The 121,284-nt window shown below is 41.1% G+C and overlaps 1 protein-coding gene and 1 long non-coding RNA gene across 4 annotated transcripts, besides 7 other annotated features; one reads left to right on the top strand and one right to left on the bottom strand.

Annotated features, from left to right (window-relative positions):
- Positions 47,488 to 47,782: a silencer, noted in NCBI's record as "tiled region #14622; HepG2 Repressive non-DNase unmatched - State 24:Quies, and K562 Repressive non-DNase unmatched - State 7:EnhWF". NCBI's record gives its function as "represses a minimal TATA promoter and a strong SV40 promoter by Sharpr-MPRA in HepG2 and K562 cells {active_cell/tissue: HepG2 | K562}" and the evidence as "EXISTENCE:reporter gene assay evidence [ECO:0000049][PMID:27701403]".
- Positions 54,837 to 105,899, bottom strand: LOC105373133 (uncharacterized). The gene is made up of 4 exons (NR_171577.1): positions 105,783 to 105,899; positions 102,427 to 102,530; positions 64,834 to 64,927; positions 54,837 to 54,989 (listed from the first exon to the last, which is right to left on the bottom strand). It is a non-coding gene; the product is annotated as an uncharacterized LOC105373133 (long non-coding RNA).
- Positions 59,716 to 59,855: an enhancer, noted in NCBI's record as "active region_29434". NCBI's record gives its function as "activates an Ori minimal core promoter by ATAC-STARR-seq in GM12878 lymphoblastoid cells {active_cell/tissue: GM12878}" and the evidence as "EXISTENCE:reporter gene assay evidence [ECO:0000049][PMID:35858748]".
- Positions 62,828 to 62,987: an enhancer, noted in NCBI's record as "active region_29433". NCBI's record gives its function as "activates an Ori minimal core promoter by ATAC-STARR-seq in GM12878 lymphoblastoid cells {active_cell/tissue: GM12878}" and the evidence as "EXISTENCE:reporter gene assay evidence [ECO:0000049][PMID:35858748]".
- Positions 63,058 to 63,277: an enhancer, noted in NCBI's record as "active region_29432". NCBI's record gives its function as "activates an Ori minimal core promoter by ATAC-STARR-seq in GM12878 lymphoblastoid cells {active_cell/tissue: GM12878}" and the evidence as "EXISTENCE:reporter gene assay evidence [ECO:0000049][PMID:35858748]".
- Positions 68,688 to 68,857: an enhancer, noted in NCBI's record as "active region_29431". NCBI's record gives its function as "activates an Ori minimal core promoter by ATAC-STARR-seq in GM12878 lymphoblastoid cells {active_cell/tissue: GM12878}" and the evidence as "EXISTENCE:reporter gene assay evidence [ECO:0000049][PMID:35858748]".
- Positions 75,924 to 75,983: a silencer, noted in NCBI's record as "silent region_20665". NCBI's record gives its function as "represses an Ori minimal core promoter by ATAC-STARR-seq in GM12878 lymphoblastoid cells {active_cell/tissue: GM12878}" and the evidence as "EXISTENCE:reporter gene assay evidence [ECO:0000049][PMID:35858748]".
- On the top strand, positions 106,012 to 115,015 carry FAM9C (family with sequence similarity 9 member C). Of its 3 annotated transcripts, none has more exons than NM_174901.6 (8): positions 106,012 to 106,092; positions 106,775 to 106,903; positions 107,384 to 107,504; positions 107,683 to 107,714; positions 109,760 to 109,874; positions 110,716 to 110,824; positions 112,129 to 112,216; positions 114,614 to 115,015. In NM_174901.6, the coding sequence occupies exons 2-7, from the start codon at positions 106,843 to 106,845 to the stop codon at positions 112,189 to 112,191; spliced, it is 501 nt and encodes a 166-aa protein (NP_777561.1). In that variant the 5' UTR covers positions 106,012 to 106,092; positions 106,775 to 106,842; the 3' UTR covers positions 112,192 to 112,216; positions 114,614 to 115,015. The 3 variants fall into 3 exon arrangements, with proteins under 3 accessions (NP_777561.1, XP_005274517.1, XP_024308116.2); XM_005274460.4 differs by having other exon boundaries at positions 112,551 to 115,015; XM_024452348.2 differs by having other exon boundaries at positions 106,012 to 106,433; positions 112,129 to 115,015.
- Positions 120,323 to 120,542: an enhancer, noted in NCBI's record as "active region_29430". NCBI's record gives its function as "activates an Ori minimal core promoter by ATAC-STARR-seq in GM12878 lymphoblastoid cells {active_cell/tissue: GM12878}" and the evidence as "EXISTENCE:reporter gene assay evidence [ECO:0000049][PMID:35858748]".

Genomic DNA, 121,284 nt, shown 5'->3' with positions numbered 1-121,284 from the left:
GTAGATTTAAGTGTTTTCACCACAAAAAAAAATTATAAGAATGTGAGGTAATAAATATTAATTGTCTCGACTTAGCCATTCCATGATATATACATATTTTAAAACAACGTGTTGTAAATGATAAATATATACGATTTTATTTGTCAATTTAAGTAAATAAATTTAAAAGTAAAAAAAGAATTTTAAGAAAAAACTCTCTCCAAAAAATATTTACAAGTCACAGTTGTCATGATGTCACATAAAAACTTTTTAAATATAAATATTATACTCAAAATATTAAAGAAAAATTATAATTAAAGCAGACTGACAGACAGGTGTATTCAATTCATTCTGTTAATATTAAGTAAGCCTTCTGTTCTCAACTAGAGGGGGAAAGATAGGCAAACAAACTGCTCACTGCTGTGATAAGGACGGGAGCAGGGTGGGAAAGTGGGAGTTGGGATAGCTGCTTTGCTCAAAGAGCTCATAGAAGACAAACATTGACAGCATGCCTTGTACTAGGAGGCCACACCCTGCCCCAGCTTGAATCTCAAGAAAAGTTAATGAGAAAGGCAAGGCAGAACTTGGTTTGGAGCTCAAAGGAATGATAAAGAGCATAGTAAATATTAATGAGAGTTTAGAGATGGAAAAGCTCTCAGAAGCTGGACTCCTCACAGGCTGAAAGCACAGAGTAGGCCTGAGTTCTAAGTGAGAATCAGGAGTCAGGGTGTCTAGTCCTTGGTTAGGTCACTACATGACTATGAACTTGGCCATGCCGTGTAACTTCCTGGGTCTTGGCTTTCTTTGCTAAGTGCTTCCCCAGACTGAGCTGGCATCACAAATGTCTGTGGAACATTTAAAACATAGACTCCCCTAGGGCTGGAGAGACAGCACCTCGGAAACGAACCAGTAGTTCACAGACTTGAAGCCCCTGGGACTTGCGAATACTCAGATTGCTGGTCCCCATTCCTAGAGTTTCTGATTCAGTAGGTCTAAGGTGGAGACCTGAAATTTTCCATCTCTAACAAGTTCCCAGTGAAGGTGATGGCTCATCACACACTGAGAACCACTGAGGAAAAACTAAACTAGTCATTACCAACTCTGGCTGGTCATCAGAATCACCTGGAAAATATTTAATAAATACCAGGGCCCCACTTCATATGTAGTGAACCAGGGATCCTCTACAGTCTAGACCCTTCTGTCTAGCTCTAGGTCTCATGATGCTTCTGGAACATGAGCCTGGGACTGGGCTCTTATAGTGAGTGGGATTTGGAGTAAGCTAGAGGAGGACACTGGCATTCTGCTTGGGTCAGAATGAGCAGTAACAAGCTCTGGGGCAGGAATCAGCAAGCTATGGTGATGGTTATGGGAACCATGACCCAACTCATCTTAGGTAATATTTATTAACCACTCACTGCATTTATTTATCACCTAAAGAAGTGAGGGAGGGAGATACAATAGGAAAAGAAAAGTGACTTTTGCACAGAGATGCTTGGGAGAGGCCCGAGGAAACTTCACAAAAAGTTCCAGACAGTGTAAGTGCTAGTCTGCCAATATCTATTCCTGTATTCTTTTTATTTTCCCCCAGAACTAAGTCTAAATAATAACAGAGGCATTTAAAATAAAAATCTTGGGGCATAAATTCCTAAGGAATGAAATCCAATGTACTGATGTCTTAGCAAAAAATATGTCCTTAGATGCCATTTCATGGAGGACCTGGTAGAACAATTGTTCATAGAATATTCACTTGGTGGAATGGAGTGAAGGAGTTGATCCATTCCCTCTGGTTACTTCATAAACCAGACATCTTACAGCACAGATACAGACCTCCATAGCTGATCCTACTTAGAGCTACTTTCACCAATTATTCAGATATTTCACTTTGGGTTGCCTGCTTGATCTTAGAGCATTTGCTTGAACAGATGTAACAGACAAGAAGCTCCTATTTCTTCAGGAAAAAAGCTCAGCATGTTTTCACTGACAGGCACACATAACATGGGCATAATGTGCCTGGTAAGCATCTGTAATGTATAATTTAAAAATTCTTCCAAGAGTTTACTTAACTTGGGCCAACTGACAAGCTCCCTCCTTGCCCCCATCCTTGCAATAGGACTAAACTTCCTTAAGTGTCTTCTATACTACTGTGAATGATATGATCATGCAGCTGATGGCGTGGCTATTGGGGGAATTCTTCCTAGTAACTACAGTTGTTTCACAAAACTTCTTTCCAAGAAAAGTGTAAGTTCTTTGAGGTCATATTCATATACTTTAGCTACTCACAGCACTTAGCACAGTGTTGAACACATAGTGCATTTCTTCCCCCACCCCGCCAAAGAAATATACAGTAGAATCCCTGGATTGTAGAATTGGTTTGCTCACTGATCAGAAAATGGTGCCTCAAATATAGATGTTTAATAGCTTCACAGCAACCATATTCTAGACTTCCACCATGTCATCCCTAGATTTTTCTTGTGACTTTGATTGTCTCTCTTTTCTATCTAGTTTATTCTATAGCCACAGAATACAGCCAGTATATGCCTCACTCCTGTACAGAGTCAATTAGAGTCAGTAGAAACAGGGTTGACCCAGAATCAGAGAATCTAGTCTTGTTACTTTATATCCATTGAACTAAAACTCCCCCATTTCCTCTCCTACCTCCCTTTACCAACAGCTGTTTTATTCTCTAACTCTGTATATTTGACCTTTGTTGCTTTTTATAGATTGCACACATAAGTGAGATCATGCAGTATTTATTTTTCTGTGCCTGGCTTATTTCATTTAGCAAAATGTCCTCCAGGTCCATACATCTTGTGGCAAATGGCAGGATCTGTTTTTTTAATGGCTGAATAATAGCAGTTAGGTAGGATGAACAAGGCTAGAGATCTAATGTACAACATAAGGACTATAGTTAATAAATTGTATTAAGGATTTTTGTTAAGTAGATTATAGCTGCTTTTGTCATAATAATATAATATTTAGGTTCAGTGTATTAAATGCATTATCAACTTACAATATTTTAAATTTACAGTGATTTTATTGGGATGTAATCCCATTGTAAATTGAGGAGCATTTGTACTTGTGTTTCACCTATTGCAGGGTCTGTCCCACAGACCCTGACCCAATGATGGAAGAATAACATACATTGACACAGGTATTCTGCCTGTCAGTCCACCTAAGGGTCCAGGCCCCTCACAGACACAACGGAAGGTACAGTAAAGAGTAGCAACCATGGCCCTGTTCAGCCAGTGAAGCTCGCATTTATTCAGTACAGATTAAATGACAAAGGTCTTGAGTAAACACCACTAAAGGGTAATTGACCTGGTTGCCAACCCCCCTCCCCAGTAGAGAGCAATTATGCACCCGCAGTTGATCAAAGGTTGGTCTTAGGACCACATGAGTAAACAAGCTATTTAGATAAACTACTTTACATTTCTTTGTATCTATGCCCTAAGCTTTTAAGAGAATTCAGCTGCCTTCAGCCAAATGCTATGCAAACCCCCAGGCATTCCAAGAGGGTTTGTGTTTATTTCCTTATAATTTTACAATTTCTTCCACCATCCTGACTGAATCCCCATAACCTATAGAGAGTCATTTTCCAGTCATTTCTTGGGGCCATTTTGTATGAAAAGTAGAATGTAATCAAGATGCAAGTAACATGAGAAGCACCAAGGTCATTTTAAAGAGCAATATTTGGTATAAAAATGAGTGTTTAACCAGGAGACTGATGATGCATGTCTTGGTATAAGAATCACAGAGCACAATGGTGACCAGAACTTTCAAACTCTTTGAGTTGAGGAATTGCTCTGAAGCAAAACCATAGAAATAAGCAGAAGGAAGCTAAGAAAGTGTAATGTCTTACATTGGGTTTTCTAGAAGCAGACCCTGATATCAGGATTTAGGTGCATGAGAATTATTGAGTTGACACGCTGGATATTCTCAGGAGAAAAGGAGCAAGGAAGCCAGTAGAGCAGGGGAAGGAGCAAGCCAAGGGCAGGGGCTAAGCTTAGTTTCAACTTTGCTTTTGGACTTCCCAGCCTCTGGAACTGTGAGCGTGTGATCAGCATGGGGAGCTCTGGTGTATAAAAAGCACTGTAGAGTCATGTCTTGAGGCAGGAGGGCCTGCTTTCAGCATCCCCCCAGCTGTGGGCTGCAGGGAGGTAGGGAGGAAACAAGGCAACTGTCTTTGGCCAGAAGCAATTCTCTGGAGAAGGGGACAGCTGTGAGCACCTAGCATTTGGGGGAGGAGCCCAATAAAGAGAAGGTGAGTAGGGGGCACCACCAGGATCTACTTTAGTTGCTTACCCAAAGCCACAAATTAGCTAGTGGCACAATTGAGACTAAAACCCATCTCTCAGCCTCAGCACTGCCTTGCCAAGTCCACTTTTTACAATGGCAGTACCTACCACTATGCCATTCTTTTTTTTTTTTTTTTTTTTTTTTTTTTAGACAGAGTCTCACTCTGTTGCCCAGGCTGGAGTGCAGTGGTGCGATCTTGGCTCACTGCAAGCTCCGCCTCCCAGGTTCATGCCATTCTCCTACCTCAGCCTCCTGAGTAGCTGGGACTACAGGCGCCCGCCACCGCGCCCAGCTAATTTTTTGTATTTTTAGTAGAGACGGGGTTTCACCATGTTAGCCAGGATGGTCTCGATCTCCTGACCTCATGATCCACCCGCCTCGGCCTCCCAAAGTGCTGCGATTACAGGTGTGAGCCACCATGCCTGGCCCACTATGCCATTCTTTATGAAGCATTTTCAGAGCTACTATTTCATGCCCGCCATAATCCTGGGAGATAAACAAGGGCAGATATCTGTGTTCTCACTTTATGAATGAGGACATGGGGGCTAAGAGAGTGATCTGGCCCAAGGTCATGCACCTGGAAGCAACATAGTTGTGAATAGAACTTTGTTCTGTGGGACAACAGCACTTTTTACAGGTCAGAAGCGGTATCTACGAGAGACCACAGTCTAGCTCTTAATATCTGCTGGGCACAAGCTTGTGATCAATTTGGTTTTGTTCTGTCTCTCATTTGCTTTGGCATTTGAGCCTCAAACAATGACCCTCATCTGAACAGGGGCTTGCTCAAGAAACATGTAAGTCCCTTGTCATGTATCACCAACCCTGGAGTGGGGTTTCTGGTTTCCATTTCTAACTTTTGATACCCACTCTTAGTAATAAGAAAAAAAAAGTCTATTTTTATAAAATGACTCAAATGTCTCTGGAAACATTTACAATGTTTGGAATGTTGTGTTTTAATAATTTCCTGATCTGTATGTAGTAAGGAATTTTAATGCAAGCACTAATATGAAATTCCTCATCATTGTGGGGTTTAAATTTTGCTTTAGGTTTTCCTTGCATTTAAATTTAATCACAGTTGATCCTCAAGTGAGCTGAATTTGCTATAACTTCCTTGGCTTATTGCTTATTTATGGGGTGCTCTCTCTGATTTTCATCTTATCTTTCTCCTTCATTTTCTTCAGCCTCAAAACCTTCCTTATGACCTAATGGTTTCCTGCACAGGCATCTGGATATCCACAGCCTGCTCCAAATTCTGCTGTGAAATATTCATATCTTTGATGAGGTCACCTGCGCAAGGGCATCAGGAAGTTTTGGAATGAGATGCTATTAGTTCCAGACCACAGTCCACCTTGCACTGACCTTGTAATCTTGTAGCAAAAAAGATCATGGGTGTTTACAATTGTCCATACTCTTTGACCTAGCAATTATATCTCTTACATCTATCCTAGAGAAATAATTGTAGATATGCCCAAAGGTTTGGTTATAAGGATGTTTATGACCACAATTTTTATAAGAAAAAATATTGTTTAGGGGCTGCTCAGTGGCCTGTTTTTGTTCCCCCCACATTCATATGTTAAAGCCCTAACCCCCAATGTGATAGTATTCAGAAGTGGGGGCCTTTGGGAAGTAACTAGGTTTAGATGATGTAATGAGGGTGGAGCCCTCATCTCCCTCTCTTCCTCTTTGTCATATGAGGTGGGAAGATACAGCAAGAAACATCTGCAAGCCAGGAGAGTGCCCTCACCAGGAACCTTGATTTTGGACTTCCCAGCCTCCAGAATTGTGAGAAATAAGTATTTGTTGTTCAAACCACCCAGTCTGTAGTATTTTGTTATAGTAGTCAGAGCTAAGACATATATGATAAAATACCATACATCAGTGGTTCTCAAACCAGAAAGCTTATTAAATAAAACACAGATTGCTTTTCCTCCCCACCGCCTGAGAGTTTCTGATTCAGTAAATCTAGGTTGGGGTCTAGGAATTTGTATTTCTATCAAGTTCCCAAGTGATGGTGATGCTGCTGATATTTGGACCACACTTCAGGAAGCACTGCTATACAGGAATATGTGATGACATAATCTTTTTATATTATTATCCTTAAAAGGCAATTTATGTGACAAAAAGTACTTTAAACCTATTTTGTGAATTAATACCAATATTTCAAAAGTTGAATGGTGGTTAACTTAGTTATATTTGAGTGGTAGGATTATGGAGGCGGGATGCGTAGTATCTTCCCTCCACACCTCATTTTTTTGCATTGATTCAGAACTCATAGACTTGAGTTTAATCCTATCCTTAGCTCTCATCTGCTGGACGATCTTGAGCAAATTAGCTAATTCACAACAGACAAAGCTTCCTCGCCTGTAAACAGATAATGACGCATACCTCAAAGGGTTATTTTGACTATTAAGGAAAATAATGTAATCTTTATGTATTCATTCATTTAGCACATATCTGGGATACCCTAGGCACTAGGCTGGGGACTGGAGGTGAAATGATGAAGACTAAGTGTTTTGACCTCACACAACTTCAAGTTTATTGAGGAAAAAAGATATTCAATCCCCCTCATCATTCTCCCTGTACAGACAGACAGACTTCAATGGTAGCACATCTTAAAATAATTCTAATTTTCCAAATTGCTGATTTATAGGGGTCTCCATGTTTTTTCCAGTTATGAAGAAATACAGTTCTGGATTCGTCTAAGCAGCTAGTCCTTCCAGTACAATTTGATTTAAACAGAACTTTTCAAGAACAAGGTTGCTACATAAAGTGAGTCAAATGTCCGTCACAGTGTGCCATTCCTGGGCCTGTAGGTGTGGCCCTGTCCCACCCTGGGTGAAGGGCCATCCCTGCTTTACAGAAGGCTTGGGACAATTAAAAATTCCTTACAGAGAGTCCCCAAACTCCCTCATGCAAAGTGAGTCTGATTCCTTATTGAACTTTCCATGCACGGCTCAAGGAGAAAAGTGCCCTCTCCCTCCCCCACCCGCCCAAGAACCCGGAAGTAAATGCCTTCTCTGTCCATCAATGAAGGCACTTGAAGCAAACTTCTTGACATGACAAACCAGTGTTTGAGTGTTTGAGATCCTCAAGACATGTTGTCTAAAAAACACACAGCAGAGGGGAGCACAGGCCTCCAGTATCGGCTCTCACCCTGGAGATGTCTTGCTAATAGAAAATGATTCTTTCGAGCTGTGGTCATGATGAAATTGACCCTCCCTTGTGGGGAGTGAGAGAGGCCCCAGGATATGGTTTATCATGGGCAAACCCTCATCTTCCGGGCACTGCCCTTCTCAGCCTCCCTCTGGGCCAAACCTCTGGCTTTATCTTTTGATAAGGCAGTGTGTTTACTCCACCTGCCTCTGTGCCTGGGAGGTGCCTTGCAGCAGGCATTGGGAGTGTTTTACTGCCCTCACTACAATCTCTGGGCCTCTAACCATAAAAAGAAAGAAGGAGGAAGGGGAGGAAGCCGGATCAGCCCTTTCAAAAAAAAAAAAAAAAACAAAACCCAAACCATAAAACTTATAAAACTTCAAAATCAAAAATATAAAATAATTACTTTATTTTTTTTAATTTAATAAAATTAAAATATTTTAGGAGACCATTTTTCACTAGGTATCTTAGGCTTTATATTTCCTGGCCTTTATTGAACTTTCAGAAGAAAGTTGTAAAAATGCTCACCAAATGTCACTGTGAAAGGAAGGGAAAACAACTCATGAGACAGAGGTCAGTAAAAACCATGGTGGATATAAATACGATGTCATTTCCATTTAAGGGACTATTAACATCTAAGTGAGAACTATGGTGAAAAAGGAACCCTTACAATTTTATGAAATACAGAGTTGACTTTGCTATAGGACTCTAATCCTATAGTATATAATTTAAAAGATAACCAGTCTAAGAATCCATTTTTAAATTGAGATATAATTCACATATCATAAAATTCATGCTGTTAAAATATATAATTCAGCAGTTTTTACTAGGATCACAAAGTTGTTCAATCATTACCAGTTTCTAATTCCAGAATATTTTCATCACCCCATGAAGAAACCCCATACCTGGTACAATGTGATGTTTTGATATATGTTTATAACATGGAATGATTAAGTCAAGTTAACTAACATATCAATTACCTCACTTATCTATCATTTTTTCTGGTAAGACATTTGAAATATACTCTTAGTTATTTTGAAACATATGTTATTGTTTACTATAGTCACTCTGCTATGCAATAAATCTCAAAATCTACTTATCCTGTCTATCTGAAACTTTGTACTCTTTGATCAACAACTCCCTATTCATCTCCACCACCCCCAGTCTCAGGGAACCATCATTTCACTTTCTACTTTTTTGAGTTCCAGTTTATTAGATTCCACATATAAGTGAGTTCATGCAACATTTGTCTTTCTGTACCTGGTTTATTTCACTTAGCATAATGTCCTTCAAATTCACCCATATTATTTCAAATGGCAACATTTCCCCCTTTTTAAGGCTGAATAGTATTCCGTTGTGTATATATATCAAATTTAAAAAAATAATTTAAATATATATTCATTCGTTGGTTGAAAAACTCATGTGTAATGGAAGGATATTTCTGTGTTAATGTGTTAATAAAATTGAGCATATAAACATCTTATTAACAGCTAATTTGTACTGAGCACTAACCATAACACAATGTATGTGTTAATAAATTTAATTCTCACAGTAATGTGATAACAGAAAAAGAAAGACAACTACAGAAAAAGAAAATTAAAATCACCCATGAGTCCTTCTTATTCAAGATAACCACAAAGAATATTTTGCTGGTTTTCCTTTCAGTCTTTTTGAAATTATTTATTTTTACAGTTATCTTTTTCCTTGGACTGTGAATGCCATTTGTTTTATTCTTTTCTTTCCAAAAAGCCTGTCACTTAGCAAATATCAAGTGAATGTTAGATGTAATAAATCAATTAAGTTGAATGGCAGAATATTTTAAATTCCAAAGTATTTATATGATTTATAGAAATAATGGATAATGTGCTTAGAAACAGTTGCTTCATGTCAAGAGCCAATCTTAGTTTTGGGAATAAATACATGCTTAATTTTGAAGAATTGGCCATTGGAAGATAACTTTTAAAGTTTTTGGGGGGAGAAGGTTATAGAGGCCATTGTGGTTCCATAAGAAAAGCCAGAGACCAGCCAGGCATGGTGGCTCATGCCTGTAATCCCAGCGTTTTGGGAGGCTGAGGCAGGAGGACCCCCTGAGCCCAGGAGTTTGAGACCAGCCTGGACGACATAGTGAAACCCTGTCTCTACAAAAAATAAAAAATTAGCTGGGCATGGTGGTACATGCCTTTAGTCCCAGCTGCTTGGGAAGCTGACGTGGGAGGATTACCTGCTCCTAGGGTGCAGGATCATTTGCTCATTCGAGGCTGCAATGAGCCATGATCATGCACGCCACTGCACTCCAACCTGGGTGACAGAGTGAGACCCTGTCTCAAAAACAAAAAAATTTAAAAAAAGAAAAAAGTAAAGCCAGAGACCAGAACTCAAAGTCCCTGGGATTTCACAGAGAAGGTGGCATTAATTGACTAACCAAACTTCCATAGACACAGCTCTTTTATTGCTTCATGCACATTGTATGCTTAGTGTTGTGTTCAGATGCAAATAACTGAAAACCCAACTTGAATGGCTTAAACTTACAGGTTTTTTTTTTCTTATGTAACATGAATTTTGAAGACAGGCAGTTGTCAATGTTCAGATCAAAGCTGTGCCCCATTCTGGCTGGGCCCATGTCTGTGCAGTTGTCTTAGTCTTTCCCTCATTTTCATGGTAACAAGCATCCCTTCTGTATTCAAGCAGGAGGAAAATGGGAAGAGAAAAGGGAAAGTCCACACCAGCTGGCTCAGTCTCCTTTTATTTTCATGGGATCTTTGGGGTGTTGCTTTTCTGGCCAGAAAACTCTGTGGCCAGTGGTGCCTTTGCCTGACTTTTGCTCAGGCCTGCTCACCTCGTTCTGCTCACCTGGCCTGGCAGGCTGTGCTTGGTTCACACTACCAGCCTGGATCCCACACCTGCCAAGGGTGAGCCAGGTGGGGAGTGGCAGGGGGTGTGTGAACGAGCAAGCATGGGGTCCGGCCACTGCACACAGTCAGGCATGCTGGCTGCTGCAGTGGGGCGGGCAGCTCCAGGTGCTGGAACAGACACTGGCTCTCTGTGAGGCTGTGGCTTGACCATGTGCATGGCAAGCAGCTTCCCCAGCTGGCACCAGGGAATGTGGTGGTGTTCAGGAGCTCAGCAAACACCAGAAACCACAGGACCTCAAAGAGGGAGTCACAGCCTGGGCTCGGGGAGCTCCCAGGTCTGGGCTCCCTGAGTGGCTGCATCTCTTCTCTCCTTCTCTTCACCCACAGCGTGGTGAGCACAGGGCACGTTTCAGCCCTGTTTATGTTATAGCTCTTTTAGTTCTGCCATTCGGTAGGTCCTGAGTCCTTATCCTGCAACCAAGAAGAATAAGGTATGTAGACAAGTGGAGGGTGAACAAGATGAAGAGGAGCTTTATTGAGCAATAGAGTAGCTCACAGAAGACCTGCAGGAGCAGCTCCTTTCCACAGCCAAAGTGTCCCATTGAGTGTTCAGCTCCTAGCAGAGGGGAGACCCTGGAGTGGGAAGCTCCTTTCTGCAGGCAGTTCATCCCATCATCTCTGTACGTCTCTGAAGCTCTTACGAGGGAGGAGGCCCTAGAGTGGGTAGCTCCTCTATGCAGCTGGTCATCCTGATGTCTCCTGCTATTAGCAGAGAGGGTGAGAGGGTAGCTCCTCTCTGCAGATGGTAGTCCCCTCATCTGCTCTGCTCTGTCTGAGCCTGGGGCTTTTATGGGCCTCAGAGGGGGAAGTGTGTGCTGACTGGTTCATGTGCAGCCATGGGCGGGCCCAGGAAAAAGCACCACAACCCGCCCTTCTGGTCCATAGGACTGGTAGCCCAGTCCCCAGGCTTCAGGTCTTCCCCAGCCTGAAGGTGGGGCTTCACTGGGGACCCACCCCCTTCTGCCCAGGAACCTGTCTGCCTCCCACTGTTGCTCATGGTGCCTGGGCTCGGCCCAACTTTGATCCGAGATTGGAGCAGGTGCCAACGGCAGGGAGAAAGCAGGCAGTGGGACCGGGCACTTCCAAGCCTGTGAGAGCAGGGCGGGGGCCTTCCCAGGCCCCCAAGAGTACAAGGATGCCTGGGTCTAAAGCTGCAGTTTGGGCAGATGCAGCTGCGCCTAGGAGGGCAGGTCTCCCACCTGCTCCATGGAGTGGGAGCCCTGGGTCTGCAGCCAAGGTTTGGGTGGCTGCAGCAGCACCCAGGGAGCTCCTGCCCCAACTCAAAAGGGGTGGGGTCCCACCGGCTCCACAGAGCTGCAGCCTCAGCTGCGCCTCCCTGCTGCAGGCAGTGTGATGGTAGCAGCAGGCCGGCTGGAGTGGCTGCTGCCATTATTATCACAGAGGCAAAGGCTTTCTGGAAGATTTCTGCTTAGGTCTCATTGCCCAGAATCAGGTCACATGGCTTCTCCTAGCTACAAGAAGGTCTAGGGAACAGAGCTGGGCATACTGCTACTGCAAAGAGAATTGAGATTATGTTAGCATGGAAGAAAGGGATGAAGAGATATTGGTATGCAAGTGACAGTATTTGTCATACATGCTCCTAATAACCAACAGCTGTGTGGCTCTTTATGTGATCCCAGTTAATGTATATAAAGCACCCTTTACAGTTGGCATCCAGAATGGGGTAGCTTTTAACAATAAGGATAACTATGTTTATTACAACAAGCTCTTTGAACACATATTTTTGTTTGATCTTAAACCAGTTCTATAGAGTAGTAAGTTAAGTCTTACCATTCCCACTGTACAGATGAAAAAACCAAGATTGAAGATGGCCGAATAGGAACAGCTCTGGTCTACAGCTCCCAGTGTGAGCGACACAGAAGACGGGTGATTTCTGCATTTCCATCTGAGGTACCGGGTTCATCTCACTAGAGAGTGCCAGACAGAGGGCGCAGGACAGTGGGTGCAGCGCACCGTGCGCGAGCTGAAGCAGGGCGAGGCATTGCCTCACTCGGGAAGCGCAAGGGGTCAAGGAGTTCCCTTTCCTAGTCAAAGAAAGGGGTGACAGACGGCACCTGGAAAATCGGGTCACTCCCACCCTAATACTGTGCTTTTCCGACGGGCTTAAAAAACGGCGCACCAGGAGATAATATCCCGCACCTGGCTCGGAGGGTCCTACGCACACGGAGTCTCGCTGATTGCTAGCACAGCAGTCTGAGATCAAACTGCAAGGCGTCAGTGAGGCTGGGGGAGGGGCGCCCGCCATTGCCCAGGCTTGATTAGGTAAACAAAGCAGGTGGGAAGCTCGAACTGGGTGGAGCCCACCACAGCTCAAGGAAGCCTGCCTGCCTCTGTAGGCTCCACCTCTGGGGGCAGGGCACAGACAAACAAAAAGACAGCAGTAACCTCTGCAGACTTAACTGTCCCTGTCTGACAGCTTTGAAGAGAGCAGTGGTTCTCCCAACACGCAGCTGGAGATCTGAGAACGGGCAGACTGCATCCTCAAGTGGGTCCCTGACCCCTGACCCCCGAGCAGCCTAACTGGGAGGCACCCCCCAGTAGGGGCAGACTGACACCTCACACGGCCGGGTACTCCTCTGAGACAAAACTTCCAAAGGAATGATCAGACAGCAGCATTTGCGGTTCACGAAAATCCGCTGTTCTGCAGCCACCGCTGCTGGTACCCAGGAAAACAGGGTCTGGAGTGGACCTCTAGCAAACTCCAACAGACCTGCAGCTGAGGGTCCTGTCTGTTAGAAGGAAAACTAACAAACAGAAAGGACATCCACACCAAAAACCCACCTGTACATCACCATTATCAAAGACCAAAAGTAGATAAAACCACAAAGATGGAGAAAAAACAGAGCAGAAAAACTGGAAACTCTAAAAAGCAGAGTGCCTCTCCTCCTCCAAAGGAACGCAGCTCCTCACCAGCAACGGAACAAAGCTGGACAGAGAATGACTTTGACGAGTTGAGAGAAGAAGGCTTCAGACGATCAAACTACTCCAAGCTACAGGAGGAAATTCAAACCAAAGGCAAAGAAGTTGAAAACTTTGAAAAAAATTTAGACGAATGTATAACTAGAATAACCAATACAGAGAAGTGCTTAAAGGAGCTGATGGAGCTGAAAACCAAGGCTCGAGAACTACGTGAAGAATGCAGAAGCCTCAGGAGCCGATGTGATCAACTGGAAGAAAGGGTATCAGCGATGGAAGATGAAATGAATGAAATGAAGCGAGAAGGGAAGTTTAGAGAAAAAAGAATAAAAAGAAATGAACGAACCTTCCAAGAAATATGGGACTATGTGAAAAGACCAAATCTACATCTGATTGGTGTACCTGAAAGTGACGGGGAGAATGGAACCAAGTTGGAAAACACTCTGCAGGATATTATCCAGGAGAACTTCCCCAATCTAGCAAGGCAGGCCAACATTCAGATTCAGGAAATACAGAGAACGCCACAAAGATACTCCTCGAGAACAGCAACTCCAAGACACATAATTGTCAGATTCACCAAAGTTGAAATGAAGGAAAAAATGTTAAGGGCAGCCAGAGAGAAAGGTCGGGTTACCCACAAAGGGAAGCCCATCAGACTAACAGCGGATCTCTCGGCAGAAACTCTACAAGCCAGAAGAGAGTGGGGGCTAATATTCAACATTCTTAAAGAAAAGAATTTTCAATCCAGAATTTCATATCCAGCCAAACTAAGCTTCATAAGTGAAGGAGAAATAAAATACTTTACAGACAAGCAAATGCTGAGGGATTTTTTCACCACCAGGCCTGCCCTAAAAGAGCTCCTGAAGGAAGCGCTAAACATGGAAAGGAACAACTGGTACCAGCCACTGCAAAATCATGCCAAATTGTAAAGACCATCGAGGCTAGGAAGAAACTGCATCAAGTAACGAGCAAAATAACCAGCTAACATCATCATGACAGGATCAAATTCACACATAACCATATTAACTTTAAATGTAAATGGACTAAATGCTCCAATTAAAAGACACAGACTGGCAAATTGGATAAAGAGTCAAGACCCATCAGTGTGCTGTATTCAGGAAACCCATCTCACGTGCAGAGACACACATAGGCTCAAAATAAAAGGATGGAGGAAGATCTGCCAAGCAAATGGAAAACAAAAAAAGGCAGGAGTTGCAATCCTAGTCTCGGATAAAACAGACTTTAAACCAACAAAGATCAAAAGAGACAAAGAAGGCCATTACATAATGCTAAAGGGATCAATTCAACAAGAAGAGCTAACTATCCTAAATATATATGCACCCAATACAGGAGCACCCAGATTCATAAAGCAAGTCCTGAGTGACCTACAAAGAGACTTAGACTCCCACACAATAATAATGGGAGACTTTAACACCCCACTGTCAACATTAGACAGATCAACGAGACAGAAAGTTAAAAAGGATACCCAGGAATTGAACTCAGCTCTGCACCAAGCAGACCTAATAGACATCTACAGAACTCTCTACCCCAAATCAACAGAATATACATTTTTTTCAGCACCACACCACACCTATTCCAAAACTGACCACATACTTGGAAGTAAAGCTCTCCTCAACAAATGTAAAAGATCAGACATTATAACAAACTGTCTCTCAGACCACAGTGCAATCAAACTATAACTCAGGATTAAGAAACTCACTCAAAACCACTCAACTACATGGAAACTGAACAAACTGCTCCTGAATGACTACTGGGTACATAACGAAATGAAGGCAGAAATAAAGATGTTCTTTGAAACCAACGAGAACAAAGACACAACATACCAGAATCTCTGGGACACATTCAAAGCAGTGTGTAGAGGGAAATTTACGGCACTAAATGCCCACAAGAGACAGCAGGAAAGATCCAAAATTGACACCCTAACATCACAATTAAAACAACTAGAAAAGCAAGAGCAAACACATTCAAAAGCTAGCAGAAGGCAAGAAATAACTAAAATCAGAGCAGAACTGAAGGAAATAGAGACACAAAAAACCCTTCAAAAAATTAATGAATCCAGGAGCTGGTTTTTTGAAATGATCAACAAAATTGATAGACCGCTAGCAAGACTAATAAAGAAGAAAAGAGAGAAGAATCAAATAGACGCAATAAAAAATGATAAAGGGGATATCACCACTGATCCCACAGAAATACAAACTACCATCAGAGAATAGTACAAACACCTCTACGCAAATAAACTAGAAAATCTAGAAGAAATGGATAAATTCCTCGACACATACACTCTCCCAAGACTAAACCAGGAAGAAGTTGAATCTCTGAATAGACCAATAAGAGGCTCTGAAATTGTGGCAATAATCAATAGCTTACCAACCAAAAAGAGTCCAGGACCAGATGGATTCACAGCCGAATTCTACCAGAGGTACAAGGAGGAACTGGTACCATTCCTTCTGAAACTATTCCAATCAGTAGAAAAAGAGGGAATCCTCCCTAACTCATTTTATGAGGCCAGCATCATCCTGATACCAAAGCCGGGCAGAGACACAACCAAAAAAGAGAATTTTAGACCAATATCCTTGATGAACATTGATGCAAAAATCCTCAATAAAATACTGGCAAACCAAATCCAGCAGCACATCAAAAAGCTTATGCACCATGATCAAGTGGGCTTCATCCCCGGGATGCAAGGCTGGTTCAATATACACAAATCAATAAATGTAATCCAGCATATAAACAGAACCAAAGACAAAAACCACATGATTATCTCAATAGATGCAGAAAAGGCCTTTGACAAAATTCAACAACACTTTATGCTAAAAACTCTCAATAAATTAGGTATTGATGGGACGTATCTCAAAATAATAAGAGCTACTATGACAAACCCACAGCCAATATCATACTGAATGGGCAAAGACTGGAAGCATTCCCTTTGAAAACTGGCACAAGACAGGGATGCCCTCTCTCACCACTCCTATTCAGCATAGTGTTGGAAGTTCTGGCCAGGGCAATTAGGCAGGAGAAGGAAATAAAGGGTATTCAATTAGGAAAAGAGGAAGTCAAATTGTCCCTGTTTGCAGATGACGTGATTGTACATCTAGAAAACCCCACTGTCTCAGCCCAAAATCTCCTTAAGCTGATAAGCAACTTCAGCAAAGTCTCAGGATACAAAATCCATGTACAAAAATCACAAGCATTCTTATACACCAATAAAAGACAAACAGAGAGCCAAATCATGAGTGAACTCCCATTCACAATTGCTTCAAAGAGAATAAAATACCTAGGAATCCAACTTACAAGGGATGTGAAGGACCTCTTCAAGGAGAACTACAAACCACTGCTCAATGAAATAAAAGAGGATACAAACAAATGGAAGAACATTCCATGCTCATGGGTAGGAAGAATCAATATCGTGAAAATGGCCATACTGCCCAAGGTAATTTATAGATTCAATGCCATCCCCCTCAAGCTACCAATGACTTTCTTCACAGAATTGGAAAAAACTACTTTAAAGTTCATATGGCACCAAAAAAGAGCCCGCATCACCAAGTCAATCCTAAGTCAAAAGAACAAAGCTGGAGGCATCACGCTACCTGACTTCAAACTATACTACAAGGCTACAGTCACCAAAACAGCATGGTACTGGTACCAAAACAGAGATATAGATCAATGGAACAGATCAGAGCCCTCAGAAATAATGCCACATATCTACAACTATCTGATCTTTGACAAACCTGACAAAAACAAGCAATGGGGAAAGGATTCCCTATTTAATAAATGGTGCTGGGAAAACTGGCTAGCCATATGTAGAAAGCTGAAACTGGATCCCTTCCTTACACCTTATACAAAAATTAATTCGAGATGGATTAAAGACTTAAACGTTAGACCTAAAACCATAAAAACCCTAGAAGAAAACCTAGGCATTACCATTCAGGACATAGGCATGGGCAAGGACTTCATGTCTAAAACACCAAAAGCAATGGCAACAAAAGGCAAAATTGACAAATGGGATCTAATTAAACTAAAGAGCTTCTGCACAGCAAAAGAAACTACCATCAGAGTGAACAGGCAACCTACACAATGGGAGAAAATTTTCGCAACCTACTCATCTGACAAAGGGCTAATATCCAGAATCTACAATGAACTCAAACAAATTTACAAGAAAAAAACAAACAACCCCATCAAAAAGTGGGCAAAGGACATGAACAGACACTTCTGAAAAGAAGACATTTATGCAGCCAAAAAACACACAAAAAAATGCTCACCATCACTGGCTATCAAAGAAATGCAAATCAAAACCACAATGAGATACCATCTCACACCAGTTAGAATGGCAATCATTAAAAAGTCAGGAAACAACAGGTGCTGGAGAGGATGTGGAGAAATAGGAACACTTTTACACTGTTGGTGGGACTGTAAACTAGTTCAACCGTTGTGGAAGTCAGTGTGGCAATTCCTCAGGGATCTAGAACTAGAAATACCATTGGACCCAGCCATCCCATTACTGGGTATATACACAGAGGACTATAAATCATGCTGCTATAAAGACACGTGCACACGTATGTTTATTTCGGCACTATTCACAATAGCAAAGACTTGGAACCAACCCAAATGTCCAACAATGATAGACTGGATTAAGAAAATGTGGCACATATACACCATGGAATACTATGCAGCCATAAAAAATGATGAGTTCATGTCCTTTGTAGGGACATGGATGAAATTGGAAATCATCATTCTCAGTAAACTATCGCAAGGACAAAAAATCAAACACCGCATATTCTCACTCATAGGTGGGAATTGAACAATGAGAACACATGGACACAGGAAGGGGAACATCACACTCTGGGGACTGTTGTGGGTTGGGGGGAGTGGGGAGGGATAGCATTAGGAGATATACCTAATGCTAAATGATGAGTTAATGGGTGCAGCACACCAGCATGGCACATGTAGACATATGTAACTAACCTGCACATTGTGCACATGTACCCTAAAACTTAAAGTATAATAATAAAAAATAAATAAAAAAGTGACATTACTTCAAAACCATGTTTACCTTAAGATAGATAGATACCAAAACAATTAGAGAAAAAAAAAAAAAAGAAAAAACCAAGACTCAGGGCAGGTACAGTTACATGATGTGTACATGGTGGACACAGAATTCAAATTGAATTCTTGTGCCTCCAAATCCTGTGGCAAGAACTGTACTTCTGTTTCTGCCTGCTCAGTTGGCACTGCATGTTGAACCTTTGCTAAGGTCACAGACTTAAAATACTAAGACATAAACAGGGTCAACTAGAGTTGGGAGCCTGTGGAAGACAGTGTGTCTGTCTGTGGTTTCCTCTGCCTGAGATGGCCTGTGGGCTTTTGGTTTTGTTTGTTGCAACATTCTAAAAGGCTTTCTGGCTGCAAGCGTGGGCTAGCAAATGTAAATGGAGGAGCTGTGGCCAGCTGTGGGTGGTCACACCCCTCAGAACCTCAGCATACAATGGAGCATTGACAAACAGTCCACTGCAGATTGCTGCCCTATAGTCAAGTGAGGTGCTGGGCGGAGATGGGGGCCACCTTTGCCTTGGGTGCATGACAAAAGCTTGTTTTTAGAAAGACAAATCTTTCAAGAGTTCCATTTTGAAACATTAGCATTTTCCTTTGGTTGCTGAAGCTTTTTATGACGTGGGGCTTTGAGGGAAGTTACAAGGGTATTTCAGCCACCAAGACCCACAAAACTTCATCTACTAAACTGTAGACAGAATGCCTTTGTGTGGCTCTGTGAAGAAAAGTGATACAACACTTGGAAATAAGCAAAAGGATGACTGCATGTCCTTGCCAACTCATACTGAAGCACTGTCTACCAAAACCATCCAGGAATATTTCATTCTCTAGGGAAATGCACCATGGTTTGACTTACCTATTTATGACTGACTAGGATCTGAAGCATCTACTCTATGAAGGTAGATTGTAACTGGTAATTTGATAAGTTACAAATGACTTTTGCAAAGTAGAGTTGCAGCTCCTTTCTATTCGGTAAAAAACAAAACAAAATAAAACCAAAAAAAAAAACAAACAAAACAAAACAAACAAAAACCCCCCCAAAATCCAAAGGTTACAGTTTTATTGCCGTGTAGGACACAAGAGTTCTGTATCTATCTTTGCAATCACATTTTAACTTTTTTCCCACTGAGAGTGTGTGTGTGTGTGTGTGTGTTTATGTTTCTCCTACATGCTGGTTTCCTCATTAATGAATTAAATATGTCTTTGATACATGCTCACCATATATTTGTATAAAGGTCGTGTTTCTAGCTTTTTGAAGTTGGCTTTGACAGTGTCTTGGCAATTCTTGCAGAGAGAATCAATTGTAGTTTAAGGAATTTAGCAATGTGAAGATTATAAAGTGCAAAGAGGAAAATCTCACTGGGAGTATATGTGCTATTTAACTTGATCCTTGCCTTCAGCTGTTCATAAACACTGCCTAGAAGCTATTCCTCAGTGTGTTGGTATTGGACTACAGAACAAAATCAAAATAAACAAAACAATGCAAAATGAGAAAGCCCCATGCAAACAAATGGATGAACACAGAAATTATAATTTTAGAAATAAAATGGAATCTGGTAGTGGTGGCCACCCAGAGAAGATCCTTCTTGCTTCTGAATTCTGTCTCTCTGCAGGTACTTATTTTCTTTCCAAGCCCAGCATCTATTTTCAAGGCCACGTGCATTGGATGGAGTTTCCGGTGCAAAGAAAAAACAAGCTGAATCAAGTGCATTTTATTTATCCTAATCTCCACAGCAGTCATTTTCTCCTCCAGGAGAGGGGAGACACATTGTAAAGATCCAGAAGCCAGTGCCATCTCAAATGAATACAAGCCTCAAACAGCCTTTACTTCTCCCATTTGACGCCCCTGTCCAGTAACAGAGACTCGTCTGAGTTTCAGGTTCTAGAAATGGTTTCTCTGTGATCTAGTGATAAAGGATTACAATTGTGTTTATTTATTTCAGTCATCTTGGTAATTGATCTGACAGTCTGGTGAGTGAGAAGTGTTGGAGAAATAAACAAATTATGTCCTGCTATTTATCATGTGTGTATCGTGTGTGTGTACACGTGCATGTGTGTGTGTAAAAGAGGGCTCCTATTTGAGGTTACCCTTCAGTGCTGGCACTTCTCCTTAAATTTAAACAGAGATAATTGAAGATCCATGTGCTTTGTTGGTAAATTTGTTACAAGAATAGTAACCACTTAGAGGCATCTTCACATGAGTTCCTGTGATCTCTGGCCTCATGTTTCCACTGCTGAGGCAGTTGCAGGTGGGGAGACTGGGAGTGTCCAAATAGTTGGTTTGTTTAACTCCAGTAGTGTTATTCCTCCCAGCAAAAACACCTAACCTCTAGGATTTCTGGGATGATTTCCACTAGATGGGTCACAGGAAAGAGCTCTGGGGATAATCCATGTCAAACTTCTGTTATGCATGCTTCGTGCAATTTCCAAATGCCTATAAATAGTAAGTTAACATGATAATATTTTTATTTATGTCTGTGATCTATTTACTATCTCTGTCGCTTTATGGGCCCTCAAACAACTTGCCTGTTGTTCAAAGAAAAATAGTAAGAACCATATACATAATCACAAGACTTTTTAAAATAACATTGGTGTTGTTTAATACAGGGCCTTTCATCTCTCTAAAAATAATATTTTATGTATTTTGTCATATTACTAGATACCAACCAGTAGGAAATCATAAATGTGTTGGAGAATCTTTGAATCGTGTCTGTTGTAAAGCAATGGGTTCATTGTCTTCTCCCTAAGTTTATCCTATCACTATCCCACCAATGTAATAACTTTATATTTTTAAAGATATTAGATTGGTCTGACATTACTCCTTCCAGAGAGCCCTCACTCAATTCTGATCATGACTGCTTTCTCTATTAGGAGTTCAGAAACCAAACCTTTGGTGATCACGTTAGACTCTTATCCATTAGAATCCCAATTCTTCAGTCATCCAGTGCCCATTCCCTTCTCTTTGATACTTTGATGGTGGTTAAGAGGGCTCAGGTTAAGTTTTCTCAGTGCCCGAACATGTCTCTTATCCCAACAGGGAGACTCAAAAATATTTACAATAGGCCAGGCACGGTGGCTCATGCCTGTAATCCCAGCACTTTGGGAGGCCGAGGCAGGCAGATCACGAGGTCAGGAGATCGAGACCATCCTGGCTAACACAGTGAAACCCCGTCTCTACTAAAAATATAAAAAAATTAGCCAGGTGTGGTAGTGGGTGTCTGTAGTCCCAGCTACTCAGGAGGCTGAGGCAAGAGAGTGGCGTGAACCCAGGAGGTGGAGCTTGCAGTGAGCCGAGATCACGCCATTGCACTCCAGCCTGGGCGACAGAGCAAGACTCCGTCTCAAAAAAAAAAAAAAAAAAAAAAAAAAAAATATATATATATATATATATATATACACATATATATATATACATATATATATACATATATATATATACGTATATATATATACATGTATATATACATGTATATATATATATATATACACACATATATATATATACAATATATATTAGCATGTATTCATTTTGGAAATATTTGAAAAAAATCAAACCACTCCGAAGTATGTCAAATGATTCTCACCAAAACTGAAACTCTCTCATCTGTCTTTTAAGGTGTTATTTCCATAGATCCCTGTTGAAAAACTGCCTTCTCTTATCTAGTGACATAAGACTTTCCTTATTTCTTAGGTGTTTTTATTGAAATAACCATGTTAGTTCTATTGCTTGTCTTTCTGATCTAAAATACAATCATAGTGCTCTCAATTTTCTTTTTCTGGACAGTAGTTTCTTTAACAGTTAATGAGTGGGATATGATGGCTTTGTGTCTTGCTACAGATCCCCCAAGGCATAGTATGCCAAAAAATCAAAATCTAGTTTTTAAAATGGGTTTTGACCATATTTTCTAAAAATAGGGGAACCTATTATATAATAGTCTCTGGCATAACTTCTGACTCATAACTTCTGATATTTTGCAATAGCATGTTTACATGACTCAATCAAGAGAAATAATGGTCTATGTCATTTTCCTATAGCCATTCTCCATGCAGAATAAAATCACCAAGGGCTAAGAGATCAAAATGATGAAGGAACCAGGTTGTTTGAGGACCTTTCCACTCCCCCAAATCTAGCAGCTTTTCTTTTCTAGCACTGTAAGATGAAGGGGTAAAACCAAAATAAAACACCTCACATCATCATTGAAGGCTTCTCTAGTTCAATTTGTACTTCAATGAATTCTTCAGGTTTTCTTTAAGTTTTCTGAGGAAGTATTTGAGCTTAACACTCCTCTTTCAAAAACTTAGACCAAAAGTCCTGTATGAGTTTTCCCCGATACAAAAGGTTCATGTGGCTTTCTGTCTGTTTGCTTTCTTAGACTCCATGTTTCTCATGATATTTGCTCTCACTTAGCAATGTTTTGGATCTATATGGATGCATGGAAGGATCCTTCCATTGTGAAACTTGCACAAGTTTTTGTTGTTGTTTAATTTTTCTAAAATGATCGGAGACACTGACCACATTCAGGGTTGTGTGCCAGACCCTTTTCTCCTTGAGCCAGCTCATTCCAATATTATAACCTCCACAAGAGTAGGGACTGCTTCTCTTACTAATGCTGAATTCCTAATACCTAGCACAGTACCTAGTACACAGTAGTGTTCAATGTGCATTTTTGAAATAATAAAATAAATGCTTTCCCATAAAGATCATGGATAGAGTATGAACCACTATTCCAAGGATCTCAAAGTGCAGTTAACCTCTGATGGGCTAGGGCCTGGAGATTTGTGTGTGTACTAAATCCCTCTGGATATGCAGTGAAAGCTGCGGACATTCTGCTTAGGGAGGTTTAGATGCCCACAAAGAGTCAGCCAATAATTCCAAGATTTACCCTCTTCTCTCTACTGTGGATGACTGATTGTCTGTGAAGAGACAATGCCCAGGACTGAGGTCCCAGAAGAGGGCTTCCTGAGTAGTGAGAATGTGGTGACCGGCAACAGAGACTTGGAGATCACTGACGGCCAATGAGGACTGTGAAAAACTAGGCTCAGAGAGAAAGTTGAAGAAACGCTATGAGGAAGAAAATGTACAGAGATAAACCTTTCCCAGGACAGAAACGTTCCTTCAAGCATATGCTGTGAGCAAGATTCTTGGGGCACCCTTGAGTTAAGACATTTGTGTATGAAATGGAAATTGGCATCTGAAACTGAGGGAATCTGAAGCCAAAGTGTCCCAGTTACCAAGAAAAGTGAGTCAACAGTTCCTAGACTTTAAGTGCACAGTGGAAAGAGAAAATTCACAGGCAAAAAAAAAAAAAATGTAATTCAACTAATCACCAGACTAGGAGCTAGAGATAAGGGAGGGTCGCTTTCTTCATAGGGATGGCGGTTTACCTTGCATGACTGCCTGTCCTGTACTTCAAAGGTCTGGAAAAGAATGACTGGTGATTCAAACTGAGCCGAACTGCAATAAATAAGATTGGCTGCCCTGTGTACCCCCACAATTCTCTCATACCAGAGCAGTGGTGCTCAATCAGGAGCAACTTTGCCCCCAGGGGGCATTGGCAATGTTCCATGACAATTTTAGTTGTCATAAATGACAGGGGGCAGGGGCGGAGAGTGCTTCTGGCATCTAGTGGGTGAAGGCCAGGGATGCTACTAAACATCCTACAGCACACAGGACAGTCCCCTGGCCCCAGCAAAGAATGATCCAGCACAAGATGTCAATAGTGCTGAGAACCCTGCACTAGAATAAAGAGCTTTGTGCAGTTTTGACAAATGACCAAACTTGTCCACTGATTTCTGCTTCAGTTGACACATCGTGGGAATAAGGGTTGTTACCTCAAAAAAAGCAAATGGGAAAGCACATGATTCCTGGGCACGGTCTTTAGAGAAGAAATCTTGCTGCTCCTCTGGTCATAGCAATGGAAAGTTCCTCAAGCTGTAATGGGACAGCTCTGGGAACTTTGGGTTTGGGTGCATTTCATCAGAAGGTGTGCTCAGGGAATAGCAGTGCACCTAACATTAGTCTAACGCAAGCATCATCCAAAGATCAGAAGGGTACATCTAGTGCAACTGACACCATGTAATTAATCTTGAGGTGGCCAGGCGCGGTGGCTCACGCCTGTAATCCCAGCACTTTGGGAGACCGAGGCAGAAAGATAGCAGGAGGCCAGGAGTTCGAGACCAGCCTGGCCAATATGGCAAACCCTGTCTCTACTAAAAATACATGGTGGCATATGTCTGTAATCCCAGCTACTTGGGAGGCTGAAGCAGGAGAATCACGAATTCAGGAGGCAGAAGTCGCAGTAAGCCAAGATTGTGTGTGTCACTGCACTCCAGCCTAGGCAACAGAGCGAGACTCTGTGTCAAAATAATAATAATAATAATAATAACAATAATAATTAATCTTGAGTCAAACAGAAATGACTTTTGCATCGTGTGTGTACCTACCTCCTCCAGGAGGGCAGCTAATTGAGAATAATGGGGTGTTCCTTCTTGACATGTCTACCACGGATGGAAATTTGAAGGGCAAAACAGAAGTGATTGGAGTTCTGAGCTACAGTTGCTTATAAGCAAAAAAGCACATGTCTGTATTTTAAGATGACTGTGTTTCTCTTCCAATCAACTTTCTTCAAAGCATTAATCACTGAAAACAAGGAAGATGTGCCAGTGGATATGCTTTTATTGTTGTTGTTATCGTTTTAAAGCTACATTTTTTTCTGTTCTGTGAATTGGCAATAAAACAGACATTGACTACCTTGACCCTTATGACATTGCAGATTTGCTTATTTGGCATTCTTCTTGTCCATTTTTTGTTCTTTCCTCCAGAATGCTGTGCTTTTATTGTTAGGCCACCCAGGGACGTCCTTGATCATGCAGGGTGTTGTGACATAGGCTTGTATTCTTGGGACTGCTACCCCTTAAGCCAGGGAAGGACTAGGAAAAGGTCAGGCCAGAGGAAACACAGATGTCAGAGATCTGAAAATTTGTGTGGGGCACTTCAGCTGGGCCAAGGCTGCAGCCTTCACCCTCCTGCATCCTCCTCCTCTTCTGACAAAGCCTTTATGTCTCAATGTCTTTTCAAAGGTACGGCAAAACCCAAGCACATTATCTGAAAGGGAGCCGACCAATGTTCCCTTCTTCCGTCAGGGGTATTGGCAGAGGCCTAGCCAAGTCTTTTCCAGGCCTGTGGGCGTCCTTCAGCATTCAGCAGCTGAGCGCTAATCAATTCCACTATCCTGTCTCCTGAAGGAGCAGAGAATTGGGAGTGGTTCTGAATCAATGTTATTTTTATGGAGTACAAGGGATGTTCCAAAAATGATTATGATTCAGATGTTTCTTACTAACCCACTCCCAAAATGCACTCTTGGGGCAGAAATAAATTAATTTTATGGTATCAAAAAAGATGCTCTGGTTAATAAACTTACTCTGAGTATGCAATCTGTCAGATCAACAATTAGATGATGGTTTAAAGAAGTCATAAAAAAAGAATCTCAAGTCTGAAAGCTCGTGTGCCTTGTGTTAAGTTCGTGCCACTAAGGGGAGGGATAAATGAATGTGGTGTTTGGAGAAAATTAATTTTGTGACTTTACAGACATTCCTACAGCTAAAGCTATTGAAGTTAAAGGGTATGTATAAGGTAATGGTTGAAAGGAATCTGTATATGATGTGACAAGAAAGACACAAAAGCTTAGAACATCTAACACAAAAGTAGAATAATTGCACATACTCAGAAAGCATACATGCATGTTGAAGATGCATGTTGCAAAGATAAATTCTACACTTAAAACAGTCCTGGGCTATGCATGAAATTCCTTCACGAAAAAAAAAAATTCCAACTACCTTTTTGTAGCCATAAAATGTACAAGCCAAAGGGCTAAAGAACTTTGCCACAAACACTTATTAGTTCTAGAATAAAAGTTCATGGTTTAGGAGGTTTCAGTGAAATGATTCGGTCAGAATATATTTCTTTGCAGAAAATGACTACTTACATTGCCAAACTCTTACTATGAATATGGTCAGTCTTTGGAGCCAAAATAAATAAATATAAGATGAGGGTCCACTACAGGAATTCAAACAAATAGGAAAACTTAGCTACTTGAAGTTGACACAGGAAGTCGACAGTTTCACATTCACAAACTAAACAGCCCTAGGAAATGAGAATGTATTATATACCAAAGACAAACACGAAAAAACATTTGCAGAATACCCAGAACAGTCCCCAGCACACAGTTTTGGTTTCCTGTAAAGCTGTCATCATAAACGCAGGAAATCTGGAGGTCTATTCTCCATCTGATTTTTAACATTATGTTTTATGAGAATGTTGCATTTGGCTGTACTTGTATGACTCTAATATGTATAACGGTAGACAAACTATGGCCTGTGAGCCAAGTCCTCCGGCCTGCCGCCTGGTTTTATACAGCCTGCAAGCAGAGTGGTTTTTACATTTTTAAATGGTGAAAAAAAATCAAAAGGAAAATAATATTTCATGACAAATGAAAATTAATTGAAATTAGGATTTCAGTGTCCATGAATAAAGTTTATTTGGAACATAGCCATGCCCAATTGTTTACATATTGTCTGTGGCTGCTTTTGAGCTCAAAGGGCACAGTTGAGTAGTTGTGACAGAGACCGTGTATGTGGCCTTCAAAGCCGAAAATATTTACTGGCTGACCCTTTACAGACAAAGTTTGCCAACCTCTTCTCTAATATGCAAAGGCCAGCAGAATCTGAAAGTGAACACCCAAAAGAACAATATGGAGAAACCAGAAGAGAGAAGAATGCACTCTTCTTGGTGAATCTTCCAAAGTGGCACTTGAGCCTCTCTTACACATCTGCACCGGCTCCCATGCTGTCCGGGCCACATCAGATCAAAGAAGGCAGCCCTCCTCACAAAAACCTCGCTATTCCTTCTGCTACTTGATCTGTGCAAAGCTCAGGTGTGGTTTGCCATTTGATCTGGAGGTTGGAATTAGTTCTTATTTTAGCTGATTTAGGTTACCTAGGTTACACCACAAATCAAAAATAGCTGAAATATCTGTGTAAATGAAAAACAAATGTACAGAGAGAGGGAGCAATCAATTTTCAGAAGATAGAGAAATGTTCTTTTGCATGGAGCCCCCATTGGTAATGAACTCCCTGGTGCTAAATGAAGGGAAGGAGGGAAGGGACTTTTGTGTCTCCCAGCAGGACCTCCAATCAGGCAACAGAATAGAAACTTTTCATTGATTGTAGGCCTTGGCAAAATTGAGGGTTGCCTGTTTGTACTGACACTTTGAAGTTCGATGGGTATTTTGGTAATAAACTCCCTTGTAACTTCACAGTAGTGAGATTATAATAACTTTGGGAGTTATCTCATTATATGTTTTGTGATTTTTTTTTTTGCACACTTTTTTTTTCTTCGAACTCTGATGAAAGTTTAGCTTCAAGGAATCATAAGTTCCAGAGGTTGATGAAACCAGTTATAGACCCTCACTGTTCCAAGTGGGTTCCATGAACGAGCAGCATTGGCGCCTTCTCAGAGCTTGTTAGAAATTCAGAATTTCAGCACCTCCCCCAGACTGGCTGAATCAGAATCTGTGTTTTAACAGGATTCCCAGATTGTCTGAGTATACATTAATTTTTGAGAAGCACTGGTGGAAAAAAGTGCATGAGACTTGGGGTCTTGGGGATCCAGTTCCAGATTGAACTGATGCTAAGTCACTGGTGACCTTGGGCAAATTTCTCACCATCTTTTTGCCTTGGTCATCTTCTCTTTAATGTGCGGCTAAATTCACTGTCTTAGTTCAGGCTGCTATAACAAAATACCATAGAACGGGCTTCTTAAACAACGACAACAAAAAATTATTTCTCATCGTTCGGGAGGCTGTAAGTCCAAGATCAGGGTGCCAACATGACTGGATTCTGGTGAGATCCTTCTTCAGGAGGAAAGAGGGTAAGACAACTTCCTGGGGTTTCTTTTATAAGGGCACACGTCTCATTCATGAGGTCTCTACCCTCATGACCTAATTTCCTCCCAAAGGCCCTACCTGCTAATACCATCACATTGGATGTTAGGATTTCAATATGTGAATTTGGGAGGGACATAAATATTCAGTTCATTAAAATCACCTTCCCCTACTTTTTGAACAATACTCTCGTCAAATGAGACAATAAGCATAAAACTGCTTGAAAAATTATTACCTCCACTGTGGTTGTGAGATATTAGGAATGGTAATGGCTAATATCTACAGAACCTCAACCATGAGTCTTGCTCTGTGCCGACTTCTGAAGATGAACTTTCCTTTCAGTCTCACTAAAACTCTCTGATGAGAGTAGTAACATCAGTTTTACCATACACGTGGAGAAACAGCCATTGAGAAATTAAGTGCCTCACCCAAGGTGACATATCTAGTTAGTTGTAAAACTGGAAATAGAGCCCCAAAGCCATGTCCTCATCCCCACACCATGCTGCCTCCAAAATACAATGTTGAAGAATGGCAACAAATACTGTTATTATCACAGATGCTAGTCTAAACACCACTACACAGTGAGGACAAAGGCATAACATATTTTAAATTCTTTTTTTGTACACAAAAAGGGAAGAAGAATAAACAAAGAGAAATTCCCTAGAGATGAATGGCCCAGAGAACACAAATAAACTTGAATGTGTTATCAAAATGGCAGCCAACTGGTTTCCATTGTGTTTGCCTCTAGTAGTTAAGTGTGAAACACTGACTAGCACATACAATAGGCAATGAGATTTCCCATTTTATTTCTGAGACTCATTGTATTTCTTACTTTCTACATTGAGTAGTTGAAGTCACAACGGAAGGAAAGTAAAGTCTTAAGAATAGAAAGTTACAGAGCTGACTGGAAATTTATAATTCAGTTCCAAAATGTTGGAAGTATAGAGATGTTTTGTACATATTGCAGGGTCTACTCTGATCCCTTTGGCAGCAGAAACATAAGGCTTCCAAATAGTTCTAAACAAATGTGCTTGAATTTAGAGACTTTTTGAAAACCCTGTACTTCTTGGCTTGGAGCTAATGTTTATATCTTGCTTACTTTGTGCTGGGAACTGTTCTAAGAGCTTTTCAAATATTAACTCAAATATTAACCCTTTCAACAACCCTATTCAGCAGGCAGTATTATTATTATTCTACATTATAATTTAGATTACTTGGATCATTACATAGCTGAGGATTTCACACAGAGAGGTTAGGTAACTTCCCCAAGATCATGCAGGTGGTTTATGGTAGAACTGGATTTTAAACTGAAGCAGTTGGTTCCACACTCTATGCTCTTAACTACTACCCTAGAGACCCTGCTAAGTAAACCTACCTCTCAGGGATACTTTAAAAAACAAAACAAAACAAAAACAAAAATAAAAACAAACAAACAAAAAACTTTGGTTTTAATGTGATTTTAAAATATGTGTCTAAAGTAGAAGCTGGTGGTTACATCAGTAAAACGTTGATGCTTTCTTCTAAAAAATAAAAATAAGGGACAATTTTGATAGCTTTGGAGAGTCCCTGTGATTAGAGACCATGTGGACTAAATCATTCAACCCATATTTTTCGTATTACTCTGCAGCAGTGGTTCTCAAGAGGTTTGGGGGGACGGCGCAGATTTTGCTCCACAGGGGACATTTGGCAAAGCCCGGAAACATTTTCCACTGCAGCAATTTGGGGGGTGGGGGGTGCTCCTGGCGTCCAGTAGGCCGAGGCCAGGGCTGCTGCTAAACATCCCACAATACATAAGACAGCCCACACCTAAAGAATGATCTGGCCCCAAATGTCAAAAGAGCTGAGGTCGAAAATCCCTGTCCTATGAGAATAAGAATTTAAATTCTGGTAGAATTTATCTACTAGTTAACACACTAGTACTAGTTAGGAATATACACAAGGAACACAGACTAGACGAGAGGGTGCTAGATGTTAGTGGTGACAGACCAGTGGACAAATAGTTACAAAACTATGAGGAATGTGCTGGAACAAAGACTGTGCAGGGTGCTGAGAGGTACCTGGGACGGACAGGCACAAACTCAGCCTTCTCAGTGACGCTGGGGCTGAGTATTCTAGACTGAGGCGGCTGAGTTCACCAACAGATAAGAGCCTGCAGAGCAGAGGAAAGGGCAGCCTGGGTTTGTTTTGTTTGCCGTTGTTTTATTTGGCTGCTAACTCCTAGAAATCTTTTTCGCTCTGGCTGGCCTTAGCGCCTGCCTTCTGTCTTGTCTCTAAGACTTTCCTCTTTTCATCCTTAAGGAGTCCAGTGGAAACTTTTGGAAAACCCAAGTTCAAGCTGAACCAGAATTGTGAATTTTTCAATGCAGAAGATCTCCATGGAGGGTAGAAAGACTCAGCAAACCGCGTTCAAAAGCAAATGATCTTTTAAACTTGTTCGATCCTAGATTAGGACACAGAGTATTCAGATTGCAGAAAGTGGCAGGGTGATGTGAAAGCTCTGATTTATCTGGGACCATTAAAAGCTTTAAGGGAGCAAAATAGAGCATCAAGGTAAAGAGCTAAATGGTAACAACAAGAGAAGCTTCTCCATTCCTTCCAATCAGTTTTATAAATCAAATGGATGAAAAGATTACTAAATCCTCTGGAGCTAAATGTTCTCCATTATTCTATTTGTTTTTCAGCCTCCAAAGGGGAGACGTTAAGCCAAAGGGTTTTAGAGTCTAAGCTGCAGATGGAATGTGAACAGGCATGTGACTAACCCGCCTGTCATCACAATGACCTGCTTTGGTTGTTGTTATTGTCGTAAACATGACATCCTCTTCAGCAGAAGTTTACATTTTTAGAGGGAAGTTTTGGGGTTCCAAGTTTTCTCTGAATCCTCATTTTTTACAGAAATAGAGGAGAGGTAATTTGCCACATGGGTCCCCCCAAAACCAAGGTGATCTTTCAAACCTTTATTCCCAAAGTTCAATTTCAAAGCCAGAACGGTGCAGGAGCATATACCTTTGAGGAAAGCGGGAGTTTGTTCTAATCAAATTGAATTTGTCATTTTTGTGAAACCTTGGGTTTCCCTTGTTTTAGTTACTTTTTTGAGCGTTGAAATGGAGGGGTTTGGTGATAAGGCTGGGAGAGAGAAAGAGTCATCATCCATTCATCACATTGCCCCCACTGCTGAGAGTTTTGGTCAATGTTGTTCATTTTTAGTTTGTACATACAAAGTGGCTCATGCAAATAGATTGCTGATGGAAAATAGCATCTTCTTCATGGGCAAAGGAGGCATCAAAACCATAAGCTTGAGAGTCTTTCTGCTTTTTCCTGGAATTAGTTCTGGATCCCTCAGAGAAAACAGTGGGCTACAAGGACCTACCTGTCCACTGCATATAATATATCCAGAAAACAGTTCCACAAAACAGGAATTGGTTCAGAATTTTGCATTGTGTACACTCAGATTGATGTTCTGTCTCCTTTTAATATAGGGAAAGTTTGTTCCCAACTATGAGTAAAAGTTTTTAAAATGAGATCCTTCTACTATTAGAGGGTTTTTTTTTTATATACTTTAAGTTCTAGGGTACATGTATACAACGTGCCGGTCTTTTAAAGTTCTTAGATTTTCTGGAAGTGAGGCAACATGAAGACCCACCAGATAAACATGTTTGGCATCCTATACAGAGCTGCCAATGAACTGCTCTCCTTAGCGTGGAAAAGAAGGTTGAGACTGAAGAATAATCTGAATTCTCCATGCACTCCAGCTTTCCAGGCCCAGGCTTTCCTTTCACGTTTAGATAAAACAGCTTAGGGCTCAATCACACAGGCTCTAGGAAGCCTTGCACTCATCCTAAAATTTATGAGAATTCCCAGTGGATTACTTTCCACTTTCCAGAGGTTGCCTGCCTCTTCTTGCTCCCAACTCCACCCTAGGCTCAGGTACTGTGGGTCTCCTTCCTCCTAGGTCATATCTAGGTTTCTGAACACCTCTGGAATGACCAGCTACCATTCAATTCACACAGACAGCTTTATCCTGGCTCCTCATTTTCTAAGTCCACAGAGTTCCTAAATTCTTAACTTTAGGAAGAGGGGGGAGAGGGTGACTCAAGGGTGTCTTTTATCACAGGTTGTTGCGGGAACTCAGGGACCCTGAACGGAGGGACCAGCTGAAGCCACGGCAGAAGAACATAAATTGTGAAGATTTCATGGACATTTATCACTTCCCCAATCAATATTCTTGTGATTTCCTATGCCTGTCTTTACTTTAATCTCTTAATCCCATCATCTTCATAAGCTGAGGATGTATGTCACCTCATGACCCTGTGATGATTGCATTAACTGCACAAATTGTTTAAACAATATGAAATCTGGGCACCTTGAAAAAAGAACAGGATAACAGCGATGTTCAGGGAACAAGGGAGATAACCATTAGGTCTGGCTGCCTGAGAGCCAGGCAGAACAGAGCCATATTTCTCTCCTTTCAAAAACAAATAGGAGAAATATCACTGAATTCTTTTTCTTAGGGGGAGGTCTCTGAAATGGCCGCTCTGGGAACGTCTGTCTTTTACAGTTGCTGATAAGAGTTGAAATAAGCCCCGGTCTCCCGTAGCACTCCCAGGCTTATTAGGATGAGGAAATTCCCACCTAATAAATTTTGGTCAGACCAGTTGTCTGCTCTCAAACCCTGTCTCCTGATAAGATGTTATCAATGACAATGCGTGCCCGAAACTTCATTAGCAATTTTAATTTTGCCCCAGTCCTGTGATCTCGCCCTGCCTCCATTTGCCTTGTAATATTTTGTTACCTTATGAAGCATGTGATCTCTGTGACCCACACCCTATTTGTACACTCTCTTCCTTTTTGAAAATCACTAATAAAAACTTGCTGGTTTTGCAGCTCATTGGGCATCATGGAACCTGCCGACATGTGATGTCTCCCCCGGACAACCAGCTTTAAAATTTCTCTCTTTTGTACTCTTTCCCTTTATTTCTCGGACTGGCCGAGAAATACTTAGGGAAAATAGAAAAGGACCCACGTTGAATTATCGGGGGTGGGTTCCCCCGATAACAGGTGAGTTACATCCTTTTGTTTCACCCCCTCCCTTTCAGATTATGCACGGGGCCCCAACTCCTCAATGAGGGAGGGATCTATCTGGGGCTGTACCTTTAGCCACACAATGTTCTGGGGCAAATTTTGAACTCATAGGTTTTCTTTAAAGGCTTTATTTGCTTCCTGATCCTGAACACATCCTTGGAAAAAGGAAAGGCCACAAAAAATATATACTCCTACCGCCTTTCAGATGAACTACCAGAAATCAGCAATTAGACCCTTAAACAAGGAGATTAAAGGTTTTCACAGTAACAGGTCAAACTGAATAGAATATGTTTCCTAAGGATGGGGATCTCAGCCTCATTTGTTTAAGTTTGTATCTTCAGCACCTTGAACATGACTGGCGTATAGTTGTGCTCAAACAATATCTGTTGAGTGACTAACTGAATGAAGGAATAAATGACCAATGAATATATTTAAGATTCATTTGTTTGGTAAGAACTGATTGTGCTACTAATATGTGGCAGGAACTGAGATAAGCAATGTGGACCTTAGACAAATGGAACAGTATGTTCACTTGCCCCTGACGAGCTTCTAATTGAGTAGGGAAGACAAGACACATACACAAATTGCTTTAGTCAAAGGGAGACCTTGGAGATCACATGATATAAGCCTAGACAAGAAATAATGGTAGAGCACAGCAGAGCAGATGGGGAAGAGGGCTCTTAAGTCAGATCGGAAATCTGTGGAGTATGACCGGGCGTGGAATTCACACCTATAATCCCAGCACTTTGGGAGGCTGAGGTCAGTGGATCACTTGAGTCCAGGAGCTTGAGACCAGCCTGGGCAACATGGTGAAACCCTGTATCTACAAAAAATAAAAAAAAATTTAGCCAGGCATAGTGATGTGTGCCTGTAGTCCCAGTTACTAGGGAGGCTGACGTGGGAGGATTGCTTGAGCCCATGAGGTCGAGGCTGTAGTTAGCTGTGATAGTGCCACTGCACTCCAGCTTGGGGAACAGAGAGACCCTGTCTCAAAAAAAAAAAAAAAAAAAAAAAAAAAAAAGAAGAAGAAGAGGGAAAAAAAAGAAATATATGAAGTAATTGGAATTCCTCTTGCTAGATAGGGATTTTCTTTAGGTTATAAACAAAAAATAACAATCCCTTTGAAGCCATATTTTCCGAAGTCATTATCGTTTGTATAAATGGTATACCCTTTGATGGATTCTTCAACAGATATTAATATTTTAACTATTGTTTTCCACATTGGTGCTTCAAAAATAAGCTATTCTTTTGCCCACTAAATACCATTTCCCAAAGCAAAAGCAAACAGACAAATTCATAACAAGGTGAAAATGTCTGTAGCAAATCTAGTCTTCCATCCAAAGAGAAGTGGCAGCTTTTATGAAATCATAACCTTCTCCCTTTTCTTGAAGAAAGGAAATTGCTCTGGGTCAGCAGGTGAAGAAATGGATACTCTCCCTTCTTAACTTACAGAGTTAACCAGCAATGTACAATTCAAAAAAGGGAGGCACTGACTGCTGACAATGGTCAATATAAGCCTGTGTAGTCCCGTAGGCCTCTGGGAATAATTAGCTCAACAGTGGACTGTGAAACACACACTGCTTCCTTCCTGGTGAGTTCTGCTCTGAGCTCCAATTGCAGCCCAGTTGTCACCTATGGAGGAGGACTGGGGACATGTTATCAGGAAACTACCAGTAAGTAAAGAGGCAGAACTCTTAGGAGCAGGGTGTGATGTAAGGACTTTTTGGCAGGTGACCCTGTCCCTGCTATTTCTACCTCAAGTCTTTTTCTGTTGTCGTTTTTAACTGAGCCCATGAGCTGTAAAGGGTAATCAGGGATATGGACAGATGTTATAGAAGCTTGTAAGAAACTCTTTATCTTTTTTTCCCTCATTTGGTAATACTTTTGGGCTTGTCTGAGAGGCAGCTGAGTTTTCTCTCAATCAGATTGTCAAAGCCAAAATAAAGTATAGAGATGAATCTCTAAATTTAACATTTTATTTTGGGAAGCAGGGATTGCAGTTTGGGGCATACACACAGACTGGGTGGTCTTCGGTATGTCTGAAGAACAAAGAGAAGGTTGTGAGTTTTATTAGAAAAAGAGATGCTAATGTTACATTATCATTTTGAAAGAAAGCTTATTGGCACTAGAGAAGCTTTTGGGAGCTGGCAAGCTCTGATTGGTGAGTGGATGTCTGGGTGTTTGTCTCCTCCAAATCTTGTGTTGAATTGTGATCCCCAATGTTAGAGGTGGGGTCTGGTGGGAGGTATTTGGGTCATAGGGGGCAGATCCCTCATAAATGGCTTGGTGTCATCCCCTTGGTGATGAGCAAGTTTTCACTCAGTTAGTTCCAGCAACATCTGGTTGTTAGAGAGACTATGCCCTCCTTCTCTCTCTCTCTCTTGCCATGTGACATGTCTGTTCCCTCTTTGTCTTCTGCCATGAGTAAAAGCTTCCTGAGGCCTCACCAGAAGCCAAGCAGATGCTGGTGCCATGCTTGTACAGCCTGCAAAACCATGAGCCCAATAAACTTTTCTTTATAAATTACTCGGCCTCAGGTATTCCTTTTTAGCAACACGAAATGGACGAATACAGTGAGTGACTGTGGTAGGTAAAACCAGGCTTGGAGTCACAGCAGGTTGCTTCAGCAGCTGCTAGGTAAAACTGCTCTTCAGGTTTCAGCTGGCTGTTTCAGCAGCTGGGCTTGTAGAAAATTCAATTCTTGGAGCAGGGGCTATGTTCCCCAAGTTCTTTTTCCCCCTGGCCCTTGATGCTGATTTAGTTGGGCATGACAAGAATGACCCAATTTGTATAATCAGCTTTCACAAGATATCGCCTCTTACACGTGGCTGCAAACTGGCCATGTGGAGCACTTGCCCAGCCAGTTCTCACCATGTCATATGGATATTTTTCTAAATAGATTTTATTTTATTTTTGAGATGGAGTCTTACTCTGTTGCCCAGGCCAGAGTGCAGTGGCACAATCTTGGCTCACTGCAACTTCTGCCTCCTGAGTTCAAGCAATTCTCCTGCCTCAGTCTCTTGAGTGGCTGGGATTACAGGCGCCCATGACCAGGCCCAACTGATTTTTGTATTTTCAGTAGAGATGGGGTTTCACTATGTTGGCCAGGCTGGTTTCGAACTCCTGACCTCAGGTGACCTGCCCACCTTGGCCTCTCAAAGTGCTGGGATTACAGGCGTGACTCAACCACATCTGGCCCTTAATTCCTTGTTCTATGATTATAGCAGCATAGGTCTATTATAAACATTTTAGAAAACACAGGCAAGCATAAAGGAAAAAATATAAATCAGCTACAAATTAAAAGCCCAGTATAAACTCTGCTAACATTTAGTGTCCTTTCTTCCAATCTCATTCCCCAGTGTGTGTGTTTTTTGTTTTGTTTTGTTTTTAGTAAATACAGGTGTCTTGCTATGTTGCCCAGGCTGCCACAGTGGTCTTGAATTCCTGGGCTTAAGCAATTTACCTCAGCCTCCCAAAGTGCTGGGATTACAGGCGGGAGTCACCACACCTGGCCTATGTGTGTTTTTTAAACAATTGAGACCATTTTGTATATGTTGCTTCTTATCCTTTTCTTTCCTCATTTGGTAATACTATATTGCTGTTTAAGAACTGTTTGAGGAGTCTGATGACATATGTAGAAAGGGAATAGGAGATTAACCACGAGGACAAGCTGGTATTGGTGACTGGAAGTCAGGAGTGACCATTGCCTGGCATCTCAGAGCCCCCAGGAGTGCCCACACCTCAGGGCACACAAATGAATGGATTTATATCAGAGAAGTTTCAGCCACACTCACCAACCAACCCCCAGGTCCTCTTTCACTGGCATCCTAATCCAGGTTGCTTCATAGAAGTCAGCTCACAGCCACACATTTCCCCCTTAAACTTTTTTTGAACTTGAACTTCCAGTATAATTAGAGTCAAACCATCCCAGCAGCATAAGAGGAATGCTTGGAAGAATGGATAAAGATCCACTTGGCATATTTATAATTTTTCAAACCTTCCACAAGGATGGTGGCAGACATTTTCTTAAGTGGTAGAGATGTCAGAAATTTTATTTTTAAAACGCCTTAACTCTGACTGGGCGCAATGACTCATGCCTATAATCCCAGCATTTCGGGATTCCAAGGTGGGCTGATCACCTGAGGTCAGGAGTTCGAGACCAGCCTGGTTAACGTGGTGAAACCCCGTCTCTACTAAAAATACAAAAATTAGCCAGGTGTGGCGGGCGCCTGTAATCCCAGCTACTCAGGAGGCTGAGGCAGGAGAATCACTTGAACCCGGGAGGCAGAGGTTGTAGTGAGCCGAGATCACGCCACTGCACTCCAGCCTGGACGACAAAGCAAGACTCCATCTCAAAAAAAAAAAGAAAATAAAAAAAAGCCTTAACTCACTGTTCTCATTTTGTTCCCATTTTATAGTTTATAATTAATGGAAAGTATGAGGTATCAACCAAATCTGCTCAAACATAGCCATGCATAAGCAAATCCTTTTTATGTTTAATAACTGAAAATGATTCATCAAATTTTATTAGATGGTGCAAATGCTTAGGTCACTTAGAGCTTCAAATGGCTCCAAAATTTTCTCCCACTCTTCCCCCACCAACTTTTTTTTGCCAGTTGTATATTTAGTAAGCATGCCATACTGAGTGTGGATTGGAGACACTTTTTCCTGTAAGATTTTTGCCCTGTATAACGGAACAATTACAAGGGAGATGATTTGATATATAATAATTTATTATGATAAAATATTTTGCCCAAGGATTAATTTTTTGGGGAGCAGTGGGCATGGAACAAAGCTGCAAGGACATGAAAAGGATCATCTGTTCACTTTTTTAAGAAATAAAACTAACACAGTTGAGCACCTACCATTTCCAATTTCAACTCCTTTAATCTTCACAGAGCTATAAGATAGATCTCATTATTACACCCAATTTAAAGATGGTAAAACTGAGGTATGAAGAGGTTAAATAATTTAGCCACAGTAGAAAGAGGCAGAGTTAGGATTCAAGACCAAGTTGTCCAGTTCTATAAACTCTGCCTCTAACCACTATTCTTACTTGCTTACAGATGCTTCAGCTATAAAAGGTCTTCAAAGGGTCTCTGTCTGCTTTGCTCATCCAGCAACCACTCAAGAAATACTTATGAAGCACTTATTGTGTGCCAGGCATTATACCTGACCCTGGGACCCTGGGAACATAATGATCAATATACTGTCATGTAATACCTTCCCTCAAGGAGTACATTCCATTGGGGTAGACAGTTAAGTAAAAAAGCAATTATAATACCACTTTAACTTCCAACAGAATCCAGTTCAAGCCATTCTAGTCAGATCAAAAGCAGCACTGTTTTTTAAACTTGGGAAATAAATTAGATATGCAAAGATACAGGCTTTCCTCCATAGAGTATACCTGACTACCTGGCACATCATGAATTAATTGACCCCTGAAGGCAAGCTAGGTAAGTGCCCTTGGGGCCTTTTGTGTTGCAGGAAGGATTATGTGAAAACCATTTTTATGTGTCAATTATACATTTTAAAAAACTAAAACAAAACAACAACAACAAAAAACCCACAAAAAGCCAACCTGGGATTTGCACCATGGAGAATGAGAGTGGAGGAAAACAATATTAGAGAGTCTCCCTCCCACAAAACTCAACAAAATCATAGACGATAGGTAAGCCAGTCCCTGCTATTTCTACCTAAGTCTTTTTTTTTTTTTTTTTTTTTTTTTTTTTAACTCAGGCCATGAGCTGTAAAGGGGAATCAGGGATGTGGACAGATGTTAACTCAGGCCATGAGCTGTAAAGGGGAATCAGGGATGTGGACAGATGTTATAAGATGCTTCTAAGAAACTCTTTATTAAAAATTCCAAATATGTTATATTTTTCACCATCACCAAACACTTCCCTTCACTATTCTTTCCCTATGAGAGCAAGTCCTTCCATTTTTGGTATCCAATTTGGCTCTTCCTGAAATAGGTTACACCCCAAGTTGCTGCGCGATGCCAAATTGTTGATTGTAGTTTACGGTGTCTCCTTGAAACATGCCATATAATTACATAATCACATCACAGCTAATCTGGTTTATTGGAAGGCCTCTGGATAGGACTGTTTGGCTAATCATTGTCCTGGAAAATCTGTCTCCTAGGATACTTCTCATACCCACTTGTAGCAAGGAACAAATACAGAGGTGGCCAGCTCTTCCACCCAGACGTTCACCCTTGGTCTTTTGTAGATTGTTGTAACTAAGGAAAGGCTAGGGAAAGGGTGCTCTTGGCAGGATTTCTTTAAAGACGTCACCATTGAGCAATTGCTAAAGATTACTCAGAGCCAGCAGATGGAGCAGATAAGAAGGCCTTGATGAGGTTTTTGGCCAGTTGTGATTCCACCCTGAATTTAAGACATGTTTCCTCTGATCTTAGGAAAAACCCAGAACCTCTACTCCCTGCTGATACTGGAAAGGGGAGGGCAGGATTTTGGCTTATCACGAACTCATTTATTTTTCCTTTAGCCCATAAAGCCTGATCTTTCCTGCAATCAAAACATGATGGAAAAGCCTAGCAGGCTATTGCAAAAGTATTATGTTTTCTTTATAGTTCATCTCTTGGGATTGCATTTTACTCTTGATTTTACCAGGCCCTTCCAAGCACGGGCGGAGGGGCGGGGGTGGGGGGAGCATCGTTCAGTTCTACTTGAAGGCATAAGAACTGAAACCTCCCCACTTTTTCTTGGAGAGTAGAAGGAATGTGTTTGCTATTTGTTCTTACTTGAGCTCAGTTTCCTGCAATGACTTTTTGAAGTCTTCTATCAGGCTAACAATAGGAGACACAGTAAATTCATTTGTAAAAATTCTGTCTGACTTTGGTCTGTCGTCTGTGTTTTTAAATACACTTCAGTTATTCTATTACTATTCTGTTTAGTATCCACCCACATTTGGAACGCTTCCACCTTGAGTGGTAGACATATCTTTTTTTATTCCCATTTTAGAATTTGTTTTTAGAATTTACAACTTGTTTTTTAGGATACAGGATGGGCATAGATAGATACCATCACTTCTTAATAGAGTTTACATAATTTTCGAGGCCCAGTGCAAAATAACAATGTGAGGCCTCCTGTTCAAAAATTATTAAGATTTTCAAACCAGTCACAGCAGATCATTAAGCCCAGCACCAGGTCCTTCTGAGCACGGGGCCCTTCTCAGTGCAGGGCTCTTCTAAGCACAGGGCCTTATGTGATGGCGTAAGTTGCACACCCATGAAGCCAGCCCTGATTCTTGATTAGTCACAGGCAATGGGAAGGTTACCCAGGCCCTGTGTTTTCCCTCATCCACTTTCCTGCTTGCTGACTTAAGACAAATCTCTGGCCCTTTAGAAACTGCTACGTTGAGTTATATAACGAAAATAATGAAAATAAATGATATAAAATGAAATGTATTCATTTGAATACCTGGTAGAACTAAAGGCATTCAGTGGGGTGATAGGTAGAGATATTAAATAGAGAAACTTCTCCATTATCTGATTATTTTATTTGTTCTTATTGTGAAATAGTGTGATAGAATGGGAGAAAAGAAAAACCACAGCCGGGTACGGTGGCTCAAGCCTGTAATCCCAGCACTTTGGGAGGCTGAGGTGGGTGGATCACAAGGTCAGGAGTTCGAGACCAGTCTGGCCAATATGGTGAAACCCTGTGTCTACTAAAAATACAAAAATCAGCTGGGGGTGGTGGCGGGCGCCTGTAGTCCCAGCTACTCGGGAGGCTGAGGCACGAGAATCACTTGAACCCAGGAGGTGGAGGTTGCAGTGAGCTGAGATCGTGCCACTACACTCCAGCCTGGGTGACAGAGCAAGACTCCATCTCAAAAAAAAAAAAAGAAAAGAAAAGAAAAAAGAAAAACCACTAAAATGAAACTCAGATCCTCAAAAAGTTAAACATGGAATTACCATATGACACAGCAATTCCACACCTAGCTCTATACCCAAAAGAATTGAAAACAAGGACTCAAACAGTTACTTGGCTGATGGTTCTGCAGGCTTTATAGGAAGCATGGCTGGGTGGCCTCAGGAAACTTACAATCATGGCAGAAGGCAAAGGGGAAGCTGGCACATCTTCATATGGTGGATCAGGACAGAGAGCCAAGGGGGAAGTGCTACATACTTTTAAACAACCAGATCTCGTGAAAACTCACTCACTGTCATGAGAACAGTAAGGCGGGAGGTCTGCCCCCTGATCCAATCACCTCCCACCAGTTTCCTCCCCCAACACTGGGGATTACAATTCAATATGAGATTTGAGTGGAGACAGAGAGCCAAACCATATCAGATACTAAAATAAATAATAGAATCAATTCGAAACCACACTTCAATTCACTCTTCTCAACTCAGATAATGCAGAGAAAGTAAGTGCACTGAGTAATCAGTAACAGGGAATACACCTTCTTGGAAACAATGGATGTTTTTCACCCACTGTGACAAAAGTAAACTTCAACAGCTTCCCAAATATTAAAAGAAAACAGGGCTATTCTGTACCCATAGTAAATTAAAGTAGAAAATAATTACAAAAAGAGGGAAAAAAAACCCACCACTGAGATTTAAAAGAAAATTCTCCTTTTAAGTACATTTGTGTTGAAATGAAAATATTAACTAAAATACTAGAATGTCTAGAAAATAATAACGAAAATAATACATGTCAAAACGTGTGGAATATGGCTGTTCTATACCTTTAAGCTATGAATTTAAACACTTACTTTACTAAAAATTTTAGTTAATTAGTTAATTGCACATTTAGCGCAAGAATTTATAAAAAGAAACATAAAATTAACCTAAGAAAAGAGAAGAAAGAAATTAATAAATGTAAAAGCAGAAACCAATAAATTAGAAAACAGGAAAACCAGAGAACTAAGAAACAGAAGAGCTGGCTCTTTTTAAAAGTAATAAAATAAAACAAGGTGCTAGCTAGCCCCATCAAGACAAATGGGGAAGGTACAGAATTAAGAATGAAAATAGATAATTAAGCAAAGAGAAATTTTTTTAATTGTTATTTACCATAATTTCACGCAAATAAATTTTAAAATTTCAATGAAGTGAATGTTTTCCTAAGAGAAAATGTTTACCCTAATTGAGTCAAGAAGAGATAGAAAATAAAAATAGTAAATGCAGAAATGGGAAGATTTAAATATAGGAAATAAAATATAAAGGCCTAGAAAGTAATTTGAGTGATTTTATTTTTAAATTAATTCCATTGTTTTATTGTGATAAAATACACGTAACATAAAATTTACAGTTTTAACAATTTTTAAGTGTACAATTCAGTGGCATTAAATCTATTCACGGCACTATTCATCTCCAGAATTTTTCATCATACCCAACAGAAACTCTCAGGCCGGGCGCGGTGGCTTACACCAGCACTTTGGGAGACTGAAGCGGGCAAATCACTTGAGGTCAGAGTTCAGGACCAGCCTAGTCAACATAGCGAAACCCCATCTCTATTAAAAATACAAAGATTAGCCAGATGTGGTGGCATGCACCTGTAATCTCAGCTACTCTGGAGGGTGAGACATGAGAATCACTTGAACCCAGGAGGCAGAAGTTGCGGTGAGCTGAGATCCTGCCACTGCACTCTAGCTTGGGCAACAGAGCGAGACTCTGCCTCAAAAAAATAAAAATAAAAAAAGAAACTCTGACCCCATTAAACACCAATTCCCCATTCCCCTACTCCTTAGCCCCAGGCAACCATTATTCTACTTTTTGTCTCTATAAATTTTCCTATTCAAGGAACTTCATACAAGTGGAATTGTAAAATATTTGTCAGGAGTGTCTGGCTTCTTTCACTCAGCATAATGTTTTTGAGGTTCATCCATATTGTAGCATGATCAGTACTTTCTTCCTTTGTAAGGCTTAACAATTAACAATATCCCATTGTGTATATAGACCACATTTTATCCATTCATCTGTTGGTGGACATTTGGATTATTTCTACCTTTTGCACATTGTGAACAGTGCTGCTATGAAGATTGGTGTGTAAGTGTCTGTTTGAGTTCCTGTTTTCAATTTTTTAAGGCATGTGCCTAAAAGTGGAATTGCTGGATCATATGGTAATTCTATGGAGTGAATGTATTTTTAATCTTGGTGAAAAAAACAGCCTTCTAGGCCAGAGATAAAATCCAGAAGCCATAAAGAGAATTATTTATAAACCTAACTACATAAAAAATATAAACTTCTTTATTTCAGAAAACGTTATTTCTAAACCGAAAGACTGGAGCAAATACTGCAACAGATATGACAGTGAGCTCACACAAATCATTAAGAACAGATGGATAATCCAATAGAAAACAGGCAAGCAGGAAGTTTCTGGAAGGGAAGGGAGGGGAAAAAAACGGCCAGTGAACTCATTCTGACTTATAATTTAAGAATCAAAAATCTTGGGAGGCTGAGGCAGGAGGATCACTTGAGCTCAGGAGTTTGAGACCAGTCTGGGGGAACATAGTGAGATGCTGTCTCTACAAAAAAAAAAAAAAAAAAGCTGGGCATGGTGGTGTGTTCCTGTGGTCCCAGCTCCTCAGGAGGCTGAGGTGGGAGGGTCGCTTAAGCCTGGGAGGTCGAGGCTGAGGTGAGCTATGATTGTATCACTGCACTTCAGCCTGGGTGATGAAGCGAGACCCGGTCTCAAAAAGAAAAAAAGAAAAATCAAAATCAAAATCAAAATAACAATGAGATATCATACTAAACTATGGGTTGCCCAAAAAGTTTAAATTTTATAACACCTAGTAATGGCAAGGGTGTTAGGATACATTTATATACACTTGTTGATGGACATATAAAGTTCTTCAATGTTTTTGGACAGCAATTTGGTGACTTCTTTTAAAGATGATATGACACATGATTTTAGTCCCAGCAGAGATGTAGATAGATAGATACATGTTTCAACATTGTCATGCTAAAAAGTTGAAAGAAACCTGAAGGTTTATAGTTACAAGACTAAGTAAATTATAATACAATCAAGCAATGGAATGCATTCAAAGATAATGGTAATTAAATTATGAAGAATCAGGCTCGCCAATCTTCTCTCCTCCCCATGGATTCTCTTCACCAGGTTCTAACATATTTGGAATTCCCTAGCATGGTGCTTCGCAGGGTGGTGGGGGGCGGGGGGGGCGGGGGGGGCGGCGTGTGTGTGTGTGTGCATGTGCACACATGTGTGTACCTGAATGTTCTACTAAAATTGTTAAGCGCCACTCTTCCTATATTTTGTTTCTTGTCTTGCTCATGTCACTGCCAGGAGTGAAGGGAAATTTTTTCCAGAAGTTTCACAAGCCTCACGCTGTTGAAGAACTTGGAAAGGGTTCACAAAAACCTGGGCATCTGGCCAGGCGTGGTGGCTCACGCCTGTAATCCCAGCATTTTGGGAGGCTGAGGAGGGTAGATCACTTTAGGTCAGGAGTTCAAGACCAGACTGGCCAACATGGTGAAACCCCGTCTCTACTAAAAATACAAGAATTAGCTGGGCGTGGTGGCATGTGCCGGTAGTCTCAGCTACTCGGGAGACTGAGGCACGAGAATCTCTTGAGCCCAGAAGGCGGAGGTTGCAATGAGCCGAGATTGTACCACTACACTCCAGCCTAGGTAACGGAGTGAGACCTGGGCATTTTTGGGACCCCTGGCAGGTGCCACACTGGAGCTTGTTCACTCCCCACTGCTGGGCTCTGAGTTGCTGTCCCAGGCTGAGCACACTGCCTTCAGCTGCCTTCCAGCACAGTTCTGCTCCTTGTTTTCCTGAGCTGTTTACTTGCCCTCCCTGAGGTTGGCAAAGCCCATCTCTTTTCATCTGGGAGTATTAGTCTCCAGATCTGTACAATTCAATCATTAGTCCCAATAACATCTTCACATTTTCAACCAAGAAGCCAGAAGAATTCCCGGTCCCCTGTGCCCTGTGGGGATAGACCAATGATCCCACATTTGACATACAGGAATGCCTTGGCTCACTCCACCATGACCTTTGCTAAACATCTTCTACTCCCTCCTTCTCTTAAATGCAATTAAACCTGAACCTATGTGTAATATAAATGTGATACTGAGCATGAATAAATGGTTTAATTCTCAACTTGTGTCCTATAGAAGCAACAGAATATGCTTAGGTTTAAAAAATGAAAAACTTACATTATTTACTATAATAAGGCTCTTCTTTTGTGCTATTAAGAAAGAAGTATTTTGATATCCTCATTTTCCTAGTATGTGTCCTAAATCAAAAGAAAATAGCCCCTTGCTAATTTTAACTCCAAATTTTTAAGTTAATGATCTCTATCTGGTTTTAGGAGCTATAATAGCAATCTAGTTCTGCCCTAACAATTCAGGAACAAAGAGCTATTAAAGATAAAAGTTGGGTCACATAACTGCTGGGTGTTAGAGGCTTCTAGGACTTTCCACTGCCCATTGAACATAATCCCAAACTGCCTATAATTACTGACTTCATGTGCCTAAACACGAGATCCGCTGTCCCCTCCGAGCCCTCTAGAGCATTCGATCACACGGGCCTCCTCTTTCATTCCTGGAGCACACAAGGCCCTTTCGTGTCTCAGGGCTTCTTTCTGTTTCCTCAACACACTTCATCACCTTTTGTTTTTTACAGCTTTGTTAAGGAATAACTCACGAGTCGTACAATTGATCCTGTTAAAGTGTACAATTCAGTGGCTGTTAGTACATTCACAAAGATGTGTAGCTGTTACCACGATCAACTTTAGAACATTTTTATCACCTCCAAAGAAAACCCCATATCCATTAGCAGTCTCGCCCCATTCCCCCATACCCTCAGTCCCTGGCAACCATTAACCTACTTTCTGTCTCTATGGATTTGCCTATTTTGGACATCTCTTATAAATGGGATTATACAATTTCTGGCATTTTGTGACTGACTTCTTTCACTTAGCATGATGCTTTCAAGGTTGATCCATGTTGTAGCATGTATCAATAATTCAATCCTTTTTATGGTTGAATAATATTCCACCATATGTATATTTTATTTATTCATGTTTTGTTGATCCATTCATCTGTTGCTGGGCATTTGGGTTGTTTCTACTTCTTGTCTTTTATCAATAATGCTGCTATGAACATTTGTGTACAAGTTTTTGTGTGGATGTATGTTTTTATTTTCTTTAGGACAGAACTTGCAGGGTCATATTGTCAGAGACGTTCAAACCGGAGTGACTCCATCTTGAATAGGGGCTGAGTAAAATAAGGCTGAGACCTGCTGGGCTGCATTCCCAGTAGGTTAGGCATTTTCAGTCACAGGGTGAGATAGGAGGTCAGCAGAAGATACAGGTCAATAAGACCTTGCTGATAAAACAGGTTGCAGTAAAGAAGCTGGTCAAAACCCACCAAAACCAAGGTGGCAACGTAAGTGAACTCTGGTTGTCCTCACTGCTCATTATACACTAGTTATAACGCGTTGGCATGCTAAGAGGCACTTCCACCAGCACCATGACAGTTTACAAATGCCATGGCAATGTCCAGAAGTTACCCTAAATGATCTACAAATGGGAGGAGCCTTTACTTCCAGGAATTGCCCACCTCTTTCCCAGAAACCTCAAGAATAATCCACCCCTTGTTTAGCATATGATCAAGAAATAACCATAAGTATACTCAGTCGGGCAGCTCATGCCACTACTATGGAGTGATCCTACTCCTATAGAGTAGCCATTCTTTTATTCCTTTACTTTCTTTCACTTTACCCTATGGGCTCGACCCAAATTCTTTATTGCATAAGGTAACAATATGGTAACTCTGTGTTTAAACTTTTGAGGAACTGTCAAACTGCTTTCCAAAGTGGCTCTACCATTTTACAATCCCATCAGCAGTGTAAAAGAGTTCTAATTTCTCCACATCCTCACCAACATTTGTTGTTGTTTGTCTTTTTTTATAATAGCCCTTCTTGTGTGTTTGATGAAATATCTCATTGTGGTTTTGATTTGTATTTCCCTTATGACTAATTGAGGATCTTTCCACGTGGGTATTAGCCATTTGAATAGCCTATTTGGAAAAATGTCTATTTAGAATCTTGTCCCTCTTTAGAATGATTTGTCTACCTGTTCACTTGTTTACCACCCCCCACTCCCCACCCTGCTGCTAATTTATAAGTTCTGTGAGGGTAGGCACCATGATGCTTTTGTTCGGTATTACATACCCACGACCCAAAAAACCATCTGACACATAGTAGAAACTCAATAAATAATTGTGGCTGATTGCATTAATGTCTTCTGTACTATGCTAATTAGAGCTCATGGAAATAAGATAATCAAGGGTCCAGGCACTCTAACTATAGCTCTCCACTCTTCTAAGCTCATTGGGTTGTTTTATGACCTGCTTAGACTTTCATAAGATCTGACTTGTGTTTAATACTTGGACATGTGCTGCCCTAGAAAACCTCTTTCTAATCTCAATATCAAAAGTTTGGCTTTCCAAGGAATGCTCTGTGTTTTTAGTCCACAAACAGGACATGCTTGCCATTCCTGTTACTGTTTTGCCTGTAGCTTTGTAGCCTTATTCTTCTGGATTCCTTACTATGTGAGAGTTAAAGAAAAAGTGAGAAGATGAGGAAGGTATTCTACATTTTTGTTCTTTCAGGTTAATGTGGCTGTAAAGAGAGGAATAAGATTAATGATAATCGCTCTCCTCTTTTTCTGACCTCCTCGGGGCCATCCAAAGTAGTTTGGAAAAGATATTGTAATAAAGCATTTTGTTTTGTTTTTGTTTTTGTTTTTTTTCACTCCTGAAGTTCATACCCCATCCCCACTCTTACTTAACTGCAGTGGCACTTAAAAGTCAATGAGATCACCCCAATATAAGATTAACTTTGTAGAATTCATGAATTCCATGAACCAAAGGAAAAATGGTTACTGGCTAGTTAAGACCATGTACGCACAATGCCCATTACTATTTGGTCAAATAACATATTTTTATCATTTCTAATGGCTACATAGCATCCCATTATATGAAAAATGATGCAATTATATGTTTATTGTTGAGTGGTGAAAATCCCATCTTTATTTTAAAAGTATATAGGAAAATAATGTGAAAATATATGCCAACTCTTAATATGGGTATCTAAGAATGTCTAAGGTAATGGATGGATTTCACTTTACTTTCTTCTTATTCATCTCACTTTAAAACTATTCTACAGTGGGAATATGCCAGTTGTGTAATTTGTAAAATGAAATAATAATGATGTGCAGCTATCAGTAAAGATATTCTGTGTCCAGAGTGAGCCAGTGACGCCTTGTGAGTCTGAACAGAGAAGCGCCTGCCTAGCTTCGTTCAGGTCTCCTCGCTCCTCCCAGGCCTAGCCTCGCCTTGTCCGCTGATCTGTCTGTGAGTCATCATTTGCTTTATTTCCCACCACACCCAGTCTCAAATGAATGTTCACTTCCTTCACAGCAAGTTCCTACTCTAATTGCCAAGGACTTCTATTTCTGTCTTCACAATGGGTCAAAGTTCAGACTACAGAAAATTAACTCTGTATTTTCATTAGCAGGGCTACTCTTTTCTACTACGCAGTTGCTATTAACATTTTCTTCCATGTAGATCTATGTAATTGGTGAAATCTGTCTGTCTCACAGTCCTGCAAATACGCCTTCTGCACATGCCTGAAAATTCCCCCTCCCCTAAGTAACTACAGTGATTTTATGAGCTCTCACTTTTACCATGAGAATGAACACCTTCTAATCTGATTTTATCCAAAAGAATGTCTCTCTGTTACTCTCTTATTAAAAAGTCATCTCTTATCAATGCTTCCCCTTCTACCTCCACCCTCCACCACCACTCTTTTGAGGACGTAGAGGTTTAAATTAACCTGCACTGTTTAAAATAATGAACTATTAGACATAACATAAAGATCCAACCAAAAGGAAGAGGCAAGGAGCAGCATGGCCAGGTGTTCAGAGCTTGGACTCTGATCCTGGACCATTTGGGGTTGAACCCCAAATGGCAAGTTAATTACCTTCTCCTTAACTCAGTTTCTCTGTAAAACAGGAGTAATCATACTACCTACCTCACAGGCATGCTGTTACAGTGCTTAGAAAAGTGCTGGGCACAGAGGAAGCACTAGGTTTGTTAGTTGTTAATATTTTCAAGCCTACAATGGAATATAATGTAGTCATTACAATGGGTGATGAAGATGCATATTTATTAGCACGCAAGCTGCTTCACAATACGGCATTAGCTCAAAGAAGCAGATTTCAGGATTTCAGGACAGTGGCTACAACATGATCCCATTTGAAATATACATGCATCATGTATGTATATGGATCTATGGACGAATATAGCACTGATATGCTAGCAGTGGTTTTTACTGGGTGGTAGAGTTTTAATTGATTTTATTCATTGATTAGTTTCTTTTTCCTTATTTTCTAATTTTTCAGCATTAATTATGCATGACTTTAGTATTGTTTTAAAATAAAGAAAATAATTCTCTACTTGCCTGGTTGAATCCTGTGGCTTCAGGGTTTCAGATCCTTTTTATATGGGAGGTACATAAACACCTACATTGTTAGGATTGTTTTGTTGTTTGTTTGCTTGCCTGTTTTGGGAATGAATTATATTTAGACAGTAGTTAATCACTTTGGTTTTAGTCTTTTTACAAATGTATGTTTCCTTAAGTATCTAGTCTCTCTCTCTCTCTCTTATTTTTTTTTTTGCTAGAAGGTATCTACTCTCATGGAAGCTTAAGGAAGCACAGTTCAGCTCAAGCAAGCAGTAGAACCTAGGTCTCTTGCCTCCTACTCCAGGCTTCTTCCAACTACACCACCTTTGATTAATAACCATTGATCCCTTATGTTTACCAGAGCCTGAGGTGCTCTAGTTGCCCATGAAGATTGTTAATTAGCTATAAGTTTTAAAAAACATTCCACAACAGGATTAAAGTAACAGGACTTTTAAATTCTTTTAGCTGAGAGGTACCAAAATGTTTGAACAACAATATTTGATTAATTAACATAGAAAATCAGGTCAGTCCCAATTGGTTTCTGTCTGCAAATAAAACTTAAATCATGCTGGTTGTACTTATGCAATGTCAGAATAGTTTGTCCAATTCAGGAAAAACAGATCAACTGGTTTGTTTGGTATTACATAGTCCAAATATCTGGATGCCTGGATTTTATAGAGGTTGGGGCTCAGAGAATGATACCCCAAAGTATCAGCTGTGGCATGCTGAGCACTTTTGAAGTGAAGGAAATTGGAAGTCCTTAAAAGCTGCCTTTAGAACCAAGGACTTTGTAACCTTCCCTTGTTTCTACCCCTAAAGTGCATGAAGGGGCTCTCTCTGGGAGTTCCTTTATCTGTGGGAAGAAAACTTCTTGGAAAAGAGATTCAATTTTCTTAAAACCCCTTATCTATGAATCTCATCAAATAACCAGGAAAGATTGGCCACCAAAGAGGAGAAAAGACTAAAAGTCACCTCCATGCCCAGGCAGACTTCTATTCTTCTGAGGCAAGGTCCAAGAGATTACCTGGAAGATTTTACTTACATAATAAGACAACCTTTGTTCATAGTGAAGTTCTACCCCTCACTTTCTTGAAATTTGTCAGCCACCTCTCCAGAGCTCAGAGAAATTTTGTCCCAGGCTATTGTCTCTTCTATGGGCTTATTCATTTCCCCTGAAAATCATTCATTACACCTCAAAATTGCCTACATTCCTCTATTTCTCTCCCTTCTGTGAAGAATGTGCTATTTAAGCTTCACCCATCTGGCCCTTCTTTTAGTATCATATTTTGTATGGCTCCCATACACACTTACACATTAATAAACTTGTATGCCCTTTCTCCTCTTTATCAGTTTATTTCAGCAGACTCAAACCTTCAGAGGGGAAGGGAAAAATTCCCTTTGCCCTTACATAGAAGTTGGGTGTTTTGTTGCTACTGTCTGTGTTTCCTTTTCTCTAAAACACAATAATGATTCATACTCCAATATCCTTCATGAATTTTTTTGAAAATAAGCAGGACAAGTTCTACTTTTGTCTAGAAAAGTATTACTGTAAGACCAAAGAGCTTCCACACATCCCTGTTGAAAAAGGTCATGATGACTTCCTGTAAGAACAGTGGACCTAAAAATATGAACCAGAATCCATCACAGCACCATAGCTGGCAGCCCAGTAATGTATGACATAAGGAGACAATATTCTTATTCAGGATCAAGGTTAAGAATTGATTTTTTTTTTTTTTAAATAGAGATGAGGTCTTGCTATGTTACCCAGGCTGGTCTTGAACTTTTGGCCTCAAGTGATCCTCCCACCTTGGCCTCCCAAAGTTCTGGGATTATAGGCATGAACCTCCACAGCAGCCTGATTGATATTTTTTAGTGTGCCAAAATTTATTTATTTGTCAACAACCTTTCCCCTCCAGTTTATATTCAAATAAAATATCACACATGAAAGCCACTTTTATTACGACATGCCTATGATAGCAGAGTGATGGATGAGGGAACAGGCTGAATGTTCAGTATAAATGCCCTAAAATCCCTGCATTCTTGGTGATTCTTCTCTTTTTGTCTAATTGTGTGGCAACATCCCCTGCTCTGACTTACACCTCACCATCTTGTTTAGGCCTGGACATAGACTTCGCATCTTTACCACACCAGACATGAAGCATCATGAGTGGCTTTAGATATTCAGGATTTCTCAAAGTCTCATCCCAGAGCCACCTATATCAGGATAATCTGGCTGCTTATTAAATATCGCAACAATCTAGGTCTCACTTCACAGGTACTGAATAAACATTTCTGGAAGTGGAGCTTGGAAATCTGCATACTAATCAAACTTTCCCAATTATTCTATGTACTCTGCAGTTAGAGAAGTGAAGAATCCAATGTTTAGGTCAATATTCTTCTCTCTGGAGACTGACCTTGTCTTAGTCAGCATGAGCTGCTATAACAAAGTACCAGAGACTGGGTGGCTTGAACAGTAAACATTTATTTCTCATGGTTCTGGAGGCTGGGAAGTCCAAGATCAAGGTGCTGGCAAATCCAGTGTCTGGTGGGGGCCCACCTCTTGGTTTGCAGATGTCTATCTTCTCATTGTATCCTCACATAATGGAGAGCAGAGAGCAAGAACAAGCTCTCATGACCTAATTATGTCCTAAAGGCCCCATCTCTTAATACCATCTCATTGGGGGGTTAGGATTTCATCATGTAAATTAGGGGTAAACACAAAACATTCAACCCATAATAGACCTTAAGCCAGAGTGTTATGCATTGGACCAGAAGCCAATGGCACCACCTATCTCCTTACCCTGCTGTCCAAGATGACAGGGGTGAAGGCAAGAAACAACCCCAATTCACTGCAAATGAGAGTGTATAATAGGACACTGGTAAGAGAATAAAAAAGCTAGTCAAGAGTTTGGATAAAATATTTGCAAATCATGTATCTGATTTTAAAAACTCATATCGAGAAATATCTAAAGAACTGTCACATTCCAATAATCAAACAAAACAAACAACTCAATTAAAAAATGATCAAAAGATTTGATTACACACGAGAAACAGATGGCAAATACACTCATGAAGCTCATGAATGTTCAATATCATTAGTCATTAGGGCAATGTTCAATATAATTAGTCATTAGGGCAATGCAAACTAAAAGCACAATGCAATGCCACTGAAAACCCAAGAGAATGTCTACAGTTTTTACTTAACTATTTTTAAATATTTTCTAGATATGGGGTTTCACTCTGTTGCCCATGCTGGAGTACAGTGGAGTGATCCTAGCTCACTGCAACCTCAAACTCCTGGGTTCAAGCGAGCCTCCTGCCTCAGCCTCCCAAGTAACTGGGGCTATGCCTGGCTTATAATAAAAAAAAAAACAAAAAACAAAAAAACAAAAAAAAAAACTGACAATACTGCCAAGGATGCAAAGCAATTGGAAATCTTATCAAATACTAGTGGAAATGCAAAATGATACTGCCACTTTGGAAAACTGTATGGGAGTTTCTTTTAACACAGCATACAACTCAGCATTTCTACTCCTAGGTAATTTACTAATAGAATGGAAATGCTTGTCTACGCAAGTACTTCTAAGAGAAAGTTCATAGCAGCACTGTTCATAATTGCCCCAAACTAGAAACAATCCAAATGCTCTATTAATAGGTAAATGTATAAACAAACTTTGGTATATCCATGTAATGGAATACTGCTCAGATATAAAAAGAAACAAGTACTGATATGCACAACATAAATGAATCTCAGAAGCGTCATGCTGAGTGAAAACAGTGAGAGACAAAAGGCCACATTTTATATGGTTCCATTAATACAACATTCTGGAAAAAACAAAGCTATAGGTACACAAAACAGATCAGTAGTTTCCAGGAACTGGGGATTGGTGGGAGGAGACTGACTTCAAAGAAGCAAAGTGGAACTTTGTGGGGTGATATACTCAATATCTTAGTTGTGGTGGTAGTTACATCTCTACATTTGTTTTACAAAACTCATAGAATTGTATTCATAAAAGGGTTAAATTATACTGTAGGTAAATTTTATATCATTAAATCGGACATTAACAACAACAACAACAACAAAAAGTCTATGATAGAGTCTGTGGGCCCACAAAACATGTGCAGTAATATGTTCACCATTTCCCAAATCAAAACTTACTTGTGCTAGTGGAACTAAAATAAGAAAGAAGTGATTCCATAAAAAATATACAGAGGAGGCCGGGCGTGGTGGCTCATGCCTGTAATCCCAGTACTTTGGGAGGCCAAGGCGGGTAGATCATGAGGTCAGGAGTTCAAGATCAGCCTGGCCAAGATGCTGAAACCCCATCTCTACTAAAAATACAAAAAAAAAAAATAGCCTGGTGTGGTGGTGGACGCCTGTAATCTCAGCTACTCGGGAGGCTGAGGCAGAGAATTGCTTAAACCCAGGAGGTGGAGGATACAGTGAGCCGAGATCACGCCACTGCACTCCAGCCTGGGTGACAGAGTGAAACTCCATCTCAAAAAAAAAAAAAAAAAAAAAAAAAAATATGCGGAGCAGAGAACCAAATCCCCCACCATGATGGAGGCTTCCGAGGTCCATGATGTGGGGTTTCAGTGGCAGATACATTGACTTCCTAATAAGGAAGCCTCTGCCAGTCCATGGTCATTTCTCCCTAAGCAATCCTGTGTGCTCTTTAGAATAAGAAAGAAATTAACTCCAAATCATGACAGATCCAATAAGTTATACATTAAAACAACTCATATGGAAGTTGAGCTGCAGGAAATCAATGTGGAAAATGTAGGGCTAATTCCCATTGCATTACCAGTCCCACTGAGAAAGCTAAATTCTGCTCTGAAAACAGTTTCAGGACAAGTACATTCGATAGTCTCTCAAAAAATGGCAAAGAAAATCAAGTAGAAAGTGTTCTGTTTTTGTTCAGAAAATGACTATCAACACAACAAGAGAGCAGTGGAAAAAATAAATGTTTAAAAACAAACCAAAAAAAAAAATAAGAAAAGAAAGGGAAAGATATTGAATCACCCCATTGTTTTGATTTCCTTGTGCCAACGACAAAACCTGAGTGATTGACATTTCTTATTTGCTGACTTGATCAGACTATTTGATATCACACAGACATGGCAATTTTTCCCGTGGCAATCCCGGGGTGTCATCTCAGATTCTGTAAGAAAGGACCAAGGAATATATAATTGTATCAAGCTGCCATTTAATGAGGCACTAGATGCATCTCACAGACAAAGGTCAAAGTTTGAGATAGCAGAAGGGTTGGGACTTTAGGTAATCTGAAAACAAGCACTGTGTATCATTAGAAAAATTGTATGAAATGCCTATTTGGGTGAAACGAATTTTACTTGTGATGAGTAATGGCTGTTGTAAAATATACCTTGTAGAGAAACAAGCTTGGACATTTCTGTTCTTCCTTTTAGCATACCAGCCTTCAGTGTTGTGACACTATAGGGTCTTAAAATACTTGCCCCTGTTTATTTGCTTTTGCATAGCTGGTCAGGATTTTGTAGAATTCAGTGGCACTCCAGTGGGGAGCAGCTGGGACTCAGGAATTCACTTTGGAAGGGAGCTGGCAGCTGGGAAGACCAGGCAGTTCTCTTTGTGCTCAGGCCTTAGGAGAGTTGTGCATTTGGCAGGGGAATGAGACTTCTTGGATACTCAGAAAGGACACCACAGAAAGATCTGATTTTGCTCGTTCTACATATTCCACATGCTTTTCACTGCCTGCAACTGTCATTTCAATCAAGTTTTCATTACAGGGGAAATTTTCCTCTTAAAATATTTGCTTTCATAGGAATTCTGTCTGTGTCAGCACTGTGGTCAACCCCAGTGTCAGGAAAGTCCACTTTTAAAGATATGGGTTGGTGTGAATGCATATAAAATGATGTGAGAGTGTATTTACGCAGATGTGAGTTTGCTGGATTCTTCGTACCTCGTGACCCTCTAACTTTCTGTACTGCTGATTCAATTAACCATGCCTGTGGCACAGGAAAGAGATACTCTACTCTTTAAAAAATTAATACAATGAATGGAATTGGGAAAATAAGTGAAGAAAGATTGTAACTGTTTCATTTTTTTTTTCTAAAAAAACCCTTTTTTTCTCATATCCAAATCAAAAATAGTGATACTAACTTCTATTAAGTTAAACAGATGCCTTCTCTACAGCCCAGCAATTTTACTCCTAAGTACATAGCCAGGAGGAGTGAAAGCACAGGTCCATAAAATACACCAGTATTCATAGCAGCTTTATTCACAATATGCCCAAACTGGAAATGATCCAAATGTCCATCAATAGAAGAATGGATAAACAAATTATGGCATATTCTTACAATGGAATAATACACAGCAGATTAAAAAAAGAAAGAATAAACTGATACAATCACCTGGATAAATCTCAAAAACATTATGTTAAGAGAAAGAAGCCAGATGCAAGAGTACATTCTGTACAATTTCATTTATATGAAGTTCACAAACAAGCAAACCTAGTTTATGGGAGTAGAAGTCAGAATAGTGGTTCACTGGAGTGTGAGGGGCATGGGGGTTAATTGACTAGGAAAAGGGAAAAAGGAAGCTTTCTAGAGTGATGGAAAGACATAGATGTTTGTGTGGTCAGTGGTTTCCAGGAGGTATATTTAGGTAAAAATTCATCAAGCTATACACTTAAGATGTGTGCATGTTACTGTATGTAAATTATACCTCCATTGAAAAACAAAACATGGATAATGATAGTTGTTGCAGGGCTTACAGCAAGTATGGGATTACTATTAATAAGCATCAGATTCGGCTTTGTGCTTTTTGGCCACTCGTCATAAAGAGACCTAAGTAATATTTCTCATAGGATGGAGGAAGCACACATTAATCATTGATTGTTTCCTGTGTGCCTGATACTGTGCGCTGGAGGCCTTGGGAGACTTCATAATAAATCAGATCAGGCTCCTGCTCCCCTGTTCTGATGTACAGGCAGTACCTTCTATACCAGGCTGTGAAAAACACTAGACTGTGTTTGAGTGTGATTGTGAGCGTCTGAGTCACAGTCTAGTATAGAAGTTACTGCATGTACATTGGTGACAAAAATTCAAGGTAGAAAGTGACAGGTGACTCAAACAGGTTTGAACCAAGCACTGGGGGTGTCATATGCTTTGCCCGACATTCAGTTGAATTGTTGACTGATAGAGGCCGGTGAGGGGGCAGGTGCCATGTTTTCACAGGAAAGGGTGCTTAAAGGGTGGGATGGGAAATGTAAATGTATCAAGGAAAGTGCAAAGGAAATTTCCATTCCCCTTTTTCTGGCTTTGCCTGCATGGAAGAGTTTGCCCCTCAGCCTCAGAGGATCCATCTGGGGGCCCCAGGAGTCTCAGGGTAGATTAGTCTCCTATGGCTGCAGTAACAAATGACCACCAACTTGGTGGCTTAAGACAACAGTTTATTCTCTCACAGTTCTGGCGGCCAGAATTTTGAAATCAGTCTCGCTAGGCCCAAATCAAGGTGTGGGCAGGGCCACGTTCCCCCAGGAAGCTCTAGGGGAGTATCTGATCCTTGCCTTTTCCAGCTTCTAGTGGCCATCCATATTCCTTGGCTTGTGGCCTCATCACCCCAATTTCTGCTGTTGTTACATCACCTTTTCCATGTGCACGTAGATCTCCCTCTGCCTCCTTCTCTCAAGAATACGTGTGATTACATTTAGGACCCACTCAGATGATACAGGATAATCTCCCCATCTCAAGATTCTTCACTTAATGACATCTGCAAAGACCACCTTTTTTCATAGAAGGCTACCGGGATCAGGATCTGCTATCTTTAGAAGCCATTATTCAGCCTGCTACACAGAGCTAGTGCCGCCCTCCACCCCTGCCCCCTCACTGCCCACTGCCCACCTTGGTCCTGATGCCTGCAAATGGAGGCAAACACTGACCTCTCTCTGTCAGAAACAAACATGCAGTAATTAAAACGCGTGTTCATGGTCCCGCCTTCTCTCTTTCACCTTCTGCATAGTTGTATGGGCTGCCAGCTTCCTGGTTGCAGAATGACTCTTTGAAGAAGCCCCAGACGGAGCTTCCTCAGAGCTGTGGGTGGAATGTGCCCAACCAAGACTTGAGGGCAGGGCTTCTCACCGCAGCACTTTGTGGCAGGAGCTGTGCTGTGCGTTGTAGGATATTTAACAGCATCCCTGGCCTCTACCCACTAGATGCCAGTAGCACCCTCGCCTCCCCAACCCAGCTGTGGCAACCTAAAATGTCTCTAAACATTGCCAAACATCTCCTGGAGGGCCAAATGGCACCCAGATGAATCCCACTGCTCTACAGAGTGAAGTGGGGCCTCTCTGGCCCTGGGGGGTGGGGCTGGGCTGCTTTGCCACCCTTCTCTTTTCTAGGTCTCTTGAGTTTTGAGAACATGGAAGGGCCATGTTGCTGGGTCTCTAGTCTAGCCCCTTTGTCCTCAATCCTGCTGGGGAGGGGCTTCTAGAGCTGGGTTTCCCAAGACTAGGAATAACTGGGGCCCTGAATGAAGGGCTCAACTGGTGGATCCCAGGATCCCCTCTGACCAGACAGTTCTGGACCTGAGACAAGCTGAACAACCTCTCAGTTTTCTTTCCTTAGGGTCCTGAGAGGCAGTGGAAGTTGGTGTCTTGGACACTGGGGTCCCCGGGGGCATTCTATACTACTTACAGCCTCTGTTCTTGGTAGTAAACCCAAGAGAACATCTCAGTGGAGTAGAGCAAAGAGGCTAAGAGTGAGGGGCTTTGGCAGCTGACTGTTCAGAGTGGATTCTTAGTTCCACTCCTTATAAGCTCAGGCACCTGGGGCAAGTTACATGCACTGCCACAGTTTCTTCACTGCAAAATGTGGATAGAATTGAATCTCCTTCATAGGATTGTGGTGAGAATGAAATGGATGATACATATCAAGTGGTCAATAAATAGTCACTTAAAATGAGAATAACTTTTATCATATTTGTGTCTTATCTCTCTGTAAGATTTGATCATCCTCCTCAAGCAACCCCTAAGAAGATATTTCAAAGGGTGCATTTAGTTCTTGCCATCTCTGAGAAATGGATCTCTCCTACACATACATTATAGATAAAATACAATCATCCATGTGACATTCTGTGTTCTTCAATATCCCCATAATCTCATAAGCCTCTCCTGGTCAGTACTGCACAGGCCGAAACTAGATTCGGTTTTCTATGTACTTTCCTGTAGCCAGAAGCTACAGTTAAAGCTTGTTTAAAAAAAAAAAAAAAAGTAAAAACGAAGTTTTCTACACTGGCTGCTCCTTTCTTTGCTTTGAAGCTAGACTGTAAGTTCACAGGTAGCCCCAAATGCATAAAGATAAGGCTTCCTTTATAACAAGGAAAGAGAGAGAGAGACAAATCCCAAAGGCTTGCTTTTCACTCACATATATTATAAATTTAGTTGGATGAAGCAAGATTACAGCCAAATATGGGCAGAACATGCAGAGAAACCTTAACTGTGATTGGCTCTTAACTTTGCCCCAAAAGAAGAACATTGTGGTTTAAACATCGCCGTCCCAGGAAGTCTTGAAATCAACTGAAGGGTTTTTCAAATTTGTTCTTCATCATTTAAACCAGACCCAAGCCCACTCTCATTGGTTGCTGGAGGAGCTGAGACTGAAGTCTGTGCTGACATTTTCAACCCTCGTTTGACAGGATAATTAGAGGAGAAGCCCCCGGTGTTGGTGACATTTGAGTCTCAAGAGCTTCCAATCCCAGTGTTGGATTGAATTTCAGTTTTCTTTCTTGCCACGCTGCCAATTTGTACTGCTGTAAGCTGACCAGCTTACACACTGAAAAGCAAAACGCAGTTCAGCTGGTTTTAAAAGACCCATTGACAGCCCAGGGCTTGTAAAACGATGTGTACGGGTAGCTTCAGCTGGCCCCTGTAAGAGATGGCCTGAGATGATAAAATGCTTTGCAACTTAAATTTCCACCAAGTGTTTTAAAACATTGGGGTTTGTTTCAGGCCTTGTGTAATTCTTTGTTATCTGCAACACAGGCGTTCTTTTTGCTCTTGTGATCAGATCATGAATCTCTTGCACAATCAGCCCAAGAGCTCTGTAAGGATGAAGACTGTTAACTCTAGCTTTGTTACATTAGAGGCAACCCAAGGCTTCATTTGATAGCCATCTGAGACAGACAATGTGGCCCGCCAAGGCCACAGCTGTACTTTCCTACCAGTCATTTGCACAGGCTATCAGAGGGCCTCTCTTCCAAGCCTTTGATAAACAGGAATTCAACCCCAACTACCCTTTGGAAGCCAACGGATATTATTATAATCAGTGGGAAAACAGACAATGACGGAGTCAGCTCTGGCCAGAAGCAGAAAAGAACGAAGGTTGGTTCACCTCTCGTTGCCTACTGCATGTTGTGCACGAAATGACCTCAAAGGTCAACTTCTACGCTTTCCTTTTTGCAAGAACTAAACTCATACGTATGAGCCCTCCCCTTATGGAAACCTCAAACCCTGTTAGGCTACCCTGTCACAAACCCTGACTTGAATAGAGAAGTGTGGATCTGGGGGATAGAAGGGAAATTCTGGATGAAGTATATGTCTTTTTCATGCTCAAGCAGAATGAGCATTCAACTCATTCTGGTATCTTTGTTAAAGGTCAGTGGCTCTGCCAAAATGGCCATTTCCTTCTAGAACAACCCTGGGAAGCACCCTTAGTTCAATATCTGATCAGTTTTTCTCTTGGATCTTTAAATTCCGTATATGAAGCTGGTCTATGCTTTTCACTGTCACTTAAGACACTGCACTGTCACTATCAGTCCTCGGTACCAAGGATTGTCTGATAATAAAAATTTTAACAATCTGATTGTGACTATAAATTGGTGTAGTCATTTTCAAGGTCAGGCTGACAATATGCATCAACAGCCATAAAAATATTTAGATCTGTTGATGTTGAAAAATTTAATTCAAGGATCACATGTTTGGTCAGTAATCAGAGATATAGTCTAAAAATCTATGGACAGATATATTCATTGCGATGTTGTTTACCATGGAGAAAAATTCTATACCTCTTAAATATCCCTCAACAACAATTAGAAAAAAAAATATGGCATATTCTTAAAATGAACATAGCCATTAATAATCATGTTATGACCGGGCACGGAGGCTCACGCCTGTAATCCCAGCACTTTGGGAGGCCGAGGTGGGCAGATCACGAGGTCAGGAGTTTGAGACCAGCCTGGCCAGCACGGTGAAACCCTGTCTCTACTAAAAATACAAAAAAAAAATTAGCCGGGCATGGTGGCACATGCCTGTGGTCCCAGCTACTCGGGAGGCTGAGGCAGGAGAATTGTTTGAACCTGGCAGGCGGAGGTTGCAGTGAGCCGAGATTGTGCCACTGCACTCCAGCCTGGGTAACAGAACGAGTCTCCGTCTCAAAAAAAAAAAAAAAAAATCATGTTATAAGAGAATGGGGAAATGAGGCTAAAATGCTACATAACATGAAAAAAGGTAGGATACGCAATTGAATATCCAGAATGATCTAGGTTTGTAAAAAGAGGGACAGTGTTTACCAATATATGTAGAAGCAGAGAAAAAAAAATACTGGAAGGGAATACATCAAAATATTAACTGCAATTTTGGCTGAGAATGAAGTCCATAAGGGTTTTGTGGGGTTTGTTTTTTATCATTGTGCTTTCCTATATTGTTCAAATTTCTTAGTTATTAAATATTGCTTTTGAAAATTAAATATTGTTTTATAAAAAATACTGTTTTATGAAAAATTTATTGAACTTTTCATAATGAAAAATTCACTTACGAAAATAATATTTCACCTAAGCTTGCTGATCCTTTTTTGTGTGTTTTGTGACGGGGTCTTGCTCTGTTGCCCAGGCTGGAGTACAGTGGTGCGATCACAGCTCACTACAGCCTTGACCTCCCAGGTTCAAGCAATCCTCCCACCTCAGCCTCCCAAGTAGCTGGGACCACAAGCACATACCACCATGCCTGAATTTATTTTTTATTTTTTATGGAAACAGTGGCATCTAGCTATGTTGCCCCGGCTGTCTTGAACTCCTGGGCTCAAGTGATCCTCCTGCCTTGGTCTCTCAAAATGTTGGGATTACAAATGTGAGCTACCACGCCCAACCTGATCCCTAATTAATTAATTAATAACATGAAATGGGGGCACAGCAACATGCTAATAGTCTAATCCACATGATGGAAGTGAGAATGTCAGTTCTAAGTTCCTCCTGTATTTTTTCCACTCTTCTGCTTATAAGAAGGTCATCATGATTACATATAACATATGCCATACAAAAAGCCACTACTGTTACTTTCAGGTATGATGAATAAAAAGATTGCCCAGGCAAGTTGAGCAGGAGATGGCTGCTCTTGCAGTCTAATTAAGGGACAATGTGCCACCACCATTCTCTTAACCCACTGAGAGAACACAGGAAACGCCAGCTGCCGGAGCAGAGTTGGAGAAGAGATGGGGTGGCAGCGGCTGGGGTCTAGCTGAGACGTCCTTCTGTTTTCTTGGGTTAACAAAGGGGAAGAGACAAACCTTTAGCAAATGCATCCAGCTCAGAGCACATTTAAGCAAACTCTGCGGAGTGTGAGGAGGGTGTCTGGTGGCCCCAGAGAGTGGCTATGTTGGAACCCATGGCTGTGGCCATCGTACTCTTCTATCTTCAGGAAACTGCTCACCTTGTGATCAGAACTTTGACATTATTGGCCACTGGGTGACCAGATGCTGTCCTTAATGGCACTGGATATGTGTCTATTGTCATTTACAAGAAAAGAAGCTTCAGCCGTTCCTTAGGCGATACACAGAGTTAACTTGTAAGGTATGATGTGAGATTCACATGAGATCATGTTGTCCTCCATGCTCTCTAATTATTCTTTGGTTGGTATTGGTCTCAGCAGGAGAGATTGCAAGTCTTCTGGTCTCACAAACTACCCCTCCCACGCCAATCCCATCTGCTCCATCATGGGGCATCATCTTGCCGTTGGTCAGCCATGTTCCCCTATCTCATACTGATGCTTCCTTGGAAGTCCCCGTGCTAAACCACATTACTTTACCCTGGAGATGCCCCAACTCCTCCCCAAGGCCTAGGTGAAGTGACTCAACCATATGTACACAGTATCCTCAGATGTACACAGTATCCTCTCCATGGTAGTGAATCTGTATACTAATTTATACATAATCGATTTATGGGTGTAAAGACTTCACAAATAACTAAACATACAAAATGTGAATTCTCCTTCCTTCTCCTAGCTTAAGATTAGCTCAAAGACAATGAAAGCTGTACTGTGCTGTGCAATCTTCTCACGACCCACACGAAACAGGAAGCTCCTGGGGGTTTCTCACAAGCATGTGATAGATAGTTGTGGTTTCAGTGCAACAGTCAGGTAGATTTTGCAGCCGGAAACATTCACACAAAACATCCTTTATGGCTTCTGTCCAACTCCAGTGTTAGTCAGATGCAGTCCCTTTTACACTTTGACAAAAACCATTTGATTTCTCACACTGTATTTATTTTTTCTTATTGCAATGTCTTGTCTGAAGATACCAGACAAAGGATGACAAACTGGAGCCAGCTGAAGTGCAGGGCCCTTTCTCAGCTGCTCTTAAGAATCCCTCTCAGCACTTTGGGAGGCTGAGGCGGGTGGATCACCTGAGGTCGGGAGTTCGAGACCAGCCTAACCAACATGGAGAAACCCCATCTCTACTAAAAATACAAAATTAGCTGGGCGTGGTGGTGCACACCTGTAATCCCAGCTACTCAGGAGGCTGAGACAGGAGAATCTCTTGAACCCAGGAGGCGAAGGCTGTGGTGAGCCGAGATTGTGCCATTGCACTCCAGCCTGGGCAACAAGAGCAAAACTCCATCTCAAAAAGAAAAAGAATCCCGCAGATTGAGCCATTTTCCCCTGAGCAATAATCCCTCAAGCTTCTAAAGACACCACTTAGAGAAGGAAGAGCCTCGCCCCACTAATGCAGCTGAGTGATGCCCTTTGGGAAATTAGGCTAAGAGGGAATACCTTTTAGCTGCCTTCTGTTATTAATCTGGTCTCAATACCAATCAATGTTATTTATCACTACTGAACAAGCATTAATGCAGAGTCTGAAAGGGGCCTTAAATCTCGTGTAGTATGCTCAGAATCCTAGGAATCACACTTTTAGATCCCAATGGTATTGGGTCAAGGTTTTCCCTTCCATGGCAGATGAAGTTCACAATTTAGGATGCATGCTCACAAGCTTTGCAAGGAGATTACACTTCCGTTATGAAGAAAAAAGCAAACAAAAAAGAAAACCTCTTGCACCATTAATTTCAACTGCAATCAAATTGCAAGATTTTAAGATGATATATCTTGCACAAAGGTATTGTAGATAGAAGAGAAGCCTTTGTAAATATTTATATATTTCTCCATTGAGGGTTTTTAATTTTTGTTTTGTTTTGTTTTGTTTTTGTTTTTGTTTTTTTTAACTTCAGACAGAGAGCAAAGGAAACAGAGCTGGGTCACGATATCTCAAATGGAGGATGGTTTCTCTTACTCGTCTTCCATTTCCTCTATTCCTCATTCTCAAAGTCACACACCTTAATAAACACCCCAAGAAACATTTCTAAGTAGACAACACACAATTTTTAGTAATTGACTTATACAGCAAATGCTTATTTAGCTACAGCTGCTATGGTGGCCTGTCTTCTTAAAACTCACTAAGGGTCTTCCAAACCCATATTTTTGTCATCATATTAACCTTCTTTCTCACTAAATTATTGCTGAGATAAAAATAAATCAACAAATGAACCAAAAAATAAAATGGGTTTGGGATTCATTGCCCTTTCCTGTTATGTCCCATCTAAACTCAAGCCCAAGAAGAGGAGAAAAGGCAATACAAAGTCTTGGGAAAAACAAAGACTAAAACTCTTTCTGAAAAAATCGCACACAGCTGCAGAAGGAATAACTTCTCTGGGTGGGAGGGTGTGGGCAGGGCAGTAAAACAACCTGAGAAACAATCAAACCTTGCCTTCCCCAGAGCCCGCTTCGGACATGGTGTGGGTTGCATCCTTCTCTGCAAACTGCCTGTGTGCTCTGTGGCACGGCTTCCGGCAAGAGATTTCCTGTAAAGGAGAAAACATGTAGTGATGCTGTTTGCCCATGTTCTGTGCTCCTGCCCTGTGTTTTCTCCAGTTTTCAGCTTTCAAGAGCCTCTCAGAGAGAGTACACTAGATGCTGATATGCCATGCTGCCAGGCAATTTCTGTTGTATACAGATTTGCTTGGGAAATTCTAAATTAACATTAACATTCTTGGGAGGCCGAGGCAGGTGGATCACCTGAGGTCGGGAGTTCAAGACCAGCCTGACCAACATGGAAAAGCCCCATCTCTACTAAAAATACAAAATTGGCCGAACGTGGTGGTGTATGCCTGTAATTCCAGCTACTCGGGAGACTGAGGCAGGAGAATCGCTTGAACCCAGGAGGCGGAGGTTGCGGTGAAACGAGATCACGCCATTGCACTCCAGCCTGGGCAACAAGAGTGAAACTCCAACTCAGGAAAAAAAAAAAAAAAAATTAACATTCGCACTAATATTAAGATAGAAGTACTATTGTCTCAGGGGGTTCTGCAAGGCTAAATTGACATAGAATGACCTAAAATGATCTAAATACTCAACTCCAAATATCACAGAATAATAAATAGATTTGGATGTGGGAGAAAAAATAAATTCTTTATCATAGAGGTCCTGGATTCATTTATTCTGATGAAGGAAAGAGGGTATTAACTATTTGCAATCCTTCTAAAGCAGATACTAATAAATATTATTTTCTCTACTGGTTAAAGAACAAATTCCCAGTTTCATGAGCTATCACTTTACTTCCAAATCGGTAAAAATTACTAGAGACATTTGATGGCTTGGTAGAAATCTCAAGGTCAGCCTGTATTTGACTATTTTTGAACCATTGTTTCTTTAGTTGAAAGTGACTTTGGAAATCATAGGCTTTGTTTTGCAGATAAGGAAACTGAAGGCCAAGGCCACACAGATAAGTGGTGACACCAATTGTCCTAAAATCCCAAACCTCCTGATTACCCCAATTAATGCTATTTGCACAAAAATTTTCAAGCCATGGGCAGGACTTTCTGTATTAACATTCTCTAAGGATCTTGGGCTTCATATTAGGTTTTCATATTAAGTTTCCCAACTAGGAAGAGTAGCTGAAGCTGTTTCCTCTTCTGGCCAATAAATTAAAAGAGATACAAGCTCAGGAGTACTGAAACACGCATTGCTTTCTTGGGCTTGAATTTTTATGTAAGTCACTTATTGTCCTGCATCTAAAGATCTAAACTGCATCCAGGTTTTTTTGTTTGTTTTTGTTTTTGTTTTTGTTTTGAGACAAAGTCTTGTGGTAGGAGTTATTAAAAAATTATTTTAGGCAGATAGAGGAAAAGGGGTCCTTGGAAAGTTTTCATTTCTTTTCAAAGCAACTCCAGAAACATTTCTTGTCTAGCAGAAAAACTCTGGCTCCTAGACCCAGGCCGGCAACCTTTGATATGCAAATGCAGGCCATTAGAAACTGGGTCCACCCAACATGGCGATTCCCACCGTTGTCCTCTTGCCCTTACCCCGGACATGTGCCTGGCAACATGGGCACCCCCACATATCCCCACGTGTGTAGAACGTCATGGTGCCCTGCATTTGCATATTAAAAGCTAGGGTGGGGGGCCAATTTTTTCGCAGGCTACATGAATGACAAGCCTGGTCAAACCAATCCCCTGAGCCCTGTGCAAATCAGACACTGCCTCCTCCAGCCTCCTCATAAAACTGGCTGGTATCCTCAGCACATGGGGCCTCCTCTCTTGGATTTGGAGACCCCCTCCCTCTGTCTCTGTACAGAGGAACTTCTTCCTTCTTTCTTCTCCCTTCTTTCTTGCCTATTAAATTCTCCGCTCCTTAAAACCACTCCATGTGTGTCCATGTTGTTTTATCTAAACCGGCATGAGGACCAAGAACCCTGGTGTTCCTCCACTCATCAGAACCATATCAGTCTCACTCTGTTGTCTGGGCTGGAGAGCAATGGCATGATCTCGGCCCACTGCAACCTCCACCTCTGGGATTCAAGCGATTCTCCCACCTCAGCCTCCCAAGTAGCTGGGACTACAGGTTTTCCCCAACCATGCCTGGCTAATTTTTTTTGTATTTTTAGTAGAGACTGGGTTTCACCATGTTGTCCAGGCTGGTCTGGAACTCCTGACCTCAAGTAATCTACCCGTCTTGGCCTCCCAAAGTGCTGGGATTACAGGCATGAGCCACCATGCTGGGCCCTAAAGACAGTTTTAACATAAATTCTAGCCTTTTTTCTTAAACTGGTGCAGCAATCAAATAAGCTATCTTTTTTTAAAGGATTTTTGTGTTTTACCCTCATCTGCCATTTCAACTTAGCCAAAATACACTAATACGGCTATAAATTTTTACTGTTACAGTGATTTCAATAATTGTACTGGGCATATAGCCTCTAGATAATGGCAGAAATTGAAGTGAAACATATTTAAGGAGATTGCTTACAGAATTGTTCTCTTAAAAATATCCTGCTTGCATTTATTCAACGATTTTCTGTGAAATGGGAAAGAGGAAGGAGGAAATATTACTTACTGGGTTACTTGTTTTTTGTTTTATCAGACTATCGTTCTGGTTAATTTCACCAACTGGGGAATGTTTAAAATGGATTTATTGTTTAGGGCATGTGTTAGGATGAGGATTTCTCAGCCTCGGCACTAGTGACACTTTTGGTTGGACAATTCTGTATTAGGGGAGTTGTCCTGTGCATGGTGGCATGGTTAGCAGCCGCCCTGGCATCTACCCACTCCATGACAAGAGCAGCCTTTTCACTGCCCCTTTCCCGCCTCCAATCCTGATAACCAAAAATGTACCCCCTGCCAATTTGCCTTCCGATTCAGAACCACTGGAGTCTCCTAGGCAGGTTTCACGCTACACTGTGAGAGCTCTAAGAGGAATTGGCTTTTTTGGATATCTTTAGCTTGGTTTATGCCCCAAGGACACGTGAAAAATCCTAAACGATGATGATGCCTGTCTCACCTCACCACCAATCCACCTTCCAACTCTTCGCAAAAACACAAATGCACCTGTCATTTGAGGGAGCTTAAGTTAATCAAGGGAAACATTCACATGTACTTGCTTTACACCAGATTAAGAAAAGGAATATTTCTTCCAACATCAGGCAAAATTTTGCTATTTGTTACAAGACAAAGGTAGGCACGTGGGTTTTAACTCTAGTGTCTTTGCTGGCTCCTGAACTAGCCAGTTCTGCCTCAGAATCGCAGTGGTTTCCCCTGTGGCTATGAACAGAACATTCTACAGCACAACAGTCACCATTAGTGGGTCACACTAGTTTTGCATTCTCTGAAATTGCAGCAGTCACAAAAAAATCCCACCACCCCTCTGCTTCTTGAGCTTTTCTTTCCTCAAATGGAATCCACATGAGTCCAAGTCCATGCCAGAAAAATGAAATGTGTATTATTCGGGAAACATTTCCCTAAACAAAATGACACAGGGAAATTCTTCCTTGCCCAAAGCTGAAACTCTGTGCTCAAGAGCTCTCTTATCGGAATTCTGCACTCAATCTTAGATACCTGATACATTCTGCTACTATGATATACAACTTCCTTATGCTTTGGATAAACAGAGGCATATTTTCAGCTTTAATGCCAATATTAAGAGAAGGGTTACAGCATTTTTTTTTTTTTTTTTGGCTTTTACATCCTTTGCTTTTGCGTCAGACAGCAGGATCTCTAGCCACAGTATAGATCCAAATTAATAGAGACACCCATCTGCAAAATGTAATCACTTTCAGCTCATGATGCTATTTTCTAATCCTAGAGCTCCTTGTGCAAGGTTTGTGTGCAAGAGTCTTGTGGCCTGGCTTTCTGAAAGCAACTTCCTGTGCGTGTACAAAAATATTTCAGGCTGCTATCTATTTCTAAATACTTGCCCTTTCTTTTCTCTCTGTTCCCCCTTTTTTTTTTAGACTTTCACTACCCTTGTGATAGATTCCGTTGTCTTACTTTAAACGTGAATATAGTATCTGTGTTCTTTATGCTTCCCATGATCAACAAGGCCTTGCACAAATTTGATAAACAAATGCAACAGCAGAAAGAAATTTTTATATTCTTCCCTGCCCCACCCTCAATAAAGCTGTAGCAACCCAAATAAGCCGACCTTCTCCCAGTAGAAGACATTTTATAGTTCAACCATTTTCTATAATGAATAACTTTCAACCCAGAGTGCCTCCTCCGGGTTCAAAACTCAAGCTACTTGTGATAAAAGAAAGATGTTTTAACTTCAGCCTGAATGATTTTATGCCTCCATGAAATATAAACATTAGCAGAGAATAAAAAGCTATGAAGATGCTTTACTATGAGATTTGAGACTTCATTTTCTACAGATATTTCTTTCAGAATCCACTTAATTGAATCTGTTTGAATGTGTAATTCTTTGTTATTTGATTTTGTAGACATTTTTAAAAAATCAATACAAATTAAGCCTAGAATACAGAAACATATTAAAATTCTTTTTTTGGTGGTGGAGCTACATTCCAATGGTTAGAGGAAGGAGAAGGAGAAAGAGAATAAACAGAATAAATAAGTAAAAAGACATAGTTTGTTAGAAGGAAATAAGTCAAGCAGAGCAGAATAAAGGGAATGATACTTGGGGACGGGTGTGATTGGAAATAAGAGTGGTGAGGACAGGCCTCCTTGGACACTGACATGTAAGCAAAGACTAAAAGAGTCATGTGGGCACTGGAGAGAAGTGTCTTCCAGGCAGACAGGACAGCCAGTGCAAAGGGGGTTTGGGAGTGGGAGCATGCCTAGCATTAGGAGGAACTGATGGAGGCCATGGTGCTCAGTGAGACAGTCGTGGGAAGAGGAGAGGACGAGGCCAGAAGGTAACAGGGCCATCTCCTATAGGAGGCCTCTGTAAGGATTTGGCTTCTACTCTTGGAGAAATAGGGAACCATTGCAGATCTTACTTAATTATTATTTTTTACTGAGGTGAAATTCACACATCATAAAATTAACCATTTTAAAGTGAACAATTCAGTGGCATTTTTAGTGTATTCATAGCGTTGTGCAACCGACACCTCTATTTAGTTCTAGAACATTTTCATCACCTCAAAGGGATATTCCCATACCCATTGGCAGTCATTCCCCATCATCCCCTCCCCGTGGCCCCTGCCAACCACAGTTTGCTTTCTGTCTCTATGGATTTCCCTCTTCTGGACACTTCATATAAATGGAATCATATAATATGTGACTTTTGCGACTGACTAGTTTCACTTAGCATCATATTTTGGAGATGCATTTGTACCTTATTTCTTTTTATGGCTGAGCAATATTCTGTTGTATGCATATGCCATAATTTGTTTATTCATTCACCATTTAAAGGTCATTTGGGTTGTTTCCACTTTTAGCTATTGTGAATAGGGCTACTATCATCATTGCAGGCTTTTAAGTAGAAAAGGGACATTATCTCACTTCTATTTTATACAACACATACAGGGCTATTTTATGAGTCACCTACTAACCCAAATTAGTAAATTCATTGTAAAATGGCAAAAATAAGTAAATAAATAAATGCTTCTCCCATCAGTGCCACCCCTTTGCCACATGCTACCACCTGCTTTGACTGCTTAAAAGATCTTCTTCCAACACAACCATTTTTTAAAATTCTATAATTTCTCCCCCTTCCATTGGTGATTAAAGGCCAAGCAACTGTTAAATGTAAGGCTGTCCCCATTATCCAAAAAATTAATGTTTTCCAAAATTGACACAGGAATTTTTGAGAAAGATAGGCAGTAACTATTAAGAATGAAAATTCTCCAACTGAAAGGGGAAATCATTTTTGCTTGAAAATATAGATGTGGGCCAGGTGCGGTGGCTGATGCCTATAATCCCAGCACTTTGGGAGGCTGAGGCGGGTGGATCACAAGGTCAGGAGTTCAAGACAAGTCTGGCCAAGATGGTGAAACCCCGTCTCAACTTAAAAAAAAAAAAAAAAATTAGCCGGTGGTGGGCACCTGTAATCCCAGCTACCTGGGAGGCTGAGGCAGAGAATTGTTTGAACCCAGGAGACGGAGATTGTGGTGAGCCGAGATTGCGCCACTGCACTCCAGCCTGGGTGACAGAGCAAGACTCTGTCTCAATTAAAAAAAAAAAAAAAAAACAGATGCATTAAATGCATCGTGGTATACTGACCTAAATCCTGAAAGAGGATAATGACAGCACCCAGGCCCTGAGCTTCTTTGACCGCATTTTCCCTTCTCTACCAAAACATTCAGGGGCCTACAACCTGCCAGGCAGTGCTTGCTGGCAGGGAGCAAGTAATCATGATATTAATACATTCTCCCCTCCACCAGAAGGCAGCTGTGAAAACAAACTGGGGCCCCAGAGACTTGGTGCCCAGGAAAGCCAATTCCCATGCATCGAAAGTCTTTCCACCAGTTTGAAAGGAGCTCCCAGCTCCCTGGCTTTGCATCAGCCAACGATTTCTGAGTCACAGAAATCATTTGGATAAGGAAAATTAGAGGTGTTCTGGGTGACGCCATCTCCCCACTCTGCATGTGCCTGGTCTGGTTGGAAAGGCTGCGGGAGGCCCTGCTGAACTCCAGATGAAAACGCCGAAACTGAAAGCACTTCCCTTCTTCAGCAGAAAGCCTCCCTCAGAGTTCCTCCCAGGCAATTGCTCGTTAAAAAACCAGAGGCTGGAGCAAAAGGAATCTGAGAGATTTCTGGCCTCAGCAGCCTCTGCATGAGCTCTGGAGAAACAGGGCATGTCTTTGAGACTCCTAGAACAGGTTGGGCCCAGGGCAGGATCAGGACGGGGCAGTGGGAGGCTGAGAGGAGAGGGAGGGAAAGGGAAGAAAGAGAAGCACCTCCCAGAATCTTAACCCAGGAGCAGTCGGATTAAAGTCAGCCAGCCTTGAAGAGGAAAGTATACCCCCAAACACGGCCTCAGTCTCCAGCCTCCATCTCCAGCCTCCATGCCCTCTTGGCTGGAAGAAGGAAAGTGGGGAGAGAGGTGCAAGGTGAGGAATGAAGCCACAGGCCAATGTGGAGTTTAGGGCATCCTGGGCTGATAACTATATATGTAACCTCTGACGAAAAAGTAATTCTCAGAGGGATTCAAAAGAAGCCAGGACTTGCTCCAGGGATCTCTCCCCCAATTCCCCCAATTTGGAGGAAGAAGAAAGGATCCTGCTTAAGAAAGGATCCTTTTCTAAGCATAGGTTGAAAGTTTGCAAACTACAGCTGTTTGCACCATCCCATAATTGGAGCCGTCTACACTACCCCTACACTTGCTGTGTGAAATGTGGCTCTGAGAAGTCCAAATGCATTGACCACACTGACTACAAATAATTCCGCTTCCTTATACCTCTCAGCCTTGGCCCATGTTGTGTCCTGTGTTCCCTCCCACGCTCTATCCCCACTCCCACCAGCCTGGTCAACATTGTCCCGCAAGTCTCAACTTTTATATTAACTCCTTGGGGAATTTTCCCTGCTTTCTCCTCCCCTTCTCTGCCACAGAAAACACACCCAACTAGATTAGGTACCCATTTTGAGCACCCTGTACTTGCCCTTCTCAGACCCTCTATCACACTGTATTCTAATGTTATACCTCCACTATTCACATAGTACCTGACAAGAAGTGGGCAGGCATTCAATAAATGCTTTATGAATGAATGAATAGATGGATGGATGGATGGATAGATAAATGGATGAATGAGGTTATAAAAAACAAATAACATACCTGTGTGTATAATACATATCACCTTATAAAACATAAAGATAGATAGATGATACATAGATAGATAGATAACTTGTTTGAAGTTTCATGATTCCCCACAGAACAAATATTATTTATTTTCGTTTTGCCGGGGTGAAAAGAGCTTCACATCTATTAAATGACTTGCCCAAGTCACAGGTGATAAAATCAGGTTCCAGTCCACGGAAATATTTGTATGAGTATTTTTTCAAATTTCCAGCACCATTTTACTCAAAAAAAATATTCTGGTGCTAGTCTTGGAATCGATAGTGCTAATTCTGTGGAGAATATATATTGGATATAAAAGTACAGAACTTTAAAGTCAGAAGAAGCTTGCATGCTCCTCTGGTCCACCTCTGTTATTTTACAAATGAGGAAACTGAAGCCCAAAGAGGTTAAGTCTTGTCCAAGGACACACAGCTACTAAATGCAAGTCAGGATGGGAGTCTAGATTTGTCAGATGATGTATCCAGTACCTTTTCTATGACATAAGAAAAATGATTGGTTTATAAACAAATTCTTGGAACACAGCATATTTCTATTTGAGGCCTGCCTGTGTTTGTAAAACCACTCATGCTCAGACTTCCTGAGATTATGCCTGTTGCAAATATTCTGTGCCAGTGTCAGAGCATGGGGCCCAGTGTGGTGACAGAATTAAAGTTAGCTCTGAGGAAGGCCGGGCATGGTGACTCATGCCTGTAATTGCAGCATTTTGGGAGGCCGAGGCAGGCAGATCACTTGAGCTCAGGAGTTTGAGACCAGCCTGGCCAACATGGTGAAACCCTGTCTCTACTAAAAATACAAAAATAAGTTAGCCAGGCATGGTGGCAGGTGCCTGTAGTCCCAGCTACTCGGGAGGCTGAGGCAGGAGAATCGCTTGAACCTGGGAGGCGGAGGTTGCAGGGAGCCAAAATCTCACCACTCCACTCCAACCTGGAGCCTGGGCGACAAAAGCAAAACTCCGTCTCAAAAAAAAAAAAAAAAAAAAAGCTCTGAGGTCAAATTACCTGGGTTCAAATTCTAGCTTTGTGACCTGTGGCGAGTCACTTAGTTTCTCCTGTGCTTCAATTTATCACCTGCAAGATGAGTATAATAATTCCTACCTCAGACGGTTGCTGTGAGAATTAAAATATTTACTACACATAAAGTCATTCGGAGGGTTGACTGACTCATACTAGGTACTGATCAATGTCAGCTTCAGTGATCTCAGTTTAGAAAACAGCTCATTACATACATAGGAGGTCATTGTTAGTCCACATGAGTTGGGGAGAGTAGTGACTGGAAAGGGTCGTGAAGAGGCCTTCTGGGCACTAGCAATTTTATCTTTCTTGAACTGATAACCTGTTACACAGTTACATGCAGTTTGCAAAGATCCATCAAATCAATCCTATATAATTATCAAGAACTGTGAAGGTTCTCAGATTTGACCCTACTTGTAATCTGACAAGTTAGCCTGCCCTAGTTTCATGGATGTTGACAGAAGACATGAGACTCCTGGGTCAGAGAAAAAGGACTTTCTTATTCAGAGAACAGCATACAACATGAGCTTCATATTTGTATCAGTTTCTCTTGCCCTCTAAGTCCCATGGGGGCAATGTAGAGGAGCCCAGTTGAATACTGCACATGCAGTGGGTTTATGCCATAGTTTAAGAACACAAAGTGAAGGGAATCCAAATATTTCTAAAGAGGCAATAAGCCTGCCTGACCTTTGTCCTGGAGAGAACCACTATTGTGTTGGAATGGCTTTATTATACTGGACTGATTTTTGTTCTGGAGGGAAACCCTATCTCTGTCTTCCAAGGCTGTTCACTATACAAACATCCTTGAGAAGAGAGTTCAGAACAAATGGAGTCAGAGCCTCTGGTTACAAGGCGTGCAGAAAGGTGAGAGACCCATGGAGAATGGTTACCCAACAATATATGCACTATTCTGATATATGTCACGCTCCAATAAAAGGCTTTTTAAAAGTGCTACCCTAAAAAAATTGTTGCCCTATGGTCAAATACCTTTGGGAATATCTGGGATAAACCATTTTCTTTACCATTGTACTTAACAGAACCTTTCATATGCTAATGTGTATAATGCAACTGCAGGAAAAGGAACACAATTTGCAGTTGTTTCTCAACATTCAATGCTTCTTAAACCCTTTCTACACAAACATAAGAATTACCTGGGAGTCTAGTTAAATGCAGATCCAGATTCAATAGGTCTTCAGTGGGACCAGAGATTTTGTGTTTCTACCAAGCTCCCAGGAGATGCCAATGTTCTGGCTCATACATCCCCACACGTTGAGTACTAAGGAGTTAGAAAACTCTCTTTTCAAGGAACTTCTCACAAGACTAGGATTCTACCAAACATGCTGTAAGATTACAGTTTCCACCAACCCTAGCTCTACTATTACGTCCAATCTGATATAGGAAGAAAAAATATAAAATTCTTAAATGCAAAATCTCAATGATTTGTGATGCAGGTCAAAGCTGGTTAAATGTAAAATGTAAATTAAATGTAAAAATACTAAAATGCTTAGGAAAGTTCTAATACTTAGGACGTATCTCCTGTGGTATAAGCAAAAACCACAAATGGGGGCTGAATAACAATGAAATTCTAATTTTGCCATAAATGATAACCTAAAACACTAAAATCAATGGAATGATATTTTGCAAAGTAGATGAAACCTAAGCTAATGAGGGTCTGAAATGACAGAGGCTGGAGACTATTAAAGTGGCTGGTGGATGTTTTCCTGAGCTTCATATAACATGGAGGTACCTGAGCCACGCTAATCCCAATAGGGCATTCCCCATGGGTGACTGCAGTGGGCAGAAGGCTGTTCTCCTGTGGCTTTCACACCACCCCTGGGCAAGAGGACATCCAGCAGAAATGACTCAGCTGTACCTAGTTCCATGCTTATCTTCCTTAAAACTTCAGTTCTCAACCCTGGCTACACATTAGAATCACCCAAGAAGCTTTGGAAACACTTCCGATTCCCAGGCCTCTTCCAGACCAGTAAACTATGAATCTCTTGGGACAGAGCCTACACATCGGTAGTTACAAAAATCCCCCCAGTGATTGTGATGGAAACTGTTACCCTCAAGCCTCTGACAAACTTCAGTGAAGGAAGTAAAATCCACAACCCAGTGTAAATGGAGCATATATCACCAAGGTACACCTGCTTTCCTCTCTTCCGCATCTCTGATTCTGCTACTATACTAAGAACCACCACGCTCTGAGAAGAGACATCAACAACAGCACGGTTCATTTCCTTCTAGACCTCACCACATGCCTCATCTCTCTCTAGTTCATGTTTGGTATAAGCGATGGGTCTCATTTTTAGGGAACAAAAGCACAGAAATCTCCCTATGTAGGACTTTGTGGAAATTTTGACCAGGGTGAAATTAATTTCATCCCATATTTACCATAATTTGAGCATTGTATTATCTCAAATATTACCATGGATAAAGGGATTCTGCAGTGTCATGCTATGCAGTTAAGATTTCTGGGTTTGGGTCACAACTTCCCGTACTTACTAGCTGTGTGACCAAGTTGGGTAAGTTACTTCATCCCATTAATCCTAGTCTGTTCACACATAAAATAGGAGAATTCATAAAGTTCAGAGTTGGGATGATCATTACTAGAAGGTAATTCATGTGAATGACTGGACACTGTCCCGGGCATAATAAAACCTCCATAAATACCAGCTATTTTTATAAGTTGATTTGGTATCATTTAAATAGATGATCTGTAGATGGCCACTCTTCAGTGAGCTGTTTATTATCCAGCCTCAGGGAGACATGTAAATTGAGCATAAATGTTTAAAGACTTTTACACTAATTTAACAGAGTAACTGTCTATCAAATCTAATAAAACTCTTAGGCTTGCGTTTTGTATGTCTTTACTAAATTTTTGCAAGAACTCATTTTTAAAAATGTTATGACTATTGGTCCATGGACCTGTATTTTGTACACCTTTTAAATTTAGTTTTTTCTAATAATTCATTTTATGGAAGTATTTTTCCATGATAGATTGGAGATTAAAAAATTGATTTTTCATAGAGTTTGAGAATAACTAGTTTAAAGATAAATTTATGAATATTGTGTCACAGACATGAATGAAAAACCCATTGTATCTGTTTTCTGTGCTATATAGCAAACTACCACAAGTTTAGTGGCTCAAAATAACACCCATTTTTTTTTATTGTTATTATTATTTTTTTTTTAAACAAAGTTTCATTGCCATTGCCCAGGCTGGAGTGCAATGGCGCGATCTTGGCTTACTGCAACAACCGCCTCCCGGGTTCAAGAGATTCTCGTGCCTCCGCTTCCCAAGTAGCTAGAACTACAGACACACACCACTGTACCCAGCTAATTTTTGTATTTTTTTGTAGAGACAGGGTTTTGCCATGTTAGCCAGGCTGGTCTCAAACTCCTGAGCTCAAGTGATACTCCTGCCTCGGCCTCCCAAATTGCTGGGATTACAGGTGTCAGCTATGCCTGGCCACAGCCATTTATTATCTCACAGTTTCTATGGGCCAGGAATCTAGGTATGGCATGGCTGGATTCTCAGCTCTGGCCTCAAGAGGCTGAAATCAAGTTGTCAGCTGGGCTGCAGTCTCATATGGAGATCGAGGACCTTTTCCAATCTCACATGGTTGTTGGTAGAATTCAGTTCCTTGAAGCTGCAAGACTAGGGTCCTTGTTTTCCTACTAGCTGTCATCCGGAGGTCACTCAGTCCTTGAGACTGCCCACAGTTCCTTGCCAGGGGCTGTCCCACAGCTTGGAAGCTTCTTCAAGACCAGCAAGGCAGGGTCTCTCACGCCAGTCCACTAAGACAGAGTCTTACATGGTGTAATCAAGGGAGTGACATCCCATCACCTTTGCCATATTCTATTGGCTGGATGCAAGACAGTTTCCTCTGACACTCAAGGGGAGAGGCTTATACAAGGATGGGACTCATTGGGGGTCACCTGAGGGTGTGTCCACCACTCATCTACAAATAATCTTATTGTAATGGAGTGACTCTCCCAATAGTAAGCCATCAATCACCATATAAAACAAACTTGGCACAGGTTAAAAGAATCATAGAGAAGTTGGATAATTTGATGCTCATATAACGTCTGACTTAAATAAGCCAATCTGTGAATTAGTCCTGCAAAATTGCCATGGCATAAGTTTCAAATAATACACAAAAAGGAAATGTTGCTTTTGAGTTCCACCTTTTGTGTTGCTGATGCCTCTGAAAAAATGGTGTGTATGGCACATTTTTCTGCAATTATTTTCTGATAAATGTGAAATCCAACATAATTGCCCTTGAAATGAGATATTTAATGATGTGAAAGCTAATGACCATGTTAATGGTGATTCTCAATAAAGATCTGTTTATCCTCATAAACTCCTTGAAATCTAATGCAGTGGCTGTGGAAATCGCTTAATAAACCTCTTTTAGACATGGCTAATTTTTATATACTATGGATTGATTTACGGGACTTTTTTAAGAAGCCCAGTTCTCCACTTGGGTCTGAGTGTAAAATTCCCAAAGGGCTTAGCCTGGTGTCCGTTTGAACAGGATTGGCGTGCATGTGGAATTATTTTCCTTCTTCACTAGAGGCCCCCAGTTTGACAGCACAACAGTGGAAGCACAGGTTTGCATGTGTATGAAGGGTACCAAACAGCTTCAAGAACTTTTAGAAAGTGCATGGTATATAAATAATAAATGAATGAATGAATGAACAAGTGAGTGACTGAGTGAATGGGAGGCCGAGGCGGGTGGATCACGAGGTCAGGAGATCGAGACCATCCTGACTAACATGGTGAAATCCCATCTCTACTAAAAATACAAAAAATTAGCCAGGCGTGGTGGCGGGCGCCTGTAGTCCCAGCTATTCGGGAGGCGGAGGCAGGAGAATGGCATGAACCCGGGAGGCGGAGCTTGCAGTGAGCAGAGATCGCGACACTGCACTCCAGCCTGGGCAACAGAGTGAGACTCCGTCTCAAAAAAAAAAAAAAAAAGTTAGTTACTTCAAAGGAGAGAGAGTCATGAATAATGGAAGACAGCTAGAAACATCTCAGCCGATAGTTTTACAACAGAAGCGATTTGGTCGATAATGGCACCTTCTAAATTATAGACTTTTAATTAGGGAAAAGGATATGAGGACAGGGGCAGAAGGGGCTTCTATGGAAGCTGGTAGAGATTATTTTAGGGAAAATTAACGTGAGATCACATCGTTTTGATTGTATGACCCATAACTATGCCTTTAGCAGGGAAAAGGTTAGTATATTTACAGAATAGGTATGTGCTAACAATGTTTGGTTTAAACACATTACCCCAAAATACTGCCCTCTCAACTGCTGGAAATGCATCTTTCTACTGGAACACTTGGCCAGAAGTTGTCCCATTGGAGAGCCTTTCAACCTTACCTTTAACAGGCTAATACAAAGGCTTATCTTACATACTCTTGTGAGAAATTTTTTAAAGCCCATATTTCATATAACAGCTATGTGAGATTCCTACACTGAGGGGTTGTTAGTTTTGGGGGAGGTGAAAAAGAAAAAGAATACAATACTCTGGAGCTCAGGGAGATGTTTCAGGAAGTGCATGTTGGGTAGGTTTTCTTGGCGGGCCACTTAGGTAGCACTAGGTGGTAGAGAGGACACAAAGAGTCAAGAAGGAGACCAAAAAAAAAAAAAAATGGAAGCATCCAGGGCAGACACATCCTGATTCTTCTATCTGCTTTCCCTGGTTTTTGGGAATCCTGAGAAGAAATAAGCTAGCACTTTAAGGCTACTCGTCCCTATTGGTTGGGGGCCCAGAGAGACTCACAAAAGGTTGAATTCAGCTCCGTAGAGTAGCACTGTCAATTGGAAACATAATGCAAGCCACAAGAGTGAGCCATATATGTAATTTTAAAAATTTCAGTAACCACATTTTTTAAAGTATAAAGAAATGGGTGAAATTAATATCTTTAATTTAACCCAGTACATCCAAAATACTATTATTTCAACATGTAGTCAATGTAGAAATTATTAGATATTTTCTTTTCTTTTTTTTTTTTGGTACTAAGTCATCAAAATTAAGTGTGTATTTTACACTTACAGAACACTTGAATTTGGATTTAATCCACTAACGGTTGCTCAGTAGCCACATGTGGCTAGTGGCTCCTGTATGGAAAAGGGCAGCTATAGAGAATGGTAATCCAACAGATCCTTAGCCATGTGCAGAACGTTCAAGGCCACATATTGGCAAGGTTGCTGTACATTCAAAACACTGGAGAGCAAATCTGGAAATCTGGAATTTTCCTCATGATGGTTCATGAAAAAATACAACCATCAAGTAATTTATTCAAGAAGAAAATTGCCTACATGGAAATGAAATATTATCAAACTGTAAAGGTACATTTGTGTATACTTATATACAATAGTTTCTGGGCTCTTAGCCCAGAAATACAGCATTAATTATACTGTATATACACACACAATATTCAGATGTCCTTAATTTCAAAAGCTGTGATTAAATTTGAAAAACTGAAGAAATAATTTTCATCATAGACTCAGTGGAATGAGGCGGCAATTATTAATGTCCCATTTTGCAAGTGGAGAATTTGGCACTGTTCTCTCAGGAGCACACACGGTTTTTGCCCTCCATTCCTTTTTGAATCAGAATTCAGCTTCCAAAGTGGACTATAATGGTGGGAAGCTATAGAAAAAATGCACATCTATCACTAGAATTACTTGGCACAAACAGCCTGTTAACTGCTCATTTTCAAGTTGTAGAGCTGAGTCACCATCAGGAAACTGAAGTCCACAGAGGCAACTTCATGCTGCAAAAAAGAAGGTTTTCCTGCCTCTCCAACATGACGTTCCTTCCTGCTCTTCTTTTGAAACCATTGGCCTTATTCAAGTGGTTGCAGGGAACAAAAGTCTCTCAAAGTGGTTTGAAAGCAAATGAAGAATTTATTGGAAAAAAATATTCAAGTATTTCATGGAATACAGGAGGCCTTATCTAGTGGCCTCACCACATCACAGCTTGGGCTTCCTCACAGCATGGTGTCTCTGCATAGTCAGACTTCTTACATCTCAGTTATCACTTCTTACATGGCAGCTGGGAAAAAGGCTATTCAAGTATTTCATACAACACAAGGGCTAGAACTAGAAAATCAGTAGACCTCAAGGACACACTATGGGCCGTATTATCTCTATTTTTCATTTTCTCTCTTCTTTCTAAGCCTAGTTCTTTTTCTTTTCTTTTTTTATTTTATATTTTTTGAGACAGGGTCCTACTCAGTCACCCAGGCTGGACTACAGTGGCACAATCTTGGCTGACTGCAACCTCCGCCTCTTGGGTTCCAGCAATCCTCCCACCTCAGCCTCCTCAGTAGCTGGGATTACAGGTGCACACCACCATGCCAGGCTATTTTTTTTTATTTTTTGTAGAGATGGGGTTTTGCCATGTTGCCCAGGCTGGTCTTGAACTCCTGAGCTCAAGTGATCCGCCCACCTTGGCCTTCCAAAGTGGTAGGATTACAGGCGTGAGCCACCACGCCCAACCTCTATGCCCACTTCTTTCTTCTTTCTGTCTGTGACTGATTTTCTAGTTCTGCTTGCACAATATCCAAATGTGGCCACCTCAACCACAAAGGTTGATCAGAATCACTTTGTCCCATTTCTACCTTCCCAGCAGACAGAATTTGATTGGCCCAGATGATAATACATCCCTACAATTGAACAGTGTGTGGTCACTAAAAATATTCCTTCCACTTTTGATAAAATGAGAAGAGACATGTCCTGAAATGTATTGTGAAAAGTGCTAAAAACCAATTATATTTATTGTATAAGTGTGACTGCTAAAAATGCTGTGAAAAAAGATACTAAGAAAATATTCTAAAATAGAACAAGGCATCTCAGTTATTACTTGCTGCTGAATAACAGACTTGGCAAAACTTGGTGTCATCAGTCAATAACTATCATTTCTCATGATTCTTTGGGTAGACTAGTCTGAGCTGGGTGGTTTTCTGTTCCAGGTGGCATTGGCTGAGGTCACTAATTCTACTGCACTGAACTGGGGGCTGGGCTAGGCTGGAAGGACTGAGAAGGCTTTCTTCACATGTCAGACACTTAGTTCTCTTCTGGTGGCCTCTCCACATCACAGCTTGGGCTTCCTCACAGCATGGTGTCTCTGCATAGTCAGACTTCTTATGTGGCAGTAGGTTTTCAGAGGGAATGTGAAAGTTGCCAGACGTCTTAAAGTCCAGGCCTAGAATTGGCACAGCATCATTTATACAGACTTCTAGTAGTGGCCAACCCAATTCAAGATGTCAGGCCACATTCCAGGGGAGGTAGAATGGTTTCTTGCTGGGTCGAACAGCATGTGCATACGAAGGAAAAAAAATTGATGGCAGCCATCTGGGGAGACTACCACACGGGGATGGGAATCTTAGTGTTTGGAATTAGAAGAGAGGGGAGATTTTTCCTGCTAGTTTTTGTTGTTGTTGTTGTTTGTTTGTTTGTTTGTTTTTTGAGACAGGGTCTTCCTCTGTCACCCAGGCTGGAATGCAGTGGTGCAATCTCAGTTCACTGCAGCCTCCGCCTCCCAAGCTCAAGTAATCCTCCCACCTCAGGCTCTCAAGTAGCTAGGACCACAGGCACGCACCACCACACCCAGCTAATTTTTGTATTTTTTGTAGAGACGAGGTTTCACCATGTTGGCCGGGCTGGTCTCAAACTCCTGAGCTCAAGCAATCTGCCTGCCTCCGCCTCTCAAAGTGCTGGGATTACAGGTGTGAGCCACCATGCCTGGCCTGCTACTTTTTGTTTGTTTTTCTGTACTTTCAGATTCTTCAATGAGTACCATTTTAATAATCATACTTTTTAAGTGGTGTTGTTTGTAATCATAATTTATTAAATGCTGCCAAGTTGAATGTCTGGAATAAATTAATTAAGGGGAAGATGTCAGTATGCATTCTAAAATGCGACATTTGCTGGGAAATAATGTCTACAAGAAATTCTTGGCTTTGCCTCTCTTGAGAGTAATAAAAACTAGCCAGAATGGTAGCTGAAGAATAAGAGGAAAACATATATTTCTTGCTGTCAACTAAAAACAAATCTCTGCCTCCTTAAGTACTCTACTTCCTAGTCATGTAGCTTGGTGTGTGATTGCTTTCTGTCATATTTGTATGAGGGCTAGAGCCTTCATCCTTGAGAATAAACAGACTTACTAGCCCAGTGGCTGTGAGCATTTTTCTGCTTAAGACCTTGCTCCTGGCCAGGCGTGGTGGCTCACAACGGTAATCTCAGCACTTTGGGAGGCCGAGGCAGGAGGATCACTTGAGGTCAGGGAGTTCGTGACCAGCCTGGCCAACATGGTGAAACCTCATCTTTACTAAAAATACAAAAATTAGCCAGGTGTGGTGGTGAGCACCTGTAATCTCAGCTACTCAGGAGGCTGAGGCAGGAGAAGTGCTTGAACCTGGGAGGCAGAGGTTACAGTGAGCTGAGATTGCACCACTGCGCTCCAGCCTTGGCGACAGAGCAAGAATCTGTCTCAAAAAAAAAAAAAAAAAAAAAAAGACCTTGCTCGTACAGAATTCAATCCAGCTAACAGTCATTCTGGGACCAGGGGTCTCCTAAAATGTGAGGTCTGTTGACTGCTGCTCAGGAAAAGCACTTCCATCTCAGCTGAAAGGGCCTGAATATTCATTTCCTGCACTGAGCCAGGCATCAACTCACCTACAGTCCAATTGCTCTGAAACTCACACAGATTGAGATCAGAAGAGCTCCTTTCATCCAAGTGACTTCTGTATGCAGTGACTTTGTGTCCTCTCTGATCTTCCCAGCTTTGTCTCCCACTGGCCTCTCTGCCTTGGACCCTCCAACCACTTCTGCCAACTCTGTCTTCCCCCGGGAGATGCCCCTGCCCCAGGGTCAAACAGTTCCAACTGACAGGATTGCCCTTACCTTCCCTCTGCCACCAGACCAGGCCCAATCCCCTTCCTCCAGGAAGTTTCCCTCGATCTACAGGTCAAATTTGTCTCCTCCACCCCCATGTTCCCCAGCACTTTGCTCTGTCATTCTGCCTTCAACACTGGAAATACAAAGAGGGCTAAATCCTAAAGCCCTGCCCTCAGGGAGCACTCAGCCTGGGGTAGAGAGACTCATGTAATGTGGTGATGGCTGCCATGGGGGTCTATTTGGGGTACTATGAGAGCCTAGAGGAGGGGGATATTCAGTACAGCCTTGGTCTCCAGGAAACCACCTGAAGGAGGACAGCATGCCAGACAGAGGGTTCAGGAAGAGCAGAGGCACAGAGGCAGGAAACCACATGGAATTTGAGGGCATAGGACACACATTGGTTTCATAAGTCCACAGCCCCATCACAGGGCGCCCTAGGTTAGAGCAGGCTGCATCACTCACCTCTGCAGCATTAATGTCTCGTGGAAGGCCAAGTCTCTTGCTTTGTGATCCCATTCCACTCTGGGGAGCACGCAGAGAGGGAGTTATATATTGTCCAAGCTATACCCTGGGGGCACCCGTGGGGAGTGCCAAAACCCAAGATGTTATTTGCCCTTTTCTCTCTCTCACACAAGTGTACAGTGGAGTTTCTAGAGGCTACAGGACATATGTCAAGAGGCTGAATACACAGCAGATAAGCAAATCCAGTTGTCTTCTATTAAGTCAGACATTAAAGAAATATGCAACAATGTAAAACATTGCCACTCAGGCCTGAGGCAGTGGCTCACACTTGTAATCCCAGCACTTTGGGAGGCTGAGGCAGGAGAATTGCTTGAGCCCAGAAGTTCGAGACCGGCCCAGGCAACATAGCAAGACCCTGTCTCTACAAAAAATTTTAAAATTAGCAGGGCATGGTAATACACACCTGTGGTCCCAGCTACTTGAGAGGCTAAGGCAGGAGGAACACTTGAGCCCAAGAGGTGGAGGCTGCAGTGAGTCATGATCATGCCACTGCACTCCAGCCTGGGCAACAGGGTGAAACCGTCTCAAAACAAAACAAAATGACAACAACAAAAAACATTGCCACTCTTTTCACTACATTTTTAAAGAAAAGTATAGTTTTTAAAAATAAAACTATGTCACATTAACATTCAATTGGACTTATTATTGTTATATTTAAATTAATTCATCAACAAACATTTGTAAATTTCCTCAGTTTAATTTTTACTATCATAAGTTTTGAGAGATTTAGCTCCTTGAGGTGCTAAATAAAGACAGGGTCTTTGAGGCACTCAGTTAATTTTAAGAGTGCAAAGGGGGGCCAAGAACAAAGTGTTGGGAATCACTGGTATGGTCGACTCTGAAGCCAAATTCCCTCGGTTCAAATCCCAGCTCCTCTAATTACTAGCTGTGTGGTTTTCTATTCAGTTCCAAGCTTCTCTGTGCCTGTCTCCTCTTCCATAAAACTGGAATAATGATAAGAATGTAAGGGGGCCCGGCGTGGTGGCTCACGCTTGTAATCCCAACACTTTGGGAGGCCGAGGCGGGCGGATCACTTGAGGTCAGGAGTTCAAGACCAGCCTGCCCAACACGGTGAAACTCTGTCTCTACTAAAAATACAAAAAATCAGTCGGACGTGCTGGCTCATGCCTGTAGTCCCAGCTACTCAGGAGGGTGAGGAATGAGAATTGCTTCAACCTGGGAGGCAGAGGTTGCAGTGAGCCAAGATTGTGCCACTGCACTCCAGCCTGGGTGACAGAGTAAGACTCTGTCTCAAATAAATAAATAAATAAATAAATGTTTTTAAAAATAATGATGAGAATGCTGTCGTGAGGATCAAAGGAGTTCCTTGGGTACAGTGCTCTGAAAAGGTGGCTGGCACAGGGGTTAGCATTCAACAAGTGTTAATTAACATTAATTTGTTCAACAAACACTCATAGAACCATGATCGTGCACCAGGCACTGTGCTTGTCTCCAGTGATGTAAAGATGACTAATTCACTTTCACAATCCTCAAGGGACCCACAGCAGGGAGAAAGAGACCCAGATAAATAGACCACGTCTGTGCAGACTTGGCCAAGACCTGTGGGACCACACAACCAGGACCCTTGGCAAAGGAATTGAAACATCTCCAGTGAGATGCTGCTGAGAAAAATCCCTCAGTGAGTCCAGAATGTTCTGAACTAACATATTTGTCAAGAATGTTTACAGAGCTGAGACTTAATGAAAAGAGGGCTGGCTAGGAGTCCAGTTACCAGAGAGACTCCTTTTCTGACTGCCTTTAGCAACTTATTTAACAAATAGCAAACATCTGCTGTGTTCCTGGCACTCTGCTAGGATTGAGTGACATCAAGATGATTAAGATATGCCTCCTTGAAGGAGCTCCCAGAGCTGAGGAGACACACTGTGGTTGTGTACCACAAAAATGCATAAAAAGAGATGCTGAAGCCACTCAACCTCTCTGACTCCATTCTGTCCCCTACCAGATGAGTATAATGCCATATAACTAGACAAATTTCTCCCAGATCTAACATCCTAGTACTCCATTCAAATATTAGAGGTCCTCTCAGAAATCCTGTTTGGAATTTGAGTGTCATTGTGGTCACCATTAACCTTGGGGTAGTTGTGCCATGGTGAGCAATAATGTTCCCACTTCATAAATGGAGAAACTAAGACCCAAGAAGGTTAGTGATTTGCCCCTGGCTCAAGAAATAGAAGAATTCAAGAGCAGAGAGGGCTTCAGGCCTCTTCAGAGTTCATAAGAAAGATGTTTTTCAACATGAGATGAATGTTGCAAATTCCCATTTGGGATTTAAAATTTAAGCTTGGGGCCAAGCACAGTGGCTCACACCTGTAATCCCAGAACTTTGGGAGGCCTAGGCCAGTGGATCATTTGAGCCCAGGTGTTGGAGACCAGCGTGGGCAACATGGTGAAACCTTGCATCTACAAAACATGCGAAAGTTAGCCAGGCATGGTGGCACATACCTGTAATCCCAGCTACTCGGGAGGCTGAGGCAGGAGGATTGCTTGAGCCTAGGAGGCAGATGTTGCAGTGAGCCAAAATTGTGCTACCACATTCCAGCCTGGGCAACAGAGCAAGACTCTGTCTTAAATAAATAAAATTTAAGCTTGTGCCAGGTGTGGTGTCTCACACCTGTAAACTCAGCACTTTGAGAGGCCAAGGCAGAAGGATTGCTTGAGGCCAGGAATTCAAGACCATCCCAGGCAACATAGCAAGACCCTGTCTCTACAATTTAAAAAAAAAAAAATTAGCTAAGTATGGTGGTACACACCTGTAGTCCCAGCTACTTGGTAAGCTGAGGCAGGAGGATTGCTTGAGCCTAGAAGTTTGAGACCAGCCTGGGCAACACAGTGAGACCCTGTATCTATTAAATAAAAAAAAAAAAAAAAAAAAAAAAAAAACGGAAAACAAATACAAATAAAAATAAAATTGAAGGTCACCCAGATGGTTGTTGCTAACAATTTCCCTAGCCCTTATTCCCACATTTTCTCCTTTGTATATTGATATGGTGAATCTCATCTTGAATTTCTACATGTTGTGGGACAGATCCAGTGGGAGCTCATTGAATCATGGGGGCAAGTCTTTCCTGAGCTGTTCTCATGATAGTGAATAAATCTCACAAGAGCTGATGGTTTTATAAAGAGGAATTCCCCTGCAAAAGTTATCTCTCTCTTTGCCTGCTGCCATCCATGTAAGACGTGACTTGCTCCTCCTTACCTTCCACCATGATTGTGAGGCCTCCCCAGCCATGTGGAACTGTAAGTCCATTAAATCTCTTTCTTTTGCAAATTTCCCAGTCTCAGGTATGTCTTTATCAGCATCGTGAAAACAGACTGATACAGTAAATTGGTACCAGTAGAGTGGGGTGCTGCTGAAAAGATACCTGAAAATGTGGAAGGGATTTTGGAACTGGGTTACAGGCAGAGGTTGGAACAGTTTGGAGGGCTCAGAAGAATACAAGAAAATGTGGGAAAGTTTGGAACTCCCTAGAGACTTGTTGAATGGCTTTGACAAAAATGGTGATAATATTACGGAAAATGAAATCCAGGCTGAGGTGGTCTCAGATGGAGATGAGGAACTTGTTGGGAACTGGAGAAAAGGTGACTCTTGTTATGTTTTAGCAAAGAGACTGGTGGCATTTTGCCACTGCCCTAGAGATTTGTGGAACTTTGAACTTGAGAGAGAGATGATTTAGGGTATCTGGTGGAAGAAATTTCTAAGCAGTAAAGCATTCAAGAGGTGACTTGGGTGCTATAAAAGGCATTCAGTTTTTTAAAGGAAGCAGAGCATAAAAATTCAGAAAATTTGCAGCCTGACAATTGGATAGAAAAGAAAATACCATTTTCTGAGGAGAAATTTAAGCTGGCTGCAGAAATTTGCATAAGCAATGAGGAGCCAAATGTTAATCCCCAAGAAAATGGGGAAAATGTCTCCAGAGCATGTCAGAGGTCTTCATGGCAGCCTCTACCATCACAAGCCCAGAGGCCTAGGAGGAAAAAATGGTTTTGTGGGCTGTGCCCAGGGTTCCCATGCTGTGTGCAGCCTAGGGACTTGGTGCCCTGCATCTGAGCTGCTCCAGCCATGGCTGAAAGGGGCCAACATAGAGCTTGGGCCATGGCTTCAGAGGGTGCAAGCTCCAAGCCTTGGCAGCTTCCATGTGGTACTGAGCCTGCCAGTGCACAGAAGTCAAGAATTGGGGTTTGGGAACCTCCACCTAAATTTTAGAGCATGTATGAAAATGCCTGGCTGGCAAGGCAGAAGTTTGCTGCAGGGGCTGGGCCCTCATGGAGAACCTCGGCTAGGGCAGTTTGTAAGGGAAACGTGGAGTCAGAGCCCCCACACAGAGTCCCTCCTGGGGCACTGCCTTGTGGAGCTGTGAGAAGAGGGCCACCATCCTCCAGACCCCAGAATGGTAGATCCACCAACAGCCTACACTGTGTGCCTGGAAAAGCCACAGACACTCAATGCCAGCCCATGAAAGCAGCTGGGAGGGAGGGGCTGTACCCTGCAAAGCCACAGGGGTGGAGCTGCCCAAGACCATGGGAACCTACCTCTTGCATCAGCATGACCTGGATGTGAGACATGGAGTCAAAGGAGATCATTTTGGAGCTTTAAGGTTTGACTGTCCCGCTGGATTTCAGACTTGGATGAGGCCTGTAGCCCCTTTGCTTTGGCCAATTTCTCCCATTTGGAATGGCTGTATTTACTCAATGCCTGTGTCCCCATTGTCTCTAGGAAGTAACTAACTTACTTTTGATTTTACAGGCTAATAGGCAGGAGGGACTTGCCTTGTCTCAGATGAGACTTTAGACTGTGGACTTCCGAGTTAATGCTGAAATGAGTTAAGGCTTTGGGGGACTGTTGGGACACATATCACTGTTTTGAAATGTGAGGACATGAGATTTGGGAGGGGCCGGGGTGGAATGATATGGTTTGGCTGTGTCCCCACCCAAATCTCATCTTGAATTCCCATGTGTTGTGGGAGGGAACTGGCGGGAGGTAATTGAATCATGGGATCAGGTCTTTCCCATGCTGTTCTCTTAATAGTGAATAAGTCTCATGAGATCTGATGGTTTTATAAAGAGGAGTTCCCCTGCACAAGTTCTCTTTCTCTTTGCCTGCTGCCATCCATGTAAGATGTGACTTGCTCCTCCTTGCCTTCCACCATGATTGTGAGGCCTCCCAGCCACATGGAACTGTAAGTCCATTAAACCTCTTTCTTTTGTAAATTTCCCAGTCTCGGGTATGTCTTTATCAGCAGCATGAAAACAGACTAATACATATATTTTCCCTCTTAAGACAAAATCACATAGACACACTGTACTGTCAAACACAAGTTATTGCCTTAATTATTTAGTTAATATCCTCAGATAAAAATAAACACTAAGTTTATTCTCTTAGCATAACCTTAAGGGTCACACAATTAGGCATAACATTATTCAATTTTATTTTAGAGTTTGGACTTCAACATCCTGTACCTTATAATGGTATTGTGGGAATTGTCTGAAATTAGCTGATGTTTACAGAACTCTGCCAGAACTTGACTTTATTTCTCCCCTATATGCAGAGAAACATCTGAGCTATCACTTATACTTGTATAGGGAACATTGATTCTAATTACTTGAGTATTGTATTTCCAGCTTGAATGTCCATATAGTAGTGGCAAACATTTTGCTAGTGTAATGCTTTGGTAATCAGCCAAAAGAAATTTAGGTCAATCAAATGGAAGAGAAGCTCAACAGAGGTTTCTAGGCTGTCATTTCCTTTTATGAAACCAAATCTATAAATTCAGAGAGACCTATTTGGGATTTAGTTCCAGCCCCCTAGATCATTACTGACTCAATTCCATGACTTGTGTAAAGCCTTTTTCACTTCTCATCATCTCTACTTCTCCATCCCAAAGTAGTCAGTGTTATACTTGTCAACAATGGCCTACTTTTTTTAAGTACTAGAAGATTCTTAAGGTCAAGTCTTGAAGTTGGAAGTGCTCGATTTTTACAGCTATCTTTGTTCTCACCTATCCATTTGTCATCATCAAGGAATAACAAGTTCCACATAAGCAAATTTTCCAGAAATTTCTGTCAATTTTTGCCTCTTTCACTGTGCCTGTGTTTGCATATTCCTCTTGCTCTTGCAAATTGCTTCTAATCAGGCGCTTCCTGTTTGCAGTGGCCTGAGTAATCAGATAATCAATCTTTTTGGAATTATTCATAGAATAAGAGCAATCAAGGTCAGAGTCAAGGCCGAGTCCCAGTCAGCTTGGAGAGTGCCCAAGCTATTTTATACACACACACACATACACACACACATATAAATTTACAGACTGGATCTTGCTTTGTTGCTCAGGCTGGTCTCCAACTCCTGGGCTCAAGCAATCCTCCCACTTCAACCTCCCAAAGTGCTGAAATTACAGGTGTGAGCCACTATGCCTGGCCACTATTTTACTATAATGTATAAAATCTCAAAGTTAGACACTGTACTCAGGGAGATCATCCAAGTGGCCTGGCCATTTCAATATCAGTAAATTGTCTGTTTCATTCTGCAAATATTTATTGACCCAAGATCATGGTTTAACTTAGTCAGACTCACAAGACTGTCTCCCTCTATAAGATCAGGCTAGCTGACCTCTTGACCCTTTCCTTGGGTGACTCATCCTAAGTTTTCTGTCTGAGGCTCAAGATATAACCTTTCAGCCTCAGATAAAAACTGCTTTCTCCCCTCACCACAAAGCACATGTCAAGATTTTATCTTCATCCCTCCCTAGGAAAGCAAATGCAATGACACCATGCAGGATGCATATTTGGGAAGGGAGTCTTCTGGGTGGGTAAGACAGAAGGTAAGGATGCTGAAGGATTTGCAATGGAGAACGTGGGTTTAGGATATGAGGTCACAGTTCCACACTTCAGTGTACATCAGATCCCTCGGGATAGTTAATAAAAATTCAGTTTCCTGGGCCCCACTTTTAGAAATTCAGATTCAGAAGGTCTAGGGTTGAAACAGAAAACTGCCATTTTAATTCACAGTCTGGAGAATGCTAATACAAGAGGTCCAAGGACTGCTCTGGGAATCGGGTTTCAAGTGGCAGTACTGTTCACAGAGGGCACAGAGTACACAAATCAAAAGCAGACAGTGATTGGGCCACCCTTGCAAGGGGGTAAGAAGCCCTTGCTCTGATTCTGAGGAGTATTTGTAAGAAAGCCAGAATAATTTGCTTGCTAAAAAGAAAAACATCAAAGATGAAATTAAGAAGCCTGTAAATATGAAGTATTGTAACCTCATTTAGCGAGAAAATTCTGGCAACAAAGAGAGCTATCAGATTCACTTCCAGAATTGAAATGACACCAGAGAGGGTCTGTGTGTCATCTGGGAGACAGAGTTGAAAACAAAGTACCCAACAAGGGCAGAGGGTTTGGGAGTCTTTAACGCATTAATAGTACAAAAGACAAATTTGAACGGAGAATGGGATCCCTTTGATATGGGGCACATTCAGTTTAATATGGTTACTTTAGGTCAAGAGATTCTTAGCTCAGAAACAATTCTCAAATGGCATGTCTTTTTGGGGGATCCCTCACCCATCTCCCAGCATCAGTGGCCACTGTCTTCTGAGGGTTTAAAGTCCCTCCAGGACCCACACAGCTGCCATTTCAAAGGCAGAGCCCCCATAATCCAGATGTCCCCTGCTCCTCCCACCTTCACCCCATTCAAATTCCTGTCTTTTAAGAACTGCTCTATCAGAGAAACAGCATTTGATAAATGTCCCCATGCTACGTGCCAACTCCCAAAAATGTGAAAAACAAGTAACTTATTAATCCAAAGAAATGGCCTTTGATGATCGTTTTAAATTTTATGGAAGCGGCCTCTTCTCCCCGACCCTCAAATTGTCCTGCCTACATAATGTTTACACTGTCTGGCAAGATAAAGAAGGCTAGTTCTAGCTAACAATCACCAACATCAATTGTTTACTCTGCACTAGGCCCTATTCTAAACCCATTAGTGTACTAACTTATTTAATCCTCATATAACCCTAGGAGAGGCATATGATTGTTGTCCGGGATTTACAGAGGAGGAAACTGAGGTGAGGCAAGTGTCCATAACTTGCCTTACAAAGGTTAGCATGGGATGCTCATAAGGAGTGGAGTTGGAGTCTAAGTCCAGGTGGTGTGGCTGGAGTTCCAGCTCTTAGTCACACCATCTACTATCTTTAAGATTGAAAGTAGCTGTGGACTTCTCTAAATCAATTACATCTACATTTTTTCTATGCCGAAGAGAATTACGATTTGCCAATTTTTCTAGACAGCTTTGATTACTCCTCTTAAACGTAGAAAAGAATCACTTTGATGTTCTACTGCCAATTTGCACAACCTCTTTGCTACCACGAGCCCAACATCATCTCCAAAGTGATCCTTACATATTCCTGCTCCATTCTGGATGGTCCAACCCAATACTCAGCCTCAAAATAAAGGTTCTGAGGGTTACTCTGCCCAGTCTCAAGCTAAGTTCCAGTTATGTTTCTAGGCTAAAGAAAGGTCAGACCCACTGGTAATTACGTATTGTTAATTGGATCCCTGCTGGTGTTCCTCTAGTTCCAGCCAGGCTCAGCCTTCCCCTAGGCCCTTTCTCACTGTGTACATTGGTGCCCATGAGGCTGTAATAAGGGAAACCTGCCTTTAAGCATCAGCCCAGAAAGCAGCAAGGCTGGGATACGGTTGCACTCAAGCAGATGGCCTAAACAAGGAGCTGTTGGCCATGGGGAGGATGGAAGGCTTCCCCAGATAATGTAGCCTCAACCTTCAATTTGGCTAATGCTCATCCAGATGACCAGGAAGAAAAAAATCATGGTGGTGTGTGCAGAATGGCTTGACACTAGTAAGGCTGATTAAGAGTTCAGTTTAACCACTCAAAACTTAGTATGTCCCCAGAATAGTCAAAAGCAGTTAGTCAAGAGCATGAATAATATTCTACTTCCCCTATCCTCAGCTCCTAATCTTTCCAGGGTAAGATGCTCTGCAGGCTCAACCTTGAGAACAGATTTAAAATCAATACCACTGATGTGTTAAAACAATGTTTTTTGCACTTTTGATTTTAGATACTTGAATACACACAAAAGTGGTCAAGATAATATGAGGCCCCAGTACTTATCACCCAATCCAACAGCCATCAGTCCTTGGCCAATTCTGCCCTATCTGCACCCATATCCTCAACCACTCCCTACCAGATATCTTATTATTTCATTGGAAAATATGTTAGTATGTATCTCTAAAACAGTGGTTCTTAACTGGTGGTGAAGTTGCTCCCCTGGGGACATTTGGCAATGTCTGGGGACATGTTTGATTGTCACAACTGTGGAAGGGGTGCTATTGGCATCTAGTGGGTAGAAGCCAGGGATGCTGCTCAATATTCTATAATGCACAGACACCCCCAGCCCCAACAAAGAACCGTCTCCAAATGTCAGTAGCGCTGAGATTGAGAAATCCTGCTCTAAAAGATAGACACTTTCTAAAAATACAACTACAATGCCATTATCATACATGAAAATAACAAATACTATTATATTTTAATAAAGCATGAAGTGCCCAGGACAGGAATTAGGCATTTCATGCTTATGGTTTTTATTTGAAAGCTAAAAGGATCTCCATGGGCATATGTATTAAGACCTCAAAGGAGCATTCAACAATTAACTCACATGGTGTCAGTGAACTCGAGTCCTCAAGCTACTTTGAGAATATCAATTATGATTCTCATTTTCAGATAAAGCCAGTGAAAGAAGGAGTTCCCCCCTTTAATGTTACTTTGAGTCCCCTCCTCTATCAACCCCACTTCTGTTCATGGAATTTTTTAAATATATAGAAGGTTACAGTGGAGGAAGAAATCAGAAATCACCCGGCTCCACATTCAGCTTTCAGATGACTAATCTAGGTCGAGAAGGCTTCCCTACTTTTCCAAAGAACACACAGCTGGCTTTAAAAATAAAAATAATACAAGTAAAGGCATTTTTTCATTCAAAATACAGGATCTTATTTCCATTGAGGCCAATGGGTAATGCATGTGGTAAGACCCAGGATTGAGCAGGAGGGACCCCGCTGGCTGGATGAATGATTTGTGGTGGTAAGCAGTGGTTTGATGGACAGGACAATATGGGAGAAGGAGGGTCCTGAAATCCAAGAATAAAAGTTAAGTCTTTATTCCGATGATTAATATAGTGCTCTCCAATGTTGCTGAGAAAGCAGTGGGAATGGCCAGGTTAGGGTCTGGAGAGAGAAGGGTTAGAAAAAAAAAAGTCACGTCAAAAAGTTAACAAGATAGGGAGGAATTATCCCCACTACATAGTGGACTATTGAGCACACGCTGTCCTATGTGGAAAAGCATCTAGGAACCTGCACGCACTAGGTGATCATGAGGTATTCTTGTTATTGCTGAGAATCTTTAAAAACAATAATGCTGGGAGCCAATGCAGAGAGGTTAGATGAGGTTACAAAATGCTGATCTGCTGCTTTTAAGGAGGTGCCAATAAAGAAAGTCAGAAATAAATTATAACATCATTCCAGAAACAGAAGTGGAGACCTCAGGGTGGTGATCAGTTCTTGTTTCTCCTCTTTATTGTTTTTGAGTTGTTTTGGGTATGAGGCATTGAACTCTCTATTTGGAGACAATTCGCCATTGTGCAGGTGTTGATAAATTTTCCAAAGGGGAAGCTAAAGGACCTCAGACAATTCCCTCTCCCAGAGTTTTCTGTGGCTGGGGTTTGAGCACATGACCTAGGCTCATCCAATGAGAAAGTTGCACCTAGGACTTTGTGTGTTGAGGGACACAGGTGTGAGACTCTTGGTGGCAGTAGTGGAGTCAGGAGCCCAGAGGTGTGGGGAGGCCCAGGAGTGGTGGTGCTGGCAGTGTGGCCTTAACCAGAGCACAGTGTGAATTGTTTTGTTCTTGGTCATCAGGCCTGCCCCTGGTTCCTGTTTGTTTTCTGTGTCTGACCTTTCACTTTTCTAATGATTATATGAACTGCCTATGTCCTTCCAATCAACTCCTTTTTTTGATTGGGTTATCCAGAGTTGGACTCTGTTCTATAAATGATTCTGACAGCCTGTGTCATTGCAGAAAGATCATCTGATGGACATGTAGAATGGCTTGAGTTCTGAAGAAAAATAATATAGGGCAAAGGCTTGCATGGTATCTGTAATACCAGTAACAAGGTTTATTATTCTATATCTACATGCCAAATCAGCAAATACACAAGTTTTCTAAATAGCGATCTTAAGAATTTATCTTGTCTTCTCTATTTTCCTGAAATCATCAAGCCCATCTTCACAAATCAAAGTTCAGTGTGTATATGAACAATGTCACACAATCAAGGATGAGGATGAAATCTGGTAGTAATCATCACATGCAGTTTGCCACTGAGTGCTATAAATACAAAATGTCTGCTAATCTGCTCAGAGAGTCTATAAAAGAAAAAGGGAGAGAGAAAGAGAGAGAGGGAGTGCATGCACGTAAAGTCTCTATTCTAGACTATAACAGTAACACCTCTTTTAACAGAAGTGCCTTACTTCATAAACACTAGGATTGGCTTTCATGCCCTGTGAGTGAAAATATATACTGGGACAATTTTGGAGAGGGCAATAATTGAGAAACAGATCACAAGATTTTTAAATAACTGGATCTAGTTGATTCAGTTATTTTATTTCTAGGCATTTTCACAACTGCACAATGATATAAAAATACAATGTTTATATCAGCCAAGGGGGAAAAAAGCTAGAATCAACATATATAGCCATCAAGAAGGAACTGGTTAAAATATAATATCTCCATACAATGGAATACTGTGTAACCACGAAATGAGGAAGATGTATGTCTAATAATAGACAGGGATATCCAAAGTACATCATTAGGTTAGGACAAAAGGCAAGTGCAGATGTATATTATTATCCTATTTTTTGAAAACAGAAATATTAGTTAATATGCTTCCACTCACAGGGTTGCTAAGGAGCAAATCAACCGATTTCAGTTATATTTTTGTAAGTACAATATAGTAAACAATATTCTGAACATATTGTTCATGTTAACATAAGGTAATGTTAACATCCTTCTGAAGAATGAAACTGAGAAGGGGTAAACTGTCATTTCTTTATCCTAAGCTCATATAATTTTTAGAATTATAAAAAAATTTTTAAATGTTGTGATTGTACTAAGTAGAAAACATTGATTTGAGCCTTCAGGCTACTCAGGAAGCTCTTTCAAACGGGTAATTGTTACTCATGGTGTGATGAACGGATTATACTGATTTAGAGTGATATTGATTTGAAATACGTTATGATTCTGATTTTATGGGACTAAACTATAACTTCTTGATTTTTATGACGTTTTAAGATTATCTTGGTAATTTCCATGGTGAATACTAATGGCCAAAGATTATCTCTGTGTCTCAGTTCCTTTTGTGTTGAGGAACCAATATGGATTCAAACTTCAAATGTGTATGTGAATCCTGACCCACTTGAAATCTGAACAGAATAAACTGGTGATTCAGAGATGGTTCAATATTAAACACTGATAGTGTCTAACTAGTAATCAATTATTTTAAACCGTAAAGAGGACAGCAAACTTCTATGAATAAAGCATCTTTAAAGAAAACATTTCTGGCATGGCCTTACATAAATACAGAAAATCTTCTTAACTAAAATATCATTAGGGGCCGGGCACAGTGGGTGGCTCATGCCTGTAATCTCAGCACTTTGGTAGGCTGAAGTGGGTGGATCCCTTGAGACCAGGAGTTCAAGAACAGCCTGGCCAACACGGCGAACCCCATCTGTACTAAAAATACAAAAAATTAGCCGGGTGTACTGGCGTGCACCTGTCGTCCCAGCTACTCGGAAGATTGAGGCATGAGAATCGCTTGAACTCGGGAGGCGGAGGTTGCAGTAAGCCAAAACAGCACCACTACACTCCAGCCTGGGCCACAGAGTGAGATTCTGTCTCAAAAATGAAATACAATACAATAAAATAAAATCTCATTAGGGACCTGTTAATGACTACCTATATCACTAAACTGTTGAGGGATATTTAGCAAGACATGAGGGGTGTGATCACCATAATGACTGCAGGTGCTCCATTTCAGCTCAAGGACTTTCAGGTGATATCACCAGGTTTCAGAGTGAGCTGGCCCTCTCATTGTAGTACTGGGGTTACACACCTTTTACCTTAAGTTACAACAACTAGAGAGCTCTGTCTTCCCCTTGAGGCCACCTGTGTGACCTCACACCCCAGATCTGTTCTCAGAGGTGTACAGCTCTTGATAGTCAACCTAGACAGGAATGATCAGGCCTAAGAAAATGCTTCTCTTACAGGAGATTCAGGAGTGACAGATTATAGAAATGCCATTACCGTAAATAACGCATCTTGGCTCGAAGGCAAGTAGCACTTCAAATTCTCTATGGATGCCTCTTGAATTTAAAAATCAGACAATGTGGTCACCATATCCAAATGTTTTTTAAAGAAAACCTTTAAGGTACTCCAGGCCTAAAGCCCTCACATTCTGAGGAGCCCCTTCAGAGACTCCTGCCTTCTTCAAGGGTCTAATTTTCAATTGTTGTGACTGAAGGCCAAAACCATTCATGTCTAGAATGGCTGCATGGGTCTTGACCCAAAGTTCAGATCAGTGAACCAATTTCATAGTTTCTATAGCAGTCGAATTCACACAAAGTGATCTTGGGAGCCCCTCTAGTCAGCGAGTTTTCTAACCGTTCCATAGATGCACCCGCCCCCGCCCCACCCCCGACATTCTGCTCTGAAAGATGTAATCACAATCTACTGTGACCCTCTGAGTTGGCTTTGCAAGCTCATCCCAGAAAAAAGCTATCCCTCTTGGACATTACTTGGAAGAATTTTCAACCATGCCAGTGCCAAAGTTGTGAGCAGGTGGCACTGACATGCTGAGTATTCTGGGAGTCGGCTTTGGCCTTGAAGGAAGATTACAGGGGCCACATGGGTCCTATGCCACAATTTAAAACGGAGTGTGGGGGATGTGTCAGGATGAACAGGGAAGAATAGGGTGGGGAAAGTCAATTATAGCACCAGTAAAAGGGACCTTTTTATGTTCAAATGAGGTTAATGGGAGGAATTTTGATGCCAAGATATTTTTAAATATTCATTGAAAAATCAGTACGAATCTCTTTTTTTCCCCAAAAACTATTGTTCCACCAACTTTGTGGGTAGCCAATTACAATCTTAAAAAATGCCCAAGTATTGCAAATCTTTTCTGGTTTCTCTATAATTAGTTGCTAGGATCAACAAAGAAGAACTTAGGAAGCTTAATTTAATTTTCAGCAGGAATCTTAATAGAATAACAACAACAAAAAAAATAACAGGGGTGGGGAGCAGAGACAACACAATAGAAAGAGTGCTTTGACCCCTCAGCATCAAACAATAAAGCAAACAAAGGCGCTTGGAGCTGGTCTGGCCCTGGCAGACAGCCATTTTTGTCTTTGAAGCTCTCAGTGATCTTGTTGAAATACATCTTCAAAAACAGGAAATTGTGTGATTTTGATTTTCTGGCAACCTCGCCCTTTCTTGTGAACTGCCAACCAGACCATGAGCTGTTAACTTTGATTTACACTAAAATAGGATGGAGGCAGAAACAAAAGTATTTCCTTCTCACTTAAATCTCAAGATTTTCAGAAGCAGTTATAAAGCTAAGTCATTTCTGCTCATTAATGTGCCCAACAAACATTGCTGAAATGAGGCCTGTATAAAGGATGGAAGTGCATTTAGCTTTAGTTTTGCTTTGCAGCTAGAATGGGGAGGAAAATTCACCTTGATGAGAATAGAAAGTGGTGACACTTTGCATGAAAGTTGTATACATAGCTCTTAAAATTCAGTGGGTGATGACGCATACACTAGGTAATTAATAATTCCGGTAGACACTTCTGCTTTGTCAGAACAAGAAAGCAAATGAACATAGAAATGTAATGGAATGTCTGTTTCTCCATCTTTATATCAAGGGAGTTGACCTAGAACAGTGGTTGACAAACTTTCTCGAAAGGGCCTGATAGTAAATATTTTTTACTTTGCTGGGCAGGCAGTTTCTGTTACAACTACTCAACTCTGCTACTGTAGTGTAAAAGCAGCCATAGACAAAAGAGAGAAAAAATAGGCATAGCTGTGTTTCAATAAAACTTTATTTACAAGCATAGGCAGCTATGTAGATTTGGCCCAGGGGTTGTAGTTTGTTGACCCCTGGTCTAGATGATTACACTTCATACTCTCTGTGAAAGCATAATTTTGAGAGACAGAAGAGAAGAAAAAACACCAGCTTGTTCTTTCTCTCTCTGTGACCACCAATTCCTTTTCCTCAACTTATATTCTAAAATGTCCTGGCCCTGGAGGGAGGAACCCTCTCTCTCCCTCTCTGCCTTTCCATCTTTTTTGTTTTGTTTTGTTTTTGAGACGGAGTTTTGTTCTTGTTGCCCAGACCGGAGTGCAATGGCACAATCTTGGCTCACTGCAACCTCCACCTCCTGGGTTCAAGCGATTCTCTTGCCCCAGCCTCCTGAGTAGCTGGGATTACAGGCACGTCCCACCATGCCTGGCTAATTTTGTATTTTTAGTAGAGACGGGGTTTCTCCGTGTTAGTCAGGCTGGTCTGGAACTCCCAATCTCAGGTGATCTGCCCGCCTTGGCCTCCCAAAGTGCTGGGATTACAGGGATGAGCCACTGCGCCCAGCCCCCGCCTTCATATCTTTTATCCACTGCAATCTGGTTTCTCCCTACATCACACTTCAGAAACTACCAGGCAAAGACCTTGGGTACCCTCGTGATGGTCAAATCTTATGGTGGCCATCCAAGCCTCAACCTTCTTCATCCCTCTGAGGTCTTTGAATTTACTGAACTCTCCACAACTCTAAAATCTCTGTCCTCTTCTGTCTCTGGACTCAACTCTCCAGCTTGTCCTCCTGTCTCTTCAGTCTGTAGTGCTGGCTCCTTTTCCTTTATCTCTGCCAGGTTCAGCTTTAGCCCTTTCCAGTCCCAATCTCCGTGAGAGCCATTGACCATCTCCTCTCTCATGGTATTTACTTGACATTGCTAGCCTAACTGCACCTTCATCTGCCCATGTCCCTGAGCTGAGAGTCTTGGAGGCATCTTTAACCCCTCATTTTTGACCTGCAAACTGCTATGTTCCCACGTCACCAATTCCCTCACCCCTCCCCCACACCTTGAGTCAGTCCCTTGTCATCAATTGGTTGTAAAATGTCATCAGTTACCAGTCTCCCTCCACTGAAGGACCCAGATAGTCACTTAGATGATGAAACAAAGTTTTCTTAAAAAATTGAAATCGGAAGCTAATTAATAGTCAGGCGTGGTGGCTCATGCCTGTAATCCCAACAATTTGGGAGGCTGAGGCAGGGAGATCACTTGAGGTCAGGAGTTTGAGACCAGCCTGGCCAACATGGTGAAACCCTGTTTCTAATAAAAATACAAAAATTAGCCGGATGCGGTGGCACATGCCTGTAATCCCAACTACTCGGGAGGGTGAGGCATGAGAATTGCTTCAACCTGGGAGGCAGAGGTTGCAGTGAGCTAAGATCGCACCACTGCATTACAGCCTGGGCGACAGAATGACATTCTGCCTCAAAAAAAAAAAAAAAAAAAAAAAAAGGAAACTAATTAATAAAAAAGCTATTTGAAAAGAGTAGGGCAGTGGAATGTAGAGAGGTGACATCCAGGGCCACTGCATGACATTAATAAGCTATAGATGCATTTTCCTTCGTGAAGCCTTTCCTCCACTAAAAAAATAATAATTATATATATAAAATAATACATTAAAAAATTATATTTTGTGACTCTGTTAGTATAAAGATAATATAATCCATACTGAATTATATTAATATTTTCCCTTGTTATTTTTAAGAGAAATTGAAGTAATTTTGTGGTCCCTCAACTCTGTGCCTAAAGGAGAAGTCAGTCCTGTAGATATTGGTCAGATGCTGATAAAAGCACAAAAATTCTTTTTAAGAAATCTAATAATGTCAAATATTTCCCATGTTAAGCTGTTTATCTCTCTTTTAAAGAAAAATATAATGTCTACCAACAAGATTAAAAATGTTGATGTAAGTATCGGAATTATAGTTATCCATATAATATAATATTTGGTGGCACTATTAGATACCAAAATAAGGATGAGAAAATAAATATTGATATGCCCTGTTTGTGCTTTAATAATAAAGTGAAAGTCAGCTATTACTCTTTCGGTTACCACTACAGAACATATCGATCTCAAATAAAAACACTATAGATCTTCCATTCTATAAATCTCTTGAATATGTTGCATCTTATTCCGACTCATTTGATTACTTCATTGGTTCATCCAGCAAGCATTTATTAAGCACAAACCTTATGCCAGGAATTGTGCTAGGTCTGGCAATACTCTGTGTAAGTATGGTACCTTTTATTATAACTGTGACATTTACTGCTATATTAATAGGCCTATTGTTAGATCATTCATAAGTTGCCATTCCCACACAGTTGCCTCAATTATCCATGACAACAAAGATAAGCCATAAGCCATGGTTACAATAATGTGAAAGTGATTGGAACTTCACCTTAAAAGGTATTTTGTGGATCCTTAGTGGGGTGGAGGAGGGTGGGATTACAAGGAAAGGGTACTGGTATGTCTTGTTAATGATTAGGCTTGTATGGCACATCAATTCCATTCTGCAAGAGCAGGAAAGATGAACAATGTGTTAGGCTTGAGTTTCTCAAACAAGGGGTTTTGAGAAACATAGGGCATTATTAATTTTATATTAAGGCAACCTATTAAGGATCTGAGGCAACTCCTTGTCTTGGGCTTGTTGTTAAAGGTTCAAACTCTTAATTAAATGCATGACCTTGTATAATGAGTTTAGTTTTCAAATTTAGAATCTCTCTCCTCTCCCAGATTGCTGGGAGGAACATATGGCCATGTATATAATGTGCCTGGCACAAAGGGAACACTCATTGAATGTCAGCTCTTCATTTGCTGGAGCCAATCCAACATGTAACATCAACAGTTGACTCAGATGTACTCTGGGATAAATTGTTGTGCAGTTGTCTGTCTTACTCAGGGCATGGGCACAGAGTGCAAAAAGGAGATTACTCTAGCTAAGAAAGCCCTAGCTAATCAAACAGTTACCATAGACCACGGTGTGTCAATCTCAACACTGTTGGCATTGGGAGCCAGATAATTCTTTGTGGTGGGGCTGTCCTGTGCATTGTAGGATGTTTAGCAGCATCCCTGGCTTCTACCCACAAGATTCCAGTAGCACCCCCATCCCCAGCTATAAAAACCAAAAATACCTCCAGACATTGCCAACTGTCTCCTGGGTGGGGGGTAAATCGCCTCCAGTTGAGAACACCAACTTAGATGATAACCTTCAGTCCTGGAGACCTGGTAGCTTGTCCTGAGAATCAAAGGAAAGAAGGTGAGTGAAAATGAAATTACCTGGTGGCTTGTAAAGTCCAAACCCTGGAATTCTCAGTGCTGCCTGCACTTTTCTATCATCTGGGGAGATTTCACCGTCCTGAGGCCCAGGCCAAACTCCAACACAGTTAATCAGAAACTTAGTGGGTAGGATGGAGGCAGCAGTGTGTTTTGAAATTTCCTGAGTGATTCCAGGAGACGCCAGGGTGGGGCCCCTCTGCTCTAAGCTGAGATGTAATTCTCAGGACTGGGTGGTAGACTTTGCCATTTGATGAGAGGGTCTGAGCCTATGTCTCTACATGTATGCACAGCATTAATTCACGTATAGCAAACACAGCATTTGCTGACGGCCCACCATGTGCCAGCCATGGCGCTGAGTGCTGGAGAAGCAAAGTTGACAAAGACCTGCCCTTGAAGGAATTATAATCTAATTGGAGAGAGTCTTGAAAAGCCCACTGAGAAGGGCCCTGATAGAGTTTGCACAGAGAAGATCATAGGTGAGGGTATTTGTGCAGAGTACATCAGATAAGCCTTTCTGAAAGACATGAATGTTTTCATTCATTCTTAAACAGCTGGAGCCTAGAATTTGCTGCTTCATTCGAGTATAAACTTTTGCTAAGAGTCTAAGAATTGGAGAAAAGGCTGAAATGTGAATGAACATGAAGCCCTCAAACGTCTGGAGGATTATCAGCAGAGAAACTTCCATCTCCTGTGCTACCAGCCCTGTCTGATAAATGAGCAATTTGATTGGCTATTAGAGCGTAAATCACTAATTCAGGCTACAGAGTATGGATGTATACAGTCTTTAACCCAGTGATCACATCTTAGATTTCTAGATGTTTTCAAAATGAACAATTGTTGTTGCCATTTGATGAGAGGGTCTGAGCCTATGTCTCTACATGTATGCACAGCATACATGTTGTTTTCCAACATTTTATTATTAGAAATTTCAAATACACAGAAAAGTTGAAAGAATTTCATGGAAAACATTCATGTTCCCATCACCTAGATTCTATCATTGACATCTGGCCATACTGTTGTTGCTTATCACATATCTAGCCATCTGTTTGTCCCTCTGTCTGTCTATGAATCCAAGCAGTGCATTTCTTTCAGTTAGTTCTTAATGACAGCAATAGAAGAGTGAGGGCTGCTTTGAAAATTGGTGTTATTTCTACATTTGTTATGAAGCATTATCCTTACTTGTCAGTCAATTCACATAGGGTGGAGTAGGGTGTTGGGGGTAGGAGGGGGTTACACCTCCAGTTATTAGAAACCAATTCTCTAAATTAAAGTACTTATTCTAATAACTCTTGAGAAATCTCCTTTAAATTTGCTTAAACATTTCCTGTGGTCTTTGTAGATAACCTCTAGTGGGAAAAAAAAAAAATTGAAGTGACCATGTTTGCCCTAAAGGCTTTGGTTAGTTCACAAAACCTGTTTCCGCAACCCAGAGTTGCTTCAAATAGACTTCCTCCCTTTACAAAGGCTTAATGATTTGTGTATTGAGTTGTTTCTTTCTGGGAGACATCTCACAAATACTCCAGTTGGGAAAAAGAGATAAATTGCTCCATCCAAAGTTTAAAAGAATTTCTTCAGGGTTTTGTAACTTGGACACTTGGTGTTCTGAAAAGAATGTCTTTGTGCCTATTTAAAATTGCAGAATCCTTTTCAGTTTGTTTCTAGGCTGTTATGCCAAAGAAGTAGCTCTGTAATCCCCATTTGTCTTCACCTGACATCAAATTCCACTTTGTGATGGAGAATTGTTCCTTGATTTGACATTCTTTTAAAGAAAAATGAGCCAGCATTGAATTCTTAGCTGAATACCAGTAGTTGGTGTATGTGTGTATGTGTTTCCAATTATAGACAGAACCTGGTATAGTACTTTCAGCTGAAATCTTTGATGAAGCATATGAAAATTACATTGATCCAGATGGGATAGAAAGCTGTAAGACTGGTTGCACAAAGCCCTCTGCAAGATTTGTCTTCTTTCTTAATGTTACACATCTTAAGCTCGAAAGAGAGAGAAACCTGAAGCAATCATGGCTTAAAATTCCCCAAGATGTCTCATTGGCTAATTTGGGTACCAAGTAGATTGTGGGGAAATGGGGACAGCTGGTGGTATTTAGTGTCAGTAATTAGGGATTCTCTTTAGGTTATAGAGAACTCTTAGATATAAAGGTGAGCTGCCTTGTCAGGGAAAGATGGCTTCCAACCCAGCTGTGGAAATAATCGGGCTGGGCACGATGGCTCAAGCCTGTAACCCCAGCACTTTAGGAGGCTGAGGCGGGCGGATCGCTTGAGCCCAGGAGTTGCAGACCAGCCTGGGCAACATAGTGAGACCTCATCTCTGCAAAAAATAAACAAAATTGGCCAGGAGCGGTGGTTCATGCCTGTAATCCTAGCACTTTGGGAGGCTGAGGCGGGCAGACTGACTGAGCTCAGGAGTTCGAGACCAGCCTGGGCAACACGGTGAAACCCTGTCTCTACTAAAATACAAAAAAAAAAAAAAAAAAATCAGCCAGGCGTGGCGGCGTGCGCCTATAGTCCCAGCTACTTGGGAGGCTGAGGCAGGAGAATTGCTTGAACCAGGGAGGCAGAGGTTGCAGGAAGCCGAGATCGTGCCACTGCACTCCAGCCTGGGGACAGAGTAAGACTCTGTCTCTAAAAATAAATAAATAAATAAAATAAAATTAGCTGGGCATGGTGGGACATGCCTGTAGTCCCAGCTACTTGGGAGGCTGTGGTGGGAGGATCCCTTGAGCGCGGGCAGTTGAGGCTACAGTGAGTAGTGATTACACCATTGCAGCCCAGCCTGGGTGACAGAGCAAGACCCTGTCAAAAAAAAAAAAAAAAAGAAAAAAGAAAAATGAAAGAAAAGAAATGACCACATCATGAGAAATCTAGACATAAAGTCTTTAACTTTGTATATCCACTGCAGAATCATGCAATGCCCAGTGTGAGGGAATGGAGTAGGATAGGAGAAAACTACCTGCCCCTGCTGGGAGTCAACAATTTTCTTAGATAAAACATAAAAGCACAATCCATTGATAAAAAGGATGCAGCTGGGCGTGTTGGAAGCACACAGGACATGGGAGGGAGCCTGGGCTCCACCCGCAGGGTGATGGCCATTCCACCCAAAGGGGCAGGAGTGGCTGGAACGAGCCTGGGGGCAAGGTCCTAGGCCCCGTTCACTTGGCCTCCATTCCTTAGGGCAGGGTCCCCTGGCACTCACCACTCCCGAGTCCTTGCTTCCTTCACCAGGATGAGGAGCTGGAATATCGTGGGGACAGAGGCCTCAGAGAGCCACCCAATGAGTCCACAGCAGCCATGGACAGTCCGTGAGGGGGAGGGTGTGCCTGCAGGGGGCGTGGCCCCATGCCGCCCGCCACCTGCATGCGCACTGGGCCGACCAATCAGCGAGGAGCGCGGGCAGCCGGGGCGGCTGCTGCTCTCGTGAGAACAGAGGACCCAGGCCCTCGGAGGAGCTTCGCGGTGCCAGCCTCTGCAGGTCCTCTGAGGGAGCAACATCAGGGCTCCCTCAGGTGAGACGCCCTCGGTGGGGATGCGGGGAAGGCGGGCCAGAGGCCCTTTGGGGAAGAGGGTGTGAAGGGCGGGGCAGCCAGGCTGATCTGTGAGGAAATGGCCCAGGCATTGTCGCCTGGGGCCTGGGTCAGGGCAGGGAGTTGGAGCTGCCTGAGTGGTCCCCAGGACCCAGGAGGGTCCCGGAGGCCTGTGCATGTGTGCAGCGTTTGGGGGGGGGTCGGGGGGTCAACGTGGGTCCGTCTTGTCTGGCTGCCCATCAGGACGGGATACTTGGGGTCACCAGGGGTCCCCTGGGCGTCCAGGCTGGCGAATGGGCAGTCCCTGCCCCTGTCAGAAACAGGTGCGTACCGGCTCATTCCCATGGAGATGGCTGGGGAGATCCTGTGTCACCCCGCGGCCCTCCCGACTCCACTGGGTCGCTGGGGAACCCAGGGGCAGGGCCAGGCTCTGTCCCAAGGGCACTGCAAGAATCCCGCAGAGGCCGCGGAATTCTGCGAGCTCTGCAGCCAGCCCCGGGGAAGCGCTGGACGGGCCAGGACAGGAGGGGATGATGGCATCTTCTCCGCGTCCCCTCCTGCTCCCACGGGAGACCCGGGGCGCCCTTGAACCTGCGATCCTGATGATTTTCATTTAACACGCCTCGTTTCCTTAGTGTCCTTAGTGTGTCTTTGCACTCACCAGGTTCAGAGGTCGCCTCTAGCTTCCCAGGCCAGTCAGCCACGGAGCCCGTGGGCAGGAAGGGCAGCAGGATGGCTGCCAAGGACCAGTTGGAGGTTCAAGTTATGGCCGCCCAGGAAATGGAGCTTGCAGGTAAACACAGCCCAAGGGGACCTAGAAGAAGGTGCACGCCCAACAGTCTGTCTGCTTTCTGGGCGGGGCGCACATGGGCAGCCCGAGGCCCCCGGCCCCTTCGTGGCTTTGGAGCTCACCGTGCATGTGCTGAGATGCCCCAGGTTTTCAAAGCAGGCTCAAGGGCCTTAGGCTTCCCGTGGGAGGCTCCCCCTCATAGCAGGGTTACAGATGCTCTCAGAGCAGCTCTTCTCCATGGATGCGGTCCTGACATCCAAGGGATCTGACCTGTGAACGTTGTTTACTGGGACTTGAACCCGAAGGGCTTCCAAAAATGCCTCCGTAAAATGGTTAGGAGCCGGCGATTCCATGTATAGCTCTGCGGTAAAGCTTTAATTGGCGGAGAGCCAAAAAAGTCTACAAATAGTACGTTTCTCTATGAAAAATGTCCACAACAGCGTCTTCCTCTAAAAAAGGTTTGTCTTTTTTATTTTAATGCAGGAAAGGATCCAGTAAGTCATGAGCATGAGGAAAGAAAACCTGTTACAGAGACAAAGGAGGGAGATGTAACTGATGAGCATGGGGAAAGAGGATCTTTTGCTGAAACAGATGAACACACGGGGTAAAGTGTTTAAGTCCCTTTTGCCTGTCAGATAAGGTCTTTTAGGAAAAGTCAGCTTTGGATCATGTCATCACTGTTATGTTCTATGCAGAACATTTCACACAAGACATTTCTTCCCAACAAACAAGGCCTTTTGTGTAGCATTATGTTAAAATTGTGTTGCAACTTTTTGTTACAGGGTTGATACCAAGGAGCTAGAAGATATTGCAGGTATGTTTTACGAGCTATTTGTGGTTTATGAAAATTGTTTTCAACCATACAACCCTTACAGTAGGTTATATGAATTAGTGGATGACAAGACTGTCTTAAATGCCTTCTTCTCATATATAGCATTTAATGTAATCTGTTTAATAATTTTTCTTACTTACTTTTTTAATTGTTGATGTGGAATGTGAGAATGCTTCTAATAATGGTGAAGCAAGAGGGGTGGCTTTTCTTTCATACACGTGGAAATTTAATTGTTTGGGGGATATTAGAGGACATTGGAGGAGAAACAGCTCTATTCGTTCCTTTCAGTGTACACACATTAAGTCATATATCAGGTTTTTTTTTAGCTTTTACTTTATGTTTGGGGGTACATGTGCAGGTTCGTTATATAGATAAATTGCGTGTCACAGGGGTTTGGTATACAGATTATTTTGTCACCCAGATTATAAGCATCGTACCTGATGGGTGGTTTTCCATCCTCACCTTCCTCCTACCCTCCAACCTCAAGTAGGCCCAGGTGTGTGTTGTTCACCTCTTCCTGTCCGTATGTACTCAGTTTTTAATATGAGTTTTTCATCTTCCTAATTTAGCTATTGTCACAACTTTCTAATTTTGTTTTCTTTAAAGTACCAGAGAAAATTGAATTCTCTAAAATGATGATTTTCTATTATTATTCCAGTAACAAGCTGTGTAGTAGAAAAGGAAAGACAACTTTTCTACCCAGTGAGAAGCATACAATTGGATCCAAAAACTCATAAACTTTATATTGCCATGTGAAATATTAGTTGCACTGTTATGGGACCATATTTTCAAAAAAGTTTGAGAAAATTTCTGTAGAGATTATGAAGACAATACTCTTATTTTTAAAAAGCTTACTTTAGTTTTCAGCTCTTCTATAGCGATAATTCATATAAGCAGTATATTTGGAAAGCTTTGCTCTGCTTGGTGGTGACAAAGTGCCGGTTTTGTCTAATACAATGAGCATTATAGATGGATACTGTATGTAAAAAAATTTGTATTATGGTGCAGCTCTTTTATGATTGCTCAAAACTATTCTCAGCAATTGATGGTAGATCTCTCATGTGAAACCATGTTTAGGAAAGCATTCCTTGCAGTATTACAGTTTTCTGAAACACTGCACTGTGGATAAAAATGTCATATAAAAAGCTCTCAGAAAATATTTCAAATGTGTTTTGAATGTATTTATCTATTTAAACCTAAATGTTTACACCCATGGACATTGCTTCTTTTATTAAAATATAGTTAATAGCATCAACTATTGATTAAAAATACTTTCTTTATTGTGTATTAAGTTATTTCTACCCTTTTGATGGTCTTATTAAATCAGATACTTTTTTGTGCTTTACATAATGAGTTGTGACAGTATTTCACGGAAACATGTCCTTTGAATTGTAGGACATTTTATAAATGTAGAAATTAAAGTCTGTGGCTGGGCACGGTTGCTCACACCTGTAATCCCAGCACTTTGGGAGGCCGAGGTGGGTGGATCACGAGGTCAGGAGATCAAGACCATCCTGGCTAACACGGTGAAACCCCGTCTCCACTAAAAATATAAAAATTAGCCGGGCGTGGTGGCGGGCGCCTGTAGTCCCAGCTACTCGGGAGGCTAAGGCAGGAGAATGGCGTGAACCCGGGAGGCGGAGGCTGCAGTGAGCCAAGATCGTGCCACAGCACTCCAGCCTGGGTGACAGAGCGAGACTCTGTCTCAAAAAAAAAAAAAAAGAAATTAAAGTCTGTGTTTGTAACCCTTTCTGCACACTTAAAAAATAGAAACTTTTAATTATTTGCTTTTTTTCATTATCTGTCAATTAAGTGATTTGCTGTTATACCAACTGAAATTGGAATACTAATACCTGAAAGGTTTTACATAAAGTAAGTAAATCTTGCTTTTTGAAATGATCTTTGCATTTTACATTTTAAATGTCCTTCTGATATTGCTGAACCATCAAGTCCCATATTGATTTTAATATATGCAAAGAAACTACTTTTCAACATGAACATTTAATGCATATTCATTTACTATCTAGCTGACATTAAAGAGCATCTTGCTGCAAAGAGAAAAAGGATTGAAAAGATTGCAAAAGCTTGCAGCGAAATAAAGAACAGAATTAAAAATGTTTTGAGAACAACACAACTAAAAAGGTATGATTGTTGGCTTTTTTGAATAATGATATTTATATCATTTCTTTGTATTCATTGGTGCAAATAATTTCCAGAACTATCCTGTACATATTGGTGTCTCTAGGGAACAACATATTTTACTTGATTGTTCCCTAAACAGGTAAGTTTCTTTAGTTTTATAACCTCAATTTAACAGAATTGAGAGATATTACCTAGAAGCCAATGAAGATGACCTCTTTTTGCCTTCCAGATAAAAAGTCTTCCTGTAAAATTAATGTTTATCCATTTCTAGAAATACGGTAGGTGAATATAAGATAAATGTCTTCAACGTTTAGTCTGTAGATTCTTAACAATATTCAATTATGTAGAAAGGGATAACCTTGTGTTGTAAATAAGTTATTTATTTTAGTTAAATTGTTTTCACTATTCCTTTTAGATCATTGTCGTGCCAAAGTGGAGAAATAGTTAAGTGAAGTATTTCTTTCGGGAAATCTTACGGGATGAATGGCTATGATATTCTTGCACCTCCTTATGAGAACGCATATGTTATTTAGTAAGAAGAAATGAAAAGTAAACTGCTCTTGGAGAAAAAGATTGTTTCTGGGAAATTTATAGTGCAGTAAACCCTCCTTTGTCTTCAGCAGGTAAAGAATGTAAGATAGCTGCTCTAGTAGTCAGTTAGGAAGGGATCCTTTCAGAATGACAGTAACTCATTTCACCTTTTCCCAAAAAGAAGATTTCAGCTGCTATTACTCCCTTGCTACTTTATAGTACAAACTATGTCAAGTCAGTTTTGGTTTGAATAGGATTAATTTTTCATCCCTCTATGACGTATGACCTTGTTACTTATTATGTGTTACAGGCAGAAACGTGATTATAGAATTTCTCTGAAGTTGCCGAATGTCCTTGAAGAGTTCATCACAGATGAGCAGAAAGATGAGGAAGGAGATGGAGAAAAGGAAGAACAAATTGTTGGTATCAGGCTTAGCTTTATGATTAACCTATTGTATCAATGTCTCAGGTAGTAATAGTTCATGCAGAAATCCAGCAAAGAAGGAAGAGAGCATGAGCCCAGAGAGGGTCGCCCATTAGTGGACTCATGGACTAGGGGAATATAATTGCCATGCAGCATTAGGGGTCCAACTGAAGTCAGCATCATAGCGATGAAGAAGTTAAAGTGAACTCAGTTGGCATATTTGTGCAAGAGCAGCTGTAGGGTTGGAATTTCCTGGGTTGGGGTGTAGCCGAGCATGTTGATAGAGGGAGAGTTGGACAGGGCATAGAGGCAGGGATGGGGTTATGATGACTGGCTGTGGAATTTCAGCTGGGGCTGAGTTACCTGAGCACATGGGGGTGGGGCATTGGGCAGTGAAAAGTGCTCCATTCAATAGGCGTCAGGTCCCTACAGACTCCTGAGCTGTAGTACTGAAGTGAGTGACCTACAGTGGCAGGAAGGTAGTGGCTGTATGTTGGGAAGATGGAGAAACAGATGAGTGCAGTGGTCAAGGGCTGCGACTCTGGAGCCCCACTGCTTGGGATCCAATTCCAGTTTGACCATTGCTAGTTCAGGAACCATGGGCATATTATTTATCTCTGTGCTAAAGTTACTTTATATACGAAAGGAGACATGGTGAGGGTACCTATTTCAGAGTTGTTTGGAGGATTAAAGGGTTCCTGTGTAACAGGTTTATTTAAATTTTTCAGGATGCGATCTGACCCATGGTTGCTGTTTATCATTGCTATTATTAATATTATGTAGATACTGCAGTCACTGGGAATGACAAAATTTAGGGGATGACTGTGAGTGCCACGTAGAGGAGAGGAGAACACTATTGTTGGAGATTAGGTCAAGGTGCAGAAAGGCAATCATTAATGGAAGGTTTATCTATGTACATATTGAAATGACCAAGATTTAACAGGTGTTTAAAATCTTAGTAAGAAAGAATGTTTCTTAGTTAATTTCTGTATAGATCTTACCTATCTGTGGTCAACAAATTATAGGAAGGGTCATCAAATACTCTTCATTTGAAATCAAGAATTAAGACGTATGTGTTGAATATGTATAAGAAAGAAAATTCTTTACTCCATGACTGATGAAAAAGGTTATTGTTTTAGCACATGAGTGGTGAACACAATTGTTTCAAATTGGTCATAAACGTTGTCTAAAAGAAAGTGTTCAGAAGTATTGATTTAAAGAGTATTTCTTTAATGCAGAATGTTTTATAAGTATTAAAATTTACCCAATTTTAATCACTTTTTTGTTTTGTGCCTCTAGAAAATATTTCAAGAGCAACAAAAGAGGTGGCAACAAGATGGGAAAGGAACTGAAAGAGATTGAGCCACCACACGAGCAATTCACAAAGGTCTGTTCTATTTGGTAACACAATACGTTCTTATAAAATACAACACATGCATAAAAATAGAAGACAATCTGCTTGTTTCTGAATGTATGGAAAGACATTTTGGTTATACATTTTAAATTACTTACCATTTTCACTTTGAATGTGTTGTTCCAGATTTAACATAAGTAGTAAATAACATAAAATAACATAAAACAGTATTTTTAGGATTCATGAATAGTTTTGTAGGAGTTATTTAGAACAGGAAAAGGTAAATTGGAAATTTTACCTAGAAATATACATCTTGTGTATAAAAATTGATACCTTATGAACACATTAATGAAGACTTTATTTTCAGTTTTTAGGAGATCAGCGACAAATCTTTAGTGGAAGGCAGAAAGTCCATAAGTCCTTTCTGGATGTCTTTTTTACTTGTGTTGTTTCAAGAGTTTTAGTTAAATAGGAAGTAGGCAAATGTAACTACTGAGTATCTCTTTTGTTTTCTGCTGTAATGTAGGAGTGTTTTATGGCATATTCACTTTCAAAATTATTAGTGACTAGTAATGGTTTTACATGACAATTTGTAATCATAAGAGATGGTTCAGATGTATAACAGAATGGGAAAGCCAGCAGATTATTAACATGTTGTGAATTGTGAATTATCTGCTGTCGTACAGCACATTAGCAAATTGTCATCGGACAATGACCGCTTCTTCATGTAGATGTATATTATTTAGGAAGCAATGGAATTCCCTTCTGGGAGGTAAGATATTCTTTTTAATAACCTTGTGGAAAGACATGTTCATATGTCACTCCTCTACACTAACTGAGATGTGTTAAATAAACTGGGAAAAGAGTTTGAAAATAGAATTTTCAAGCAACTCAAAGATTATCTATACACAAAACGGTTATTTATATAGAAGTCACAAGTAGAGAACATGTTGCTATAATGTTCCCCAGAAACCATTTATTAATTGGTATGAACATGAGACTAGAAAAGTTTTCCTGTCAATGTTAATGCTACATGTTACCACTTAGGGTAGGAACTTCGGTATCATCTTGGACTCTTCTGAGTCCATTATCTTTCACATACAGTTTTCATGAGGCAAGTTTTACTCTGCAATGGTCCTTAAATTTCTTTTTTTTAAATTGCCACTGAGGCAACCCTAGTTCAAGAACTCATTCTTCCTTGCTTGTACTATTAAACTCTTTTCTGAGTTCTCTCTTCTCTTCTGAGCCACCCTTCATTGATCAGAAATACTATCTTCCTAAAACTCTTCCCTTCCTAAAATGCTTCTAGCCCTTCACTCTTCCCAGCCTATCAGTGGTATCCACATGTCAGTTCTTAGATATTCAGAGACTCTCCCCTTTACATGACCCCCTCTTAGGCTTGTTTTACTGCCTTCTGTCTTTCTTCCCGCCTCTCCAGGTTGACAGCCTTCTCTGAACGACCTCTCCATTACTCTCATGCTTTGCTCATGCTCTTCCCTCACAATGCTTTTAAAGTCCTTTTTTTTTTTTGATCGATTGAAATCTTTTGCCAACTAAGTGGACATCAGTCTCCATTTTTGGCTACATGTCCGAGTGAGTTGCTCTTCCACAGCAGTTACATAAGTTTTGTATTATTTTTTTTATTCGTGCATATTTGCTCATGTCACAGGAATATGGAAGAGATTGTGTATTCATTTTTTACATCTTCCTCAGCATTAACATACCACTTTTTAGGGAGTAGGAACTGTTGAACTATTTGTTGAGAGAATAGTATATATTTCAAACATAGTTATGTTTTCTCTAACTTGATGAGGTCATGTCACAGACCATTTTATCCCTTCAGTGGAAACCATGTTATGTCGACTATTAGTGATAACAAATGGGTCACTATCTGGTGAAAAAATATGGTATTTCATGATCTAAGACTACCAGTCTTTTTCTGTTTTTGCTCCATCTTGACCATAACATATTCATCAAACCATTTTCTTCAAGCAAAGTACATGACTGTTGGACCTGCTATAATAATATTTCACTAAAATCTGGCATTAAAAATTTTAAGTATTTGGAGCTCCATGTACTGATTACAGTTTTTAAATTTGAAATAAATGACCAGCATCCTTTGAATATTAAAAGCTGTTTCCTTTTGACATTTAATTTACTCTCTTTAAAATGTGAGTTGTAAAGTGATGGTTTGTCAGTGAACTAGACTTTTTGTTTTAGAGTGTGAGGACTTGGAAGAGTATAATGAAAGCCCTCTTTTTGGTGAAGAGAGTCAACTTAAAAAATAAATTGCCATGTTCCAAAATAATATTGTGGTAATTGTAAGTAGTGCATATTTTATCTTAAAAACTCAGGATTGATGTAAGCACTGGAATATTTTATTTGTAGAAATGTGTATCGCAATTACTTAAATTTATTTTTTTGAAACAGCTGCAGCAAGAGTTGGCACTTATTCAGATGTATCTTCAACCTCTGTTATTCTGGTGACTGACAAAAGAACTTGAACCTATGTTATATGATACATGCATAACTTGAGCTACACTAAACCACATGACAGTGTTTAGTTAATTCTTGTATAAATTAGTATATCTCTTCTATTATTAGTCTGTTTGTTAAATGCCAGACCACGTTTCTATGATCTGTTGAATGAACCCTAGACAGTTCTGTGAGAAAGCAGCAATTGCACAGTTACATACACAGTCAATTAAATTTTAACATTAAAGATAATTTAGTTTTAGGTTTGGCCTCTGTGGATCTGTATCAGTTCCAAAATGTGGAAAGCACGGGCATGGAAAAGTACATTTTTCTCTAATAAAAGAAGACAAACCCTTATTTTATCTGTGCATTCTTTGTATTTACTCATTAAGTTAAAGAAGCAATTCCAATGAAAGCAAGACTTCAAAAAATAGATAAACTCTGTGGCCTTTCAAAATTATTAAAAGTACCTTAACATCTGTGTTCTTGAAAAAATTAAACTACTATAAATGATTGAGACAACTGAGCAAGATATATTAATATCAGTGCTGAGCCACCGGCTTCTGGGTATGTCATTTCCACAGACATCAAATTGCCATTTGGTTTGTTTTGGTCCACCATTCAGTGATATCTCCCCTTAACATTGATTCAAAGTATTTTATTAACATTTATGTATGCTTACAATTATTTCACATCTGTGGCAAGGTAAATTATGTAGGGTGCTTTGTTTTTCGAGTTTAGTATTTGTGGAGTATGTGGAAGTTTAAGTATACATGCATCTAAAAACTTAAGTGATGAATTCTCCTACCTTTCCTTTTGTAATGTGCAGTTGTTACATGTAACAACATACAAAATGTTCATTTGGAAACACTTTATTTAGTAAATATGAAATTCAGAATATATTTGGAGTAAGTCAGTTAAATGTATTCTTTTGCTGAGTTTCTGAAATTCCATTCATGAATTGTTCAAAACACAATACTCCCATTGGGAGGAGAGGAGCGACTTCCTCTCATTTTTCCTTGTGCTTTTTATTTTAATTGGCCCCTATATACCACTCTTGTTTTTCTAGGTTTTCCAAGTTTAAGAAAAAAAGAAAAACAAGTTCATTCAGATTCTGTTTTTCTGCCTGCAATCACTTATGCAGGAATAAGTGAGTCCTTATGGGGAGCATTTAATTCCTAAAGTTTGCATTTTCATAAAGGATTTTCCTTTTACCCAAAGCATGTGTTGGTGTATAAGTCTAACTACTACTTCAAGTTTCTAAGAAGATCCTCATTTGAGATCTGCAGAGGTCCATATGAGAGTTCTATTATACACACTGGGCTATATAACGGTTTATTCCATAGTGGAAGGACAAGAATTAGGACACAATGTACTTAGTGATGAAACAGTTGATATTTATGCCACCCCTTACCACCTCAAATGAGTAAAGGTGTACTTTAAGTCACTTTGGCAGATATTCTGAAGGGAAGAAAGTTTTTGTCCTTAAAAGTTATTAGGGGTGTGTGTATGTGTGTGTATAAATGTGTATATATATGTGTGTGTGTGTGTGTTTATGTATATATGCATTCCACGTATCTATACATATATAATATGCATATACGTATATGTGAATATATGCACACACATACACATATATATGACTTTATTTTTTAGAATTGTTTTTAGTTCACAACAAATTGATCTGAAGGTCTAGAGATTTCTCATTTACCCCCTGTTCTCCTACCATAGCCTTCCCCACTATCCATATCCCCCACCAGAGTGGTGCCTTTCTTACACCCCATGAACTTACATTGACATATCATTATCACCCCAAGTCCATAGATTACTTCACTGTTCACTCTTGGTTCCTTTTTTTTTTAGTGACTATTTTTCTCACATCACCTGTGCTATAGTCCCTGTTTTATTTTTCATAAAGAGAACATTTAATTTGTACTTTTTTGTGACCATGAAATTTTAGGTTAGAATATCAGAAACAAGTCACACTAAAACAAATGTAAAGATTCACTTTTCTCCCGAAAATGGTAAGACAGATAACATTTATTTATATATGCTTGAAACGTTGCAGTTAGTGCTTTTAAATTCTAGATTGAAGCACATATTTTCTTTTGTTCCATAATAAACGCCCCCTTTGAAGAATGGCTGATATCAAGAGCATCATGTCTCGTAATACTGTCTCACTCAACAGCTGAATGTTGAAATGTACACTCACAAAACACTAAATATATCCTTAGAACAATGATGTACTGAACAAAATTCAGAGTTCAAACGCAAAGACAGCTCCCAAGAAAGTTTTCCCACAGACCAGTGGCAAGTCCTTTCCTTCAGCAACTGAAACCCAGGAGATACAGAGTCTCTTGCCTCTGCCTCTTGGAGAGGGTTTCTTTTGATACCAGAGGGAAAGGGCCATCTCATCTCCCTGATGTTAGTTAAAATTTCATCTTGGATTGATGGGTTAATATCTTTGTAAAGATATCTAAATTAAGGTGATCCAGTCAAATCAGAAATACTTGACTCACTCCTTAGGAGGAGCTTAACTCTGCCCTGAATTTCTGTGCACACACCTCATTTATTGCACTCACAGTACATAAGCTCTGAGATGTAAAATTGAACCAGAACCAGACAGCGCATTGCATTCTTATCCAAGTGAATCAGGGCTCTCTCAGCGCTGCTCACCCAAAACACATTGAAATCAATTCTTTTTATTCTTATTTATTTGTAAAACAGACAGTGATGATGGTATCTGTGTCAGAGGGTTACTGTGAGTGTCAGAGGAAACAATGATGGTGAGAAGGTTAGACACATGGTACATGTTGAATAAATGTTAGCTATTAGTTATCAATATCTTCATGATTTTTATTGATATGTAATAGTTGTAAATACATATGGGGTACATGTGATATTTTGATTCATGAATATGTAAAGATCATATCAGGGTAGTTGGGATATTCATCATCTCAAACTTTTATCATTTTTTGTGCCGAGAACATTGCAAATCTCATCTAGGTATTTTGAAATACAGGATAACTGTAGTTACTCGAGTGTGCTATTGAACACTAGAGCTTATTTCTTCTCTCTAACTGTATGTTTATACCCATTGTCCAGCATTTCTTTTTCCCTGACATCCCTCCTACCATTTCCAGCCTCTGGTAACCACCATTCTACTCACTACCTCCCTGAGATCAATTGTGTCCAGGAACGAATAGCAAGTAAGTGGTAAAGATGGACTAGTTGATAGTTAATAACCATGACTGGCCTATTCTTTGTCTGCTGTACTTTCTTTCCTCTATGTGTGGCAAGTGCCTGCTGCTTACTCTTTTAAGACTTGTGTCAAAGACCACCTAATTCTTTACCTTTTCTGGAATCTGTTAGTTCTCAAACAAAATTGTGTCCCTTTTCCTCTCTTTTAGTGGTTGTGTACCTCTCAAACCCCATATTGTGGCTGTTATTTACTTAACTGTTACCCTTGAGAGTAAAAATTTTATCATAGTCCCAGTCTTATTTTTGGAACCTGGTGTGTTCCCACCCATACAAGAGGTGCACAATACACATGTACTAAATAAATGAATGATCGGTCATTTGAAAGAACACTGAATACACAGCAATTCTCCAATCTCTGTGTTTATGCAAACACAAGAATTAATTTTATTTGCCTAATTCAAACATTACCTTTAAATTTATTCAAAATTCCCATTTTCCATGAATTAACCAGACATCCTTTGTTGGTACATTTTCACTAATTAACCAGTTAAATATATTTTGCCTTATATCACTTTAAAAGAGCATATGGAACAAAATCAGACAGCTTAGGTAGTTATGTCTCTTGAGCTCACTATTTTAAGGAGTGAAGTTCACCCTGCCACTTGCCTACCTGTCTCAGTACTCATACGCTTGCATCGATGTCCTGCTAATGTACATTAAATCAGATATCCATACCTGCTTTGAAGTGTGCCCTAGTCAACAAACAGGTCACTTGGTTATCATTATCTTCCATCCAGGATCAAGATAAAATAAGTGCCAGAGAAAGATGTCTTACAGAGATTCTCTCAATGTATTAGTTACACATAAACAAATTAGTTACTGGAGCACACATTCCTATCTTTTAGAAAGAGAAGACCTGTTAATAGTTGAGAGCGAAGAAAATCAATTCTTGTTGAACCAATAAATGTCCCTTCTGGATAGTTTACGTTGCCATTAAAGCATAAAGTTGCCATTTTAATCTGTCAGCTGCTTATTTCTTGCATGAGCTATTCTGGCTTTCTAAATCATATCTTTTGGCCAGGCACAGGGGCTTATGCCTGTAATCCCAGCACTTTGGGAGGCCAAGGCGGGCGGATCACTTGAGGTCAGGAGTTTGAGACCAGCCTGGCCAACATGGTGAAACCCTGTCTCTACCCAGAATATAAAAAATTAGCTGGGTGTGGTGACACACGCCTGTAATCCCAGCTACTGGGGAGGCTGAGGCAGGAGAATCACTTGAACCCGGGAGGCGGAGGTTGCAGTGAACCGAGATTGTGCCACTGCACTCCAGCCTGGCGACAGAGTGAGACTCCGTCTCAACAAAATAAATAAAAATAAATCATATTTTTGGTCATTTGCCAAGTGCTTGGCTGTTGGGTACACACGGAATAAATTATCCAGTAAAAAACATCTCAGATCTTTCCAGCTATTTTTGATCAGGTACACCTGTAAATCTTAAAAAGCCTGTAAAGAAATACCTAAATAATACATTGGATATAAGACATAGGACAATAGTAACTGAAGGAAATTGCAATCGTTAGGGGGGAAAATCCTTAAAGGCTTAAAATTCTACTAGGTGGTAACCACTGTTTATACACACATGCATTTCCCTCTTCATATTTGGGAAACTGATGGTCGTGTTTCCTTTTTAGGGTGGAAGAAAAAATTCTCCATTAAGAGAAGGGAAGGAAAATATAGGAAAAAGAACCATTCTTTGAAGGCACCTGTTGTCCAAATCATAAGGAAGAGCTTGTAGTTCTGAGTTGCACAAAGGTGCTTTAGTTGTTTTTCTGTAGGATACTAGAGGAGGTCAAATGTTATGTGATAGCTGTGTCCTCAGACCCAGTGTAGGAGATGGGTAAAAAATGTTGATTGGATAAATGTGTTACTTTGCTAGTTCATACCTCTCTGAACCTGTCTTGAAGCCGCTGTGGGGAAAATGTCTCCATCTTTTCTTTGTTCTGTCGCCATTCAATCTATTCATCTACTGCTTGAGAATGTTTTTGCAATAACAAATCTTTGAGGTTTGGAAACCAGCTGTGATTAGTTTAAGAACTCTTGGTCCCACCCAATTTCAGCCTGTGCTGGGGTGTCTATTTCCTTTGTAAATTAAGGCTGCCTCCCGCTCTGGGAGCTGACTGGTTGTGCCCTGTGTTTCACTGGAGCCCCTGTCTGTTCTTTGGCTCACCTTCCCCCGCCCTTCCTTATTTGTAAAGCCCTGAAGGAGGCAAGTTTCCTTTGAATGTCATTAACACTTTGTAATTAGCTAGGAAGCCAAGGAGAATACCAAATGTCCCTTTCCCACCATGGGGCAAACTGTTTTGTTTTCTCTTCTGAACCCCAAGCAGGAACTGGCTAAGATATGATGGCCCCTCTACACGAAGAGTGACTGATTTCATTGGGAAGTGAAATTTGCATGACACCATCAGAAGCTCTTGACCCGTCAGACTCAGAACTCAGCAAGCTTTTCTTTCCCATTAATCCATGGTTAATGCCTTTGTGCTGCATAGTTTATTCAGTCCACAGCTCCCTCCTCAAACATAAACCACTAAAGGACCATGGATTCACAGGAATGACAATAAGACTACTGAGAGGCAGAGAGCGGAAAGCCCCGGGGCTTTGGTGTCAGGCAGACCCAGGTTCAGGAGGAAGCAGGGATAACATATACTTTTTTTTTTAAGTCAGGTTGTGAGGTATAATTTACATATAGTAAATTTCCCCCTAAGGCGTGGCATTTGGAATTGCACTTCTTTATAATCCATGGAGGAAATTGCACTGAGTTCAGAGCCAGGAAACATGGATCTTGCTCCCATCCCCCCAGCCATTGTCAATGAATAGTTCTGAACTCTGCATCATCTGTAAAATATGTGAGTTGAACTAGGTGACAGTGAGGTCCCCTCTGCATTATAAGAAGTCTGTTGTTTTATATTTTAAATGAATGAAACAAACAAAATAACTTGTCTTCCCAAAAGATATTCAAGAATCTCATGATTGAAGTTCACTGTTGAAATAACTTAAGTTTCTTGTACAGTTCAGACTTTTATTTTTACAGTTGCTGCTGGAAGAATTTCTAAGCATGTTGGGATAAACAGTTCCCACCCGCTGATCCTAAACTAACCAGTGTCCCTTGCTCCCCACCCCGGGTCACCCTAGTCCTCCAGTCGGCTGAGGCAGTGGGAACAGGAAATCAAGTCTCTCAGAAAGTTCAGGCTGCCTTGAATGGCTGCCAGATCACCCTGGAGGAGAAGCTCCGGAGGCAGGCGGGGAAGCCTCCCCTCCTCTGGTTACAGAAACTCTCTCCTTACACTCCTCTCTTAAATCTACCTAAACTTAAATGCAAAAACATTTCTGCAGAGAAGAAAGTGCCCAACATTCTCTGGTTATGG

This window comes from Homo sapiens, chromosome X, assembly GCF_000001405.40.
Source record: "Homo sapiens chromosome X, GRCh38.p14 Primary Assembly".
NCBI lineage: Eukaryota > Metazoa > Chordata > Mammalia > Primates > Hominidae > Homo > Homo sapiens.
Note: the sequence above shows the minus strand (reverse complement) of the source record. Positions and strands in the feature narration are given on the sequence as shown.

Coding starts and splice junctions, on each gene's coding strand:
- FAM9C (XM_024452348.2), top strand. CDS start 106,190: ATGGCCCAGGCATTGTCGCCTGGGGCCTGGGTCAGGGCAGGGAGTTGG. Junction 106,434..106,774: donor CCTGCCCCTGTCAGAAACAG/GTGCGTACCGGC, acceptor TGCACTCACCAG/GTTCAGAGGTCGCCTCTAGC. Junction 109,875..110,715: donor AGAACAACACAACTAAAAAG/GTATGATTGTTG, acceptor TATGTGTTACAG/GCAGAAACGTGATTATAGAA.